We start from the raw sequence: 144,179 nt of genomic DNA on the forward strand, positions 1-144,179 counted from the left end.
CAGATTGTCCATTTCGCTGATCGAAATAATTAGAGGGGCGATCACTTGTCTGTGGAGGCATAGCACCTCGTCCTCGACCTCTAGAGTTTTGCATAGAACTACCACGACCTCTCTGAGCTGCCGCATCATTATTTTGCGCCCGAACTGGACAATCACTCTTGTAATGACCTTCTCTTTTGCAATAAGCACATTGATTCCATTGATATTGTGGCCTTTGAAAATTATAATCCGTTCTTTGATATGACCCTTGCTGCATATTAGTTTGATTCGTGCGAGGCGGATAAGCTTGCTGTAAAAGTACTTTAGTTTTTAAATCTTTCGTCTTTTTATCTGATTTTTCCTTCTCTTCTTTATCCCTATTTTCGTAGTACTGAGCAGTCGCAAGTATTTGCGCAGTCGTAGAGACAGCCCACGCACTTTCAGAATTCTTTAATTTACTACTAAGTTCTGGCAGCAGATTGTGCACAAATTTATCGACAAATAATCTCTGGCCTCCTTCTGTGCTCATATCTTGACCACTATGATCCACGAAAGTCTCTTCGAATCTTGTGAAAAAGTCGGAGACGCTTTCGTCTTTCTTTTGTTTGCATGCGGACAATTTATCCCAGTTAACGCGTAATGCAGGCATTAAGGTTTTCATTAAATCGATTATTCTACCAGGCAAATTAGCAATTAAAGGTTCAGGTTTGGAACCACCTACTTGTTGACCATCCGCTGCAATTATAGCTGCCCAGTCACCACCTAGGGCAACTGGATGATTCTCTTTACGAATTTTAGCCCAAATTGGTTGCGGTACTACATTACCAAATAGCAGATCTATGTCAGCAAGATTCAATACACAAGCGTCAACTGTTTGAGCCAACTCTTTGTAGTACCCTGCAGGATTTTTACGCGGATCTGGCAAGGCCTGTTTTACTGCCAACACTTCAGCTCGCTTCCATGGAATATGTATCCATACTCTCTGGAATTGGGCCGGAGCGGCTGCAATACCAAGGTTTACATTAGCTTGCACAGCTTCACGCCAAATTGGTGGAACCTCTCTCATTGGATATTGACGATTTCGTTTCGTACTATGTTTCTCTAACTCCCTCGGTGAAAGAAGGGATGAGTCGGCTCTATAACTTAGGACCAGTTCCATCGCTTCTTTTATATTTTGTCCAACTATCATACCTGTAGCAAACTCTTTCTGAACATTAATTAATTCTCCTAGATTTGATTCAGGGTCATCTTCTTCCAATTCCTCACGTAGAAGGAAACACATTTCATCGAACACATATCGTTGTGTCGGTTCGTTCCATTGCATAAATGTATCTAATACATCCTGTACATTATATCTTCCAACTTTCGAAACCCATCTAAGCGCAGTGGAATCTAGTATTCCTCTTTCCTCAGTACTGGGAAGCTGACTACGTCTCTGCACAGAGTCAGAGGTAGGAGTCTTAATCAGAGTTTTATAGAAGGGAGATAGAATATTAGAGACAGAATCAGTGATCCTTCGACGAACAGAAAGCGGAGTCATAATATTAGCAGAGGCAGTGAATAGAGTAGCAGTTGGAACAGATAGGTCAGGAACAGTAGGAGTAGCTTGAAAATTAGCTTGTGAAGTAGCAGGTGTGAGCGACACAGGCATAGGTAAAGAAGTCGGCAACCCTAGAAGAGGGGTTGTCGAAGGAACATTAATATTGACCACAGGAGGTACAGGAACTTGATTCAGGGGAGCGTGTACAGGGACACCAGGTTGTCCAGCAACCGGTAAGTGAACATTCGATATAGGTGGAGCCGTAGCACCTTGTGCATACGGTGGGGGTGATCGTAACAAGTAAGACAACAGGGGATCCTTTTCAGGGTCCTCTACTATCTTAGCCGTACTCGATGGCAAAGCAGGATAGCACTTGTCTATCGCTAAATTACGCTCTCTATCGGCCACCTCCATCGCTTTCTCAGACTCGTTGAGTTGCAGCTGCCTAGCAGACTGTTCTAAAGTCAACTCTTGCTCTTTCTGTTCTTTCTTCAACTTTTTAATCTCTCTCTGTTTAGATTCTTTTCGCCAATAACGGAAAGAATCAAACATTGCCGGCCGGGCTTTCTTCTTAAACAACCTTCTTTCTAGATTATCGAGAACTTCAGGTTCAAAACTACCATGTAGTGGCCAACTAAGGACACCATCTTTCTCTGTGTAGCGGATCCATATCTCGTTATAAGAGATAGGGCCCACACCAAATTTGCAATAAAGATCATAAAGGGGAGTTCCAATCGGAGGAACCAAACACGAGTCCTCCAACTGGGAATCACTGTTGCAACTAAAACAAGACAACATACAATTTTTCCGACTTACCATTTTATAATCCGGAACACAGGACAAACAAAACACAAAAAGATGCGCACTTGAACCGAGAACTTAGGCCTACCAGAACTGATAAATGTATCGATACCTGAACTGAACAGAATGATTATCGTAACCAGAATAACCAGTGATAATCTTACAGAACTGAACTGAACTGAGAACTAAAAGGATTATCCAAACGGGAGCAATCCTCACAAAATATTTACCTAGCAACCACTGAATACTTAACTGAGGCACTGAAGACGTCACCAAGGAGAAACCCGTCACGTTTCGCCGTACTGAGGACTGCACCTCGGGTCCAAGACAGGGCGACGGTCAAGGCAACGGAGCACTGCAGCCGTCTGAACGGGAACCCTCGTGGAAGAGAACGTCGGGGCCACTTTTGCGATATGCCGGGATCGATGAAGTGGGGCGCCTCCCTCTGAAATCTTCACACGAAGCTCCTCGAACTCTTCAGGCTTTTGGACCGGTACCGAATGACGTCGCCCCACGTTGGGCGCCAATTGGAGTTCTGGACTTTTTGGTTCCGTCCAGAGGTGTCAGGGATAACACCCGAAGACCCCGGAGTTCCACCTGTCTCGGTGCACAAACAAACAGAAACACGGGCTTCTCGATGGTGGCGTCAAAGACCAAAGGTTTATTACTGCAGGGACACAGAAGTCACAGAAACTACACATGGGCAGTATCTAGGAGCCTGTTCGATTCGTACAAAGAGGGTTGCTCCTTATATACTAAATATTGGGCTTCAGGCAAATTCTTTACATGTTACCACAGTTCTAAACATTCGTGTCTTAAACAATAAATATTTGGCGTTGCACAGGAATCGTCAACAGTATCTGATGTCAAAACATTATGAATGAGGGGTTCCCACTAGTCCATCACAATCCCATGTCAATTCTTCATTCAAGACCCGGACCGCCTCATCGTAAATTTCGTTACCTCCCCCTAATAAAGGCCCAGAAGGAAAGGAGTAGAGCCAGGTGTGGTAGATAGAAAGACAGGATAAGAAATGTTTGTGGGTCGTAAATGGGCACGGTTACCAGCTTCGGCCGCTTAATCATGATCAGGCCAACGAACACAAGAACCAGTATAGCAGGACTGGCCTCAGGCTGGGGGGGCAGTTCTTGCCGAGTCATGCTGCCACAGCGTTGCTGGCCTAAGGTGCACGTGTCACTAGCAAGGTGAATTGCCGGTTAAAGCCTACGTGTCCTTAATGAAAAAGAGGTCAGTGTGTGTCCATTGACTATGTGAGGGCAAGGAATACAAAATGGCTTCCGTGATCTAAGATGGATGCCATGGGTAAATCACAAATGTGTTGGTAACAGGAGTGCTCTTGCTCGTAGCATAGCGAAAATACCAGGATATACTAAATGGACCATTTGCGGTTCACTGATACCAAAATTATGTATTTATGACAATGTTATAAACACGAGCAAAAATGATCACGGAACCTCAGACCTGTAACCGAAATAGCTCAACTTTGCTAGTTTCCTGATTTTATACCAGAGCTCTGCTGCTTCCCGTAGAGTTTTTAATTTCACTTTTTTGAAAAATTTTGGGTCTGAAAATTTATACATGAATCCGTCTTCATCATAGTTACTCAAACTTAACATAGCCAAAAAAATACGCCCAATGGTTGTAGCCTTCGGTACTCCCATAAGCTCTCTCAAATTTTTTAAACGAAAAGCCCAGTCATATAACAAAAAATCTGGGGCTGATAGCCCGCCCTTGTCCCATCTTCTTCTAATTTTCTTCCAGGATAAGCGAGATCCTTTTGCGGCCCAAATAAAAGTACAAATCTCACTTTGTAGTCTCTTAAGCCCCTTCTTGTCAAAGTCCCAGGGAATTGTTTCAAACAAAAATGTAAGTTTTGGTAAAATCACCATTTTAATCAAGTTAGTGCGACCAAACAGAGTGAGAGGTAGATGACTCCAACTTCGCAGTATTACCCCTATTTCTTTCTTTACCCTTGAAAAATTAATTTTTGTTAATTCTGCTATGTTCTGGGTTATTCTCACTCCTAAATATCTCATCTCCTTCTTACATTTAATGTCTTTAGTGTCCAAATTCCATGCCATTAGTTCTGTTTTACTCTCATTAATTTCATACCCTGAAACTTTGCCAAATTCTTTAGTGAGCTTAAAAATATTTCCCATTGATTCTTTCAAGTTTGAAGTAAAAATAATAATGTCATCCGCATAGAGACCAATCTTCTTATTCCACTCGCCTGCCCTAAAGGGGGTTATTGTATCCATAGCTCTAATCCTACTAGCAAGCGGCTCTATATATAAATTAAAAAGTAAAGGAGAAATCGGGCATCCCTGGCGCGTACCCCTCATTACTGTAAAGGCGGGTGTCAAAATGCCATTTACCAGCACCTTAGAGGTGGGGGAGCTGTACAGTGATAACAATGTATTAGTATAGCTTGGACCTAATCCTAGATGTTGAATGAGTTTCTTCAGATAAAGCCAGTTCACACGGTCAAACGCCTTGGCGGCATCAAGGGCAATAAGAGCAAGAGGGAGATTAAAAACTGTCGCCATATCTATTGCGCCAACCACTGAGAAGGTAAGTTCTTTTAGGTATCTACCCTTCATAAATCCCTTTTGGTCTTCATGTACTAAGTGTGGGATAACTAGACTCAATCTGTCAGCCATAATTTTAGTAAACAGTTTGTAATCATTATTTAATAATGATATTGGCTTGTATGCATCTAAATATTTAGGTGATTTGCCGGGTTTTGGGATCAGAACTATTACCCAAGTAAAATGGTATTGTGTGAGTTTATATAAAACACCACCTTAACCCTAGTGTAGTGACAAGAATGATCAAATACATGAAGCTTACTTAATCCTAGAGTCCAGAAATGTTTGTATTTCTAGGAGTCAAATACTCAACTAGACACCTCTGGGTTATTTTAGGGTGTTGTGTGTCCAATCACAGTTGAGAAAGTTGAGTTTCAATCTGTCCAGAAGCGCCAACGCTGCTTCTCTGTGGGTAAAAAAAGGGAATAATACCTCAACCTACCGGACGGATACAGAAGTGCATTCAAACTACTCAACGCAAAAGAGCACTCAGGGTGCATAATACATGAATATCGGTGTTTGGAAAACAGATATTTTTTTAGGGACAGAGTGGGTTTTTACTTATGTTGGTGTGGATATCACATACAAACAAATAGATGCCTATAAATAATTGTTACATTTGTAGAGTCATAGAGAGTCTCTTCGATTTTAAACTACACTGACAAGTCACAGAGTTACCAAACATCTTATTTATTCTTAGTTATCGATAGTCAGCAAACAACTCAGTGATGTAAATTGCTGATTAAACAATGAACGAATTGGACACCACGTGGGTACCCAAACATTGTATTCAGATTTGAATATATCTAGAATGTGTAAGGGATATTTAATGCCAAACAGCGCACGTCGTTTAAAAGTGCCTGAAATGGCTCCACCCGCATCGCGGATGTCGACTCTTAAAAACAACACCTATGCTCGTAATACAGTTGCGGAAAACCGCTACTTACATTTAACGACGATCGCTGTTCCTAACAAGGGTTAGGAGCACTGGTCTTGACAATTCAGGAATAATCACTGATCGCGTCCATCAGGAATTGAAAAATGAGGGTCTCGCCGTGTGGGTTTAGGCGACTCACTACCCGGAACTAGATATGGCATTATGGGATAGTTGAAACTGTCAACCGCTAGGAAAGGAAACGTGGCGGCCATCTTAGACTTCCTTGATGGCAGTGTCTAAAGACGGACAAATCCGTCTCATTTTATTCAGCATTAAGATAATATATGTACAACTAGCTGTTATAATTCATGTGCGATGTAGTGTATTTAATTATCGATTAGACTGGGTTCTGCACACCGAGTGATGTTAGGTTATTAAACATGATATACATATAATTGCTGGATATATACATGTCAAATCTAAATGATATTGTCAATAACATCATCGACCTTAACCAGAAAACATATTGTATTAAATAGCTATTGCTGAATATTGTTGGGTGACATGCTTATCTTGTTTACAACATCATGATTACAAAATCATGATGTATATTCGTGTAATTTGTAAATCAACACTTAAATCAATGACACAAATGATTATAGACATATTCTCAATTAGTTATTACATTCTTACGAAATAATAATGACATTCAGGTGTGGTTACATATCAGCCGACATGCTAAATTGAGAACAGTCTAGAAATACATTGAGATGTCTAAAATCAATACTAGTTAAACACTGTATTAGTTACTGATTTGTAACCAAAAATATTTGAAGGTGTAAAAACATATTTTGTATTCGTAGATGATTCATGACCAGAAGTATTCAAAGATATAAAACATATTTCTAAGTTCTCTAAGTCACATGGTTATCACAGCTTCACTTCTCTTAACAATGTGTGCTATATTTATGTGAGCTAACTAGCTAGCTAGCTATTTATTCAGCCTTCTTGAATAACTACAAAAGTTAAACGGATATCTTATTAAAGTAGCACAAAATGGATAAGAGGTACATTTGATGATAGATATACTTTAAAAGATTATATTATCGATCAAATCATGACACAACAATATCCATCTGGAGACACACACATGGATGATCATTGATCGCACAATGACGAAAAAAGGTCATATAATCTTTCAATTCAAGCAGTAGTAGACAAATATAATTAAGACAGGCATGCCAATGTGTGCCACTCTGTGGAGGAATTCAAACCATTGTTTACAGAATCGGCACGGCAAATCCAACGCTGTTCTTTTAACATGAGAATGTTATTCACATTTGTCTGTCGAATCGTGGACTTAACTACTTCCACAACCCACCATTGCATTTCTTTTTCTTTATGTTTCATTTGTAGATAATGATCTACTAGGGGTGCATTTTCAGTATGACACCGTATCCTAGACTGGTGTTGTAGAATCCTTTTTTTTACTACTTGTGTGGTTTTGCCAAAATATTTGAGACCACAAGGGCATTCAATGCAGTACACCACATTAGTGGTGTTGCAGTTAGAAAAGTGTTTTAGAACTATTTCTGATCCATTTAGTTCAAAAGATTTGAGATTCTTCGTGCATTGACAGGCTGTACAACGACTGCACTTATAATGGCCGATGACCGGGCTGAGTTGTCTCATGTTATCTACCAGGCCTCTATCCACCTGGAAAAGGCACAAACAACCACAAGGACATACTTCAAATTGTTGCATCTCTCCATATGTATATAATCTAGCTGTATCACCTCAAACGGATACGTCGGAGGAGCAAAATGACCAGCTGGAGTTGGAGTTCCCTTACCAGGATTATACTTCAAACAAATCATACAATGTCTCACCACATTCTCTGCACATTTCGGAATTCCAGCATTCTGCCAAACTGGAGCCAACAACTTGCATATTCCCTTTGAACTTATGTGAGCCATTCCATGAGCCATTGTAACCACTGGGAGCACATACGCATCTGGCAACAGCCATCGCTGGTGTTCTGACAACTCAACCCAACAACCTGTCGAATCCAACATACCCGTAGTTTCTCTCCAAACACTCACTTCTTTCTCAATCGCTTCAGCCTGAATCATTTTCACACTTTCTATTGTGTCTTCACACATTCCACCAGCCATAACCCAATTAGCTGGGCCTGCAACATACATACGGCTCATCATGTCTTTCGCCGTTTCCTTCGCAACTTCATCTGCAAACGCATTCCCTCGACCAACATCGTCCACAACTTTCTTATGCGCACTACACTTCATAATTGCAATCTGCTTTGGGAGAGTGAGAGATTCCAAAAGTTCATTCACCAACTGCCCATGCTGTATTTTGGTTCCGTGCAAAGTAAGGAACCCACGCTCTCTCCACAAACGCCCAAAACTATGGGCAACTCCAAACGCGTACTGGCTGTCGGTGTAAACATTCACTCGCTTTCCTTCTGACAACACGCACGCTCTAGTCAATGCAATCAATTCTGCTGCTTGCGCAGAATTCTGTAGTATGCGTGCTGTCTCAACAACTGTATGTAAAGTTGTAATAGCATACGCTGCAGTCGTTTCACCATTCGGAAGCTTAAAACACGAACCATCTACCCATAGGGTATCATCAACATTCGCAAGGGGAGTATCCATGAGGTCAACTCTAGCTTTCGTTTCTTCCTCTGTACGAAGAAAACAATCATGCTGTTCTTGAGGATCCGTCTCTGTAGAGATCGGTAACAACGTAGCTGGATTCAGCACGTTACATCTTTTAATGTGCACATGACTAGCCAACAATATCAACTCGTAACCTGACAGACGTGCACTAGTAAGGTGCTGTGTCTTAGTCCTGTTTAATAAGGTATCCACTGCATGTGGGACCATCACAATCAGCGTGTTGCCCAATACCAAACCAGCAGACTGTCGGATAGAAAAAGCCGCTGCAGCTGTAGCTCTCAAACAACTCGGCAACGCCTTAGCAACTGGGTCTAACGTAGAGGAGATATACGCACATGGACGCTGCTTGTCCCCAAATAGTTGTGCCAACACTGACAAAGCACAACCTTCTCTCTCGTGCACGTACAACGTGAAAGGCTTACTATAGTCTGGAGTACCCAACACAGGAGCCGAACACAATGCATCGCGTAGTTCAGAAAAACTTTTCTGACATTCGTCAGACCAAGGAAGAGGATGCAGAGTATCTTTCAGAGTCAATGCTAACAGAGGTTTCGCCAACAGTGAAAAATTAGGGATCCACTGTCTACAATACGATGTAATACCTAAAAAGGCACGCACTTCTCTCTGTGTGGATGGTACATTCATTTGCACAATTGCTTAAATTCGTTCTGGGGTCAATCTCCTTCCCTCCTTCGACAAAAGATGACCTAAGTAGGTCACTTCTTGGCGACAATATTGCAACTTTGAAGGTGACACTATATGATGAAGGTCAGACAAATACCGCAACAAAGAAAGAGTAGCCTCTTTACAAATCTTTTCATCATCAGCAGTAATCAACAAATCATCGGCGTACTGAATAAGAGTAACACCAACAGGTAACACAAAACCGTCAAGCTGAGTTTTCAACGCCTGACTATAGATGGAGGGACTTTCACAATAACCTTGGGGAGCTCTCTTAAACCGGAAGCTTCGGCCTCCTAATGAGAAGCCAAAAATATCTCTACTCTCCTCAGCAATAGGAATACTGAAGAAAGCATTCTTCAAATCGATGACAGAAAACCAAGCTGCCGAAGCAGGAATCAAAGTCAACAAAGCAGTGATATCAGGTACCACAGGAAACAGTGGCACGACTATCTTATTTACCTCTCGAAGGTCGATCACAAACCGGTACACAGGTGGCTGAGAAGCATCAGTACGTTTAAGGATAGGCAAAACAGGACTGTTACAAACATTACCTCTCGTTTCCTCAACTACACCCTTCTCAACCAGATCATAAACAATCGCTAAAAGAGCTCTCTCACCATCACTCGAGATCTTGTATTGGGGAATACGAGGTAGCCTAGCATTTGACTTAAGCGTGACAACATAAGGTGGAATCTGCAAAAGACCAACATCATTTGGACCTGTAGCCCAAAGTGTATCAGGAAGCGAACGCAATTCCAGTGGCAAACAATCCTTAGACAAATACATTGGAGAAATCACTTTCTTACCGAGGGTAAGTTGTACTCCTGAAGGAGAACAATGTAATGTCGCATACAATCTTTTCAGCAAGTCCAAACCCAACAGATTCTCACCACAACCAGTCGTTAAAATAAGTGGAGCTTCCAATTCACAAGGGCCAATCGAAAGGGACAAAGGACTAGAAACCGGATTACGAACTGGGGCGCCCTAAAATCCTACTGAAACATTGGTCAAGCCAGACAAAGGTGCGCCAGGAAGTTTAGAGTGCATAATAGAACTCTTCATCGCACCAGTATCCAAAAGAAAAGGTTCTACCACACCTGATGTAACCACTTCAACATAAGGTCCACTCTGGTCTACTGGAACTGACACTACTCCCTCACTTTGTCCTTGGCTGTCCTAGTTAATATTATAACCAGAACTCTCACCTTCGACATAGTAATCCTCAACATAATACTGGGCAGACTGACCACTCGGAACATTCTGTCTGTCAAAATAATTTGCAGAATTCTGTAGGGAAGAGGAACGCTCATTCTGGGGAAACACACCACGTCCCCTACCCCTAGGAGCTTGCTAAAAACTACCACGACCTCTCTGACCAGATACACCATTCGCACGCTGTAACAAAGCCGGGCAACTATTCTTGTAATGACCTTCCTCTCTGCAATAAGCACACTGATTAGGGCCAGGAAAGAATCGCTGAACATAAGGCTCAGGCTTCTGTAACAATCTCTGAAATTGTGGAGGTTGCTGAAACTGAGGCTGATTCTGACGAGGCGGATAGGCTTGCTGCAAAATAACTTTTGTCTTTAACTCTTTCGTTTTCTTCTCCACTTTATCCTTCTCATCTTTATCCCTATTCTCGTAATATTGTGCAGTAGCCAATATCTGGGCCGACAAAGAGACAGCCCATGAACTCTCAGAGTCCTTTAACTTATTAGAAAGTTCAAGAAGCAAATTAAAGACAAATTTATCCACAAACAACCTTTGACCACCCTCTGTACTCATATCCTGACCACTATGATCAATAAACGTCTCTTCAAACCTAGTGAAGAAATCAGATACACTCTTGTCTTTCTTCTGCTTACATGCTGCTAACTTATCCCAATTCACTCGTAAAGCGGGCATCATCGTTTTCATCAGATTAATAATTCTACCTGGTAATTCTGAAACTAGAGGTTCAGGTTTAGCACCTCCCTCCTGTCTACCATCTGCAGCAACAATATTTGCCCAGGTATCACCTAATTCAGCAGCATGATTCACGAATCTTCGCCCACAAGGGTTGAGGGACTTCATTACCCATCAACATATCAGTGTCAGCTAAATTCATAATACACGCTTCAACTGTCTGGGACAACTCCTTGTAAAAACCAGCAGGATTCTTACGAGGGTCAGGTAAGGTCAGCTTAAGAGCCAAGACCTCTGCTCTCTTCCAAGGGGCATGTACCCATACTCGCTGAAAATGAGCCGGAGCAGCCTGAATACCCAAATTTACATTAGCCTGAACTGCTTCTTTCCATACCGGAGGAACTTCTCTCATAGGGTACTGTTTCACTTTCCTCCTAACAGAGGAATCAGGTTCATACAATGTCTGAGGCGGAAGTCTAGATCTGAAAGCAAGTATTGTCTCTATGGCATCTGTAACATCCGATTCCACTATCATTGGACCCAACTCATTATCTTCCCATTCCTTTTTTTTTTTTTAATTTTTTTTTTTTGTCCTCATATATGCCACCAGAATTCTTATGCTCTAGATGGGTCTCACTGTTGCCTCTTATACTGTTGTTTTCGAGTCCGCCCTGGAGACAGTATCATAGCAGACAGAGATGTCCCAGAGGTAGGCTGCTCTCCTTATCCTACTCCTCCAGGCCTATTTTGGGCTCCCTAGGACTGGTGGAGGACAGGACCGACACAACCTCTGGCATAATCACAGGACCGCTCACCTATTTATCCAGACCACCAATTTAGACCAGACATTCTCAGTATTCTCGCTACAACCAACCAAGTCCATTTTACATACTTCCATTATGTACTTCAAGCATACTGCAAATCTGGGAGGAGACACTGACTTCCACTCCATGCAAATTTGTCTCCTTGCAGTGACTATTGTATAAAAAATGAACTGAGTATCCAAACTATTAATATTATAATCGTTCAATAAACCAAAGAAGACAAGTCTGCGAGAGCAAGAGATAGTTGTTGAAAGTACATCACTCAAAAAATCCATTATCGCTTTCCAATAGTCTTGAATAGCTGGACATTCCAAAAAGATATGAATATCGTCAGCTGCGCAATGGTTACATCGGGGACAGTAATAGTTATTTCGTGTAATCTTGTGCAATTTGTCCGGAGTCCAATAGATTCTATAGGCCGTAAACAAGTGATTGCGTCTTAAATTGGCTGGTTTAATTAGCCTCTGTGAGAGAGAAAAGGAGTCTAACCATACTTTGCTGACTTCTTCAGGAGGATCAGATATACAGTTTCCCCATAATTTTTTCACCTCCAAATAAAGAATACTATCCTCTTCTTTAATCATCAAGTTGTACCAAAATGAAAGTTCTTTTAACCATTTCCCCCCTCTGCCAATTGCATCAAGAATGTCTGTATCTTTCTCCCTTTGCATATTTTGACTAGACCACCAGGCGGATAATTGATAGTATTTGAACCTTGTCAACTGGCCGTTAGTAAGTTGTGCTAAAGAGTTCCAATTCACTAGGCCCGAATCTGCCCAGAGATCTCCCCATTTTTTTAACCCAGCTGTTTTCAGAGGTTGTGACAGTTGATCCTGAAGGCATTGAGGTGTACCAGGAGAATCCCATATTGGAGTGTGTGTGTGATAGTAAGGGATATCAAATGTCTTCCTGATAAACCCCCAATTTTTTAATGCAGTCTGTAAAATTTTGAGGCAAATTTTTTTGAAAAATTTCTGGTCTCCGAACTTAAATATAAAGAAATCATGGTCGTAGGGTAAATCATTTAATAAAGCTTGAAACAGGCGGCCCTGTGATGATGCATCTAACTTATTTGCAAGGAGCCTACATTTTTTTAAATGAAATGCATGACAGTATAACATTAGATCAGGGAGGGCTAACCCTCCTATTTTTAAGCCCCTTCTCAATTTCTTCCATGCAATTCTTGTTGACTTGCAGGCCCATATGAAAGATCCGATTTTACCCTGTAAAGTATTGATGTCTTTAGGCGAAAAAGATAAAGGGATACAGTTGAATAGAAAAGTCAATTTTGGAAGAATCGTCATTTTAATGAGGTTGACACGACCGTATATATTCAAAGGCAGGTTCCCCCATTTTATTAAAGTTTTATTAATATCTTTAACCACCATTTGCCAGCTGAGTGATGTAATGTCTTTTAGTGATTGGGTTAAGTAAATTCCCAGGTACCTCATTTTCTGTTTTGCGCCCAATATATGTGTGTTATTATTCCATCCCATAATTTCCGTTTTCTCCTTATTTATCTGGTAACCTGACAGTTTCTCAAATTCTTCCGATAAAAGAAACAACCTCGGTATTGCTACTGAATGATCAGAGGTATATAAAAGAAGGTCATCTGCGTACAATGCCACTTTCAAAGACAAATTGCCGAGCTGAAATGGTTGAATTATGTTGTCCTCTCTAATTCCACAAACAAAAGGCTCCATATAAATATCAAACAAAAGGGGAGATAAAGGACAGCCCTGCCTGGTACCTCGGGATATATCAAACCACTCAGATAAGATTCCGTTGACTAAAACCTTTGCCTTTGGATTGTGATATAGTAATCTAACCGCCTCTATAAAGATAAGAGGGAACCCAAATGCCTCCATTGTGGCCCATAGATACTTCCAATTGACCTGATCGAAGGCCTTAGCCGCGTCTATGGCGATCAGGGCCAGCGGGAGATTTTTAGCGCTGGCATAGTCTATGGCCCCTATTGCTTGAAATGTTAGTTCATTTAACTGTCTCCCTGGGATAAAGCCTCTCTGGTCATGGTGAATTATAGATTTTATGACCTTCGATAGTCTAGTGGCTAAGATTCGGGAGTAGATCTTCATATCAGTGTTTAGCAGTGAAATGGGTCTATAAGACTCTATTCTTTTTGAGTCTTTATTTGGTTTTAGTATGAGCATTATAATGGCTTCTGCCCATGAGGGAGGTGTGGAATAGCCATGAATTAATAATAAGTTAAAGAGGTCCCTTAGTAAAGGTATTAATTGATCTTTGTTGTCCAGATAGATCTCCACTGGCAACCCATCTGAACCTGCAGCTTTCCCTCGTTTCATTTTCTTCAATTGACCCAGAATTTCCCCTTCTGTGATCTCACTTTCCAAGTAAACTTTATCCGTTTCAGACATTTGCGGCAAATGTTTTGTTACCAGCCAAGATTCTAAGTCCTCCCCCTTAGGATCTTTGTCTTCCCTATAAAGACTTCTCATAAAGCACCTAGCTTCTTCTCTAATCTCTGTGTCTGTTTCCATCAAGTCTCCTGTCTGCCTTTGTAATAGGGCTTTAATATTATTTCTTGTTCTCTCTTCTCTAGCTTTCCAGGCTAGGAGGGCTCCACACTTTTCTCCGTATTCGAAGTTTTTTAATCTACTAGACTCCCATTTTTCTTTAAGAATTTTCTCATCCGAAATTTTTAACTGAAGTTGTAAATCGATAAGTTCCTTCTCTAGCAAATGTACTCTACTGGAGTTCGTTAGAATAGCATTTTGTAATTCAAGATCCTTTCTTGTTATTGCTGCCAAGTCTTCCCTTCTTTTTATTTTCATGCTCTTTCTCTTATGGTTCATTAGTGAGCTTAAGATTCCCCTCAAGTAGGCCTTATAAGTTTCCCATACTACTTGGGGGGAGGAAGTTCCTAAATTTATTATGAAGAATTCTAATGTTTTATCTTTAACTTCTACTTTTATTTGATTATCTAATAAAAGTGATCTCTCCAGTGTCCACCTTGGTTTTAGAAGAGTTATATTCAATTCAATTACCATTTCCAGAACAGCGTGGTCCGATAACCCTGTGGGCGTAAAGGAAAGGTAGTTGATATCCTTGAGAAGGTGTTGATCAACTAAAAAGTGGTCTATTCTAGAATAGTTCTTATATTTCTTACTGTAAAAAGTGAAGCCTGGTTGGGTTCTATACTTTTTTCTCCAAACATCTATTAGTGTAAAGTCTTTCATTAAGGCATCTAAAGTGGCAAGTGATTTTGAGGGAGCATGGTATTTAGCTCTAGAGGTTCTATCTAATTTTTGGTCAAAGACCAAATTAAAATCGCCACCTAAAATTAAAGGGCCAGTTGTCGCTAGTAATGCTATTTCAAGTTTGGACAGCGGGCCCGGATTGTCCTCGTTTGGGCCATAATACACTGCAATTGAGTAAGGGATGTTTTGAATATATATTTCTGCAGCTAACCATCTTCCTGATTGATCTGTCTCAAAGCTTCTTAAAGTTATCCCTCTGTTCGCTCGAATTATAATAGAAACTCCCCTTGTGACTCCTAATTGCCTGGAGCTAATTATTTCTTGAACCCACCTTGACTTCTTAAAGAGAGAATTACATGGTGCTGCCTCTAAGTGTGTTTCTTGTAACATTATGATTTGAGCGTCTGAGTTTTTTAAAAATTCACAAATTCTATTCCGTTTTACTTTTTCCCCTATACCGTTAATGTTCCATGACAGGACCTTAAACTTATATGGATTAATCATGAATCTAGTATCCACTCGTACCCATCCATGCCTCTGCAGAGAATACGTTTGTTTATATATGAGGATTTTTTTTTCCCCCCTAGCTCCCCCCACCCAAAGAACCCCTTCCCCCTGAGGAACCCCCCCAACATACCTGGCGATGACTTCGCCTTTCGGAGCAACCGGGTGGTGTCCGTGACCAATAAACTGTATTTTAGCGAGACAAATTAAATCACAAATAAATCATAAATCATGCCCCCTGTTTTATCATACAGCATATTTATGCAATGACTTACTTTCTCAAATTCCCCCAACCATTTTTTTTTATTTTTTTTATTTTCCTCCCTCCTTGAAGTGATCACCAGAACTATCAATGCTATTCCTCCTGCTCGCTTCTCATTCGGTCTAAAAGGTTGTCAACCTCTTCTGGCTGTGTGAAACTATAGGTCTTATTCTTCCACATAATCCTGAGCATAGCGGGGAATCTCATTTGCACATGTGCTCCCAATGACCTCAGATCCGGCATTCTAGTGCCCAGCTCCCATTGTCTTTGTGCGGTTCTTGCTCCGATATCAGACCTAATAAAATAAGGACTGGACTTGTAAAGGAGATCTGTTTTTGAAAGGGACCCGCTTGAAGAAACACTTCCACCGGGAGAACGCCGGCTGAGTTTACGGGCTAGGCTGGGCTTTGCAAGTACTCAACTCTGCCTCAAAGGACAGGTGTGCGAGGCAACTCAGAACGCCCCACTCGGAGAACAGCATATCTACACTTTTACCCCTATGGCCTTGGTTGGTTACGTCTGGCTTGACCACTTACAGAAAAAAAAGACGGCGCCAGGACCTCCACGGACCGGCGCCTACCTGTATCCACGCTGGAAGAACGCCGACGGTGCCTATGGAGCAGATTTCGCTCCGTATTATTTAAACTTAAACTTGGAGGCCTGGCGACATACACATTTGAGCAACAATCCCATAAAACAGGGTCTGAGAGAAAGAAGCTTTACTCTCTTGCGGTAAGGTGTGGGGAGAAGGGGAGTAAAGTGGTAGTGACTCACGGATTTAACACTGGGAGGCTGGGCTGTTGTATGGATCAAACGCAGATTGACCTTCCAACCTACAAGGATAGTTATGCTGACTTAAGGAAAGCTCCAGTACAAGAGCCGGCAGTGTTGAAATGTACTGAGTCAGTAGGACAAAAGCCATCGGAAGCTGCTATATCTGAGACAATCGAGTCTGTTAATGTTGGGATAAGTTCAAACCCTGAAAAAAATGGAAATATCCTCCCAATAAGAAGAAATAGGTACCAGCTGAGATCTAGGGTAGAATTAAAAGAGAAAGGGGCTTTAGAATTTGAAGAGAGGGAGCGACCTATGCCATTAACCCCTTGCAAAAGTAAAAAGAAAAAGTCTATTTTAGTTAAAAAATGTAAAGGAGTATCCCTCGAGAGCCAGGTGGTGAAAAGTACCCCATCCCTCAAATCTTTTTTCAAGGTCTTAGATAAGGCTAGGCGCACTTCTGTGCAGTTGGAGGACAACATTGGCACTATACCTTTAAAAAACCGTTACGGGGCTCTGGAAAACTTGGGAAATATGGAAAATGTTGATGAGGGAACAGAAATGTTGGGTTCAGCGAGCTTAGGGCAGCATAAGGCTCAGCTAAATCCTCCTGAGACTGAAAGCGCAATCGCAATTAGTACTCCGGCTAACTTAAATAAAGTAACCCCAGTAGACAAAGTGCAAGGAAAGCAAGATACGAGACCCAAGAGTCAGTCTGGAGCAGCCAAACATGCACAAAGTAGCTCTAAGGAGTTAGAAGGTGGGAGTTAGAAGGTGGGACAAGGAGAAACGACGTAAGTAAAGATAATCAATCAGATTCTGCTCAAATAATTTCTGGAATAAGGAGAAGCTCTGAGGACTTATGTGAGCGAGAGAGTGACCGGTTAGGGGACCTTTTTCGATCTTTGAGAGGTGATATGATGTCGAAATTTGAGATATCAGAAACTAACCAAAAAACAATACAGGACAGATTTGATGTGTTAGAATCTAAGTTAGAGGAGATCACTCTTCGTACAGGGAACCTTGAAACAGTAACGGCAGCTCTGAACAAAACTGTATATGGAAATCAAAAGGACATAGATCATCTAAAAGTCCAGAACAGATCATTGGTTATGGACATTGAGCGGCTGGAGACTCAAGCATGGAGGAATAACCTAAGGATCCTGAAAATACCAGAAGGGGAGGAGTTGGAGGACATAAAGGGATTTGTTTGCAAACTCTTGAGAGAAGGCGTATTAAAAGATCGCCCGGATATAGATCTGGAGGCAGAAATCCAAAGGGTGCATAGAGACCCTTACAAGAGACGCACAGACAGGAAAGCACCCAGAAAAATATTAGTAAATTTCCAAACATACAGTGTCAAGGAGCTCATCTTGAGGAGATCCCTTTCAAAAACAGATCTCCTTTAAAAGTCCAGTCCTTATTTTATTAGGTCTGATATCGGAGCAAGAACCGCACAAAGACTATCTTCCCATTCCTGACGCAGAAAAGTACACATTACATCAAAAACATACCTTTGCTTAGGCGGTTCCCACTGAAAGAAAACATCCATAACTGCTGGCAAATTATACCTCGGAGCATTTAAAATCCACCTACGAGACAACAAATCCAACACTGTCCGTTCTTCAGAACTAGGAAGCTGACTACGACTCTGCTTACGTTCCGAAACAGGGGTCATATTCAGTGACCCAAACAATGGTGACAATAAATTAGAAACAGTTTCTGTCATTCGTTTTCGAACGGAAGGAGAAGAAGTAGACATAAGAACAGGAGAATAAGTATTCTGAGGCAAGGAAGGTGTAGGGACAAGAACAGTAGAATTTGAAGATGCAGAAACAGAAGGCAAAGAAGTTTGAGGCAAAGCTGATAGCAAGGCTGGCGACCCTAGAATGGGTTGCGCAGGAGAAGGCAAAACCATCTGTGGAGCACCGGATGGCTGAACAACAGCAGGAGGTTGAACAACAAAGGGTGGAACAACCGGGGGTAATAGAGGCGCAGTAGCACCCTGCATATAAGGAGGAGGCAATCTCAGTAAATGAGAGATCAAAGGATCTTTTTCAGGGTCTTCCATCACTTTCGGAGGAGAAGACGGCAAGGCCGGATAACATTTATCTATGGCCATGCAACGCTGTCTATCTAAGACTTCACTCGCACGCTCTTCTCCATCTTCTTTAAACTGTCTAGCAGCTTGTAGTACTGACATATTTTTATCTTTCCTATCTCTCTTTGCTTGCTTAATTTATCTCTGTTTGGCTTCCTTACGCCAAAGGCGGAAAGAGTGAAACATTGCCGGCCGGGATTTCTTCTTAAATAGCTTAACTTCTAGATTGTCTAAAATCTCTGTTTCAAAACTACCATGTGGGGGCCATTGCAAAACACCATCCTTTTTAGTGTAGCGGACCCATACTTCATTATAAGTAATAGGGCCCACTCCGTGTTTTGAGTACAGTTCTTAAGTCGGAGTTCCAACCGGAGGTATCGGACATGAATTCTCCAATCGGGAATCCCTGTTACTACCACAAACAAACCAATTACCAAATTTACCAAGACCAGGCATCTTGCTCACTAGTCTGGTTTCAAACTTCAAAGGGAATCAAAAAATGATACACTCGTAAATATACAAGCCCTTCGGCTTTGGGTACTGCAGCAACCAAATAAAAACAAACCAAATCAAAAACCAAGGAACCAGACAAAGTTGTGGGAGTGACCCACTTATACTTAACTAAATATCTGTCACACCACCAGAAGACCGTCTATCGTCTCGCTTTACAAACATCGATCGGAGGGTCCAAGACAAGGCGACAGTCAGGGCAGCAGTCCTTCGCAGCCGTTGGAAAGCGGGAAGCCTCGCAGAAAAGTCCTTTGGTCCAAGTCGACATGCAGGGGTCGATGAAGTGGGGGCACTCCTCCAGAATTTCCTCACGTAGCTCCTCGCAATCTTCGGGCTTGGACCGGTACCACTGAAGTCGCCCAACGTTGGGCGCCAACTGAAGAACCGGGTTTTCAAGTACCCAGCGGCGTCAGGGACACGCCCAAAAGTCCTCTAGGTTCCCTTGCCTTGGTATACAGAGACACGGAATACTTCTAGGTGGCGTCAGAGATCAAATTTATTAGCTGCAGCTAGTAGCAGAAATCCCAGCAACACAACACGGTGTACAACTCAAGAAACTGCTCAATTTTACTAAGGCGAGACATCCCTATTTATACACAAAAAGGTACATTTAAAATGCACGCCCCTGCACCAAAATTCAACCAATAGAAAATACATGACATCACACAGCATCATACAGTAAAGCTAATTTTACAGTGTCCCAACCCACAAGTTAATATTTAGGCATATCTAAATAATAATCTGGAAGGCCCGCACAAACCCTTAATTGAAAGCGTAACCCATGAAATGAAGAAATAGTCAAGAAAAGTAGTTTCAGATAATGTGCAGGATAACAGAGACGTGAAGAAACTTAAAAGTTAACAAATGTCTTAAATAGTGATTGGAAAAGCAAATAACGATCTTGCAGGGAAATTGGCTTGGCAGGGTCAATTCCAGGTTAAAGGCCAGCTTCTGAAATTAACTCCAGTGCACGAAGAAATCCTTGGTTAATGTGTATGATTCACAATTTGCTCACAGACTAACTTCTAAGGCCTACATAAAAAGTAACACCAGATGGCAGTCACGACACATGGCAAAAACCCATGTTTAGGAAAGAAAGTCTTAAGAAAAGAAACCATTTAGATATTGTTTAAGATAAGATATGTGCAAGGAATTTAAAGGTTAACGAGGTCCTGAACAGTGATTGAAAAACTCAGACAACGATCAGCTAGTGAAACAGGTTTTGCAAAAGGTCAGTTTCAGGTGAAAAGGGTTACTCTCTCTGCAGTTCATTCAGAGTCAGAGAAACCCAAATTAATATATGCACGAACTCAGAAGGCAAAGCCACTTGTTTTGGGCCTACTTCACTGGCCTACGTGAGGGCAAAACTAAAATGCAGCCAGGTTTGAGAATTACAGAACCACAAGGTAGCTAGAACTCGCGCCCCTGCAATGCACTGCTGATGACATCACATATTACATCATTCATGACATGGGCAGTGACATCACTGATGACATCTCAAATGACATCACTGATGACATCATCCATGTGAAAATCTGATTCACCTCCTCACACTCTACTATAACCTTTGATACACACACTGTAAAGTACAGACTATCATTTTTGAAACCTTCGACACACCAATACCAGTTACTACATGCACACTCACTGATTCCTAGGTCTACACACACATCCACTCATTCACCCATACAATCACTCATATATGCAGTCACTCATTAATGTATCACGAGCAGCGCGCGACGCATATTATACGTGCTGACTGATACGTATGAATCTCGATCTTAGAGGCATCAAGTTTAAAGGAAAACACGTTTGGTTGGAATGTGGCCGCGCTAGGATATCGGAAAACCACATTTTATATCGCTCACATATTTATTAAGTATCAGCCTCGTTTGTTATAAGATATTGAATGTCTTCTCATAATTAAGTGGCCACCTACACAATATGCCGTAGTCTGATAAACGTATCTCTAGTCAATTATCTGATTTCTTTGTCATTTTGACTAGACACAAACATACATGAAGGCGTGATGCATCCATCTACCTAAGATATCTATGGATGTCGTGCAACAAATACCCTGTTGTAGTTATTTCATCAACATATGGAAATGCAACTTGTGGGGACAATAGAAATCCAGATCTATAGTCCATATTTCAGTGCAATAGACGGTTACCTGATGAAGGCCTGAATGCCGAAACGCGCGTGGTCTACATCTGCCGCATTGCCTCCATCGGCTTCTCGTCTATCGTATTTATATATGGGATTTATTCATTTATGTTGATATTTGTCAAATGTATTATAAAGAAATTCATTTTCAAAAAATAGATAATATTCTATAAAACAAACATGATTTGTTTTTTAGAATGAACTTACAGAAAATAATAAAAAGAATTATATTTTTCTAGACTTACTAGTGTCTTTATATTTTCTACATTAAGGGGTTACTGTGATGAGAGTAATGTAGAACTAGCATTGTTCAAAAAATAATATACAAGCTATAGACCTTTATTTAATGTCACTCATCAATACAACACTATCATATGCACTCATACACCTATGCAGACACTCACACACCAGCACTCATCCAGAGTTACTCACACACTGAGGTGGTGGTCCCCAGGGCAGTGCGGGTGGGTTTGAGCCCCTCTGAACTGTTTTTTCAAGCTTTGTTTTTACAAGTAGTCCTGGGGAGGTGGTGGTCCCCTGGGCTGTGGCCCCCACCCCACATTTCAGTCATGTAGCCCCGGGAAGGTGGTAGTCCTAGGGGCTTGAGGGGCCCACGTGGGCCCCCTGCCCAAAATTAATTATAGCCCGGGGAGATGGCGGACCCCAGGGCTGCGTGGGGGGGAACCCCCAACACATTTTAAATAAAAAGCCTTGGGGACGTGGCGGTCCCTTGGGCTGTGGGGCCACCCCGGGCCCTGCTAATTAATTGCGCATTGACCCCGGGACCTGGCCCACCCAGTGGCTTTCAGAAAAGAAAGCGTGGGAGTCTGTGCTTTGTTTAGTTTTTATTTTTTCGTTTGGATTTGTGCACCCTGCGTGAATTTGCATGCTTTTTAAAAAAAATGCTTTTTTTTACCCTGGGGGTCCCTGAGCAGGCCTAGGGGTCAGGGTGCTTCTACCCTGCCCCCTTTTCTTGTTCTTTAATGTTTTTTAAACTGCTTTCCTGTGGCTCAGTTACCGAGTCACCAGATGGCCAGACTGGTCCTCAACCTGCCAAAACACTGCCACATCTCCCAGCACCTGCGCATACTCCACTGGCTCACCGTCGAGGCGAGAATCACCTTTAAGATGCTCACCCACGCACACAAGGCCCTCCTCGGCACCGGACCAGCATACCTGAACAGCTGGCTCAAATTCCACACACCCCAAAGGACCCTACGATCAGCCCAGCTCTCCTACGCCGTGGACCCCCGCACCAGAAAGACCAGATCGGGAGGCGCTCCTTCTCCTTCCTCGCGGCCAAAGCATCGCTCCCCATCTTCGCAAGAAACCTCAAAAGCTGGCTCTTCGACAGAACCCCTCCTTGATGGAATGGAACCTGCACCCCCCCACCCCTAGCTCCTTGAGACCCTTAACGGTGAGTAGTCGTGCTTTAACAAACTCCTGATTGATTGAATGATTGAGATGGCTGCCAACACATTCTGGTTTGGAGTGTTGGCAGTCAATCAGAATTAAGCTTGTGCTCGTGAGGATTCGAGGCTCCTCCTCGGTGCACAGATATCGATATTTTTATTTTTTTAATTTCTCAGGAACTACTGAACAGATTCACACCATTTAAAAAAAGGTCGCTTCCTGAACCAAGGGCCACCTTTTTGCCAAATTTGGTGTAATTCCGTTTAGCAGTTCAGGCTATAGCCTGTTCCAAAAATTCCTATGGAAATTAACATGGTGAAAATATGTTTTGGGATCCCCTTTTTTCTCAGACCCCACTTAACGAATCATCCCGAAACTTTAAAGACAGGGGCTAACTTGAGTGAACCATTAGTTTGGAAAATTTCACGAAGATTCGTCAAACAGCGCCAAAGATATTGGCAAAAGAAAAAACTCTGTACCGAAATAAAGGCTCAGTTTAATCAGAAAACACCAAATACAAGGGGCGATTACTTGGATACAGCTCTGGAAGTTTTAGACATCGACGAAGCTTGGAAAGGCAAGATGGAAAGAACAGCATTTAACAGAGTGTGCAATGCCACGGCCAGGAAATTATCCTTTATGGAAGACAAAAGTAGATTAACTAAATGCCGACACCCCTGGGATGTAATAAAACTCATATACAAAGCTAAAACGGCAGACCTATTTAGCGGCTCATTTTCGACTAACATTAAAAAAGAGGTTTATGCAGTACAGATTATTACAGGGTACTCACAAACTTTCACTTGGGGGCCATATTTATAGTGTGATTTGTAGCCAAGGGCCGCACCAGTGGGGGCGGGCTCAGTGGGGGAGGTGGCGGGGCTAGAGCAAAAAAACGGTGACCATGAAGTTGAACACAGGCCCCTGCAGCAGACGCCTTTGTCCACTGAGCCACCAGACCCGGCCTACACATATCCCTCTTTCTCTCTCTCTGTCTCCCTCTGTCTCACTCACTCTTTCTGTCTCCCTCTCTCTCTCTGTCTCTCTCCCTCTCTCTCTCTGTCTCCCTCTCTCTCTCTCTCTCTCTCTCTCTCACTCTGTCTCCCTCCCTCTGTCTCCCTCTGTCTGTCTCCCTCTGTCTGTCTCCCTCTGTCTGTCTCCCTCCTCCCTCTGTCTGTCTCTCTCTCTGTGTGTCTCCCTCTGTCTGTCACCCTCTATCCCTCTCTCTGTCTCCCTCTGTCTGTCACCCTCTGTCTCCCTCTCTCTGTCTCTGTCCCTCTGTCTCCCTCCGTCTGTCTCCCTCTGTCACCCTCTGTCTGTCTCCCTCTGTCTGTCTCCCTTCCTCTCTCTGTCTGTCTGCCTCTCTGTCTTCATCTCTCTCTGTCTCCCTCTCTGTCTCCCTATGTCTGTCTGTCTCCATCTGTCTCCCCCAGTCTGTCTCCCTCTGTCTGTCTCCCTCCTCCCTCTGTCTGTCTCCCTCCGTCTGCCACCCTCTGCTCCCTCTCGCTGTCTCCCTCTGTCTTCCACCCTCTGTATCCCTCTCTCTGTCTCCTTCTGTCTGTCACCTTCTGTCTCCCTCTCTCTGTCTCCCTCTGTCTCTCTTCCTCCCTCCCTCTGTCTCCCCCTCTCTCTCCCTCTGTCTCCCTCTGTCTGTCTCCCTCCCTCTGTCTCCCTCTCTCTGTCTGTCTCCCCCTCTGTCTCTCTCCCTCCGTCTGTCTCCCTCTGTCTGTCTCCCTCCTCCATCTGTCTGTCTCCCTTTGTTTGTCTACCTCCCTCTGCTCCCTCTCTCTCCCTCTGTCTTTCACACTCTGTCTCCCTTCCTCTGTCTCCCTCTTTCTCTGTCTCCCCCTCTCCCTTCCTCTGTCACCCTCTGTTTCCCTCCCTCTCACACCTTGCTGTCCTCTGTCACCCTCTGTCACCTCACCCTGCGTGTGTGGCAGCCCGGCCAGCTTCCTGGGCACACACACAGCTGCACACAAGTACTTCACAGGTCTTCAAAAGACCACTTACTTGTTAATGAGGCTTTGATGTGTTTCACCTCTTCTTAGCGCCCCTGCAGCTTCACTCTATCACTGGAATCGCCCGCCCCCCCATAGAGCAGAGTCTGTGTTTGCTGACACTTGAAATAAAAAAAGATAACACCGGTACGATCTCTGCAAGGTCCGCGGACCGCCGAGGAAGGCTTGACGGGCAGCCAAGGAAGGCTTGCCCGGCTGCTGATGGCCCGTGGGCCAGACTATGAGTACCTGTGGTGTATAGTGTAGTTTTCTTCACTTTGTGCACATATTACCTAAAGGAAACTGTAACTTTGGGATATGATAAAAGGACCAGAGTAACAGCCTTGTAAATATTTATCTGGGTTCGGAATGCAGACAAAGTTATTTTTACCAGCTCTGGAGTCATTACTATTTTTGAGTAAAAATATGTCTCTCTAAGTCACCCATTTGCGGCTCCCATTTCATATTCACAGCACAGAGGGGATCTTTGTGCTGCCTGAACTCGTACTTAGTTCCGATGTTCTTGCTTACCTGCAGGAGCAGCCACAAGGGAAAGGAAGTGGTAGGGCGAGGGGGAGGTGGAGGGGAAATACAAAAAAAATTATGAAAGAAAGGAAAATTTGCCTACCTGCCGGTTGCCTCCTCTCCTCCTCTCCTTCATCCTCTTCTGTAGTCTCGAGGAAGCAGGAATCATACAAGCTCCAAGACTCCCCTAGCCAATAACGACACTGCTATCACCAGCATGACAGCAGTGTCGTGATTGGTCTGTGAGCCCTGATTCAGTGCTCCAGCAGAAAGTGGAGCCTGTGCATGTTCTCCTCCTGGTCTTGCAATACAGCCAGTTGGACGACATGCTAAGTGCACATGATGGTTTGGGCGGCACAAGACGGCGTGCCAAACTGCATGCACACATATGGTGTAGCAAACACTCCTCCCTGTGAGGACAGCCAAGCATAGTCCCACTGTAGAAGATGGCAGGCATATAATCTAGAAGACTTTGAATGCAGTTTTAAGAAGGTTTATTTAAAGTAACTTACCCACATCAGTCCAGAGTCCGACAAGCAACTGAAGCAGCCCATCGAACCCCGAACAGAAGAAGACTACATGCATTTGAAGGAATACATTCTACAACATGTAATACATTACTAGTTACGTAATAAAGCATAATAAAGCATTACAAACATACCAAACTTGAATAACTTCACCACTACATCACCTTCCCTTTTTCATAAAATGACCAAATTTGAATTAATCAATATGAAAGGAATTCATTTTATCTTGCTGGAGCTCTTCTAACTCTACCGCTGCGACTGTAAGAAGGAAGCGGATTGGTAATACATGAATTTTCAGTGTTGTGGAGTTGCCTGTCGTTCTTGTCTTCAGGTTGTAACCAATGTGTCCAACCACAATTATCATGACTTAATCTATTTTTAACTTTACTAAATAAAATGGCCTAATCATCAGACATTTTTACCAGTTGTCTTACATTCCACCAACCTTTCTCCCCCAAGAACACATCCCCTTTGCTAACTTTAACAACTTGAACAGGATTTGAGAAAATCGAATTGCCCCTTGAAACCTTAAAAGGTTTTTTAATCATCACCCAATCACCAATTGAGATTTCCACATCCTTCAAACTATTCCTTTTATCAACATTTTTTTTCATGAGATCTTGTTTCTGTTTAACCGTATTTGACAATTTTTCCATGTCATACCTTTTTTCACTATGGTTCCTCCTGTCTAAGCAAGAAGGAAACAAAGTAGAATGCACCTGTCTACCTCTCAACAATTCATAAGGTGTGACCTGGGTTGTACAGTGTGGGGAAGTATTATAGTCCCACATTTTTCCTTCCCGAAAGTTACCCACATCTAAACCAGAAGCCACAGCTGTTAGAATACCTTTGTTCATAATTTTATTACCGCGTTCCACCAATCCATTAGAGGAAGGAGAGTAAAGTGCAACTTTAAGTTGTTTAATATCTTGCTAATCCAGAAATGTACACATTTTCTCTGATACGAAATGCGTTCTATTATCTGTTACCAGCACCTGAGGGGCCCCTTCTAATAAAAATACTCTTTTTCAAAATTAAATGGTATTATCAGAGTTTGGGGCTTCCACAAATTAAAATACATCCACTTAGAAAAATAGTCTATTGCCAGAATCAGATTTGTCATTCCTTCCGGCAAAACATTATAGGGACCAGAGAAATCCAATCCCACTTTTTCCTATACCACACCTGGAAATTGGGTAGGATTCAAAGGAGAATCATAAGTTTTCCAATGCTTGTCAGACACTAAGCATTCGTCACAGTTATTCACCATTGACCTGACCTGAGCATCTAGACCAGGCCACCAGTAATGTAACTTAATCCTCATACAAGTTTTTGTAACACCTACATGACCTATGTGAGCCAAATTCCCAATAATACTCCTTAGATCATTTGGCGGAACAAATTTATCGCCCCTTAACAAGATCATGGGGCATATGTAGGAAGCCGTTTGCGATATGCAAACGCCGGAATTCACAGAATTACAGCGTTTTCAAATCGCAAACGGCGTTTTGGTATGTATGGGCCACATAGCAAAATAAGGAATCGCAAAAATTGCGATTCCTTATTTTGCTCAAGCATTTAAGGAATCGCAATTTTGCGATTCCTTAAATGCTATGTAGGGGTGCCTTTCAAATTGCGATTTTGGCATAAGGAATCGCAAAATACCGCCTACTCCAAGTAGATGGTATTTTGCGATTTCCTGTCAAAATGCATTTTTAAAAACACATTAAAGTGCCATGTGGCTCACAGACATGCCCTTAGGGCATGTATGTGTGCCACATTTACTTACAGGCACATTCCAGGGGTGCAACAGGTGTCCTTTGGACGCCCTGGCACCCTTGGAATTGCGATTCTCAAATTGCGATTTTCTCATAGAAAATCACAATTTGAGAATTATCCCCATTCATTCCTATGGGCTTCTTGGCCCATAGGAATGATTGGGACACTCATTCCTTAATTGCGATTCGCAATTTGCAAATCGCAATTAAGGACATTTAGAGATTCGCAATAAAATTGCGAATTATTACATACATACCATTTTGCAATTCTCAAATAGTGATTCCTTAAAAATCGCTATTTGAGAATCGCAAAATGTAAATTACCTACATATGCCCCATTATCTTTTACTGAAAGTTCATCTGCCACTTGAGCAAAATTTCTCAACTCACCAGATAAATTCTTTTACATCAGGCCAAACTTTAGATGAAAATGACATCGCTTTAGATAAAATGGGATCCCTCAAACTAGCTTCTCTCCAATCCTTTTCTGAAATCATTGAACTCCACTCCTCAATAGCATTAATTACAGTCACGCACTCCACATCCTCTTCAACCAAATCATCTTCAATAAACAGTCCGCAAGGAAATTTTTCCCTCCCGCAATATGTTTCAATTCAAAATTGCACTCCCGAAGTTTAGACACAAGTCTAGTCAACCTTGGAGACAGATTGTTATTCCCAGCAACTTTGCTGAAAATAAAGGAGAGGGGCTTATGATCTGACAAAATCACAAATTTTCGTCACCAAATATACATTTTAAACTTTTGAGCCGCCCAAACACCCGCTCAATAATACTATAATGTCTTTAAAATTGCTTATGTGACCTCAAAGCAAAAACCACTGTCTGTTCTTTGCCATGCACTTCTTGACTCAACACTGCCCCTAAACCATTCATGCTTGCATCCACAGAAATAGTAGAAATACAATCATCCCTAAAAGCATGAAGTGCCTGAGCAGAAATGATTAACTCCTTCACCTTACCAAAAGTTTCTTCAAGATCTCTGGACCAAACAAATTTTTGTCCCTTTTTGAGTAACATGCAAAGTGGTTCCACCACTTGCACATAGTTAACCACAAACCTAGCATAGTACTCAGCTAGTCCCAAAAACGAGTGTAGAGAGTCGTTATCACATGGTGGCTTTGCCTCTTTCAGTGCCCTTACCACCGAGAATTTTGGTTTAATGCCAGATTCTGAAATTGTGTGACCCAAGTACTCTAACTCTGTGACGCCAAACTTGCATTTATCCTCTCTAACTGTCATGCCTCTTTCTCCTAAAACAGACAGAACTTTTCTCAAAAGAATATTATGTTCATCTAGACTTTTTGCAAAAATCAAAATGTCATCCAAATAAGCTTGAACTCCATTAAGGTCCTTAAACAAGGTGTCCATAAGTCTTTGAAAGACGCTGGCTGCCGATGCTAACCCATAAGGAAGCCTTAAAAATGTTAAAGCTCCAAATGGAGTAACAAAGGTTGTCAGCTTCTGAGATTCACTTGACAAAGGAATTTGGTGGTATGCAGATTTTAAGTCTAATAAAGAAAACTATTTAGCTCCACCTAAATTTGCCAATAGTTCATGGATCATGGGAAGGGGATGACAGTCCACTTTAATGTTTTTATTAAGACCTCTGAGATCCGCACATAACCTAATCTTGTTTTTTTTTTCTTCTAACGACAACAATGGGGGCGACCCATTGCGAAGACTCAGTAGGTTCAATAATCCCATGAGAACACAAATCATCCAGCATCTTTTTTAACTCTGACTTTAAGATGGCAGCAGATGGGCCTAATCCATTTGTTTCTTGTTGCGTGATAGGCAGGGCATGCAAATAAAAAATGACCAGCCCTCTCCTTATGGTCAATACACCAAGGACAAGAATCAGTTAAAAGGGCGGACCACTTCTTAGTAAAAGACCTTAAAGGCAGAGTCCCGACTCGGAACTGATGGTACAGCTTTTTATCTAATGTCTTGGTTAAAACGTCCCAATAATTCTCAAAAAAGGGATCCAGTTTGTGGGACAGAAATCTACCTGTTAAGCTAGTAGCATCTGAACTAATAACAGACTCTTGTCGAACAAAGGCCCAATATAGTGCTTTAAAATCTTGCTTGGAGGGAAAGGTAGTGGACCCCGGAGATACCCACAGCTGGTTACAACCCATCTCTTCCAAGACTTGTTTAACTTCGCGAAGCCAGGGTATACTACTAGACCCCCAAACTGATCTTACTTCCTCTAATTCCCTGGCAAAGAGGCTTAAATCTGGGGACGTCCAAATGCGTCTCCATAGAGCAACTAGCCGATAACGGGCCATCTCATTAATTGGTTTGCAACCCATGTCCAAACAGAGTGGTTTAGTAGGAGCGGATTGGGGAAGTCCTACCAGTTTTTGCATGAATTTGTTTTGAACTTTTACCAAAGTTGATAGGTCCGTATACCCCCAAAGATCTGCCCCGTACAAAATTGCAGAGCTGACCTTAGTATCATAAATCCTAAGAGCGGGTTTGACCCGTTTAGTTAGAGACCTTTTTTGCTCCTGCAGAAGACAGCCAGTAAGGCGTGCAAATCTTAGGTGAAGTGTGTCAACCTGTGGTTTCCAACTAAGACGGTGGTCCAAGGTTACTCCTAGATAAGTCATGACCACTACTTGTTCAAGACTTACTCCATTCATGCTCACTGAACTTTTAATGGGGCGACTTTTAGTTAAAACCATAAATTTGGTCTTGCTCACATTAATTTTCAAGTCATTAGCCATGCAAAACTCCTCAAATCTATTTAGTGCAGTTTGCAAGCCACTACGGGTCTTTGAGAGGAGCAGAGTATCATCGGCAAAGATGAGCATGGGGAACTTAGTCCCACCCAGTGAAGGAGCATCAGTGGGGGTATCAGCAAAGAACTTCACCACCTGGTCGATAAACAGCAAAAAGGGCGTGGGTGCCAATACATAACCCAAATGGAGTAACAAAGGTTGTCAGCTCCTGAGATTCACTTGACAAAGGAATTTGGTGGTATGCAGATTTTAAGTCTATTAAAGAAAACTATTTAGCTCCACCTAAATTTGCCAATAGTTCATGGATCATGGGAAGGGGATGACAGTCCACTTTAATGTTTTTATTAAGACCTCTGAGATCCGCACATAACCTAATCTTGTTTTTTTTAACGACAACAATGGGGCGACCCATTGCGAAGACTCAGTAGGTTCAATAATCCCATGAGAACACAAATCATCCAGCATCTTTTTTAACTCTGCTCTTACACTCAAAGGTACCGGACAAACTTTATGTGCCACAGGTATTGCACCAGGTATTCATCTAATCCTTTGTTCAACGCCCTGCACCAAACCAATTTTATCCTTAAAAATGTTTTTAAATTCATTTATGAGGTCTAACCGATCAATTTGTGCATCGTCCACATAGTAAATAGGCAATTCTCTTACTTTTATAGGGTTATCATTGCCAGGTACTCAATACAAACCCATTTTCGCTAAGTCCTTCCAACCCACAATGTTTTTCCCTTTGATTGCCACATAAATGTTAGTACAAATTGTCCTCTTTAGTACTTGTAAATTGCCCATGAAGAACCCTAACATTGCAATATCATTCTCTCCAAATGCTATAGAGTTCACGTCTGTTTGTAACAAGTTAACTTCTTTGCCCCATTTTTCATAAAATGTTGTGTCCCGGAGAATGGTGATAGGCGAACCCGAATCCTCCATCACTTGAAGTTCAATATTATTAATAGAAGCATCACACAAAGGACCTTTAATTAGTATTGGTTCCTCCTCAGAATCAAGAGTCAATAAAAGATTATCAAAAGATTCTGAACATTCATCCATGTCCACATAGTCCACTTTTACCAGTTTCTTTTGAAACCTACAAACTTTCTGAAAATGACTCATTTTTTACAAATAGAGCAACATTTACTTAAAGATGGACAGCCTTTAAAATTCCCAATGCGAAATTTAGAACCACACCTATAACAATTGTTTTGAGATTTCGTTTGAACAGGTTTCATGGATTTATCTTTCCCCCCACTGCATATAACCTTCATCCTCATTTTCCCCAGAAATAACATTCACCTTAAGGGATGAATCTGAAATCATCATCGTTGAAATTATAGATCTTTCTATGCTTAAAGCCAAATCTATAACTTCTGACAGTGAAGGATTTATACAACTGAGAATTCTTTCCTTAATTTTGGTGAAGAGCAATTAAAAACAAATTGATCCCTGATATAATTGTCTAAAAGAGGACCAAAATCACAAGAAATTGCTAAAACTCTTAAGGCAGAAATATATTCTTTAACTTTTTCATCCTCCTTCTGTTTTCTTTTAAAAAAATTATGTCTTTCTAACAAATGTTGGGCGATTCTTCAAATGTTTTTTTTAACCTTGCTATCGCTTCTAAATAAACATTCCATTGTCTATCTCCCGATTGACCAGAAGGAGAAAGAATAGGTGTTAAGCTATTAAAAATACATTGAGCAGCCAAGTCTAAGCTACCAAACAATAATGTGAATTTACAAGGAGGAGAATATTCAGCTGTGTCTATAGCTACTAAATGATTCTCAAACAACCCAAACCATTCTGCCCATGACATCACTGATTTTCCTGGTTCCTCCAAAAAAGGAGGTGGCTGTGTGACCTCTTTCACTGAAGACATAGTGAAACAAAAAGTGAATAAATCTCCAGAACACTCAACTTTTACCTAAATCTTTTTAAAATAGTTGTAATGTCACCATATATTTCAATGAATAAATGTTTCTATCAAGGATGAGTTACTGAAGAAATGAAAATCCTATGTGGCACTTGTAACAAACTGCTTCTTGAAAAAGCACCCAAAAAATAATCCCAAAAAGACTCGAAAAGAGAAAACAAAAATAAATGTCTTACTTGGGGTTGACCTTAAAATAATAATTTGAAAATAAATCCTTTCCATGTACGGCTGTTATGGAAATTCTATGTCAGGACAGGAGGCTCCGATTATGCTTTTATAATTTCTTTATAATGAAATGCTCAGCAGCCAATATGATAACAAAAAAACTACATTTCCAATGAACACTAGGGAATAACCATAGAGTATACAGTATAAAAGCTCACCACACTAGTCCTTCTTCCTCTTTCTTTGCTGCTCCCCAGCCAATTAAGTGCTTTTTCAGTATTTGCGTGTCTTTACTGTTATTGCGCTGATATATATTGCTTTCTTTCACTTACTGTGTACGCATTGCCTTTGGCGCTTAAAGCGCGCTGTGTTCCGTTTCGTTTGCGCTCCGGCTCCGGTTGCCTATTGTGCTTGCTGCCGTTTTTCCTTTCGGCCCGTTCTTGTAGCGTACTTTCGCGGGAGCGTGTGTTCACCTCCCTGGGACCGGGCGCCTGTGTGCTGCCTTGTTTCGCTTTGTGGAGCTGGAGCAGGGGTTACCGGCTCGTGCAGGTAGCGCGAGCGCTCTCGAGCCGTTTCTGTGCAGGCAGCCGTGTCGCCCATGCGCATTGGCTTGTTCTGGTTTCTGTGACATTCTTCACAGCACCGGTCAGGAGAAAGTCGTTTCAATCGTCAACGCCCACAGGCTGCTTCAGAATTAACCCCGTATGACGCCGGAGTTCTGTGAGAGCTTTGGTTGTGACTTTGGTGCATAGGCTCTGCCTAGAGTGTGCATTTTGTATAAGCTGGCTTATCTCTCTCCACGTTTTACTTGCATTTGAGTCAGGTTGGTGCCTGCTCTGTTGGCCTGCTGTGGGGTTCTCACACTCCCCCTGCATTGTGTCTTTGGCACTCAATATTTCTTCCAGTCATCTTGTGGGCTTTATTCTATACACTTTGTGTATCATGGAAGATTATTATGGTGATGAAGATGACTATTACTATGGGGACGATGATGATGGTTCTTTGGAACACAATTTGGTGGAAGAATTGGACAAGGGTGTCCAGCAATCTGTTAATAAGGTGCTAGTGCGTGCTATTAATCCACTCAAACGCCATTTGAATAAATATGCGCAGCAACAAGGTTGGTTGCCATCTTCTAAGAAGTCATCCAAATCTCTTGTCAATCCCCACAGGTCAGACTTCCAAAAACTGTGGAATCTCTGGCAGCTGACGCTAACAAATCTTCTGCACCACATGATACCGACGATTCTGATCATGTGCGTACTTCAGCTTCTTCTGATCATGATTCTCCTCCGCCGAAGAAACGTGCCCGCAAAGAACATTTTGTTGACGCCCCTGAACGTCCCCCGGTGTTGACCTTTGAGCCTGCAGATATCCTTCACCCTAATTCTTCCTCTTGGTTGCCTTCGCCTGCAGTCGCAGCTAATATTCAGGCGCACATACGTCAGCCTTTTGATGCCACTGTTAGAGCCAGACTCCGATTCGAATGTCCGAGGCCTGACCTCGTGGATCATTTGGCGGATACACCTGAGGTCGATCCAATGATGGTCACTTATTTGAAAAAGTACTCTAAGGACCCTAAGAAGGGCCTTGGCAGGTCTTGGCGGTCCTGCCAAGACAAATTACTTGATTTGCTTGGTCCATTGACCAAAATTCTGGATCTTGGGTTCCAAGCGAAGGAGGCCTCGGCTCTTGTGGACCCTGATGAATTAATCGAATGGGCACAGAGGGCTGTCTGTCAATTAGGAAACACCAATTGTGCTGTATCGTCAGAGCGGCGCCGATCTATTCTTTTAAAGTTGAACCCTAAACTGGCGGAATTATCAGCCTCTGAGTCGGGTCCGGAGGCGCAAGGTCTTCTTTTTGGGCAGCCTTTTTTGAAGGAGCTCACTAAATCTGTCTCCACCTTCAGTGGTATCGATAAAGCGCAGGCTTCCTTGCGCCGTGCTATGCGTCCGGTTTTTGCCAGGGCCAGACGAAATCGTGGACGCTCGTTCGGCCGAGGTTCACATCAACAGTCCCACAGAGGAAATAACACTCAACGTGGAGGAGGCCAAGACTCAGGATATTCCACCAGAGCGAACTTTTATCCCTCCCGCAAGGGGCGAGGGAACTATGGAAAGGGCCGTTCCGGAGGACAACAGGGCCATTACCAAGACTCCAACTCTGCAGGTGAGCCTGATTCATTCTTGCAATGTGATTTTGGGGGGCAGAGTCCAATGTTTTCTCAACAACTGGCGCATGATCTCCAGCGATGCATGGGTGCTAGAAACCATTCAAGGGTTCAAGATAGATTTCTACCAGCCCCTGCATCAGACCCGTCCTCCCCCTCATTTAAGTTTTTCCCTTCAAGATCAAGCTTGCCTCTTCGAGGAAATTGACGTCCTTCTCAAAAAGGGGGCGATTCTTCCAACTGTCCGTCATCCGACGGGGTTTGTCAGCTCAGTCTTTCTGGTCGAGAAGAAAGGGGGCGGATCTCGCCTGGTTCTCAACCTGAAAGACTTCAACGGAGGGGTTGTGTACCGGCACTTCAAGATGGAGGGCATCCATCTCTTGCGGGATCTCCTTCGCGAACGGGATTGGATGGTCCGTCTGGATCTCAAAGACGCATATCTGTCGATTCCAATCTTCAAGCCTCATCGCCGGTTCCTCCAATTTCAGTGGAAGGGTGTTTGGTACGAGTATCAGGTTCTCCCCTTCGGCCTTTCGTCAGCACCGTGGTGCTTCACGAAGCTTCTGAGGCCGGTGGTGGAGCATCTCCGAGCTCGAGGTGTCCGTCTGATTATTTACTTGGACGACATTCTCCTTATGGCGGATTGTCCACTCAGGCTCCTGACTCATCTGGAGGGGTCCGTCCATCTTTTTCAATCTCTCGGTTTTCTGATCAACATTCAGAAATCGGTCTTGGCACCGACGCAATCAATAGATTTTCTGGGTTTCAAGATAGATTCGGTTGCCTGTCAGCTTCTCTTGCCCGGTCAGAAAATGTGTTACATCAAGAGGGAGTTGACGTCTGTTATTTCCAGACGGACTGTGTCATTGAGATCGTTGGCACGTGTAGTAGGTCTGTTAGCATCTTCCATTCAGGCGATCTTTCCGGGACCTCTGCATTACAGGGCAATGCAGCGTCTGAAAATCCAACATCTCCGGAAAGGCCTCAGGTACTCGGATCAGATTCCTCTGTCGGAGGAAGTGAGGTGGGAGATGCAATGGTGGCTGGACCACATGGAGGCCTGGAATGGTCGAGCTCTCTTCGGTGCGTCGCCGGAACTCGTGATAGAATCCGATGCCAGTCGCTGGGGTTGGGGAGCCCGCTGCGGTCCTGTCTCAACGGGGGGTTGTTGGTCTCCTCAGGAGTTATCTCTCCACATAAACTGTCTGGAACTCCTAGCGGGTTCCTTTGCGATCAAGTGCTTTGCACCCCATCAGTCCAGCTGCTGCATTCTTCTCCGGATGGACAATGTGTCCGCAGTCCGATATGTCAACAAGCTGGGCGGGACTCGGTCCAAGGTGCTTGCAGAGATAGCCAAGGACTTTTGGCATTTTTGTCTGCAGCAGAAGATCACTGTTATTGCGGAGTATCTTCCGGGTCGCCACAATCAAATTGCGGATTGGCACTCAAGACATCTTCGGGACTTCAGCGACTGGAGGCTTCACCCTCGTGTGTTCCGCTCCCTTCTTTGGCGTTGGGGCCAATGTCACATAGACCTGTTTGCTTCTCGCCTCAACACGCAGCTTCCGCTATTTTACAGTTGGAGACCGAATCCGCTGGCCCTAGCCACGGATGCCTTTCTTCAGGCTTGTGTACGAAATACAGGGACCTTATGTCAAAGGTCCAGAGACCTGGTGGGTGTATTTATGGTTACTGCTTACTGAGTCAGTGTGTACCAAAAAATATATGTAAGAAAGAAAAATTTCTTTCTAGAGTCCCCTCACTCACCGGGGTTGCCCCACGGTGACATGCTTCATCATTGGGGCCATCCCAGTTCTCTACGAAAAGGGGCGTGCTGCGACAAGGCGACTACGCTGGAGCACTGGTTTTGTGAGATGACTATGTGTGGTGCAAGTGTGATAATGGTGGAGTGGGTGTGGGATTAAAAATACCGTGCTAGTGGGCCTCAACAATTTATTTCGCTCCTAGTGTGGTATAAAAAAGTTAAAAAGGGGTAACACTGTATTCTAACTTTTACTGAGCTAGATCAGTGTTAAGGTCAACATGTTTCAAGCTCCCCCAAGCTTTTCTTCAGGACCATACAGGGTCCAGCCCTGTATTGCCACTCCTGTTTCCAAATGAAAAAAGTGTTGCTAAAAAATATATATTTTACAATGAACGCTGTTGTTAATAAAACATGCGTGCTGTACATACGTTTAGTATTTCACTGCGTTTTATAAAAGAGTGTATGGTTACACCCCATGGTCTTAGGCAAGGGCAGGAACGCCTCGTGGAAACATTGTTCCTATCGGCAGACCCGCTCGGTACTACCTGGTTGCTTCCTCACCCGACCGCATTTTTTGGTACACACTGACTCAGTAAGCAGTAACCATAAATACACCCACCAGGTCTCTGGACCTTTGACATAAGGTCCCTGTATTTCGTACACAGACTGGAGGCCGACCTGGTCTGGTTTAACCTCCTTCTCCCCCTTCTTTGTTTGTGTTTCTTCAGGCTTGGCCATCGACTCTGTGCTAGGCGTTTCCCCCATTCCTGATGATCCTCAGGGTTCTGGCTTATGCCAAGAGGTATCGAGCGGATCTGATTCTGATTACTCCGCTCTGGAGGGCTCAAGCGTGGTTCCCGGTTCTCCTGGAAATGTGTTGCGAGGCTCCTCTCCTTCTTCCCCAGAAGTGGAATCTTTTGCTGGATCCTCTCGAAGATCCGCATCCCCTGATTCTGTCCGGATCTCTACAGTTGCTGGCGTGGCGAATCTCGGGGACCGCTGGACGATCCCAGGCATTTCTAGCGACGCTTCCAAATTCATTAGTGAGGCCTGGTCTCCCAATACTCACAAGCGATACAAAGGTGCTTGGAAGCGGTGGTGTGGTTGGTGTGTTCAACGGGAAGTTGATCCCGTTTCAGCAGATGTCTCCTTGATCATTAATTTTCTGGCGTCCCTAGCCTCTTCAGGTTTAGCTTATAGGACAGTCAACAATTTTCGTTCCGCTATTTCGGATGGACACATCCTGATTGATGGCAAGCCTGCTGGTGAACACCCTTTCATTTCCAAATTGCTTAAAGGTATTCGTCTCTCGACACCGCCCAGTCCTAAGTATGTCTCTTTATGGGATGTTTCCATCGTTTTGCGGTTCTTGGAGGCTTGGCCTTCTAATCCGTTGCTGTCCCGCAAGCAGTTGTCTGCTAAGTTGACCATGTTGTTGTGAGTTGTCTCTTGTAAACGTGTGTCGGATGTCCGCGCATTAGATCTTGCGGGTCGCAGTTTTACGCCAGACGGCGTTACATTTCTTCTTTCCAGACGTACTAAGTCTAATACTACTTTGATTACGTATCCCTCTTTTCCTACTCATCCCAATCTTTGCGTTGTGCAGTGTCTCAAGGATTATGAAGTAAGTACTGCTTCTTTACGTTCAGATATGCAGGGTCAATTGTTAATTGCTTTACAGAAACCATTTCGTCCTGGGACCCCAGCTACTTTAGCGCGCTGGGTACGATGGCTCATGTCAGAAGCTGGCATTGATGTGTCTGTGTTTGGTGCACATTCTGCACGTGGGGCGATGGCTTCTAAGGCTTTTTCCATGGGTGTCACTCTTTTTGACATTATGAAGGCCGCAGATTGGTCCTCTGATTCAGTTTTCAAAATGTTTTATCATAAGCCAATAGATCATATTGCTTCAGTGGTGGTGGCTTAGCTTTAAACAAGCATAATCGGAGCCTCCTGTCCTGACATAGAATTCAAAATTTGCAAACATACGTGACAAGAATTTTCAATTCTATTAAGGACAAGGACGCGAGGATTGTTATTGATTTGCATTGTTATTTCCTGTAATCTGTATTAATGATGTTGCAAAAGCTCTCTCATTCCTTGTTCCCCCCCCCCCTGGTTTGCATTCTTACTCTTGCACTCTTTGGGTATTACGGCTATATGTCTCTTTTCAGGTTCTGACCCGAAGTAGGGCTTGCCGGTGTCATCCGTCTACGTGTTCTTCTACTGCCTGCGTCCAGTTCCTTTGGATTTCTGTGGCGTGCTTGGTTCTGTTCCTTTTGGTCTACGTTGGATTGCCTTTTGGACTTGAACTGTTTCCTCAACAAAGAAAGAGGAAGAAGGACTAGTGTGGTGACCTTTTATACTGTATACTCTATGGTTATTCCCTAGTGTTCATGGGAAATGTAGTTTTTTTGTTATCATATTGGCTGCTGAGCATTTCATTATAAAGAAATGAGAAAAGCATAATCCTCGCCTCCTTGTCCTTAATAGAATTGAAAATTCTTGTCACGTATGTTTGCAAATTTTGAATCCACTACTTCGTTGTACTTGTTAGACAAACTAATATTAAACAACGAGTAAGCTAAATCCAAAATGGAGGGACGCTTATTCACGCTCAGCCAGCTGGCTTTCGGCGCGTATAAGCGTGTCCTTCGACAAGCTGAAGTGAAAATTCAATGTTGTGACGCTGATCCGATCGTCGTCACAGAGAAGAATGTCACTCAGAACGAAACAGGAATAGAAGATAGAACGTCACAAATCACAAAGGTAAGGCGCGAGGATTAAACGTTTTCTTTATATAATCCAAAAGAAAACAATCTGCGCTTCCTTGTGAATCGAAGTTCGCCAGACTTTAAATATAGGAATTTCACGCACAGTTTCACATCCACAATATAGACAATAGATGGTGCAATCCGCTGCCAATAATAGTGCAATCCGCAGCCGATAATAGTTCTCATACAGGTTGCAATCAAACTTCATGCGCAATCCACTGCTGATAGTAATTTTCGGATAGCAAACTTCATTCCACAAAAGCTTCAGTTCAAACCTACCGTGACCTGGTTGTTTTCAAAACCGAGCTTCAGAGTCACAGGATACCGAGGAAGTCGTGTGGGCAGATGAAAGTTGAATAAGTCATAACACCATTTGTAGATCGGTAAAATCCGAAATTGCTGCGTGGGTCGGTGGGTGAAGCAAAATATCCCATCCTCGTTGCCAATATGTAGAAGAGGGCAGGCATATAATCCAGAAGACTTTGAATGCAGTTTCAAGAAGGTTTATTTAAAGAAGCTTCACCCACAGAAGGAGTGCCTCATCCGTCCGGAGTCCGACAAGCACCTGAAGCAGCCCATCAAACGCCGAACAGAAGAAGACTCCATGCATTTGTAGGAATACATTCTACAACAGGAAATACATTCCAAGTTATGTAATAAAGCATTACAAACACTCCAAACTTGAATAACTTCACCTCTACACCCACCCTAACCTGGCCTGGGCTTCTTAAAAAAAAAATGATAATAGCGTTAACGTTGTGTTATTATAATTTTCTTTTTCCTTTGAACTCATTGAGGCAAGGCTCTTACACATTAGTGGATGAGCCGCCTCTGCTTACCTATCTATGGTAACTACATTGGCTTCTTTCTTGTTTGATGTGTGGCTGCAGCCATCTTCCCGTTTTGGTGGCACTACTGCAGATGGTGAAGACCCTCTTTCCTTGGGTGGTGACTGCTTGCGGGAGAAGATGGGTTGTGGAGAGCAAGCATGGCTGCTCTTAGGTCAGAGACACGGCATTCCAAGGTGCAATTTGCACATTCTGAAACATTCCAGATTCCAGACTATGACTCCCTTCCCACCAAAGGGAAACCAATTCTAGATGGTCTATGATACTCTGAGAATATTGAGGAAAGGCCACCATTTTCCATATGAATCAATCTATATTCTGGCTCCTGTCTCTCACTTTAAAGGGAAGCAGGCAGATTGTATCACTGCATCGTACAGCAGTCAATTTTAATCAGCTGGCCCCAAGGTTTGCTTTTTTGTGATGGGCGTGCAAGATTTGTTTAATTTAATTTTGACAAATTACACAAAATTATGCATAATTACATGGAATGAAAAACTGCTACTTGGTGTTGTATTTTAGTGCGAAATGCGTCCTTGTGTTCACTTTGGTGAGGATGCATTTCTCACAAAACTGTTAAAAAAATATATAAGCACCACAAACAGGATCTCGCATTCTCTCTTTCCTCTTGTTCTTGTGCACTCTAGATTCATTTTACCTTAGAACAGCGCATTTGCTGTAACTTTTTCCTGTGGACAGTGATTAATTATGCAATGTGTCATAATAACTAAATTTTGTGAATTTTGCATGACAAGAGTAACGTGAAATTATGGTCCTTACGCTAGTGTAATATAAATTTTTCTTGTATCTTATTTTCGCTCCATTATTTTCTTTTAAACACAACCTGGTGTTTGGACATTTAGCAACTCTACTTTTTGCTCAAATCTGAATGTGCGCACTCATCCTAAAGGTGTCATTTGAATCCTTTCCCTTTTCAGATTTTCCTGTCCTTTGTTTAACCAGGAAGGTTTAGCGCCCTTTAGACATTTTCCTCTAGTAATGGTACCCTTCTTGCAGACACCTATCCATTTGAATGTTTTTATTATTGAGCCAGGAGACCGTGGCTACAAGAAGGTGTGGTCCATACCTCCGAGTAGCTACTTGGCAGTACAAATGCCCCATTGAATAACAAACCCATTCTAGGGTGTTTAAGGTTCTCCTGCTGGATTGAGGGTTCAGGGTTGTGAAATTGCATAGCTGCAAGCTGCAATTTCCAGTTAGTTAACTCTCTAGGAAGGACTAATACTTAACTTCTCTTTCTGCACACTTCTTTTTCTGGTATCCAGTTGGAGGCATCTTTGAAGTTTTACAAAGAAGAGAACTGCGTGGTTGCGTATAGATATGTGGTCATACTTTCCAGTCACAGATCTTTCCACCTCACTTCTTATGTCTGAAAATAAAGGAAGAAGGGCCTGCACTGCTGCTGCCCCATATCAGGTGCCTTAGGTATACAGCTACTCCTGACTTATTCTCATGAAATCTTGGGGACTCTTTCTTCATCGCCACCGACTGATGGCAAGAAGCTCCCTGATTCAACTCCAGGACTAGTGGGCAGTAAACCTGCTGAAGTGGCACGAAGGAATGGGCACTGCGTATTTCTTTTCACACTGCATCTGTTGTGCCTAGAAAAGTAAGCGCTGTAAATTCTGACTTTTGCACGCAAACTGTAAAAGGCATAACAATTGGGGGGCTGAAAAGGGCAGCATCTGAGTATCTTCTGCCAAGGAGGACCAGTAGGGTACTGCTGAGGAGCTGAAAGGTCCATGGTCCGGAAATCACCAGGTTGGGGGAGGTTAGTTCAGAGCCCTTACTGCGAAGCTGCTGTTTCCAGTGTGAGACCGCAGTGGTGCAGAGCATCTAAGGGGCTGAAGAAGTCCTTGATTTTGGTTAAAAAAAAATCCTGTAGTTGGTACTGGTGGCTGGAGAAGGCCCCCATAAGTGTAACTCTTCAGACCTAAAATGTGTCCTGCTGTGCTCAACATATCGTAAATTGGAATTGCCACTCGTCTTCTGCATTTTTTGTGCTTCTAGGCATGCCTTGAGGCTCTGGACACCTAGATCAATTTGGCACAGTGGAAATTATGCCCTAGGAAGTGGGTCAGAAGTGGAAAACTGAATGCACGTTCTTGTGCTGGACTAGATATCCCCTTAGTTGAAGTGGGCCCAGCCCACTTCATCATGCCACAAGCAGGACCAGTATTGCCACTTCCCCTACGCAAGCAATCCCCCAGTCCTCACCATCACATAAGTAAATGAAAGTGGAGGTGCACTGGTTCACTGGGAGTGCTGTTTTCCCTTTACGTCAGCCTCAGCAGCCATAAGAGTGTATGCCTAGATGAGTGAGAGTGACATTCTCTTTGCATGCTCCTGGAGGAAAGTGCTGCATGGACCGGGGAACCTATATGGACATCCTGACTTGAGTAGAGAAGTTGAATAGTTTTAGAATGGTTGTGCGTTCCCCAAGCAGGGGTAGCGGCAGGGAAATGTAAAGCTGGTTGCAACACTAGGAATGGCCTAAAAGCATGTGAAAAGAAAATGTATGGGTACATGAAAAAGCTGCATGTGACTTTCTTTCTTTTTTACTAGAAGCATCCTGGTTGCTGGAGAACCAGGAGAAAGATAACAAGACTGTAAGGTGGAGGCTATGAGCTCTGATGCTGATAATTAAGTCTGCCCAATGTACTAGGAGGTCTTGTGATACCTTTTTTGGTTTGGCACTATTTGATATCAGATCTCCAAAGGGAGACTTTGTGTTTGTGTCACCTTTTAAGTCTGCCTAAATATTAACGTATCTCTCCCAGGAGAGCCTCTGCTATTGTTGTATGCTGTGAATAACTTGTCAAAGCTTCTAGGTATATATCCTATGATGTGAAGAGCTTTTATTAAACCAATACGTCTTTAATGTTCTCCTGATCTAAGTGACTTATTGCATTTTTAATTATTTTTTTTTTCCCCCTGTGAAAGAAAGAAAAACTACGTATAAATGGGGAAAAGAAGGCACAGCAGAAGAAGAGACAAAGAAAAACATAAAATAAGAAAAAGAAAAAAGATACGAAAAAGAGAAGGACAAAGGAGATAATAGACTAGCAACTATCTAGAGTCCTGTGGTGGGCATGGCATAAAGCAAGCGAGGGACAGGAGTCAGCTGAAAAAAATTTCAAGATTAGACAGCTTTTTGGGGGCGAGAAGGGGCGAAGCGGTGATTATCCTGACTGTGCCAGCCAGGAGGTGAGATTTTCCCACACCTCGAGTCCCTTTTTCCGGCATTTACGTCCCTTTCTGGCATAAACAGCGATTTCTAGGTGATAGGTAGCAATAAGTCTGGCTAGCCATTGTGAAAATGACTGGGGCTCTGGGTCAAGCAAGGCAGAGGCCACACAGAACCTCCAGACTGTCATCGCAATGAAAACTAAGCCATCTCTTTTCAGCCGTGAGGTTTCAGTCTGTGCACCCAGCATAATGATAGTAGGATTTAATGTTATAGGCTGGGTTGTAACTTCCCTTAAGAATTCCTGTATGCGGTTTAGTGTGATGGAGAGCTTTAAGCATGTGGAAAAAATATGAATGGAGTTAGCCGAATATTCCGAGCATCTAGGGCAAAAAGTGCCTTGGCCAGTCCCTCACTTTGCAATCTTGATAGGAGTAAAATACAGAAAAAAAATAGTTTTAAAGTGTTGCGCCTGTAATTTGGTTGAGATTAAGATGTTCTGTGACAATGCAAGTGAGTTAAAAAAAAGTGCTGCTGGGAGAAGCAAGTATGTTGTGCCATTTGTCAGCTATGTTTTGTAAGTTGTCAGGGGTCTGTCTGTTTATAATGTTGTATAGCAGGCCAATTCGAGGGGTTAACGGATTACGTAAAATGTTAAGCAAGTCAGTTTCCTTGAATCCTGAAGCCCCCCCTGCCTTCCAAGACAGAAAATCAAAGACAGAGAGATATTTAAAGGCATCTTCGTTTTTGTGGTTAAATGTGACCGATAAGTCAGAAAAGGGTATTATTCTCTCGCTGGTGATGAGATCTCCCAGTTTCAAGATACCGGCCTTGTGCCAGTCCGAGAAGTAGGCCCTGCCAAAAATGGTAGGGAGGTTGTCATTGTTTAGAGTGGGAGTATAGTGATTGAATCTGCCGATCCCGAAATTTCTGCGGATACTGCGAAAAACTTTAAAAGAGTTCAGTAGTGTCTTAAATCTCACCCGTTTGTAGTATCCGTAGGTGGTTTCCCGGAGTAGGCAGCCCCAGGGTTGTTCGCCCATCAGTAACTGAAAGGGCGTGGGGAGCCCTGATGTATGAGGGAGTGGAGCCTCTTTTAACAATTCTGAGCTGTACTGAAGTACCGAGGACCAATAGTAAAGCGTGATGTTAGGGATCGACCAACCCCCTCGCTCTTTTGGTAAACATAATTGCCTTAATGCCTTCTTGGGTTGGGAATATGACCAAATAAACTGTGTAAATAATTGTTGGAATTTTTGCAGGCTTGTTTTACTAAATTCCAGAGGTATGGTTCGAAAGTAGTATAAAAGTTTAGGAAAGTATGTCATCTTTATGACATTACATCTGCCAACAAGGGTTAGGTGTAGGTTGTTAATTTGTTTCAAAGCCTTCCTAGTATGTATGGCCAGTGGAGCTAAGTTGTCTGCAACAATCTCATCCAGGTTTGATGAAATAAGGACTCCTAGGTATTTGGCCTTAGAGACCACCCTGTAATCTGGCCAGGGTATTTGGCTATCGTTTTTATTTGGGTCTTGTTTTGGTTCAGGGCATAGCCAGAGAGCCTCCCAAATTTTAGCGCCTCATTTTCAAGAGTCACTATGGCATTTGAGGGATCGGGTGAGGTGATAGCCAGATCATCAGCGTAGGCCATAATCTTGATAAAGCTGCTTTGAAAGTTGACTGTGGGGATCTCATTATTTCTCTCTATTTGTTTGATAAAAGGATCCAGATAGAGGGCAAACAACAGAGGGGAGCAAGGGCAGCCCTGCCTGGTGCCCCGGGAGATCTCAAATTGCCTGGTTAGTTGCCCATTAATGGAGACACAGGCAGTTGGTTTCACGTAGAGAGCTTGTACCGCCTGTGAGATTTTTGGCTCAAATCCCATTCTACTCATGACTGCCCACAAAAATCGCCAGGAGACCCGATCAAAGGCTTTTTCAGCGTCCAAGAGTGTAAGTGACATCGGGTCTCCGGCGGCCTGTGCGGCGTCAAAAAGAGTAATAGCTCGTCTAACATGCTCAGTCGTTCCTTTTTTCGGGATGAACCCATGCTGCCACTCTGAGACCAAAGATTCAGCCACTGAGGAGATTCTGTTTGCTAATACTTTGGAGAAGATCTTTGAATCACAATTAATGAGTGTGATAGGTCGGTAAGAACTCATCTCTAGTGGGGATTTATTCTTTTTTGGAAAAATAGCTATTCTGGCCATAGACCAGGATGCTGGGGGCAGTGCCCCATTAAATATAGAGGTTATAACTTCTGTAAGGATTGTTTTAATTTGTGGGACGAAGATCTTATAGAACTCTACTGGGATGCCGTGCAGACCAATAGCTTTCCCATCGGGGAGGCTGTTGAGGGATTCCAGTATCTCATCCCAAGTAGGGGTTAAGTCTAGTAATTCCCTATTATCTGAGGAAATAGATCTGGGGTCGATCTCGCTAAGATAGCAGGTAGTCTCACTTGTAATTAAGTCATTGGGACCATGGTTCTCCTCGGTATATAGTTTGGAATAGAACTCCTGGAATCCCTTTCGTATGAGTTCAGTGTCATTGGTCTCACTACCCGATGGGAGTTTAATTGTGTGTATCGCGCTACTGGAAACCTGTTGCCTGGTCCTGACAGCCAGATGATGCCCAATACTGTTGCTGCACTCGTAATTTTTCTCACGGGAGCTTGCCCATTTTGCAGCGGTTTTCTCTGCAAAGATTGCCCCAATTTCAGCTCTGGCCAACACCTCTTCTTTCTGAACTGTCTCGATGTCTTGCCCTGTTCGAATACAATCGACTAATTTAGTTTCTGCTATTTTTAGCTTCCCCTGTAAAGTATTTATCAACATCTTCTCTTCTTTATTTTTGCGAACTGAAACACCAAGGGTTTCGCCCCTAATCCCTGCTTTTAGCGTGTCCCAAACGGTCATAAGTGAGGCAGAGCCAACGTTAATATCTAAAAATTCCTGTAGTCATCCTTGCATATGTGTCTGATATGACAGGTCCTGTAGCAGAGCTTTCTCGAAGCTCCAGGTAGAAGCCTCTCTACGTTTGCCCAACCTTCTGATGGTAATGATGAGGGGATTGTGATCAGACATAAAACGTGGGGCTGTTTCAATGGTGCAGTTGTGGATGATTGAAGATGAGAGGAAGAAGTAATCTAGCCTGACAAGGGTGTGATGTGGGGCAGAGAAGAAGGTGTGACCGGGCTGGGAGGGATTCAGTCTAGCCCAGCAATCTCTTTAGCTGTGTATCTGTGCAAGATTTGTCAAGGCCTGGTACAGGAGGGGCTTCCTACCCTTGTATTTCCAGTGGTTATCAGTCTCCCAGTTACAAGGCAGATGCAAATTGAGATCACCGAATAGGACAATGGGGGTGGGCCAGTGTGCTAATTCCCCTGAAACCAGGTTGATGACTCCTGGATCATCTGTATTGCTTCCGTAGATTGAACAAAGGGTAAAAGGGGGATTATTAGAGAGATGACACTCAGTGATCACCCATCTGTCTAGGGGATCAGACTTGACCCGGGGCGAGGAATTAGAGGTCTTCTCTCAGCCAGAATTCCAACCCCCCTGGTTTTAGAGCCATGAGTGGTAGCCCCCAAGACTTGGAACCCCAAGGAGTCTAGTAGATGCTTCTGGGAGCCCTCAATGTGAGTTTTCTGAATGCAGTTAATGTCCCCCCCCCAAAGATCGAAGCCCCAGCGCCACGCTTTGTCTTTTAGAGCGATTGTTTAGCCCACATATGTTGACAGAAACAATTCTTAATGTATCTAGCTGAGCCATTTAAAGGAAAACAAAAAAAGACAAAAGAGCAATAACACATCAGACTCCTAATGTCTTGTCCTATACCGTAGTAAGTGAGTTTTGAATGTGTATGTGCGATAAAAAATGAAAAACTAGTGATTACATTTTCTGTGCCAAACTTTCCTATTGAGGTGCCTTTCCCATCCCTCCCCCTCCTCCCCTTCTTCGAGCAATCAGGTAAAGCCTGAATGATGGCAATCATCTTGAGCCCCGACTGCCAGCCACGCTGGACTGAGAAAAACTTTTGCTCTAGTTTATAATACGGCCAAAAGCCCTTTTTTTGCGTTGCTCTGTGTAGTGTAAAAAAATAGTGCCAAAATAGTATAGAAAACAGAGAGGCCGCAAAGGAGAAAACAAAAGACAATATCAGGTACGGTCAAATAAATTCAGAGGGTGAGCGGCTCAGACTTGGTTTTACAGCAGACAGAGTGATCATATGTTATTTCTTTCTGGATTTCAGTTCCTCCAGATACTCCCCAGCTTTAATCTCGGAGAGGAAAACCTTGGTGTTTCCGTTGGAGATTACTTTGAGCCTTGAAGGATTCATAAGATACACTTCCGCACCCTGCTGTTGGAAAGGGGAGATTAGCTGCCTCATACACCATCTTCGTTCGACAGTCTGATGGCAGAAGTCTGGGTTGGCAAAAAATGTTATGCCGTTGGCTCCTTTCTTTGAGTTGAAGCGGGCCTGGTCATAGATCATCTGTCTGAGGAGGAAATTTCCGAAATAAATGAGGAACACCCTTGGTTGTACTCCTGGCGGGTTGCCATTGCTGTGTTGTCGCTTCTGGTGGAAGGGGAATCGGTGCGCCCTCTATACTTCATGATCCCAATCCCAGCCCGGATGGTCAGGGAAGGAGTCTTGTAGTAGTTTAACTATGAAGTGTCTTCGATCATGTCCCTCCTTCCCCTCCGGAATGCCAAGTATGCGGAGGTTGTTCCGGGGCTGACATTTTTCCTGTTCCTCCATATTTGTCATCATGTCTATCATACAGGCTGTATTGGACTCCCCCTGTTGTTTGGTGGCCAGGGCTTCTGTTTCCAGGTGTTTGGTTCTTGCTTCCACTATAGTAACCTGGTCACTGATGTCAGCACAGGTTTTGTTCAGTTGCCTCAGCCCACCCTGCAGCTTCTTTGCAGCATTCTTAGCGATACGATTGTCCGCCCGAACCTCTTTGTGAAACTCCTTGATGGAGGCTAGGATGGAGGTTAGAGAGGGTTCAGAGAAGTCTGCTTGCATGCTCTTTGTGCTTCCCCATTGGTGCGCCCTCTATACTTCATGATCCCAATCCCAGCCTGGATGGTCTGGGAAGGAGTCTTGTAGTAGTTTAACTATGAAGTGTCTTGGATCATGTCCCTCCTTCCCCTCTGGAATGCCAAGTATGCGGAGGTTGTTCCGGTGCTGACATTTTTCCTGTTCCTCCATATTTTTCATCATGTCTATCATACAGGCTGTATTGGACTCCCCCTGTTGTTTGGTGGCCAGAGCTTCTGTTTCCAGGTTGTTCGGTTCTTGCTTCCACTATAGTAACCTGGTCACTGATGTCAGCACAGGTTTTGTTCAGTCGCCTCAGCCCACCCTGCAGCTTCTTTGCAGCATTCTTAGCGATACGATTGTTCGCCCGAACCTCTTTGTGAAACTCCTTGATGGAGGCTAGGATGGAGGTTAGAGAGGGTTCAGAGAAGTCTACTTGCATGCTCTTTGTGCTTCCCCATTGAGTAGAGTTTAGATTGTCTTCATCAGGTAGGTATGACATCTGAGAGTCGGAGTAGTCCCACTTAAGCTGGCTGCGGCCTTTGTTTTTGCTGATGGATTTTTTAGGAAGCTGAACCGTGCCTGTGTCCTTGTGTGAGACCTTGCTGTCCCCTTCGCTGGCATCCTCGGATCCGTCCTTGTTGGAGGAAGTTGGTGTACTGTCTGACACAGAATAGAAATGTTTCACTCCTGCCTCGGGGGTCCAGGGGATTTGGGAACCGGGGGGCACCACCAAACTTTGAATGACTTTATTAGTCCCTGCTTCACCGGGGTCAGGAGTGAGAAGCGGGATCCCAAGGCTAGTATCACTATGTAGATTGTCTGATACCTGTGTTTGTTGGGGGGGCTGAGTCAGAGAAATCATGGCATCAGTGGGTGGTTGTGCGGAAGCAGGAACTTGGGAGGGCCCATCTTGATCTCTTGTGCGCTCCGTTATCACCGCCGTATCGATGTCTAGGCTGGTGAACAAGGCATCACTAGACCTGCATTCAGTTGCGCTCCCCTTTTGCTGTGCACCTGTCTTTGGGCTTCCTGCTGGTGGGTGACTGATGGGAGAAGTGGGGGTTTTAATGCTGGGGTTTGAAAGCGTTTTTTTAGATCCCAGAAAGATTTTGCAGGAGGGGATGTGCAACGTCAATGTTTTTAGGATCTCTGGACAGAGCCCCCACACCAGATTTACTCCACAGTTTACCCAACACTTTCTTGTCCCCACTTACCTCGGGCTTAGTTTTAGGTGCTCCTTCTGAGGCAGTAGAAATGGCATCTTTGACGTCTTTGGAATCCTTGGCGGCAACAGGTGTCTTTTGTTTAATGCCTCTTCGTGCCCCCCGTTACACCACAAGACTGTTGAGCGTGACGATCCGGAGTTAGCCGAATATTCCGAGCATCTAGGGCAAAAAGTGCCTTGGCCAGTCCCTCACTTTGCAATCTTGATAGGAGTAAAATACAGAAAAAAATAGTTTTAAAGTGTTGCGCCTGTAATTTGGTTGAGATTAAGATGTTCTGTGACAATGCAAGTGAGTTAAAAAAAAGTGCTGCTGGGAGAAGCAAGTATGTTGTGCCATTTGTCAGCTATGTTTTGTAAGTTATCAGGGGTCTGTCTGTTTATAATGTTGTATAGCAGGCCAATTCGAGGGGTTAACGGATTACGTAAAATGTTAAGCAAGTCAGTTTCCTTGAATCCTGAAGCCCCCCCTGCCTTCCAAGACAGAAAATCAAAGACAGAGAGATATTTAAAGGCATCTTCGTTTTTGTGGTTAAATGTGACCGATAAGTCAGAAAAGGGTATTATTCTCTCGCTGGTGATGAGATCTCCCAGTTTCAAGATACCGGCCTTGTGCCAGTCCGAGAAGTAGGCCCTGCCAAAAATGGTAGGGAGGTTGTCATTGTTTAGAGTGGGAGTATAGTGATTGAATCTGCCGATCCCAAAATTTCTGCGGATACTGCGAAAAACTTTAAAAGAGTTCAGTAGTGTCTTAAATCTCACCCGTTTGTAGTATCCGTAGGTGGTTTCCCGGAGTAGGCAGCCCCAGGGTTGTTCGCCCAGCAGTAACTGAAAGGGCGTGGGGAGCCCTGATGTATGAGGGAGTGGAGCCTCTTTTAACAATTCTGAGCTGTACTGAAGTACCGAGGACCAATAGTAAAGCGTGATGTTAGGGAACGACCAACCCCCTCGCTCTTTTGGTAAACATAATTGCCTTAATGCCTTCCTGGGTTGGGAATATGACCAAATAAACTGTGTAAATAATTGTTGGAATTTTTGCAGGCTTGTTTTACTAAATTCCAGAGGTATGGTTCGAAAGTAGTATAAAAGTTTAGGAAAGTATGTCATCTTTATGACATTACATCTGCCAACAAGGGTTAGGTGTAGGTTGTTAATTTGTTTCAAAGCCTTCCTAGTATGTATGGCCAGTGGAGCTAAGTTGTCTGCAACAATCTCATCCAGGTTTGATGAAATAAGGACTCCTAGGTATTTGGCCTTAGAGACCACCCTGTAATCTGGCCAGGGTATTTGGCTATCGTTTTTATTTGGGTCTTGTTTTGGTTCAGGGCATAGCCAGAGAGCCTCCCAAATTTTAGCGCCTCATTTTCAAGAGTCACTATGGCATTTGAGGGATCGGGTGAGGTGATAGCCAGATCATCAGCGTAGGCCATAATCTTGATAAAGCTGCTTTGAAAGTTGACTGTGGGGATCTCATTATTTCTCTCTATTTGTTTGATAAAAGGATCCAGATAGAGGGCAAACAACAGAGGGGAGCAAGGGCAGCCCTGCCTGGTGCCCCGGGAGATCTCAAATTGCCTGGTTAGTTGCCCATTAATGGAGACACAGGCAGTTGGTTTCACGTAGAGAGCTTGTACCGCCTGTGAGATTTTTGGCTCAAATCCCATTCTACTCATGACTGCCCACAAAAATCGCCAGGAGACCCGATCAAAGGCTTTTTCAGCGTCCAAGAGTGTAAGTGACATCGGGTCTCCGGCGGCCTGTGCGGCGTCAAAAAGAGTAATAGCTCGTCTAACATGCTCAGTCGTTCCTTTTTTCGGGATGAACCCATGCTGCCACTCTGAGACCAAAGATTCAGCCACTGAGGAGATTCTGTTTGCTAATACTTTGGAGAAGATCTTTGAATCACAATTAATGAGTGTGATAGGTCGGTAAGAACTCATCTCTAGTGGGGATTTATTCTTTTTTGGAAAAATAGCTATTCTGGCCATAGACCAGGATGCTGGGGGCAGTGCCCCATTAAATATAGAGGTTATAACTTCTGTAAGGATTGTTTTAATTTGTGGGACGAAGATCTTATAGAACTCTACTGGGATGCCGTGCAGACCAATAGCTTTCCCATCAGGGAGGCTGTTGAGGGATTCCAGTATCTCATCCCAAGTAGGGGTTAAGTCTAGTAATTCCCTATTATCTGAGGAAATAGATCTGGGGTCGATCTCGCTAAGATAGCAGGTAGTCTCACTTGTAATTAAGTCATTGGGACCATGGTTCTCCTCGGTATATAGTTTGGAATAGAACTCCTGGAATCCCTTTCGTATGAGTTCAGTGTCATTGGTCTCACTACCCGATGGGAGTTTAATTGTGTGTATCTCGCTACTGGAAACCTGTTGCCTGGTCCTGACAGCCAGATGATGCCCAATACTGTTGCTGCACTCGTAATTTTTCTCACGGGAGCTTGCCCATTTTGCAGCGGTTTTCTCTGCAAAGATTGCCCCAATTTCAGCTCTGGCCAACACCTCTTCTTTCTGAACTGTCTCGATGTCTTGCCCTGTTCGAATACAATCGACTAATTTAGTTTCTGCTATTTTTAGCTTCCCCTGTAAAGTATTTATCAACATCTTCTCTTCTTTATTTTTGCGAACTGAAACACCAAGGGTTTCGCCCCTAATCCCTGCTTTTAGCGTGTCCCAAACGGTCATAAGTGAGGCAGAGCCAACGTTAATATCTAAAAATTCCTGTAGTCATCCTTGCATATGTGTCTGATATGACAGGTCCTGTAGCAGAGCTTTCTCGAAGCTCCAGGTAGAAGCCTCTCTACGTTTGCCCAACCTTCTGATGGTAATGATGAGGGGATTGTGATCAGACATAAAACGTGGGGCTGTTTCAATGGTGCAGTTGTGGATGATTGAAGATGAGAGGAAGAAGTAATCTAGCCTGACAAGGGTGTGATGTGGGGCAGAGAAGAAGGTGTGACCGGGCTGGGAGGGATTCAGTCTAGCCCAGCAATCTCTTTAGCTGTGTATCTGTGCAAGATTTGTCAAGGCCTGGTACAGGAGGGGCTTCCTACCCTTGTATTTCCAGTGGTTATCAGTCTCCCAGTTACAAGGCAGATGCAAATTGAGATCACCGAATAGGACAATGGGGGTGGGCCAGTGTGCTAATTCCCCTGAAACCAGGTTGATGACTCCTGGATCATCTGTATTGCTTCCGTAGATTGAACAAAGGGTAAAAGGGGGATTATTAGAGAGATGACACTCAGTGATCACCAATCTGTCTAGGGGATCAGACTTGACCCGGGGCGAGGAATTAGAGGTCTTCTCTCAGCCAGAATTCCAACCCCCCTGGTTTTAGAGCCATGAGTGGTAGCCCCCAAGACTTGGAACCCCAAGGAGTCTAGTAGATGCTTCTGGGAGCCCTCAATGTGAGTTTTCTGAATGCAGTTAATGTCCCCCCCCCAAAGATCGAAGCCCCAGCGCCACGCTTTGTCTTTTAGAGCGATTGTTTAGCCCACATATGTTGACAGAAACAATTCTTAATGTATCTAGCTGAGCCATTTAAAGGAAAACAAAAAAAGACAAAAGAGCAATAACACATCAGACTCCTAATGTCTTGTCCTATACCGTAGTAAGTGAGTTTTGAATGTGTATGTGCGATAAAAAATGAAAAACTAGTGATTACATTTTCTGTGCCAAACTTTCCTATTGAGGTGCCTTTCCCATCCCTCCCCCTCCTCCCCTTCTTCGAGCAATCAGGTAAAGCCTGAATGATGGCAATCATCTTGAGCCCCGACTGCCAGCCACGCTGGACTGAGAAAAACTTTTGCTCTAGTTTATAATACGGCCAAAAGCCCTTTTTTTGCGTTGCTCTGTGTAGTGTAAAAAAATAGTGCCAAAATAGTATAGAAAACAGAGAGGCCGCAAAGGAGAAAACAAAAGACAATATCAGGTACGGTCAAATAAATTCAGAGGGTGAGCGGCTCAGACTTGGTTTTACAGCAGACAGAGTGATCATATGTTATTTCTTTCTGGATTTCAGTTCCTCCAGATACTCCCCAGCTTTAATCTCGGAGAGGAAAACCTTGGTGTTTCCGTTGGAGATTACTTTGAGCCTTGAAGGATTCATAAGATACACTTCCGCACCCTGCTGTTGGAAAGGGGAGATTAGCTGCCTCATACACCATCTTCGTTCGACAGTCTGATGGCAGAAGTCTGGGTTGGCAAAAAATGTTATGCCGTTGGCTCCTTTCTTTGAGTTGAAGCGGGCCTGGTCATAGATCATCTGTCTGAGGAGGAAATTTCCGAAATAAATGAGGAACACCCTTGGTTGTACTCCTGGCGGGTTGCCATTGCTGTGTTGTCGCTTCTGGTGGAAGGGGAATCGGTGCGCCCTCTATACTTCATGATCCCAATCCCAGCCCGGATGGTCAGGGAAGGAGTCTTGTAGTAGTTTAACTATGAAGTGTCTTCGATCATGTCCCTCCTTCCCCTCCGGAATGCCAAGTATGCGGAGGTTGTTCCGGGGCTGACATTTTTCCTGTTCCTCCATATTTGTCATCATGTCTATCATACAGGCTGTATTGGACTCCCCCTGTTGTTTGGTGGCCAGGGCTTCTGTTTCCAGGTGTTTGGTTCTTGCTTCCACTATAGTAACCTGGTCACTGATGTCAGCACAGGTTTTGTTCAGTTGCCTCAGCCCACCCTGCAGCTTCTTTGCAGCATTCTTAGCGATACGATTGTCCGCCCGAACCTCTTTGTGAAACTCCTTGATGGAGGCTAGGATGGAGGTTAGAGAGGGTTCAGAGAAGTCTGCTTGCATGCTCTTTGTGCTTCCCCATTGGTGCGCCCTCTATACTTCATGATCCCAATCCCAGCCTGGATGGTCTGGGAAGGAGTCTTGTAGTAGTTTAACTATGAAGTGTCTTGGATCATGTCCCTCCTTCCCCTCTGGAATGCCAAGTATGCGGAGGTTGTTCCGGTGCTGACATTTTTCCTGTTCCTCCATATTTTTCATCATGTCTATCATACAGGCTGTATTGGACTCCCCCTGTTGTTTGGTGGCCAGAGCTTCTGTTTCCAGGTTGTTCGGTTCTTGCTTCCACTATAGTAACCTGGTCACTGATGTCAGCACAGGTTTTGTTCAGTCGCCTCAGCCCACCCTGCAGCTTCTTTGCAGCATTCTTAGCGATACGATTGTTCGCCCGAACCTCTTTGTGAAACTCCTTGATGGAGGCTAGGATGGAGGTTAGAGAGGGTTCAGAGAAGTCTACTTGCATGCTCTTTGTGCTTCCCCATTGAGTAGAGTTTAGATTGTCTTCATCAGGTAGGTATGACATCTGAGAGTCGGAGTAGTCCCACTTAAGCTGGCTGCGGCCTTTGTTTTTGCTGATGGATTTTTTAGGAAGCTGAACCGTGCCTGTGTCCTTGTGTGAGACCTTGCTGTCCCCTTCGCTGGCATCCTCGGATCCGTCCTTGTTGGAGGAAGTTGGTGTACTGTCTGACACAGAATAGAAATGTTCCACTCCTGCCTCGGGGGTCCAGGGGATTTGGGAACCGGGGGGCACCACCAAACTTTGAATGACTTTATTAGTCCCTGCTTCACCAGGGTCAGGAGTGAGAAGCGGGATCCCAAGGCTAGTATCACTATGTAGATTGTCTGATACCTGTGTTTGTTGGGGGGGCTGAGTCAGAGAAATCATGGCATCAGTGGGTGGTTGTGTGGAAGCAGGAACTTGGGAGGGCCCATCTTGATCTCTTGTGCGCTCCGTTATCACCGCCGTATCGATGTCTAGGCTGGTGAACAAGGCATCACTAGACCTGCATTCAGTTGCGCTCCCCTTTTGCTGTGCACCTGTCTTTGGGCTTCCTGCTGGTGGGTGACTGATGGGAGAAGTGGGGGTTTTAATGCTGGGGTTTGAAAGCGTTTTTTTAGATCCCAGAAAGATTTTGCAGGAGGGGATGTGCAACGTCAATGTTTTTAGGATCTCTGGACAGAGCCCCCACACCAGATTTACTCCACAGTTTACCCAACACTTTCTTGTCCCCACTTACCTCGGGCTTAGTTTTAGGTGCTCCTTCTGAGGCAGTAGAAATGGCATCTTTGACGTCTTTGGAATCCTTGGCGGCAATAGGTGTCTTTTGTTTAATGCCTCTTCGTGCCCCCCGTTACACCACAAGACTGTTGAGCGTGACGATCCGGCATCCCGGTGAGCGGCGCAGGGCAGCTAGCCGAGCGTTACGCGTCCGGCGTGAGCAGCCGAGCAGCGTGAGCTCAGGCTGATTCCATCTTGCTCGCGCTAGGTCCAATTGTGGAAGTTCAAGGGTGACTGATTACATGTGAATCATGTATCCTAACTTTTATTTTTATCCTGGAGGCATACTAATCTATTGTGTGTACAGCTACCTAATCCTGTCTGTGCCAATGTGAGATCAAGACCTGTCCTATGACTGGAGGGGTGCGCTAAGCATGCTTGCATAGCTAAGAGTGGACTAATGTCCCTGTTCATGTTCCTCACATGAGGCACTAGTGGCAGCATACCATGTTTTATGAATCCTAGTTTGACCAGGCCTTTTTATGTGTGTCAATGATAGTGTGACTTATTGACACCTCTTGTGTAAAGCCCTGCTGCTAAGTGAGACCCAACACCTTGCAGTTAAATCATTTGTGTATTTTGAGTACATGTGCAAGTACAGTGAGTCTGTGGTACATGCAAGGTGGTAGGACTCTACGTGTGCATGTGGATCTGAGTACTAAAGCCAGAGGGAAGCAATTTGGATGTACCTGTTTCGGCATGACACATTGTGGAGAGGGAGTATAGCTTCTCCCAACAGTAGAAATGTATCGTCTACATTCATGTAGCTGAAGGTTGGAGACTTAGGCTTCAGTGAGGAGGATGAAGGCAGGGCTAACTTTAGAAATGTGTTGAAGACTTTGGTAACAAGGGGCAGGCTGAGTAGTTCTCCCTGAGCACATCCATTTCTTGAAGAATGGGATTTCTGGTTCTGCTATGCAAGGTGAAGAAGTTTGTAGGTAAGGTCTGCACTTTTGTCTGTCCCTGATTAATGGAAAGGGAGCCAGATGCAGAAACATTACATTTCCTTGTGCTCATGTTCTGGGTGTCCCATCTTGGAGACAGCCTTAGTGCTAACTACTGTGAGAAAGGTCACTTTACACAAAGCCTGGGTCTAGAGAGCCGCCTGAGAACAACTCTTGTAAAAGAGAGCCAAACTATGCCGTGCAGTGGATACACAAACCCTGTATGGAAAATGTGTATACAAGTGGGATCCAAACCATCCCACTTTGTTCCAGTCACAAGTTCTTCTTGACCAAAGAGTGGAGTGCTCCAAAGAGTACCCCAAGTGCTGCTGTGCAACCAGGCTTGGTGTCTGCCTTATAGCAAATCTCCCAGAGGTGCAAGCACATCACCTGGCCCACCATTTTCTACCGGAAGAGTTGAGGATCTGGCTGAACAAACCTAGAAGCCTGCCTGCCTTCTGAGAGAGGAAAGGAGTGTGTTTGATTCTGCAGGAGATGCAATTGTTCTCAGAGGCGAGGCCAAGCATGCTCCCTGCATGAAGAGCACCCAAAAAAAGCTGGTAAAATTGAGACAGCACTCAAGGAGTGATGATAAGGGATCCCCTGGTCTCTGTGCATAGTATCTGAAAAACAAGAACAAAGACTGTTCAAGAACATATGCACAAATTGGGGAAACCAAAGGGCTTATAGCCAAAAAACAGTACCAGATAAAAAAACATTTCACTATAATTTGATCAGTCGTCTGTGTATAACTCATTGAGTGTGCTTAGCAAGTAGGGAAACAGCTACAACTTTGTTCTCAAATACAAACCGTTCTTTAGAGTAATGCTCACACATTACTGAAAGTGTTTAGAGTCCTTAAAATCAGTGGTGACTCTCCGAGGGAGTTTTGCAGGGTGGTGGCGCGGGGCGAGGGAGGGACAGGGTGGGGGTTAGTGGACTTCTAGATACAGCAGAATGGAGTCAACTAAGTAAATAAATGAATAAAACTATTTACCTTATGCGCTCTGCATCACCTACTCGGCGATGCAGCACACGCAAGGTAAAATGTATGTCAGAGTTCACTACCCCCCCACCCTGCCTCCCCGCCTGACCGCCTCACAGCACTCCCTCGGCGAGCCGCCACTACTTAAAATTACTTTACATAGTCCTTCTTATGGATCTTCTTTTTATCCCAAACGTATTTCTAGCAAAAGGGTCTTAATCCCAGGGAACAGGTTTTTCATAACTCTGGTGTTTTCCAATGTCTTCATTAGGTCTTCTGCCATTTAAGGACAGTGTTAATTTAGTATGTTCTATCTCATCCTGAGTGTGTATTATTAATTCTGTGTCATTGCTCACGTTTGTAACATGGGCCATATGTGCCGACTGGTTGTATGATGTTACAACGCATACCATTGCAACATATGCTTTTATAACGCGGCATTACAGCATAAACATCGCTACAACGCATGATTTTACAATGAATACCATTACAACTCAGTCCCATTGAGTAAAATTATAACTAAAAGGTTTATGTTACAAAGCCTTTTTCTTAGTGTCATTTTTTTACAAAAAATATTAAAATATATTCATTATTTCCCAAATTAAATGAATACTCTAGTACTAACAATAATACCTGAGTATTAATACACTTCCCCACCCATAAATCCCTCACATCCCCTACGTAAATGGTTATGAAATGTAAATGGTTATGTTAGAAATCCTTTCTTAGTTTAATTTAATTTTTTATAAAAATATAATTTAATATTCACAAAGGAAAAATAAAGTTTTTCCAAAAACATGTATTTCATCTTTTTAAAAAATCACTAAATCGTGATCTTATAATATTACAATAATTAATAAAAAAGCTAAACACATAAAAGTGCATTTAAACTCACCTGAACATTTACCTTAACCATAAAAGCGATGTAAGGCATGCGTTGTAATGGCACATGCGTTGTAATAGCATGCGTTGTAATGGCATGCGCTGTATTGGGACCTGCGTTGTAATAGAGACGTTTTAATGGCATTACGTTGTAATGGTAGTTCCCCGTGCCGACCCTAGTCGAGTAGAGTATCTGAAAGCTCACTTCAGAACTGTATGTCATCCTTGAGGAATTGTAACCTCGTTATGTATGGTGCATGAGTGTTCCAGGCTGGTAGTGTGCTTCCCCATAAGAAGGACTCTCTGAAATAATTGAAGTGCTCTAAACACTTAGTGCCTCATTACGATGTTGGGCGGAAAGCATCCATCGAACAGTCCAGTGCTTCCGACCAATCGGTCGGTTTAAAGTCTGACAGCCTGAATAAGATGTTTGCAGTCGGAACGTAAACCATGTGGTTATTCCACCTCAGATCTGCCCGGCTCGCAGAGTATTCCTGTCGGTCAGAACTGCATCATACACCCCTATGGACAGTGTTTCCTCCGTTGGGATTACAATGTAAATTTCCAATAGCCTTTCAGTGTTGGCCTGTCCGACACGGAAAGGCTGTCTGATAGTTACTTTGGGGGCGCCTGGCAGGGCTTTCTAGCCCCCATGGCCTTCAGTTGATGGCCAAGGGGCCACCTAAGAGACCCTCCTGTAAAACCCTGCAGTGTGTGGCAGGCACTATAGGGTGCCTGCAACAGAGTGCAGGGTTTTCCGCACACAGCCCATTCCCCCATAGGAACCTGTGTTACGGCCGGTAGTCAGGCAGAACAGGAGCTCCAATAGGGAACAGTAGGACTGTTCGGTTGCATCATAATCCAGCGGCCTGAACCGCCAACCACAAGTCGATCGGGCCAGAGTCCGAGACGGTGTCATGTGGAGGCTTTCCACCCAACATCGTTATGAGTCCCTTCCTGTGGTGTGAGAATTATCCTCTATACTATACCAGAGCATGTTGCCTTGAGTCGACCTGGAAACCTACTGCTGGCTGGAGTGACTGGGGTTTCCACCAACAAGAAAGGCCCAGCTCTGCTGAAGTCGGACGCCCCTAATTGGCCTTGTGACTGCAACTGCCCCTAGATCTAAGGGGGTCATTATGATGGCGGAAGGAGCGCCACTGCCGGGCCGGCGTGGCGGTCCTTCCGCCATCACGAAGCGCATTACACACCGACAAATTAGAATGGGGTGGGTACTGCGGCGGACGGAAAGTCCACCCGCCGCTTCCCTGCCAAAGGCAATCATTCTGACTGCCTGGCGGAGGGTGCAGGGCACCTAAAATGGTGGCGGTACCTAGCAGGCACCGTCCGCCAGAATAGGATGTGGGTAAACAAAGGCCTTTCCATGGTGGCGATGCCGCCATGGAAAGGCGTCCGGGAATTGGGTTTGGGGGACCGTTGCGGTCCCCCAAGTTGGGGGGGGTGTTGCTGCAATGGGTTCCCTGTGCTGCATGGCAGGCATCACGTGGTGCCTGCCATACAATGCAGGGAAATGCAGTGCATGCCATTTTCACATTAAGAATAGTACTGCAGCCTGCAGCACCGTCCGCAATGTTGAAGGCCCAGGATGCACCCTCCAGTATGGCGGGTGCATCTTAATTGCAATGGTGGGACCGCCGCACGTCTGGCGGACGGTCCCAGCACAGCAATGCACCTGAACCTAATCCTTGCTTACAGTTTAGAAAATGGGGCAGTAATAGCGGGATTCCTGAACTCAGAGGAAGGAAATATGATTAGTGGTAGAGTAGTTTAGCACCACATGATCACTGCAATTCAATCCTATATATTGCAATGATTTAATTGTGTAGATTTGAGTTTCGATCTGACATTAAGAGATCTTTATTTTCCTAAAAGGTAGGCATTGGGCTAGACACTGTATTATTGCGTCCATTATTTTTCAGTTGAGCTCTAAGCGCTTGATTCACCCCACCACCTCTCTGAGACGCCTGTGACTGCTCTTTTGTGCTACACTGATAGTTAAGTGTGGAAAAGAGTGGATATGGCACAGTTTGAAGAGCCATGGTATGACAGACACAAGTGGCAAATTACCAGAGTTGGTGCCCAGTAGCCCCTGTGTGCCCTCTAGTCTCACGAATGACTTCTGACATGCGTTATTACTGATTTGCCTTGCTATGGCTAGTAGACACTTACACTGCTGCATAGAAAATCAGTCACTACGCCACCCCAGCTTGGACCCAGCAATATGCATACAGTCTTGATACAAGCAACATGGGACCAGGTTCTGATTATTACACCTCATCAACGACAGCATTTCTTGCCCTAAGTGGGATGGGTTTGCCCAGACGTGGGTCCCTTTCTCGCTGTGCCACTGGATTCAAGATAGCCTTGCTGATAAGGGCTGATAGCCTGAATCCGGTCCCAAGATGCTTGTTTCTGCTCCAGGGAAGTTCCTGCTTGGCAGTTCAGGCTGGACTGTTCCCATGAGGAACAGGGTCAAGACTCATTTGCATATGGCTGAGTCTAAACTGGGGTGGTTTGGTGAGCAAGAGAACGATGATGGATTCAACCCAGATCTCTTGACTGGGGGTGAATATTTGATCGATTCAGCATTCCATCCTTCATTTGTTGCTGCAGCACTTGTTTCAAGTAGAAGCCAGATGAAGACCTCTTACAGTTGCTTTGATGTGGTTAGGCTTACAGAGGCCCAGGTACCATCTGGTTCATGGATGAAAACTTTGAAAGCTCTTCATTAGGTACTTTGGGAGTCTAGTGCGGATGACAGTGCAGTACTGCAGATGAGCAATGACCAAAACTCTTGAACTCCACTTGGTGGCTAATTACAACAAGAAGGGGGCAGTTCTGTCAGATGGAGGGCTGCATTTAGACCAGTTTAGATACTATGTTAGCTTGGGGTGTGATTTAGGGATCAGCGTTGAAGACGATTCCCAATTTTTTAATTGTGGTGAGGGCGATGTTGATGTTCCGAGGTCTGGTAAAGGTAACATGATACAGATTCTGATTTTGTCACACCCAAGTCAAGGAATTTTGCCACAGTTTAATTCATGAACAGAAACATTTTCTCCATTTAATGGGTTAAATCATCATGTATTTTGATTATTTTCATGTTTGGGGGTAGGATATCCTACATTTTAGGCGCTTGCCCCTTCAAATACCCGGCTCATTCAAACTGGCTATGCTTGTGGGAAGATTTTGTATTTGTTGGGCCAAATCTAGGGAGACTGAGCACAGGTGAAAGAGACACTTTGCTGCCCCCCTTCCATGGCATAAGGGTGATATGTTATGACGGCTGGAGGACACATAGGTGCCTGTCTTGAATAGCTGGCTACCAGTTCACGCAGAGTAATGAGATACATTTGCATGGTGGTGTTCTTCGTTGATGTTTTTTTAATCTACATATTGCAGTCCCTGGTTGTCGTCCATTTACCATTCTCAACAAGCACAAAGTTGAGTCTTATTTCAGAAAGAGGAAATAACCCTTAGGCCCGTGTGCCTCTGCAGTGATCATATTGTGCTGGGGAGCTTCAACGCCTTTCCAGTTTCTAAAATTAAAAATATGAACAGAGGCATGCTCACGGCCGCCTCCGCAGGCACTCCTGTAATCCTCTGCCTCTCCTGGGTAAAAGAATAAAACAGTTAGCACGAAAGGCAAAATTAATTTTTGCAACTCTGAACATTATCCAAGGCCCTGGCGACGCAAAAAACTGTTTATAGCATCCCTAATAGAGATGTTAGACAGATTAAAATCTCTTCTTTCCTTCCTCATTTTATTATCTGTACCTCTGTTTCATCTCTGTCTCTCTCTTTAACACACATCACTTATCCCTGTCTTTCTGATGGAATGTGTTTGTTCCTATCAACGTTTGTATTGACATATTTAGAATAAAAACCTTGACTTATCTTACAGTTTCTGGTCTTTCTAACTCAATGATTTATATACATTTGACTTCGAAGTACTTTAAGACAAATAATTTTCAGTTAAATATAGTATCTAACGCTGCCATTCTCTTCTATAGTCAAAAGTAGAGCATTTGCCTCCTTCTCCGTGTACATCTTTTAGTACCTCTGGTGAAACTATTTGATTTTGAAGGAATTCACATAATTATATAAAAAATACACCTAGTCCTCCTCATCAAACACCTATGTTTGTCACAGATTATACACATAGAAATCTTTCTCATGTTGTCACGTGCATAGAGCGTAATATGATATTTCTTCATAGTCATAAAAGTGGGGAGAGGGGGTGGGGCGCATCATGACCCACTCCAGGCCTGAGTCTCATAAGTCCTGGTCCTCCAGCTCATTCAACAAAGGTAATAAGTGGTACATTACACTCTGCACGTGTGTATGTGTGTGTGCCTGTGTGTGTGTGCGTTTATATATATATATATATATATCAAGGAAACCTGCCATATCCCCAATTCTTGAGACGAGGAAAGCAGGCACGGACCATCAGTAGTGTATATATATATATATATATATCGATTACCTACTGGTGGTCGCCAGTAGGTTTTTATAGTTAGAACCTTCTATTCAAAAAGAGGTGTCAGTCAGTCCCCCAAAAAATTATTTGGTTGATCACAACCATAAAGCATGCAATAAATAATTTATAATAAAATATAATTTAAAAGCCTTGTGTTTCCAGTAAAAACAGTGTTTAAAATGTTTACAATTTTTATAAAAATTCAAGTTCTGTTCCAACCTCAATTAGTTATTCCTTGTCTGCTTTCAGTGGGAGGTTGTCCACCAGTGTCATGAACTTAACGCCTCGCCAAATTAAAATGTTAGATGAACCACCCATCCAGCTTGTTACAGCCTGCCTGCAGGTGCGGATGTTTAATTAATTTAGAGCTACTTTTAGGAACTTCCTTCTTTTGTCTTTTACAATGGCGCAAACACACACCAAGTGGCATATAGATTCTGTACGGTTGCCCCATAAACGACAATTTTCAACTTGGTGTTTACTTTTCCAAGTGTGGACCAAGTCCTTCGAGTAATGATCTCTAAGCATGGGCCAAAAATCCGTTACGCTCGGGAAATTTGTGGATTTTCTGCAATTTCGCGATCTGCGAATCTCGCGAAATTGCCGAAAATTCGCGAATTCGCGAGCGGGCAGATTTTTTTTTATGCCCAGCTCACTCAAGGGACCCCTGCGCCCTTCGGCTCGACGGCATAGTAACACACACATGGTCACTGGAGACAAATCTTCTGGCACTTTCCGCAGATGTAGTGTAGGAAAAGCACTATACATTTACCCAACGAGGTAGCACTAACTGATTAGCCAGTAGAAAGTACTCCAGTTGAGTAGAGGTATCGCACAAAACGATGGCGTCTTCTTGGATAAATAAGGGCAGGGTTCATTCTGACACGATTCTCCTGTCACAAAAATTAAACCTCAACAGGAAGCAATTACAGATAGAAATAAAGCAGGTACCGGAGTTGAAGCTCAAGTTCAGTAACGCATTCATCAGCCCAAAAACAATCGTGAGCTTTGTTGAGGCTGGGCAGGTGTGCTTTCTCCCCATATCTACAGTCAAAAATTAGCTAAGATGCTGTATAGAGGCCTCTGCATCCTTCACTTTCACGAGCGCAATCCCCGTGCAGTTCCTGTGTCCAGGAGCTTCTTTCTCCTCATCTGCTGCTCTGATCGGTCTCTGACCTTTTTTACACACAAGAGGCATGTGAACTCGCATACAAGGCTTGTATGCCATGCCTGCTATCATTTCAGACCATATTATTTCTGCCGGGTGGGTTAACCTGGCTAGTGCTGCTAGGTCTCACGAATGACTTCTGACATGCGTTTCTATGGCTAGTAGACACTTACACTGCTGCATAGAAAATCATGGCTAAACGAAAGAATCAATATTAATTGAGTTAGTTACCCCTTATAACTAATGTATAGCATAGCAGATTTGAACCCAGAATATTCTTGTGTGACCCCCCCCCCTTAAGAAGTGTTCCAAAATGTTGTTTCCACTGTCAGTTTAAATATAAAGTTGATTTCATTTGTATATGAGCAATTAAGTAATATCCTTTCCTTAAAGTTTAAACACTGGCTTTACATTCGTTTAGAGTGTGGAATGGTTGTGCATTGCTAGTTCTGAAATTTATATTTCTAGTTGTATGCAGTTGGCTGTTCCTGTGTCAGCTTTCTAGATCATGCAGAGCTCCTTCATCTTGAGCCCTGCTTCAAGTAGATGCTGCGGCAACAAATGATCAACGGAATGCTGAATAAATTAAACCTTGACACCCCAGTCACGAGATCTGGGTTAAATCCATTGTTCTTTTTTTCACTACGCCACCCCAGCTTGGACCCAGCAATATGCATACAGTCTTGATACAAGCATCATGGGGCCAGTTTCTGATTATTGCACCTCATCAGCCAGGCTGTTGCTACAGCATTTCTTGCCCTAAGTGGGATGGGTTTGCCCAGACGTGGGTCCCTTTCTCGCTGTGCCACTGGATTCAAGCTAGCCTTGCTGATAAGGGATGATAGCCTGAATCCGGTCCCAAGATGCTTGTTTCTGCTCCAAGGAAGTTCCTGCTTGGCAGTTCAGGCTGGACTGTTCCCATGAGGAACAGGGTCAAGACTCATTTGCATATGGCTGAGTCTAAATAGGGGTGGTTTGGTGAGAAAGAGAACGATGATGGATTCAACCCAGATCTCTTGACTAGGGTGAATGTTTGATCTATTCCGCATTCCATCCTTAATTTTTTGCTGCAGCACTTGTTTCAAGTAGAAGCCAGATGAAGACCTCTGACAGTTGCTTTGATGTGGTTATGCTTACAGAGGCCCAGGTACCATCTGGTTCATGGGTGAAAACTTTGAAAGCTCTTCATTAGGTACTTTGGGACTCTAGTGCAGATGACAGTGCAGTACTGCAGATGAGCAATGACCAAAACTCTTGAACTCCACTTGGTGACTAATTACAACAAGAAGGGGTCAGTTCTGTCAGATGGAGAGCTGCATTTAGACCAGTTTAGATACTATTTTAGCTTGGGGTGTGATTTAGGGATCAGCGTTGAAGACGATTCCCAATTTTTTAATTGTCATGAGGGCGATGTTGATGGATAAATAAGGGCAGGGTTCATTCTGACACGATTCTCCTGTCACAAAAATTAAACCTCAACAGGAAGCACTTACAGATAGAAATAAAGCAGGTACCCCAGTTGAAGCTCAAGTTCAGTAATGCATTCATCAGCCCAAAAACAATCGTGAGCTTTGTTGAGGCTGGGCAGGTGTGCTTTCTCCCCATATCTACCGTCAAAAATTAGCTATGATGCTGGATAGAGGCCTCTGCATCCTTCACTTTCACGAGCGCAATCCCCGTGCAGTTCCTGTGTCCAGGAGCTTCTTTCTCCTCATCTGCTGCTCTGATCGGTCTCTGACCTTTTTTACACACAAGAGGCATGTGAACTCGCATACAAGGCTTGTATGCCATGCCTGCTATCATTTCAGACCATATTATTTCTGCCGGGTGGGTTAACCTGGCTAGTGCTGCTAGGTCGTTAACCATTTTTTCCAGTAAGCCTTTTCTTCCCAGGGCCACCAGGTTAACACCCTTTAGGTACACAACTATCGCATCTGGCCTCTTGCCTCTCCTGAGTGACCTCTGCACCACAGGGGGGGGGGGCATTTGGTCCCACTTAATCCCGGATTTGCCCTCCCAGGTCACCTCTGTATTCCGAAGCCATATCCCTCTGAATTCTCACCGTGTTGCTGTCCACCACTGCGCCGGAGTTATGTACGAGTGCCCCATGATCCATACCTTCCTGCGACTCACCGACTGACCTAAAAAGGGGGGGTGAGGTAAAGCCAAGACTTAGTAAGTGGGGGGGCGTATGAATCTTTTGTATGCCCATGAGGCTCATCGCCCCACCTCCTTGATTTGATCAGCCCCAACCCCCAGGCCTGGGACTATTCAGAAAGAGCATGATCCGAATTATCTTGGTGGGAAAACAACCTTGTCCAGAGACCTCCTCATGACCGATATGAACTGAAAGCGGCTCAGGTAGGACCCGTCCCTAAGCATGAATAGTGGCACCTTTGAAGGCCTCACTTGCGCCATGTAGTCCCGGATCAAGCATACTGGGCAGCATGACTCATCTTTGATTCACTCAATCCTGGTGTGCATCCCTTTGCCTGATTGGTCTGTTTTTGATCGGCACAAATGGATTACGATGTGCCCTGCCCCTAACCACAGGTCCGCTTTGTGTATGCATGCTGTTCCTGGGTCTCCTTTGGCTGAGGCGACTAGGTCACTGATCCTATAAGACCCGAAGAAGGCTAGTTCGAATGCCACCCTAAATAACTTCATCTCATGGTCCCCGTTGCATACCTCTGCAAAGACGCCCATCACCCATTTTAGGACTGCAAAGTCGATGGGCTGCAGTCTTCCCTAGCCTTTCAGCGCCATTCTACAGAGGAAAGACAGAGTTGGATCTCCTCATTTTACTAGCTTTGTGTGGTGCACGACCGTACTCAGGTGTGCCTGTATCCACAACATGCACCCCTCCCCCCCGGAATACCCATTCCATGAATGTGGTTACTTCTTTTTGCCCAATGTCTTGCGCTTCCTTGGTGCCTTTTATGTCCGTGAAGGTCGCCCAGTACTTACTATAACGGTTTTGTACTTCGGTGCCAGAGCGTTGTCCAGTAGAGTCCTTATCCCATGCCCACCAAATCCCATATGCCCTCCGGCACTGGTGTCATGATTTGCCCTGCCTCTGGTGCCAGCTCCCTGAACTTGCCCCACTGAAAATGAGAAATGTAATCAAGTATTGCGTTATCCAGCGCGGCGATGTGTCTGGCCTTAATGGCTATGTTCGCATCCAGCTGGCAACCAACCAGCTTCCGCAGCAGCTTGACAACCTCCTGGCATTTTGCTGTCCCTAAGTTTACCATCTGCACTATTGCATGGTTGTCAGACCAAAGGATTATCTGCCTGTTGGCAAGCCTGTGGCCCCATAAGGTAAATACCACCACTATGGGGAACAGTTCCAGGAATGTGATGTTGACTGTTGGCCCCTGATGATGCCAGATGTCTGGCCATCTCGCCGCCACCCATGCTGTCCCCAGAATAGCCCCAAAGCCAAGGCTGCCAGTCGCATCGGTGTAGAGTTCAAGTTGATCAGCCCTCACCCAGGGTTCCCACCACATGGGGGTACCGTTGAACCTAGCCAGGAATTCTTCCCATTGCCCCAGGTCCTCTTTCCCCTCTAGTGTCAAACGCACCCTGTGGTGTTTCTTTGATAGTTCTTTTGTCAACCAGGCCAGTCGTCTGGCACCCGGCAGGGATTACTCTGGTGGTGAAATTTAGTTTCCCCAGCAATTGCTGCACCTCACCTAGCGCCGCCTACTTCTGCTGCCACAGCTATGAGATAATCTGGCGCAGTTCTAACACCTTTTCTGCCGGTAGTTTGCAAGTCCCACCCACTGAGTCGAGTTCTATACCTAGGAAGGATAGCTTGTTGACTGGGCCCTCTGTTTTATCTGGCACTAGTGGAACACCGAACACCTCTGCCAGACCCATAAAGAGGCGGTGAAGGTCGACACACTCCTCCGTTCCCGCTCTGCCAATGAAAAGAAAGTCGTCTGGGTAGGTTACCCACTTACCTTCCAGGTGGCATGCTTCCAGATCACAATCCAGGAAAGTACTAAACGCTTCAAAGTAAGTGCAAGAAATGGCTCATCCCATGGGTAAGCACTTGTCATAGAAGTATTTACCATCCAGTTAAAAAACTAGCAGGTGATAACTGTCTGGATGTACTGGTAGTAAGCGTAATGGTGACTCATTGTCTGTTTTGGCTAACATAGCCCCTCTACCTGCTTTCTTGATCAGTGCTACCGCGTCATCCAAGGAGGCAAATACTACCGAGCAGTTCCCTTGCTCTAACCAGTCATTTACAGAGTCCCCCTGAGGGCGTGACAAGTGGTGTATGAGCCGGTATTTTTTGCCTGTCTCCTTCTTGGGTAACACCCCTAATGGTGAGACTATCAGGTTTGGTAGTGGTGGGCAGGTAAAAGGAGCGGCTACCCTTCCTAACGTGACTTCTTTGTCTACTTTTTGTCTCGCTGTTTCAGGGTTGTCCCATATGTATTTTAGTTTGCGGCTAAGCCATGGGAACACAGGCCCTCTGTAAGGTATGGGGAACCCCTGGGGGTTTCTGTTGGCAAAAGGGGGACCCTACACCCCTTTTGAAACCCCCCAACTGCTTTATTTTATTGGCCCTTATTGGCCACCAGTCCTTGTCTCTAGGGCGCCCAATCCGGCGTGCCCCAACTTTTCGCCAGCTTGGAGGTTGGCTCCCACCCCTCGGGTGTTTCTTATGGGCCCCTATCGGGTCCAGCTTTGCCTTCCTGGCCCGTGTCCCAGATCACTTGTTCAGGCAATGCACACAACATTCCCAGGAGGTAGGTTTGAGCACTGTGGTTTCTGCACATCAGAGCAAAACCAAAGGGGATGATGGATGGAGTGTTGAACAAAGCACGCACTCACACCCAGTCAACTGATCTGGGTTTAATTCATCATCATTCTTTAGCTCACTCGGCCACCCCAGTTCAGACATGGCCATATGCAAATCAGTCTGACCCTGTGCCTCATGGGAACAGTCCAGCCCAAACTGCCAAGCAATGTCTTCCCTGGACCGGAAACAAGCATCCTGGGACCGGTTTCCGGCTAATCTGCCGTCATCAGTCAGGCTAGCTTAAAACCAGTGGCAAAGTGAGCAAGGGACCCACGTCTGAGCATGCACTGCCAACTTAGGGCAAACAAATCAAAACAAAAGGGGATGATGGACAATGCAAGCACTCACCCCCAGTCAACTGATCTGGGTTTAATCCATCATCATTCTTTAGCTCACTCCGCCACCCCAGTTCAGACATGGCCATATGCAAATCAGTCTGACCCTATGCCTCATGGGAAAAGGCCAGCCCGAACTGCCAAGCAATGTCTTCCCTGGACCAGAAACAAGCATCCTGGGACCGGTTTCTGGCTAATCAGCCGTCATCAGTCAGGCTAGCTTAAATCCAGTGGCAAAGTGAGCAAGGGACCCACGTCTGAGCATACCCTGCCAACTTAGGGCGAACAAAGCAAAACAAAAGGGGATAATGGACGGCGTGTTGAACAATGCAAGCACTCACCCCCAGTCAACTGATCTGGGTTTAATCCATCATCATTCTTTAGCTCACTCCGCCACCCCAGTTCAGACATGGCCATATGCAAATCAGTCTGACCCTGTGCCTCATTGGAACAGTCCAGCCCGAACTGCCAAGCCTTGTCTTTCCTGGACCGGAAACAAGCATCCTGGGACCGGTTTATGGCTAATCAGCCATCATCAGCCAGGCTAGCTTGAATTCAGTGGCAAAGTGAGCAAAGGACCCACGTCTGGGCATACCTTGCCAACTGTTGTTTTTGCATTTGTCACCCCGAGAGGGAAGGGTATGCCCAGACGTTGGTCCCGTGCTCTCCATGCCTCTGGAATCAAGCTATCCTGGCTGAAGATGGGTGAAACCCCGAAACCGGTCCTAGGATGCTTGTTTCCAGTCCAGGGAAGACCTGGCTTGGCAGTTCGGGCTGGACTGTTCTCATGAGGCACAGGGTCAAGACTGATTTGCATAAGGCTGGGTTCAAACTGGAATGGCATGGTGAGCAAAAAATCAATGGATTTATCCCCAGATCTCTGTATTGGGGTGAATGTATGACATTGTTCTGCATTCTGTCCATCAACTGTTGTTTTTGCATTTGTCACCCTGAGTGGGAAGGGTATGCCCAGACGTGGCTCCTGTGCTTTCCATGCCACTGGAATCAAGCTATCCTGGCTGAAGATGGGTGAAACCCAGAAACCGGTCCTAGGATGCTTGTTTCCAGTCTATGTAGCACCTAGCTTGGCAGTGCGGGCTGGACTGTTTCCATGAGGCACAGGGTCAAGACTGATTTGCATAGGGCTGGGTTCCTACTGCAACGGCATGGTGAGCAAAAAAACAATGGATTTAGGCCCACATCTCTGAACTGAGGTGAATGTATGACATTGTTCTGCATTCTGCCCATCAACTGTTGTTTTTGCATGTTTCTGCACATCAGACCCTGCTCAAAGTTGGGGAGTAAAAGCGGAAAACAAGTCCTAGAAAAATTGTACTGGGACTAATTGGCATTGTTAATCATAATGGTGGTAGAGGAAGTGTATTTACGATAAGTAATTCAATCAACTTATAATGTGGAAGAGGCCTATTTTGCAGAACAAGAATTTAATAAAATTATGCAAAAAATTGAAAAAATATGTTTTGCTTTATTTTAGATTTTAGGAATCAAATGTACGTTTGTCACTTTTTAGTGTGCAATTGAGCCAAAAAATTACTGAAACTGAGACTTTTTTTTAAAATGTGTGGAACTCAGAATTATAGTTTAACCTGCATTTATGAAGTAAACAAAATGTGCTTAGTGTATCTTTTAAACAAGAAAACGTGCTGTTTGTGGGACTTGGCCCTTTTTGGCTAAAGTACCCTAAACCTTTTGCTTTTCCCATTGATCTTTTTTCTCACATGTGTTGCCAACTTAGATGTTTTGGACACTTTGCCACGGCTAAACAGCGTCAAAGTGCTCCCTGTGTACAGTGCAATGGTAAATGGTTGGCAATAATTGGTATGTTGTATTACTATTGAAGTCCCTAGTAAAGTGCCAGAGCAGGTAATGCAAACGCTACTAGTGGAAATGCAGCACTATTTGTGCCACCCACTCAATTAGCCGTAAAAAAGGAACTCAGGCCTACCATTGCAGGCCCTGCGTGCAGTTTCCTAAAATGCCATGTTGTTCTGTCAAGTGCGCTCACTTGCCAGACCTTACCCTTCCCTTTCTGTGCACCTAAGACACCCCTATGGTAGGTCTAGGGTCCCCCCTGGAAAGGGTGTAGTGCATGGGAAAGGTAGGATATGTACTAAGGTGTGTGTCATGTCCTGGCAGTGAAATAATCACCATTTAGTTTTCCCTGTTGAAAGGCCATCATGACCATTAGAATAGAATGGGAAGGCTGTGAAATATGTTTTCCAGCCTATCTTCCCAAAGGCTTAAGATGGAAAGGTGAAGTTTAGTATGCCTGAACTCATCCTGCAATAACACATCGTTTTCAGAGATGGTTTTTGCATTATGTCTTTGTAAGTCACACTTTCAGAAGTGGCTGGGTTTTTGTGCTTTAAACATTTCTATCAATCGCTGCCTGGTTGTGGATTGACTGACTGCATTTGAAAGCGATAGGATCTGGGGAATGTCTTGACCCAAGGGAGGAGGTGAGACAGCACAGGCTGACCTGCATCTGGAGTGTGGGGGGCGAGTAGAAGCCCCTAGAGGGGAAGAGGCCTGGGCTGGTGCTATAAAACAATTGTCCCATCTCCTGCTGAGTGATTGAGAATCCAGAGGAAGAAGGTGTCACTGGTAGGGAGGCACCCAGAACTGGTTTGAGCAGGGGTCAGTGCCACCTGTAACACAAAGTCTTCAAAGCCATTGAGGGGTATAACTATGCGAGCTGAAGCCCCTGAACTTTGGAGAATGGCTTGTACACTGGCTGGAATCCAAGATCTTGTCCAGGAGCCGGCTCCCGCTGTCCCAGGCTGGCCGGATCGCAGTCGCTAAGATGGTAGTCTTGCCAAAATTCCTCTACCTGTTTTTAAACATTCCTATCCCACTTACTACTCATTTTTTCGCAAATTATGATCCCAAATCATTTTGCTCGTCTGCGCGGGGAAACAGCTACAAGTCGCCTATGACATCCTCACCCTCCCCATGTCTGTCAGAGGCATGGGCCTCCTGACTTCAGGAGCTATGCCTTGTGCGCCCAGGCCAGTTTTTTGCACTTCTGGATTCAACCTACCCCCTTTCAACCGGATCGCCACTGTCCACCGCTCTGTTCGCGCCGGCAGTGTGCCCACAAGTGGAGGTTGACACAGTCGAGACTTTGCTCTGGGCTTGGTCCGGCCTTCACCGGCTCTCTAATTTGTGGGGGCAGGTGGCGTGCAATACCTGTAAATAATGCGGCCCAACTTTCCCCTACCACTGGTGGCAGCCGCAGTCAGTAAAAGAAATCACTCCCCTCACTGTATAGGAAGAGTGACATTATTTCCAATTCACAATTTACTTACTCTTGTATTCCATAAGAATATTAGCTTTTTCAAGGATTTTGCGTTTCGTTAGTTTTCCTAATGCAACATATGACTTTTGTTTAGTGTGCATGTAAGAAGAGTTCTCTATTTGCGTTCAGATTGTGGGTGAGCGATGATTGAGAGCTGTGGAGTTCAGAACAAATGCAGTTTAAATTTCTCACTGTCCCTGTCACTAGGTTGTAAAGGGGTACAAAATGATGCATGCTCCTCCAATCCTTGACCTCTCTGCAGAATGCACAGACAAATAGCCACGTTTTCCAGTTGTAATTGTGATTATATTCAAAAGTTTGTGAAGGAGGTACACACCTTTCAAAATACTCAAAGGGTGAAAGATAAAGAAAATGCAGTGAGTGGTGTGCACTGTGTGTAAGGGTAGTGAAGTGAAGGAGATGCATCGAATTATGTGCAGGAGAGAGTGAATAGATGGTGTTGAAAGAGATGAGGTGTGAGATATGCAGGTTGTTTCACAAAGATAGGAGAAGAAAAAGAGCATAAGTGTTTAACCAAAAGGCTGCAGAATAGAGTGGTGTGAAGTGGAGACCCGAATTAAATGTAACACTCTGAATTCCACTGCTCCTTCCACAGACCAGAGTAATGTTAAAATAATGTTAAATTCACTGAAAAAAAAGGTTACAGTTACGTTCATATTTCACATACACCAAACCCCTGAAGTTCACCAATTATAGTTATCTCAAGTAACTTTAACTTATGCCCTAAGGTAACTGTAACTTGTGCCCCAGCCATGCACAGTGTCTGAATAATAATTTCACTGCAAACGTGGCCATGATATTATATCATCAATGATTTCATCATATAAGATGTCATGAGTGATGTAATAAATGAGGTAATTAGCCGTGCATGGCAAGGGCGGGAGTTACAGTTACTGTAGGTGGTCCGAGGCCATGTCACTTTTTCCACCACTCTGCAAACGCATCTCTTGACGCATTGCTGGAGGGTCAATGAGGTCCTCTTGTGTCCTGAGGACTAAAGTGGACTTCATCCTTCGAGCAGCAGTCCACCAGAAGGCACGTTTGCAGAGTGGTGTAAAAAGGTGGCGTGGCCTCGGACCACTCTCAGCAATCCAGCTGTGTGGGGCTTACTAGAGATAACAGGAGGGCTAGTTGGCCCCCAGGGACCCTTAAGAGGCAAGGGGACTTCATCCCCCACCCAAGAGCACACCAGGAGGTGCATTTGCAGAGTAGTGGACGAAGGGGGCATGGCCTGTGTCCACATCTCAGAAATCCCACTATCTGAGGCTTACTGGAGGTGTCAGGTAGGCTAGTTGGCCCTGAACGACCCCCAGCAGGAAAGGAGACTTTAATCCCCATCCATGAGCGCACTAGGGAGGGCGTCTACAGAGTGGTTGGCAAAGGGGGCCTGCTTTAACAACTTACCAATTCTGCTGTGTGGGACTTACTGGAGGTAATAGGAGGGATAGTTGGCCCCACAGGATGTATATATATATATAAATATTCACTGAAAAAACCATAGGTTTCAGCCACGTTATAGTTAGGAATTAGAATTTAAGAAACCTTAGAAATTCACTGAAAAAACCATAGGTTTCACCCATGTTATAGTTAACTGGACACTTCTCTCATACAAAACCATTGAAATTTCCCCGTTATAGTTAGTTCAGCTAACTATAACTCGCGCGCCCGCAATGCACTGCTGATGACGTCACATATTACATCACTCATCACATGGTCAGTGACATCATTGATGACATCTGAAATGACATTGCTGATGACATCATCCACTGAATGTGTGTCTTTCTGAAAAATAAATATTTTTATATATGTATATCTCAAGGTCGATGGAAGAATAAATAGCTAAATAAGTGTTTAAATGGATGTTTTTTTTGTAAATTTCATTGTATAACTGACTTATTAAGTGTATGTTAGTGAATACATGTATTAGCGAGTAATGCTTAAATATGTAAATATCTGTATCAGTGTCTCACTTTGCGTATACGTGGCTGCATGGGTTGGTGAGTAGCTACACGACTGTCTATATGGGTTATTAGTTGGTTTTTTGAGTATCAGAATGAGTGTCTGTATGGTTTGGTGGCGGGTATTACTTAGGGCACAGATGCATGAATGACTGACTCACTGTTTGTATGTGTTTTGAAGACAGCATGTGTGCAGGACTGTACGGGTGGATGAATGTATGTATGGGTGTGCTAGTGAGTGATTGACTGCCTCAATAGTGTCTTTATGAGTAAGTACATATGTTTTAACCAGTGTATGTGAGTATTGATGTATATAAGTAAGGACATATGACAGTGACGGATTGAAAAGGTTCTTGTATAAATAAGTATGTCTTTATATAACTGATTGTTTAAGAGAGTAAGTATGTGTACGTTTCTGTAAAAGTAAGTGTACTGGTGTGTGTATACCTCTATATGCAAACAAATGGATGTTTGATAGTTTATTTGCATGTGCGAGTATATGAGAGTAACTGTATGGATGAGTATCGGTGTGTAACAGGATGTATAGGTGTATGAGTACATATAATGAGTGAGTACATGTTTAAGTGACTATATAGAACTGTTAGTGGATCAGTGGATGTGTATGTAGATGTTGGAATTACTGAATAGGTTGTTGTAACTGGTATTGGTATCTCCATTGTTTTGAAAATTTTAGTATCTATTTTTGAATGAGTGTATTATAGGTTATATTAGGGTGAGAGGAGGTCTGCCACTCTTTCACATGGATGATTTCATCAGTGATCTCATCAGTGATGTCATTTGAGAGGTCATCAGTGATGTCATCAGTGATGTCATTTGAGATGTCATCAGTGATGTCATCAGTGATGTCATCAGTGATGTCACTGACCAAGTGATGAGTGATGTAATATGTGACGTTGATGGAGCGAGGTGGCAAACACAACATTTTGTGTACCCCTCTTGAAGTCAATGTCCCATAACGTTAATATTTACTAATTGCACGTTTTGTGGAAATTAACCAACCATAGAGTAAGATGCATACATCATTTTAATATTATACACGTGGAAAACTAACTTTGCTTGCATGTTGCAATAAAAACTAGCTAAAATGTACTGTTATTGTGTTGTGAATTAATGCACAGCTTAAAAAATGACAAAAACGTAATTTAAATGTGCTTATTGTATTCATTTGTGTGGTGGAGAGGTCGAAAATGTAAGTATAAAATGCATTTATATGGCTTATTTGCTAGGTAACAACTAACTGGGAAACATTAGTTAGGTGGGAGGTAAACAGAACAGGTTTAAATTCAATATTTAACATAAATCTGTGTTTGTTTTTATGATAGTTCCAAAGAGTGGCTGCTGAGGCCCAAAATTAAAATGGACGTTTGGTTAAACAGTGAGCAAGAGCTGAACTGCGCAGGAGCGCCAAAAACCTGCAAGTCAGAGTGAACTGCCTGTGCTCGAGGAGGTTCAAGGCTAAAATGGCCCGGAACCTAGGATGGGTGCCAAGCATGGACGATGTAATGCTTATAGCCTGGGAGAGTTGATGCATGTTTCAAATGCAAGGAAGCGCCTAGGCCACGGACTAATTTAAACAAAGACCCTTTATTTTTCTGCTGACACGTTGTGATAATGATGCTGTAATGGTGAAGAGATGTTCACCCACCCCGAATTTGTACAATCAGAAACCAAATAAGTGATGGTAGTTACAATTTAGATAGATTAAGTTGGAGAAATAGGGTATAAAAACCCCTGGTTTTAGCTAGAAGGGGTCGCTTTTCCGATTTCTACTGGAGATGCTGCCCGATTGCTGACCGATTCCTGGATGTAAGATCCTAATGATTTTTACTTGTTTGTTTTGCAGGATTGAAGGATAAGATGAGGGTGTTAGTTAGGGATGTTAGGAGCGAATGAAGTTGGAACTATCTGTTCTTTGCTAAACTTTGACTGTTTTCTAAAATAAAGCGATTTTCTTGAGCTCTAAATAAAATGATCATTTTGAAATAAAGTTTAAGATTTTACTGAATGAAGATTTACTAATGCATAAATGTCAGACATGATAAAGTTTTGTTTTGAATATAAATTAGATAAATGAAGAAGTAAAAGCTGGTCTTTGATTCTTCCTACGCCTAATTTTCATTATAGTAGATCCATTGCCGCTATGGTGGTGTGTCTGAATAATTTAAGTCTGAATAAAATCATGGTAAAATGTTTTAAATCTGCAGGTGTAAATAATAAATAGTTAAATAGGTTTAGACGCTCCACCAAATGTTACAGCATTTCTCCATTGTGATTCACCAAAGCCTTGAAGCCAAGAATAAGTGACAAGGGTAAATATGCAGTGTTATGTAGCAGTAATAACTTGGTAGCAGAGTAGTGGTTACTAAGGAAACTAGCTAGGGTTATGGTAAAGTACTATATAGAGTTTGATGTACAGAATTATGACTAACATCTGTTAAGTTTGTATTACGTTACATGTAGTCCTGGAAAGGCTTCATAGAGTAGGGTGAAGCCAGTGCCTCTGTCTGCAGGCAGAGGAAGTGTGGCTAGGTAAAGTTACACAGTGAATTAGTCTGTTTCAAAAAAGGAGTATCGCCGAATACTGCGGTGGTATCGTCGCATATCACTGTTTAGGGACCTTAAGTGTGAAAGGATAAATGTATAGTGAGGACAGTCTATGAAATTTCAGCCTTCAAGTATAGGGATCATTCCGTGCTTCCCGACTAAAACTGACTGCTGGGAGAGTAATAGGTCTTAACCCGAACTTGATTGAAGGGTAAAGGGAGTGGCGTCTCTCTTTTGCTAACAATAGAGGCATTCTGTGGTGGGTTAGATGGACGCGCTGCCTACTGGTAACACAGAGTTCATGTATATATGAATAGGGTTTTCCGTATGAACGTGTGTAAATGAAATTGCAATACGCGTTCAAGTGAAACTCTGGGACTGTCTCTAAGGAGGTGAAAAAGATCTCTGTATGTGCTTTCCTAGAGAAACGAGATTGTTATTGCCTGATAGAAGGGTAAAACCAGTAGTGTTGCTTTATTGGCGAGTCTACAAATTCTGAGGAGATAAGCGTTGTCTACTCCGGTTACAGAATACTTGTGCGATTGAAAATTCTATCACTTTATTAGCGAAACAGATTAGTGGAATTGTTTTGTGTAAGTTACTTACTGATTTTGTAAAATATCTTGTAAATACGACTTCTTGAAAAAACCTTGTGAAGGAGGGGTCAGTAGGCGCTGCAGAAGTCGGAGCGCTGGTGACATCAAAAGTGTCGCGCTGGGATTGGTCCGTGTGACCAAGACAGAGTAGGAGTTGATTGGTTCATCACCCAAAGCAGCAAAGGCTATTGGTTAAGCACTATAGTGACGTATCATGTTCTAACTGGTGCATTAGTGCGAACCGCGCTGTGATAGGTTGGTGTTACGGAATCAACAACAGGAATAGTACGCGATCTTTTGAAAGCAGGAAAGTTTACCGAAAATGTCATACTACTATTATGATGATGACAAGAAGAAATCCTCATGGTTTGAAAGGCTGAAAAACGTGTTTGTAAAAGATAAAGAGGTAGTTACGAGAGAGGGAAAAATACTTCCTTCACCAAAAACGCCTGCTTCCTATATGTTGACGAAATATGGTTACCATATGTGTGGTTGGTTGGAAAATTGGGTACATTATACCAAAGATGATGGTGTGTTCGCTTTTCCGGAAGGAGGATCATTTGATTTGTCTATTCTGAGCAATTTGAGAGACAAAATGATTAAACTTGAACCGAGACCCAGACCAACTAAATTTGAAGCATTGGTTGAGTGGGAAGATGAGATGCATCAGATGGAAAGTGAGAGGTTGAGTAGGCATCTTAGACCGAGAGGTAGAGGCAGAGATTTGTGGGGAGAAACACATGAGACAAGAATGCGAAGATGGAGGGATGGAAGTTTGTGCGATGGCATGTATCCCGTCAGATTGGTTAAAGAATATGAGGGACGAAAAAGTACAGAAAAGAAAAAGAATATAGAATTGGGAAATCAAAGCTATGGTGAAAGTGAATCAGAGGATGCTGTTTTAGAAGAAATATTAAATAGGAGACCACCCCCATATCAACCAAGTTCTTTATGGACTACCCCAAATGCCCCGACGGCAGAAGAAAGAGTTAAGGAATCGCCAAGACAACCATCACATTTTGGTGATTTTCCTGAAAGAGTAGAAACAAGATATGTCCCGAGTACACCGATAGGAGAAGCTAGAATTACAGGAACCCCTGTACAAAGTAATGATTCACACAGAACTGTGTTAAGTGTGGAAAGACAAAGTAATGAACAGCCAAATATGTCTGATTATGAGCGTTCTGCACATGAATTAATTCAAAACCTTACTAAGAATATGATATGGAAGCTGTAACTGTGCCAGTAACAATAGGACCTGTGATCCAAGTATTTGAAGATCAGAAATTAAAAGAGCCGAGATTAACCATTCCATTACAACACAATTTACAAAGAGCAAAAGAGAATACTTTTCCTGATTTATCAGAAATAAGGCAGAATATAAGTGTAAATCCACCAGAGTTAACTTTTAATCAAAATTTGTCATGTGGATACCCGACAGGAGCAGAATCTGACTCTGCTACTCCAGAGAATAGTGCAGATAAAGTAGATTTAACACAGACACCCATTAGACAATCAGAAAAAGAGTTAAGTGAATGGATAAAATTGTTAAAATTAAAAGAACAGGAATTAAAAGTGTTGGATGTGACTAAATTAAAAATAGATATGGAAAGAATTAACAATTGTAACAATTGGGACTGACGATTAAAAACTTACCAGGGTGATGAGCTCATGTTTTTATGTAAAAGTATAACATGGAGAGCTAAGACAATGTACGATCAATTGGAAGAAGTGGCAAGTGAATGTGGAATAGATTTTTCCAAAATAAAGTCATTGCAGAAAACCTACTGAGTAGATTTTGCAGAAAGAGACATTGAAAATATGAACACTGCAGGAAGACAAGCTCAGATAAAAGACTTGATTGTGTTGTTGCGCAAATGGTGTGATGTAGGAAAATGGAGAGTCAAGTGGGCAAAGAAGAAAGAGGAAAATAGTGATAAGTCTACTTTAGCTTTCCCCATCAGAGAAAAGGAAAAAGTGGCAACTGAATTCCCTATGAGAGAGATTCCTGGAGGAGGATATGTACATGCTCCTTGGAGTAGACAAGATATATTGTCGTTTACGAATGATTTCCCAAGGTTGAGAGAAAAGCCAGTAGAATGGTATCGACAAGTTGACAGATTTGTAAAGGTGTCAAAGGTACTGTGGATTGATTTGGATGGATTGTTTGACATAGTGGTGCCAACAGATTTATGGACAGAATGTAAAATATCTGTGGATTGGCCAATGGAGGAATATCTCAGAGATGAGAAAACAGGAGCTCCATCACCAGATGTGATGAGAAAGTACGAACAAGTGATAGTGTGGTTGAAAAACAAAATACCTCCAAAAGAAACTGATTGGGTAAAGATAGATAGAACTACCCAGGAGCCAAAAGAAACTGTGCATTCATTTTATGAAAGGTTGTTGTTGGTTTTTAAACAATATAGTGGTTATGAGGAAATAAATGAGAAAGACATAAGTCACCTTGTATATAGGTTTGTATATGATTAAGACCAGAAATTTCAGACATGATTAGACATAGCATGATGGATTGGCAGTCAAGTTCAGCAGATAAGGTATTGAGACAAGCAAAATATTGTAGTGAGGAGATTGATGCAAAACAAAAGAAGTTAAAAGAAAAAGCCATGTGGGCGCAAGTAAAGGTAGCTGAACAACAAGTAGCACAAATGGTGAATAAGAATGCAGGGGATCAAGGTGGGTTTAAAGGTAAACCTAAATTGGTAGGAAATATTGATGAATTGAAAAAGAAAATGCCATGTTTCAACTGCGGCACGATAGGGCATTGGAAACGAGAGTGTAAATGTCCGCCTAGAGTTAATGGGGAACATACATCATTGAATCCGCAGGTGCAGTTTGAGGTAAATCAGCAGCAACTGCAGCAACAGCAGATAGCAAATCAGCAAAGTCAGGTGCCACAACCGCCACTGCCATACATTGGGAATCAGCAGAGATACAGTGCAGAGACAGGATTCAGCGGTGGTGAGCAGGTAAAAAGACCGCAAAGAGTAAATGTGTGTCCTCAATATTGGTTGCAAGAAGAGAATGGCAGTGAGCCGGATGAAAGATTCTGACGGTGCCTGAGGGAGGAAGAAGAGTGTGTGCTTGGAGCCACTCTTGAGGTAGATCAGTCAGGTCCATTTGTGAGCGGAAAGGTGAATGATGTGGAAATAACTTTCCTAGTAGACACTGGTGCTACCCGTTCTACTGTTAGATCAGTGGAAATTCAAAATCTTCATCTCTCGGGTGGGACAATCCAGGTAGTAGGTGTATCTAACAGACAAATAAATACTCCTTTGACAAAACCAGTTGAAATAGAGATTGGGACGTATAAAGATATGCATCGGTTTGTGGTGTGCGACAGCAGTCCTGTTAATTTGTTTGGCAGGGATATATTGTGTAAAATGAACTGTGCCATATACTGTTCACCAGATGGCATAGAATTGCAGACTCCAGATGAAGATAGTTTGTATAAATTGACAATGCTCATGATTGAGGCAGAACAAGACAAAGGACAAACTGTTTCCTGTTTTTGATAAAGAGAAAATTCCAGTTGAACTGAAAGAGGCAGTGAAAGAAAGTGTGTGGGATTTCACTGGAAAAGACATAGGTTTGACGAAAGGAGTTGATCCTGTGAAAGTGTCCATAAAAGAAGGTGCAAGTTATCCGAATATACCACTGTATAAAATGACTGCCGAAGTAATTGAAGAAATTACTCCAGTGATTGACAAAATGATTGAGCAGGGAATTCTAAGAGAAATCGAGAGTAGTCCTTGTAATTCACCAATTATGGGATTGAAAAAGCCAAATGGAACATTTAGAATTGTGCAGGACCTGAGAAAGGTTAATAAAATCGTAGTCCCATGTTGTCCAACTGTACCGAATCCAGCAGTGATTTTGTACCAAATACCCCATGATGCAGAATGGTACACAGTGATTGATTTATGCAATGCGTTCTTTACTGTTCCATTGCATCCAGAAAGCCAACCAATTTTTGCGTTTTGTTTCCAAAATCGTATCCTAGCATGCTGTAGAATTCCACAAGGGTACACTGAGAGTCCATCGATTTTTAATCAGCTGCTAAAGAAATCATTAGAAAATTTGAGCATGCCTGGAGAATCTGTGTTGGTACAGTGTATTGATGATCTTTTGTTTTCATCAAAAACAAAGGATGCCTGTATAATTCATTCCGTAGCATTATTGAATCATTTGGCTGAGGAGGGACATAAAGTGTCTCCATCAAAATTGCAGTTTTGTCAAGAAGAAGTACAGTATTTAGGCCACAAGATTGCAAAGGGAATCAGACAGGTCACAATTGAAAGGATTAAAATGATACAAGGAATGCAGCCCCCCAAGACTCAAAGACAGGTAAGAATGTTCCTAGGAATGGTGGGTTATTGTAGAGAGTGGATAAGTGGATTCTCATTGATTGCAAAACCATTGCAGAGATTGACAAAGGCAGACATCAGAGACCCTATTGTTTTGACCAAAACAGAGATGGAAGCATTTGAGCAGCTTAAAACTAAATTGTGTGAAGCACCAGCTTTGGGAATGCCTGATTACGAAAAAGAATTTGAACTGTACTGCAGTGAGCGAGAAGGATGTGCCTAATTCAGTGGCATGGAAGAATGAGAAAACCGATTGCGTATTTTTCAGCTGTTTTGGACCCTGTTGCAAAGGCTTTGCCAGGTTGTCTAAAAGCAGTAGCAGCAACCTGTGTAAGTCTGGAGCAAAGTGAAGGAATTGTGATGGGATTTCCTGTGAGAGTCTATGTACCTCATTCAGTGGAGATTCTCCTCACAAGAGCAAAGACTCAGTACATGACTAACAGCAGAATGACACGTTATGAGAAAATAATTTTGGGAGCTGAGAATGTGACAACTGCAAGATGTGTAAATGTTAACCCATCAACACTGTTACCTGATACAGTTGAAGCAGAAGTGAAAGGTGAGCTTGATCACTGGAGCACACTGAATTATTATGGGGTACAAAACAAGCACGGCTTGTAATCCCACCCGCTGAGCACCAATTTTATGTTGGACCTGCGATGGGCAAGCCCAGCACAAAGGGGGGTAGCTTGGCTCAAGTGACAAGGCAAGTGAAGGCTTTAGTGTTAAGCCGGCTCTGACCCAATAATAACTCCCTGCGCACTCACGCCAAAAAGGACACCACACCACTGCTGTAGAAAAATATGATTCCTTTATGTAAAAGTTCTCTGTTGTAAATAGGGTTCAGTTGGGAAAGCACATTCGCATTTCTTTAGTCACAAACCTCTGGGATTCAGTTGCTGAAATAAATACTGTAAATAGATCTTCAGGAATAAATAGCAAGATAAATAGAATAAATATCACGAATAAATATCACAAAGAAATATCACTTTTATATAGCAGAATAAATACTGGTTCATTTAACTCAATAACCACATGTTCATTCTGGTATCGCTGCCACCAATTAAATGCTTTAGGAAGATTACACTTGCAATACGTTTCAGCTTGGAAAGATAACTCTTACAGTTCACGTTGGTTTCAAGGATAACGAGTACGGGCTTCCCTAGGCACAAAATAAGCTTTAGACTCTTTAGGGTTCACTCAGGGAGTAATGCGCGCGTATCTAGAAGGCAAGGAAACACAGTGAATACAGCATTTGCACTCCGCTGCCACCGGGATGAAATCTCTGCTTGCCGGTGGAGTCTATGCGCGCCTACAGGCTTTGACACCGCTAGCACACAGGTGGCACCAGTTCAAAGTCTTTAGACTGACGAACGGGCTGCCGGAGGGGTCACACAACCTTCGCGCTCAGTCAAATGAATGCCGGTTCACAGTTCCTTCACAACGCTGCACCCCACCTGAAGAAACTGGCCCACCTCGCATCGGCTGCAATCGGAAAGCGATTCAGTCAGGGCACAGCACTTCTCACGCCAGCGACAGGGTATTCAGGGGCTCCACGGTCCTCCCTCCGACTTCCTCATACGGGGTGGATCCCGCCCACAGCTACAGCTTCCGGCTCACTGGGGAAGGGGCAGAGACGCTAGTCTCGCCCAATGAAGGCCGGCCTTTCCCTGCCCCGGCGCACCACCTCACCTTCAGTCCACACAGGAAGCGGTCTACGGCGATGGGGCTCGGAGACGTCCGAGCTCCCCCCTGGAGGCGCCTGTCGCGAAGGGGGCACTTCTGAAGATCGCGGTCGCGGCGAACTTGCTCTCGCCTCGCAACACGCAGTATCAGTCACGATATCACCACCGAGGGGGCGGGGAGGCACTACAAGTATGGCCACAGTCTTTGGGGCAATGAGGCACTTGCTGGGCAGGTGCTGTAGGCGCAAGGTCACCACTCACGCAGCTGACTGGAACGCCAGTCGGAAACAACGCCAGCAACCTTTGCTGCTCTACTGCCTACGCTACCAGCCACCTCAGGGGGTCAACAGGGCAGGTGTCAATCTGGTGTCAAGTCTGGAATCTCCTTCTTTTCTTCTTTCTAAAATGGCCGCCAGGGACTGGGCCTTTTATAGCCAGTGCCCTGGGGTGCTGGCATGAGCCAGAAGGTTCTAGAACCTTCTCTGGCTGTGACAATGCCTTGGCACTTTTGAGGTATATCTAGGTCACTAGCAGCCACCGTACTATGGCTCTAGAGCAGCCATTTTGTGTATCTGAGGAAAACAAAGGGATTCCTATCAGGAATGTGCGTCAAACAAAGGGCGCCAAAACCTCAAAAGGCCAGAGTTCAGGGAGGCTCCAATGGGAGTCACTCACATGAGGGAAAAGGGTGTCCACCATTTTAGGGCCACTCATACAGGTTGACAACCCGTGTTTGTAATGCCACAGGTTCCACCAGGCACCTTGTAAATAGGTGCCAAAAACCTTGTGAGCAACTGGGCGTCAAGGAACATATAGCCCCATGAAACAGCACATAAAAAGTCCTGGCAGACAAAGAAAAACAACAAATTTTGGGAGGTACGGGGGAACAAAAGAAATCATAGTGGTGAGGGGACTCTCAGAAGCAGACGGGTCTAACACAGTCGCTCTCACATGTTCTAGAATTCGTAGTTTTGTTTCTTTTATAGTGCTGCCCACATATTTCAAAGGGCAGGGGCATTCGATAATGTACACTACATATGGTGTCTTACAGTTGATCACCTGTCGAATGTTCCATTTTCATTGATTAAAGCCTGTGAATGTTTTGGTATTTTTTGCAATTTGACATGCGTTTCACATCTAAGACTTTGCAAAGCAGGATGTCTTCAGCCAATGTTTCTTTTTGCTTTGATTCTTCCAATAATGGCTTTGTACTAGCTTGTCTTTTAAATTGCCTGCTCGCTTGTACGTCACTTCGGGGTGATTTCCCACAATTTCTGCCACCGTTTGATCCATTCTTAGAAATTTCCAGTACTTTCTCAGAATTTTCGTTATTTCGCTTGATTCCTGTGAATAGGTTGTTATGAATCTTATTTTTCCTGTTTCCGGGATAGTTGTTTTTTCTTTTAGGATCTCATTCCTTGTTTTTTTCTCAGATATTTCCAAGCCTTTTTTAATTACTGTACGCTGGTAACCTCTGCGTTCAAAGTTTTTTGCTGTTTTTGGCTATGTTTGCACCATTCACTGTCCTCAGAACAAATTCTACGAATTCTCAAAAATTCCCCTTAGGGGATGCTCCGGATTATTGAATTCTGGTGAAAGCTATTTGCGTGTAAAACCGAGTTGGTAGCGGTTATTTTACGATGTAGGGTGGTCTGGATTTTTCCTTCATTGATATAGATTTCTGTGTCCAGAAAGGTTACACGATCACGGCTCATCGTATAACTGAATTTGAAATCTGCTTCTGTTGTGTTCAGGATGGAGAAATAGTCCTTGAAGGCTTGTTCTTCCCCGTCCCAAATGATTAGCAAATCGTCTATATATCGTAACCAGACGATAGTTTTCTCTGTGTAGAGGTCATTGTCCGTGTGCCATGCGAGGTGCTGCTCCCACCAGCCCATCGCTAGGCACGCGTAGCTTGGACTTGAGGAAAAACCCATGGCGGCTCCGCTTGTTTGATTGTATATTTCTTCACCAAAGAGAAAAGCGTAGTGTGTGAGGCACAGTTCAATCAATTTTAGTACCATCTCATTGTGTCTTGTGTATCTGATGATTCATTTTTGAAGGAAGTACTCACAGGCTTTGATTCCTATGTTGTTTTTGATATTTGTGTACAACGACACAACATCCATCGTGATTAAGTGATAGGAATCCTGCCACGGTAGATCTGTCAAATGCCTCAAAAGATCACTTGTATCCTTTAAATATGATGTCAAATTGAGAACAAAAGGCATCAAGAAGTTATCTACATAGTTTGCCATTGGTTCATACAGAGAACCCTTTGCCAAGACAATTGGTCTCCCCGGTGGTTTGGTTTGGTGTTTATGAACTTTCGGTAGGAAGTATATAGTTGCCATTACTGGGTGTTGTATTTTTAGGTATTTCACTTCGTCATCACTTAGCAAATTCATATCTTTCCATTTCCCTAGTTGTATGTCCAATTCTCTTTTGTACAGTTCTGTGGGATTGTCTTTTAGTTTTAGTGTAATACTCCGTGTTGTTTAGTTGTCTGTGCGCTTCCTTCTCATATTCAGTTCTTTCCCATATCACTGCGTTTCCGCCTTTGTCAGCTATTTTCAAGACTATTTGATCATCTTGCATTAGGTTTTTCAAAGCCTGTCTCTCCATTTCATTTAGATTGTCTTTATATTTTTTAGGTTTGATTTTATACAGATCACGAATCACATTTTCGCTGAAGATATCAATTTTGTTGCCTGGTGGGAGGTGTGGCAAAAAGCGGGATTTTGTTTTTAGACCACTCAGACCTGCGCCAAGTTGTTCTTGTACCGTTTCCAGCTTGATATGGTTTTCTTCATTTGATGTGTCTAGATTTAGCAAAGTTAGGTAAATAGATGTTTCCCCCACTGTGGGTCCAGTGACTCGTTCCGTTGGTTTTTTAATATTCTCTGCATATCGGCGCATTCGGTCATTTTCTTTAAATACCTTGGCTAGTTTTATTTTCCTTATGTATTTGCACAGGTCTATCCTGGTCTGAGCTATGTCCATACTACTCTTCGGGCAGAAGTTTAGACCACGTTGAAGGAGAGTTATTTCTTTTTCCGTTATTTCTCTGTCTGAGAGATTTATCACATTCAAATCTCTCAGATCCTTTTCTTCTGTGATGTTCTCTAGAGTTTTTTCAATCTCATGCTTTGCGTCTGTGCTTCGACTTTTTCTTGAGATATATGTCTTCTCCCTCTCCTTGTTTGTTTGCCCCGTGGCCTCCCCCCCTGTTTCTGCCTCTTCCTCTGTATTGTTGCGGCTGGCTGGTCATGTTCTGTTCCCATTGGCGTTGTTGGAGCACCAGCCGCATATCCACAAAAAAAGACCTTTTTTGTCTGGCGTCTTCTGTATCTACCGTGTTCTCGCCTCTCCCCATTGATGCTAGTGATGAGGCGCTGGTGGAGGCATCGGAGTCCCATTCTCGTTGTTCCTGCTGCTTTAGGTTGTCATACTTTCTGGAGAAGGTGAAAATAAGTCCTTCCATATAGTCCCGTTGATCTCTCAGAAACTGAGCTTGTTTCCTCTCCTGCACGCTGTCTTCATGTATTTCTAGTTGTTTTTCCATATCTTCCTTTAATTTCAACATTTCTGTGTTTAGGGTTAATGCATCAATTTCTGATTCCAAGGTTTTCAATTGATCCTTAATTTTACTTAGGGCTACTTCCAGATGTTTCACCAATATTTCTATTAAACCTCTCGATGTGTTTAGGATAAACTCTCCCCACTCGTTTAGAAGTTCATTACTTGTGTCTTGGTGACTCGGCATTAGTGTTATTCTTAAGCCTCTAGGAATCCGATTAACTTCCAGATATTTTTTTAATGCCAGGATTTCCCACCATTTGTTTATCTCCTTTCACGATAACTTTTCCCAATTCCTCAATTTAATTTTCGTGTCTATTTTCTTCGAGCCTTGCGTGCTTCCTGTTGCTTGATTTTCGCTTAATTTCGGATCACAGAAGCTTTCTGCCAGCACATTCCTCCTCGCTTCACGTTTCTCCATTGTGCAAGAATATTTTGGCTCAATCATATATTTCATTTCAGACTTTAAGCTTTAAGTCTTTAAATGGAAAGTGCCCGTTTGTGTGTTCAAGTTATATTAAACAACCCGTTATTTGTGCCCTACAGACAGTGTTGTGACAGTGGCTTAGTATTGCGGGTGTTACGTTAACTTTACACAAACAGAAACCGGCCAGCACGAGTGCAGTAAAAAAATGTGTCTTCTTACCCGCCGGTGAATCGGCAGTCTTTCTTCTCCCAAACTATTACGGAAAACGTGCTCTCCTCCTCAGCTTACATTCTTCATATTGCAAATCTGCTGGTGTTTGCCGCTCCGACTATATTAAAGCGTTTCCATAGTGACTCGATTTTCGTCGGGGCTTGGCGCCTCTTGCAGCGGTGCGTTTTCCACGGCGGAGCCCAGCCATATAATATTCTTCTACTCCTCACAAGAAGAAAGGTTCGCACTCACGGGTACTCGTTCCAAATAACTGTTTTTATTTTCTGAAAGAGCTTGCACAACCAACGCGTTTCGGTGTACACTGACACCTTGATCACGGTCGGAAAATACCACTCTCGCTTTCACATATATACAAGTTTAAAACGTTTCATCATCACATGACTTCCTGTTTCCTCGCTGATAGGATTCTGGTACATGTAGTGAAAAAATGACTTATTAAATTTTTTTCACATTTCTTAATCATTACATTCTCACAGGTCTCTTTCTAAAACAAATTAGATTTAATTTTAACATGATTGTTAGGGGTTGAACACCTTATTCCACAAATTAATGAACAATTCAATTTTGAAAACTTAAAAAAAAAAAATCTAATTTTTAAATTTATATATATAATTCTTAAACTTTTAAAAAACACTCAGTCACTGGATGATGTCATCAGTGATGTCACTGACCATGTCATGAGTAATGTAATATGTGATTTCATCAGCAGTGCATTGCGGGGGTGCAGATTATAGTTAGCTCAACTAACTACAACAGCCGAATTTCTCTGGTTTTGTACGAATGAAATGTCCAACTAACTATCACGTCCCTGAAACCTGTGTTTTTTCAGGGAATATATTTATATATATATATATATATTCACACACAATCCACTCCAATCAGGCTAGAAGGATGACCAGCACGCCGATATCGTGATGATACTTTTTAATTCAGGCCCCTAACCCCCACAACGGACGCGTTTCGCCAAAAGGCTTCGTCAGTGTTAACCAGTGCAATAGTACAAGGCGCCATTTAAAGCCACTCTCCACATTTCCATCAACAACATAAATGACGGCTCGTTTGTGATTCAAAGGACAAATATAGCAGCCATCTTTTAGCATGCAAATAAGCAGGTCAATTCATATTTCTCCAAACGGCGCTATGTACAATAAAGTACTAAAGTGCAAATTTAAAAACAATTATAGCAACCAGTTATTTTTTCATTATTTATGCGTATCTTTTGAGACTAGTTAATTGAGCATTTTGACACAAGGCTCCGAGTTAGTAATATTCTATTTGGCATCATATCCATTTTTTCACTCTTGGCTAGCCATAACAGATTATTGCCCTGAGTGGGCCTATCTGAATTCATAGTAAGGACATTACTAAAATTAAGCCCTGAATGGGCAATCTAAGTCCATGGAACAGTTGCAGTGCTCAAATATATATTACACAGGCATGTATTTACAGGATTACATTTTTGCATTCTAAGATTTTGTTATCAATGCTGTTACTGAGTCTTTGCATATTTATAGGTGTACCCACATCTCTTCGTTATTATTTAATCCCCAGGGGGCCATTGTTTTAAGACCGATGATGTATTTTGACTCCAGAGTCCGGAGTGATCTTACCCTGTCACCTCCTCTTTCCGTACGTTCCACCTGGTCTATAAAATAAAAGCTGAGCAGATCCCTGTCGCTTTGGTGGAGCTCTGCGAAGTGTCGTGCCACAGGGTACGACTTATCTTTATTCACAATTGCCCGCATATGTTCAAGAATTCACATCTTTGTAGGTTTGATAGTACTACCTATATAGCGTTTTCCGCATGGGCACAGGAGGCAATAGATTGTGTAGTCAGAGTTCCAATTAAGTAGTTTTTTAATTGTTCTCTCTGGCTCATTTTCATCGGTTCTGCCTGGGTATGTTTTAATTGTTTTACTATTTTTGCAGGCTTTGCAGACTCGACATGGGAAAAATCCTTTTGAAGTGGAGAGTTGTAAGGGCTTATTCTTGGACGTAAAGTGACTATGTACAAGATAATCCGCCAGTGATTGACTGCGCTTATAAGTTAGCACTGGTCGCTCTGGAAGGACTTTTTTCATTATTTCATCAGTGCCCAGGATATGCCAATTCTTTTGAAATATGTGCAAGATCCTTCCTGACTTCACATTGAAGGTTGTAATCATTCTGGGGATCTCATCTTGTTTTTGTACAGGTTTAACTACCAAAAGTTCCTCTCTCCGAATTTTCATGGATTTCTCCTCAGCAACATTAAGTATGTTGTGGGAGTATCCTCTGATCTGGAATCTTTTTTTGGCCTCCTCCTTCGCCTGAATGTACTCCTCCTCGTCCGAGCAGTTTCTTTTCAGGTGTAGGAGTTCGCCGAAGGGTACGTTTGCAATAAGACATTTGGGATGATGGCTTGCTGCGTGCAAAACAGCATTCCCTGCTGTAGGTTTTCTATACAAACGGGTTTGAATCTTTCCCCTATTGACATAAACTTCCAGATCTAGGTAGTAAACCCTGGTGTCACTTATTGTACTCGTGAATTTGAGATTCCATACATTGTCGTTTAACGCAGCAATATACTCCTCAGCCGAGGTTCTGCTACCGCGCCAGACGACAAAAAGGTCATCTATGTATCTTGTCCATAGTAGAATATTATCTGTCCACTGGTCATTAGCCTCCCCCCAGGCCTCGTGCTTCTCCCACCAGCCGACGAACAAATTCGCGTAGCTGGGAGAGAAGCACGAGCCCATAGATGTCCCTCACAACCTGCCTGTATAGCTGCCCTGCGAATAGAAATATGTTGTTATACAAACAGAATCTCATCATTTGTATTAACATTTCATTGTGTTCCCGGAATTGGTCATGTTTTTTATCCAGGAACCACTTCGCTGCTGCTAGACCGTTTTCGTGAGCTATGCACGTATAGAGGTTAACAACGTCAAGAGTTATTAGTAAGAAACCAGGCTCCCAGGCGATATTGTCAATTGACCGCAAAAAGTCTTGTGTGTCCCTTACATATGAGGGAAGTTCTTTTACAATTGGTGCAATATATCTATCAATAAATCTTGATGCATTCTCCAATAGGCTACCTATTGAGGAGACGATCGGACGTCCTGGTGGTCTTAGTGGATTTTTATGGACCTTTGGCAGGTGATAGAACGTTGGTAAGATGGGTGCTTCACATTGCAGATATAAGAATTCGTCCATATTAAGCATACCTTGTTGTTTCCAGTCTACTAGCAATTTCTGGAAATCCATAGTGCTTTTGACGTATTCTGCCCTGTTAATTGTCATATAACAGTCCGTGTCCCTTAGTTGTCTAAGAGCCTCCTGTTGGTAATGTTCTTTCGTAAAAATCACGATGTTTCCACCCTTATCAGAGGTTTTGATCTCAATGGATTCATCGTTCCGCAAGGATTTAATTGCTTCCCATTCTTTGCGTGTTATATTTGAGTTCTTCACATTCATTTTCTCTTTAGCCAACTTTTCAAGGTCCATAAGAATTGCATCACTAAAGATATCAATCGCATCATTTTGGGTTTTCTGGAGTTTTTTTGATTTATTTTTCAAGTTACTCGGGTCTCTGATTTGTTTGCTCCCACTTTGTGAGGATTGAGTGCTGTCATTTTCATTGTTTGATGTCAAGGATACTGAGTTATTCATTGTATCCAATAGTTGTGTCAGGGTTCCGGTTGCAGTATCATTCTCGTTGTTTTGTGCTTCTGTGTTTGGAGAGTTGATAGGATGCATTGCGAAAATCTTCTGGAATTTGAGCTTTCTAATATATCTAAAAAGATCTATTTTGGTATCGACGAGATTAAAGTCATTGGATGGACAGAAAGTGAGGCCTTTTTTAAGTACATTCTCCTCTCCCTTGTTCAGTTCTCTTGTGGAGAGGTTGATGATGGTTTGATCTTCTGTTTCTTTTACCATTTCGCGCGTCTGGAGGCGCTCCTCGTTACTCTTGGTGAGGCAGCGGCCACGTTTCCCCCTCTTGCCCCTCCTTTTTTTCCTCTTTGATTTCGTGCTGGGGGGTGGTTTCGTTGTTGTGGCCTCTGTCTCGTTTCTTTGAAAAAAAAAAATATATATATATTTATATATATTCACTGAAAAAAACATAGGTTATAGACCATATATAGTTAGGAATTAGCATTTACAAAACCTTGAAAATTCACAGAAAAAACCATAGGTTAGAGACCATATATAGTTAGGAATTAGCATTTAAGAAACCTTTTTTTACTCACACAAAACCATTGAAATTCCATATATAGTTAGTTGTACTAACTATATATCGCGCACCCGCAATCCACTGCTGATCATGTCACATATTACATCATTCATGACATGGTCAGTGACATCACTGATGACATCACTGATGACATCTCAAATGACATCACTGATGACATCACTGATGACATCTCAAATGACATCACTGATGACATCACTGATGACATCTCATTTGACATTACTGATCACATCACTGATGATATCATTCATGTGATAATACGATGAACCTCTTCAGACTCTAATATAACCTTAGATACACTCAGTGTAAACAGACACTCACAGACTGTCACTCATCCATGGAGTTACTCACACACCTAGTCACTCATGCAAAGAATCAATCACACCTCCATTTCCTCAACTATACAGTTATACACACCTTACTTATTCAAACATATACTTACATATATTTACTCTCTTATACAATCCGTGATACAAGTTCACAATGATCCATACAGCCACTCACACATTCACTGGCTGTTATGCACAGTTATTTATATATGTCAACTCTCACATGTACTGTGTTTTACATATGTACTTACTTTGACATGTAGCACTGAGATATCCATTCACTCACCAATACACTCATGCACACAGTCAACCGCCCATACAGCTGTTTCCATATGCACTTTTGAACCCATACATCTAGTGAATCAACTGCTCACACATGTATGCACAGAGTCATACACCTCCCAGCCACCCACACACACACTCAGTCTCCCATACAAATACTTGGGCAAACAATCAATAATCCATATAGTTACTCATATAGCTAATGATCAACACATGCAGCAGATTACAGAACAACAGACACAATGATGCACAAATTAAGACAGTTTAGTCACTAACCCATGCACTCAGTAAGACACATTTAATCACTCACTCATACAGTCAGTCATGCACCTACTAAATCCTTCATCCAGACACTTATAAATCCACTCATTATTCAATTTGTAAGACATATTTTAACTTTACAGAATTATACAGTCACTGGATGTTGTCATCAGTGATGTCATTTGAGATGTCATCAGTGATGTCATCAGTGATGTCATTAGTGATGTCATCAGTGATGTCATCAGGGATGTCATTTGAGATGTCATCAGTGATGTCATTTGAGATGTCATCAGTGATGTCATCAGTGATGTCATCAGTGATGTCATTTGAGATGTCATCAGTGATGTCATCAGTGATGTCATTTGAGATGTCATCAGTGATGTCATCAGTGATGTCACTGACCATGTCATGAATGATGTAATATGTGACATGATCAGCAGTGGATTGCGGGTGCGCGATATATAGTTAGTACAACTAACTATATATGGAATTTCAATGGTTTTGTGTGAGTAAAAAAAGGTTTCTTAAATGCTAATTCCTAACTATATATGGTCTCTAACCTATGTTTTTTTCTGTGAATTTTCAAGGTTTTGTAAATGCTAATTCCTAACTATATATGGTCTATAACCTATGGTTTTTTCAGTGAATTTCAATGGTTTTTTAATAGCAAATATCAAAAGGTTTAAAATTTATTCTTCTTTAAATCAAAAAATATATTTTATATGTTTTAATACAATTTTTTTATGTATATATATATATATATATATTTTTTTGTTTTGCTACCGGTCTGCGCACCGGGTAGCTTCCCGTTAGCTCAATTTGGTGCCGCGACCCGGTCCACGAACCGGTAAACGTTCCGTTTGCGCAACTGCCGCATTAGAAAACAACATCGTGACGCGTCGCGTCAGCGTGACGTATCGCGTTGTCGCGTGATACGTCATATGACGTGCCGCGTTAGCGTACCCGGAAGTGAACCGGTACGCGAAGCGAGGCACGAAGCGCAGCTTCCCGGAAGCGATCCGGGACGCGGCGCAAAGCGCGTAACGTAAACACAACAGGTCATGTGACTTGTTAATAACACTTTTCATTGGTTCATTTCACTTTTGGTTTCCTAATGATGTAAGACTAGGTCATGTGACCTAAAAGTAACACTTTTCATTGGTTTAGAACTATTGTTTTTCCCAAATGATGAAAACCCCTCCTTGTTTCCTCACTCTGACTTTCATCTTTGTGCGAGGAAGACCTTTTGTCATCACTGAGCAATGGCTTCATTAGTAGCTTCAGCTGGTGCTTCCCCACCACCTCCACCACCTCCAAGGAAGAGAGGACCACCTGCTGAAGTTATCATTCAGCAAGAGGAGGAAGAAGAGGAAGAAGAGGAACAGCAGGAAGAGAGGCATTTTTTGCCTGAGGAGCCCAGGAGGTCTCATGTCAAAGAAAATTATATTTGGCAATTTTTTAAATATCCCCGGGCCAAAAAAAAGTCAATGCCCGGTACGTAACTTGCCTTATCTGTAAGAAAGATTTGTCCAGAGGGACAGATAAAAAATATAGTTATGGCAATTATACAATGCATCGCCATATGGAGAGGTGGCACCCTATCAACTACAGTGCTGCGCAGTTACGTGACCAGCAAGATAATCCCCCTTCTGTGACCAGAAGATCAGTTGTAGAGGAAGTGACGGGACCAGAGGCGAGGGAGACGGTCCCAAATATACAGATGAGGTTCGGGGAAGTCAAACAAGTGTGCGTGCGTTGCGGTCAGTTGATTTGCTACAGAGAAAGTAGCATCAATTTAATCAACAGAGCTATCGACAATCATGATTGTCCAAAACGCCCCAGAAAATAAATTATCTTTTTTTTTTTGTTGCTCCTGTTGAGCCCTTTACAATGAATCGTTTTCGTTCCCCCCCCAAAAAAAACCCAAAAAAATATAAAACCGTTCAAAAAATACAAAAAAAGTAAAAAAATGTTCAGAAAAATAATAAAAAAATATAAAACAACAAAAATAATTAAAAAAAAAGTTCTTTTCAGAACTACCTCCCCTTTATAAAAAAATGCTAGAATGTTTAGCACTCTGGCAACCTCTATTTCTTTTGGTTCGCTTCCCGGTTCGCTCGCCGGTACGCGAACCGGGAGCGAACCAAAAAAAAAAATAAAAAAAAAAAGAAGAGTAAGTATAAGGGAAGGAAACAGAGAGTAATGTTAAAAGAAAGACAGCTATAGGGACTAAACCAAAGATACTGTTTAATAGATCTATTTACCGAAGAAAAGATGGAAGAGGGTATAATTGTGAGAAACAAAATAGATAAGGAAGTGAAAGAAAAAAAGGAGAGTAGAAGAATAACAAACAAGAGTTTCTTAGAGAATGTGACTGAATGATCAAATTAAGATTAAAACATTGGAATAACAGAGAGAAAAAACAGAATGCAGAAAAGAAGAAGTAACAGAAAAGGAATGATTGAAACAGCAAAGAAATGTAAATAACATAGGGGCATATTATCAACATAGGCGATAGAAGTTTCGCTGCTTTTATCGGCAGAAATCTGCCGCTAAAGCCGCTTTTGCGGCAGTTTTCAGCCGATAATGACTGCTTTTATCGGCAGAAAACTGCTGCTAAAGCCGCTTTTGTGGAAGAAAACTGCTGCTAAAAGCCACTTTTGCGGCAGTTTTCTGCCGATAAAACCAGCGATAATTTTATTGCCTGTGTTGATAATATGCCCCTTAGTGTGCTTGAACTACAGAGAGAAAGCATAATGAACAAGTAGTGAAAGAGTGAACAGTCAGAGACAGTGAGAGTAATAGAGACGGAGTGAGTGAACAAGAGTGAGGAAGTATGAGAAGAGAGGGACTGAGAAAAAGAGTGGAAGGAGTAGAGTAAGTAAGTAATAGAGAAAGGAATGAGGGAAGTAGCAAAGGCAGGAAAGTGAGGGTTAAAGAAATGAAGTAGTGGAACTAATAGAAGTTAAATGTGATAGAAATGTAACGAAAAGAGTACAAAACATTTACCTTATAATTGTGGTTAACTTAGTCACTTGTTATTTTTATACTTTCAATCTGTGAAAGAGAGAACAAACATTTGAAAAATAATAAAACATGTATTTAAAAATTAGAAAAGACAAGGGAAAAGATTGAAGGACAAACAGTTTTTCAACAACTTTGACACTTACAGAAGCCTCTGCTTCTCCATGCCCCCTACACAGTCCTAAAAATATACATTTTAAACTAACAGTATCTTGATGCAGATGAAGTGAGGCCTATCTTGCAACATGGTGCATCTTTTGCACTGCTGCTGTCTCACAAAAGTGACGCAACGGCAGCGCAAAAGAGGTGCACAGCCATCATAAAACTGTCCCTAACATTTTAAATGATTGTTTCAGGATGCCAATAAGGTGTGTCCTATCCAGAGGTTTGTTTGAGGTGAGGCCTACTCAGGGTTGCAGATGAAATTTAGAGTTGTTGAAGAGTACAGAGGAGATAATACATGTGCAGGCCTACCAATGAAGTGAGTCATGTCCACTGCACTCTTGAACAAAGGCCAGACCTCCTCTGTTTCCCTGGACAGGCCTAAACTTGATCTGCACAATGTGATTCGTAATATTAGGAAACACAGGTGATGTAATTGAAAAACGTGCAATTTCTTTTGCTCATTTCACAATCACATCACTTGTGTTTCCTTTGCTTAGGTATCTCATTGTGCAGATGTAGTCCAGCATATGAAAGAGTACGCAGAAGTGCAGCACTGCATGCAACAACTTTGATACTTACTGAAGCCTCAGCTTCTGCATGCCCCCTACACAGTCCTAATTATATACATTTTAAACTGACGGTATCTTGCTGGAGATGAACTGAGGCCTATCTTGCAACTTGGTGCATCTTTTACACTGCTGCTGCGTCACAAAAGTGACGGAACAGCGGCGCAAAAGAGGCGCACGGCCATCATAAATCTGCCCTTAACATTTTAAATGATTGTTTCTAGATGCTGATAAGGTGTGGCCTATCCACAGATTTGTTTCAGGTGAGTCCTACTCAGGGTTGCAGATGAAATTTAGGCTTGTTGAAGAGTACAGAGGAGATAATACATGTGCAGGCCTACCAACGAAGTGAGTCATGTCCACTGCACTCTTGAACAAATGTCAGACCTCCTCTGTCTCCTGGAACAGGCCTAAACCTCATCTACACAATGTGATGTGTAATGTTAGGAAACACAGGTAATGTAATTGAAAAACGTGCAATTTTTTTTGCTCATTCCACAATCACATCACCTGTGTTTCCTTTGCTTAGGTATCTCATTGTGCAGATGTAGTCTATCATATGAAAGACTACGTAGAATGTGAGCACTGTATGCAACAACTTTGACACTTACAGAAGCCTCAGCTTCTCCATGCCTACTACACAGTTCTAAATGTATATCATAAATACAAAAAGTACAGAATTAATTATACATGTTAAATGGTTTATTTTTGCTGTTCTCAGAATTTATCAAATTTCACTAAAAACAGTGACTTGAAGGTATTCATCATATAACAGCGGGGGAAAAAAACACAATCAAAATGATTGTGTTTAAAAAACCCATATAACATAACCAATCAGAAATCAGAACTCCTGAAAAGTAACTTACTTTCCATGACGTCGAAGGATATCCTATGAACAGCATACACTCTGTTGTGCTGGTATTATTTTCAGCCCGCCACTTTCTGAAAGAAAAGCTCCATCGTTTTGACATATATGTTACATACAATAAATGACTTCTCGCTCTCTACCGCACTTTTCCACAAGGCCAAATCGTGTAAGAGCCATTTATAACTCTTGGAATTCTTCTAAGCAAATCCCGTCATTTTGTATTTCCGCAACTTTCAGAAAGAAAACGTTCAAGATCACTTTCACAATCCTGTACTAGTAATATCTCACCCTTCTTGCTCACTCATATTCCACATTTCCTATGACACTGATACTGCTTACTATGAAGCAGACTTACACTACCTCTATGACTACTACAATTATTTAATTCTCTACATCACTTTTAATCACAAAGCAATTTAAAACAGTAGATAAAATTATATCAACCCCTAGAATCATTATAGGCCAGTTACCTACCCTAAATTCTCTTTTCTGAAAACAGAAAGTAAGAATATTTTTAAGTAAAAAGGCAACATTGTATCGTAGTCAAATGGGAATCATTTCCGAAACAGCAGCTTTTTTTACATTTTCAATAAGCTGTGTAATAAGCGGATCTTGTCAAAGGACCATCATGTCATATAATAGCTGCAGTTACAAATGTTCTTCCTAAAATCAATAACTGTGTAGCCACAACATTTGTAATTAAAGTTGAAGACTTACTTTCATCAGGTTTATATAGTTGGAATTTTAAAATGACATTATATCCAAAAGTTTGGTCAAATAATCTAGACAGCATTGCAGACTTACATTACCTCTACTCCATGTTTTCATTGGCTGCTTGAATTAGCTTATAAAAAGAAACAGTTTTTCTGAACTCATTCAAAGTGCAGTTATTTTTCCATGACTTTAAGTGTTTCCAGGAACTATTTAAAACTCAAAAATAACTTTTGACTCTGTACTACACTTATCCTCAAGGCCAAATAGTGTAGGAGCCATTAGAACCTCTTGAAATTCCTCAGAGCAAATCCCGAGATTCCTTCCCTAAAATTTTGGTTTTAAAAACACCAGGTAAGAATTTTTAAGGTCAAAAGGCAATTTTTTTTTTAAAGTTAAAACAGAATCATTGCAGAATGACCAGCCGTTTCTAGACTTTAAATAAGCTGTGTAATGTCCTGATGTTGTTGAAGGACCGTCATGATATATAATTGCTGCAGTTACAAAAGTCCTTCCTGATATTGACAACTGCGAAGCCACAACATTTTTAATTAAAGTTGTCAATTTTGTTCCATCAGGCCTACATCGTTGGAACATTAAAATGACATACTGGCCATATGTTCGTATAAATAATGTTGACAACATTTCAGACTTACATTGGCTACACTCCATGTTGTGATCAGCTGCTTTTACTAGCTTATTAAAGGACACTGATTTACTGTCTGGCAAAGTTAAATATATCAATTTTTCTGAGTCTACACTAGTAGTACTTGATACCCTACAGTTCTCGCAGTCATGCTGCCATTGATAAGAAAGCCCAAACAGGTGATCTACATCTACACCTTCATCATGCAATACATCAAGCATATACATTAAAAACTCCTGACAATCTTGCTGAATATTTTGAGAGAATTGTGTTTGACCTGAACATCTGTCTAACAGATTTCGAATTTCAGACACACTTTCTATTTTTGTTCTATCAGTGCTACATTTCTCTAACACAGAATTCAACAAACTGCAAAATCTTTGATCCGAATTGACCACAATCTCTTCTTTTACATTTTCTAGAGAAAACAAAACATTAACCACGACATTAGCATAGCAGTTGACACCAGAACTGTTTTCAAATTGAAAACCAACAACATCTTCAACAAAATCCTTTTTCTTTCTGCTTATAATTTCTGGTTCATCGACTTTTCGTCTTTTTGCTACAACCTCCCTACTATTGGTCACATTTCTCCGTTTCCGGCCTACCACACGTTTCTCAAACAAAGGATATTGAGGCAAATGTGGCGCATACTCTCTTCTTAACCTATTGTATTCCTTAACACAATCTAGATCTGCACAAATGTTTGTGACATCACACTCAATCAAGTACAATCCCGATAAAGTTCTGACTCGTGACAATGCCACATATGCCATACCCTCCTTGAACACAGAACTGCCAATATTTACCAATGCACTGTCTACACTTAAACCTTGCGATTTATGGATTGTCACCGCATATGCCAAGCAAACAGGAAACTGCTTACGGCGAACATATAAGTCTTTCACAAGCAAAAACCTAGCAGAGCAACGACCAATTAGCTGTACTTCCTCAATGCCATCAAATTTAATTTTTAAAAATTCAATTCCATCTCTATTTCTGTATTTCACAAAATCAACAACGTTACCCATTGATCCATTTACCAGACCTCTTTCAACATGTAAATTCCTTCTTAAAATTATACGGCAATTTAAGCACACATTCAGAGTCTTTTCAAAACCTGCAGTTTTAGATATAGTCTTCTCTAATTAATCCAATTTTGATTTCAAATTCTCAGACAAAATAATTGTTGATCCCATATGCTCTACTCTGTCAATAGCTTCCAGTTTCACAATCTCTTGGTTTTTCTAAATGCAACATTTTGTTGTTGAAGATGGCACATTCTGCAAGAGTTGGCATCAAACATATTCCAGATTTCTTCTCAGTAATTTTCTGAAAAATATTCTCAGGCACAACGTCTTGTTCTGGATACAAATTTGACAGTAATCGTGCATGTAAAGCTTCTTTCGCATGCTCACTTTTCCGATTCTAACATCTTGTAGAATATTCTTGTAATCTTCATCCTTCGCCTGACGCATATTTTCACGCAGTTCAGCATAATTGAAGTTTAACCATATATTAACGTTGCCAATGCTCCCTAGGCACTTCCTGGTATCTTCATGCGTGAGCATTTTGAACACAGGTTGTCCTTTCACTGGAGTCAGCTGCAGAAGATCACCGAAAACAATGATGTGTTTGCCACCAAATAACACATCATACTCTGTTTTGAGAACTTCTTGCATTCTCAAATGCACAAAGGCAAGCATGACATTGGAAACCATGCTTACTTCGTCAATGATAAGAAGTTTCATTTTCTTCAAGACTCTTGAAACTTCACAACAAGCATCTCCAGATAACTTGTGGTATTGTAATTTGTTATCATGCTCCACTGGCAGCATCAGTAGACGATGCAAAGTAATACCTTTAATGTTATGTGCTGCCAGTTCAGTTGGAGCGGTGACAACACAAGACATCGATGACTCAGTCCTTTTCTGCAAATAACATGAAATTGCTTTAATGAGGAAACTTTTTCCAGTTCCCGCTTCTCCACTCACGTACAGTCGGACAGGCTTCAACGACGTACATGAGCACTCTTTCTTCTCATGACTTAATCCATGATCAATTTGGTTGGTAACTTCGTCATATATTTTCCTCTGCTCAACGTTGAGTTGTCTTTCCAAGTCTTCTAAGTTAACCGCATCCTCCTGAGCATGTGCCATGGCTCTTTCCACTTCAATCATGGCAGTGGCAGCTTCATTTTCGATAACTGGTCCTCCTAGTGGATCCTGACTCAATGAAACAGAACTCTGACTGTCCTGAGAACTGTCTCTAGCAATCTCGGCTGCAATCGTTGCTTCCTGCTCGATTTCCGCATTCAACATTTCTAGATATTTGGGAAAAACAGGACATTCTATGGTCTCCTTGGTGACATTGAAAGAGTCTTCGTTACAGAGGAAATCTCCAAGCAGTTCCTCTTCTGCACGCCAAGGCTTGAAAACTTGCAAAAGTGCTAAATAGAAAAACTCTTTTTTTTCAGGAGATTCGCCACTCAATTTTCGATGGTTTACCAAGTGGCATTTTCTTTGCTTGACCAGACATCCCTCACTTCCAATTACAGCATACACTCCTTTATCAATATCTTCTTTGATGTTCCTCTTGAATATGTAATTTTGTAGAACCTCATATAGACAAACATTCTCGAGGTGACTGCTTCTATTTGGATAATATGTATCCAACATGTTGGTCTTCAAAATATCGGTACTGTTTGGCTCCTTTTCCGCCAAATACTCAATTTCCCGCACAGGTTTCAGAACTCGATTACGCGTTGCAGCAAGACCAAGACTCGCCCAAACGATACTCCTGGATTTGGCATAGAGACTTGCTGAAGATAACCGGTCAGAACATTCGTAAGCTCCGATTTCTCGATGTGACAATATCTTCAGACTGAAACTGTACAACTTCTTACTGAGGCTCTTTTCATGGGAAATGTCCTCCCACATATCCTTCAATTCTGTCTTTTCTTTTTTGGTGATGTAAGATGTCACATACCGAGCCACAGCCATACAGTTATCAGCCACAAACTGTATATCCATGTTAGCATTCCACATGGACAAAATCACTGGGTTGTAGTCGTTGATGTACTTGGACTCTTCGTTCCTTTTCAAATTGTATGTGTTTTTAGGTGATTTCTTCATCACATTATGTCGCAGTGAAGACATCAAACTGTTTACTCTTCCTTTAGAAATCACCGGTCGTGGAAAGGCGAAACAACATTTGGTGTAGAACTTGTCCTTGTTTCTGAATTTACGACGACAGTACTTTCCACAACGATGGCTTTGGAAGCGTAAAACTTGTTCTCTTAGGCTTTTGTCTTCCTTTGCGTTTGGAACAGCACATGTAGAATACTGTTCTATGAAACTCATCACTAAGTCTTCTGGATCTGTTCCAAATTTAGGTGCATCCTTGATCCACAGCAGCATATGTATATGAGGAGCACCTCTTGCTTGGTACTCCTTTCTCCAGAAGAAATCCAACACCTCTCCAAGAGGTGGATTTTTCTTGTTCATGATGAAAGACATCATAGCTTCAAATCTATGATTGATGTACCTGCATACATTCACTGGATCCAAAGAGCACAGTTCTCCGGGTGTCTTGAATTCGATATTTTCAATGTTTCCATTTGCCTCTCGTAGAAATTCAAGTAAGTCTTCCCAGCCATACTCGGCACAGCTGAGAGTGAGGAACCATGTGGGAGTTCCTAAGTTCCTCAGCATACATTTTAAATCACCATGACGACGGTACCAGTACTCATTAGTACCACGCTGACACGCCATGAGATTAATCAGGTGAGAATCCAAAATACTGTCTTGCACATTGACTTTATCCATAAAGTCACTTGGCGAGATATTTTGCATCTGTATACCACTTTTCAAGATGTGGTTCACTGCATATGACAGTCCAGACAGATCGCTTTCAAACAGGAGATGAAACAAATACGGAATGCATTGTCGAAACCTAGGATCTTCTGCATACAATCGTAAAGTCCGGTATTCAGAAGCAGGAATTTGATGAGGTCGCTCATCATATCTTCCTCCTTGACCTGTTGGAAATAGCTGTGGAAAACACCGAGCTTCCAAACTTTCCTCCCAAACACTAATGGGACTCCCTTTGGCTTGTTTCATTTGAAACAACTCAATAGCATTCCCCATGACTTCCTTGGAATGCAAAGGATGAACACTATAATGTTCATATATTTCTTCACTTTTAGAGGGTTCTACTTTCTCAATTTGACCAGCACAAAAATCGCTATCCTCTTCTTCACTTACTTCCTCTTCTGCAACATACACATTCTTATAGTACTTATTGCTTTTTTTCAAATACAATGTTGCCTTTTTGACTTTCCTAACATCCACTAAATCTTGCCATATTTTCTTACTCTTTGTCGGAACCCCATTAACTAAGATAACCAGAGGTTCCTCTTCCACTTTTTCTACTCCAATTGTATTAATGTTTTTCTTCAAATCTAGAGGCAAATAAACAACTCTTCCCCTTAATCCTCTCTGTAAATCTGATGGAGGCAATTTCCCTGTCTTTGGCTCCATTCTTACAATAGCCTGAAAGGGATGGATACTTTGAATCAAAATAGATTCATAAGTATTTAAATCCTTCAATTCAGAAGGAATCTCAACCAATTCCAGATTATTATGAACCGCTCTAGCAGGCATCCGGTTTTGATTTAATTTGTTACAACAATAAGTACACACACGTTGATCCAATCCCAAATCAAAACAATTTTCTACCATCAAGTATGTTGCGAAATCCTTCCATTCACTATTATTTTCCCTTTCACTTTTCGCATATAAATCCACTAACTTAGTCTGATTCTTATAATAAGTGCGTCGACAACACACACAAGTGAAATTAGGCCTCTCACTTGATTTCACCTGAAACGTGGCAATTTCCTTCTGAAAATTATCTGTACTGGAAACCTGTACACTATCTTCCACATTACCCTCTTCTTCTGGGTCAATTTCAACATTCTCCTCTTTACTTCCAAAGTAACAAAACTCAATTTCTTCACAAATATTCTTCACATCTATTTCAGAACCATGCAAAAGACCAGTGCATAATTGTTTAAGCATAATTGCTGGACTCTTAGCATAATACAACATTCTAACTAATGTCCTCACTTTATTATGATGCACTGCTAGCATCCTGAAATGATGAAAAACACTCTGGCATACTCTCCTGGAAAGACAAGCCAGTGAATGACCATGCAAACCTGTCACTTCTCTCACTCTGCAAGGATCTAATTCTTGCAACAACATCATTTTCTGCTTCAAACTTTTCTTATTAAATGTCCGTACAAAATCACAAAGCAAATTGATGGAATCCTGTCGCACACTGCAAATACTACTACACTTCAAGGTGTACACAGGTCCCTTAGGACGTCTTCCTAAAACCTCATTACCTAACACCTCTTCTGCCTCTGTTGTCACAAGTTTTTCTTTTTCAACTGGACAACCATCTTTCACCTCATAAGCTCGACCACTGGTGTCAACTGCATGCACCAAATCATTATCCTGGAAATAACTCTCCTCATTAAAAAATGCCTCACAACTTGAACTATGCATCCATTCTCCTGAAAAAACTTCACAAAAATTACTACGATTAACTGTTCTCTTCCATTTATTATTTCTTTTGAAATCATAAATTGCCTTGTTTAGCTTCCTAATTCTATTGATTATCAAAATAAATAACTTTCGCTTAATTTCAAATGCCTGATCAATAACTTTCTCAAATTTTTTTTTCTCATAAAAAACCACTTTCTGTTGACCTTTCTTAATATTTTTTAACAAATTGCCAATTATCCTGTTGCGGAACATTCGTCTACGAATGTCCCTAAACTGATTTTTCCTTCTACTACCATGCACAGAGTTATCTCCTGCTCTAGCAGTAACATTTTTGATTGGCCTTTCCTTTCCGTTTAAATTGCTTCTCTTTTTCTGGACTAAAACATTTTCTGTAGTACTACTTTTTTTTCTACAAATGTTTCTTATGAATGATTTCGTTGTCTTACCCGGAGCTTTCTTGGTGACTTGACGAGTTTTTATTGTAGAGGACTGCTGCAAGAATTTATTAAGCTGCTGTCTTTGACGTTTTGTAGCCTTTCGGTTTCGTTCTTTAGACGGCATTCTCTAATTTTGAAATGATCTGCAGTTGAATCTGTGGTAAAATATAATAAAAAATGTTATTAACCACTATAGCAAACAGTAAATCAATAACAGTCGTCAAAAATTTAACACACTACTTGTCATTTTTACATAGAATAATTTTTAGTGCATTGGCAAATTTAGTATTCACAAATAGTAGCAAAGAAATGGAATGCTTCTACATTGACCTGTGCTGTTTTATATGTGAATCTGAACTAATTTTATGAGCATATTTGACTATTTTATTAAAGACACTACACACAACCTGTTTTTGAAGTTGTGTTTAATTTTAAATGAAACGGTTTACATTTTTACTTTTCATTTCCAGTAACTTTTAAAAATAAATGTTTATAGTTCCATAGGCTCAAGCAGGTCAGCTTCCCACCCTATGTCATACAATTCTGACAAATCGGCATCCTCATCATGTTCTTCATCATCCTCAGGATTTAAATCATCCAAGGGATCTACTTCCACTGACGTTTCAATGACAAGTTCAATGATAAGATCGAGATCAACAGATTGCTCATTATCACTCATGCTTGATGTTGTCGTTATCTTTAAAGAAAGAGAACAACAATGAGATGTTGCAGAGTAAGAGACAAATCTCAGAGACTATAATTGTAAATTTTTTTAACAAGAGTAACATTTTGCAGATATTATTTAACCATGTCCAGCGATGCTGCGGAGGTGAGGCCTATGTCCAATTTTTCAGTGAACAGGACTCATTTCTTCTTAACCTTGGATAAGCCTCACCAACTCTGTGTCCCCTGCTCATACTTAAATGTAAAGGGGCAGATTTATGTTAACAGGCGCATCCCCAAGGATGCACCAGTTAACGTGCGTTGTTGTTCTGCCACCCATGATGTGCCGCATTTACAATGTGGAGCACCATTGAGCAAAAACAGCACAGATGCGTCACGCATCTGTGTCGCAAAAGCATCACATTGCAGGAATCACGTCGTAAGAGCGACATGTCTACTGCAATGCACAGGGGCAAGCCACACATTGCATGGTGCATCACTCCTTATGCCTGTTTCAAACAGGCGTAAGGATTTGATTCAGCAATGCCATAAAGCTGACTCAGTGAAATCTTCTAAATTTCACTGTGTTAGTTTTACAGGGCTTTCATGCAAATGAATGCCCACCCTGCAACAAAACGCCTATATGAAACCTGACGCAGGTTTCATATGGCACAGGACTTTACACCATGACACATCTGCCTATATGCATCAAGTTGTAAATATGTCGCAACATAGCACATCTTTTGCACCGCCGCTGCGTCACAAAAGTGACGCACAGCGGCGCAAAAGAGGCACACGGCTATCATAAATCTGTCCCTAACATTTTAAATGATTGATTCTTGATGACAATAAGGTGTGGCCTATCCAGAGGTTTGTTTGAGGTGAGGCCTACTCAGGGTTGCAGATGAAATTTAGGCTTGTTGAAGAGTACAGAGGAGATAACGATTTCATGTGTCTTAGGGCATTTTAAGTCACTTCCCGATGAATGTAGGTATATAATTGCTTTACATGATGTGTTTAAAAACGTTTTTTGAAATCAATTAGATTTCTGGATATGTACTGCTAGAGTTTCATAGGTTGCTTGCGGCATATTTATAAGGCCTTTGAGTCTCTCTGATGTTATTTTTCCCATTTTAATTTAAGACCTTTCCCCGTGGTGCAAGGTCCTTGTAAATACGCCCCCATCTGTGCTTGGCAAATTTAGATTTTGATTCTTTGAGTTACATAGCCATGTTAAAAGTGACCCAAAAATGGTGCAAGGGTCTTAAAAAAACGCTTTCATGTGTCTTAGGGCATTTTAAGTCATTTCCCCTTGAATGTAGGTATATAATTGATTTACATTATGTGTTTAAAAACGTTTTTTTAAATCAATTAGGTTTCTTGATATGTAGTGCTAGAGTTTCATAGGTTGCTTGGGGTATATTTAAAAGGCATTTGAGTCCCTTTGATGTTATTTTTCCCATTTTAATTGAAGACCTTTCCCCGTGGTGCAAGGTCCTTGTAAATACACCCCCATGTGTGCTTGGCAAATTTAGATTTTGATTCTTTGAGTTACATGGCCATGTTCCATACAGTGCTCACCTTCTGCGTAGTCTTTGATATGCTAGACTCCATCTGCACAATGAGATATCTAAGCAAAGGAAACACAGGTGATGTGATTGTGAAATGAGCAAAAGAAATACCCCATTTTTCAATTACATCACCTGTGTTTCCTAACTTTACGAATCACATTGTGCAGATGAGGTTTAGGCCTGTTCACGGACACAGAAGAGATCTGACCTTTGTTCAAGAGTGCAGTGGACATGACTCACTTCATTGGTAGGCCTGCACATGTATTATCTCCTCTGTAGTCTTCAACAAGCCTAAATTTCATCTGCAACCCTGAGTAGGCCTCACCTCAAACAAACCTCTGGATAGGCCATACCTTATTGTCATCCTGAATAAATCATTTAAAATGTTAGGGACAAATTTATAATAGCATATAAAAATGATTAAAGACTCAAACAATTTTTGATTATTAAATATAAATTTATTTTTCTGATTCTTTTTCAAAATTTAATAGAACGTCTAACATTTGACTGTCTGATATGTCTTCTTTTTGACTGAACATAACTTCCCACATTTGACCGTCCTGATAATGAAGTAAGAAATCCACAGATTCTACACATTGTAGAAGTTCATGGTCCCGTGATTCATCCATGAATTCCAAGTCAATGGGTTCAATGATTTCCTCATTGTTAATCTCTAGGACAATTTCAAAGGAAACGTTCTGTTCTCCTACCATTTTTGTGCTGAAATTTGCATAAAAAATAAATATATCAGTAGAGATAGGGCACTGTTGGGTTTAAGTTCAGACAGGTACTTTTCAGGCGTGAAGTAGTACTATTAAAAAGTGCCTGTGAAAAAGCCTAAGTAAATTCATAATTATACCACAGAAACCTAAATCAATCCATAATTATAATAAACAAGCCTTTCTCAATGTCTAACTGTTACAGAGGGATAGTATATAACTATCTGAAAATGTTTTCAAATTTATAAAATAACATCTTACCTTTTAAAAACAAGTTTAAGTTGTCAGTGAAAATGATTTTGCAATGTGGTTCAGGAAGTAGTAGTCAAAATGGCTGTGTTTCTCTCTCTTTCTTTATATATATTCAGGTACATAACCAATCAAATGTCAGGTAAAAAAAGTAGAAAATGAAAGTAACATTTTAATTGGTTGTCAATTCCAACACTTCAGATGTGTTTTGTGAAGTAATTTACCTCAGGGTATTTAGAGAGGTCTACAGGCTAAATGGCTAAATGGAATTCCAATCAAATTTGTGAAAATGGTAGGGATTGGTATGTAGTATGAGCTAATCTATATTTCGTGAAAGTGTCTCCAGTGGTTTTTCTGTGAATTACTTTCCCACCTTTTTTGAGCGAGCGCTTCCCGGTGCGCGCCCCGGTACGCGAACCGGCAGCGTTACGGGAGTCCTCCATTTTGTGTTTCGGTAGAATTGAGATACAAGATGGAGGGCAAATAATGTTCAGAATGGGTAGAAGGGGGCACGGTAGACGTATCCTGACCCCCTAGGTTTTCTGAGGGTAGCTGAGGAGGACCATATGTGCGGAAATTTTTTTTTTTTAACATTTTCGCGCTGTTAGCATCCGGTGCGCTTACCGGGTAGCGCTCTGGGGAGCGTACTTTGGTGAAAATTAGCGAAAAAAGTTAGAGTAAAATAATAATTGTGAGTCATCAGATGTAGGGTAGCTCTGAAAAGAGCTTTTGGGTCCTGTGGCTGATGTAGGTACCTACAAGTAGGTACCAATGCACAGTCTTAAATTGAGGATGAAAATTCTGTTCCCCTCATCTGAGAAGTGAACTCCATCTGCTCTGTAGATATCTTGCATGTAGTAACTTAAGTTATTGTTGTATATGGAGCCCATTCCATGGTCTCTCATGTAAGCTGAAACAGACTTATTTACATGCTTCCTCGATTTCTCAATTTGTGGACAAAATTGGTTGGACCACTTCCATTTCTGTCTTTGGCATATATTTGAATATACCAAGGCAGTTTGAGGTAATAGTGCCATCAATTGCTCAAAGGTGTCCTTTAAAAGCATTTCCAGACCTACCCCAGTCAAAGTGCCCAAGTCATTTCCTCCACAGTGCACAATTAACAGGTCAGGTTTTGGCAAATGCAAAAAGGTTTTCACCAATGGTATCAATTGGTGACATCTTAATCCTCTGTGACCAATCCAGTTGATTTCCACATTTTGTAAATTGAGATTGTGTAAATTTCTGTTATCAGCATACCTTTGAGCCCAGTGGATGTAACTATGTCCAACAATCCAGACAGAAAACATGGTGAGAGGAGGTTCTGCTGCAGTCAGATGAAGTATGAGAATGAAATGGCAGTTGAAATAGTAGGAGTATGTAATGAAAAAAACTGTGGAGTTTCTGTGCTAATGATTCAGTAGCAGTGATTGGTGGATTTTGATTGCTGAAAACAGAAAGTTAGGGTGCAAGGATGAGTTCTTTGAAAGATGTAATTTGAATGGTCAAGAAAAAATCATTTTATGAAAGATTACACTGGATACGCAGGTGTACTGAGAGTTCAGAGTTCAATTGAAACATTGTTGTGTGAACTTGCAAACATGAGAGGTCTTTCAGGAGGTGGTTGCTATGGAAAAAAGGCAGAAAGGGCAGAGGGGGGGAGGGTGTTGATTTGAAAAAAGTGAGGGAAGAGTTTTGATTGGGTGACATGAGAGATATGTGTGATGAATTACAGCATTTCTGTGCCATTGATGGTTGCAGCCTCTGGAGTGCATACCTTTTGCTCTGCTGAAGACAAATTGGTGTGTGTCTGAGACTGTTTTGAAACTCAAAAAGTATTTGCTAAAGTGAGAAAAGATTCATTTAATTTAAATAGAGAATAGTATGCTTTAAGGAGAAAATTATGACGAAAGTTGTGTATTTAAAATGTTGCTTTGTGTCAAGTGTTTTACAAATAGATTTTGTTTCTTTGAGTTACATAGCCATGTTACATAGGCATGTTAAAAGTGACGCAAAAATGGTGCAAGGGCCTTAAAAAAACGCTTTCATGTGTCTTAGGGCATTTTAAGTCACTTCCCCTTGAATGTAGGTATATAATTGATTTACATGATGTGTTTAAAAACGTTTTTTGAAATCAATTAGGTTTCTTGATATGTACTGCTAGAGTTTCATAGGTTGCTTGGGGTATATTTAAAAGGCCTTTGAGTTCCTTTGATGTTATTTTTCCCATTTTAATTTAAGACATTTCCTTGTGGTGCAAGGTCCTTGTAAATACGCCCCCATGTGTGCTTGGCAAATTTAGATTTTGATTCTTTGAGTTACATAGCCATGTTAAAAGTGACGCAAAAATGGTGCAAGGGCCTTAAAAAACGCTTTCATGTGTCTTAGGGCATTTTAAGTCACTTCCCCATGAATGTAGGTATATAATTGCTTTACATGATGTGTTTAAAAACGTTTTTTGAAATCAATTAGGTTTCTTGATATGTACTGCTAGAGTTTCATAGGTTGCTTGGGGCATATTTACAAGGCCTTTGAGTCTCTCTGATGTTATTTTTCCCATTTTAATTTAAGACATTTCCCCGTGGTGCAAGGTCCTTGTAAATACGCCCCCATCTGTGCTTGGCAAATTTAGATTTTGATTCTTTGAGTTACATAGCCATGTTAAAAGTGACGCAAAAATGGTGCAAGGGCCTTAAAAAAACGCTTTCATGTGTCTTAGGGCATTTTAAGTCACTTCCCCTTGAATGTAGGTATATAATTGATTTACATGATGTGTTTAAAAACGTTTTTTGAAATCAATTAGGTTTCTTGATATGTACTGCTAGAGTTTCATAGGTTGCTTGGGGTATATTTAAAAGGCATTTGAGTCCCTTTGATGTTATTTTTCCCATTTTAATTTAAGACATTTCCCCGTGGTGGAAGGTCCTTGTAAATATGCCCCCATGTGTGCTTGGCAAATTTAGATTTTGATTCTTTGAGTTACATAGCCATGTTAAAAGTGACGCAAAAATGGTGCAAGGGCCTTAAAAAAACGCTTTCATGTGTCTTAGGGCATTTTAAGTCACTTCCCCATGAATGTAGGTATATAATTGCTTTACATGATTTGTTTAAAAACGTTTTTTGAAATCAATTAGGTTTCTTGATATGTACTGCTAGAGTTTCATAGGTTGCTTGGGGCATATTTACAAGGCCTTTGAGTCCCTTTGATGTTAGTTTTTCCCATTTTAATTTAAGACATTTCCCCGTGGTGCAAGGTCCTTGTAAATACGCCCCCATCTGTGCTTGGCAAATTTAGATTTTGATTCTTTGAGTTACATAGCCATGTTCCATACAGTGCTCACCTTCTGCGTAGTCTTTGATATGCTAGACTCCATCTGCACAATGAGATATCTAAGCAAAGGAAACACAGGTGATGTGATTGTGAAATGAGCAAAAGAAATTCCACATTTTTCAATTACATCACCTGTGTTTTCTAACATTACGAATCACATTGTGCAGATGAGGTTTAGGCCTGTCCAGGGACACAGAAGAGGTCTGGCCTTTGTTCAAGAGTGCAGTGGACATGACTCACTTACTTAGTAGGCCTGCACATGTATTATCTCCTCTGTACTCTTCAATAAGCCTAAATTTCATCTGCAACCCTGAGTAGGCCTCACCTCAAACAAATCTCTGGATAGGCCTCAGCTTATCGTCATCCTGAATCAATCATTTAAAATGTTAGGGGCAGATTTATGATGGCCGTGCGCCTCTTTTGCGCCGCTGTTGCGTCACTTTTGTGATGCAGCAGTGATGCAAAAGATGCACCATGTTGCAAGATAGGCCTCACTTTATCTCCAACAATTTAATTTAATTGTGGGTTTATATAGCGCTAGAATCAACTCCCGGAGGAGTATCTCTGCGCTTCGACCGCTGGGGAACCCGTCCTGGCTCACCCTGAGAGATGGTCCCTAATGGGTATCTCTAAGGTGCGACCAAGCATCCCCGGCGGTCTGGGGGGCCGTTGTGAAGATGAGGCAAGCTAATGCCCAGAGTTGCCGAGTGTGGTCCCTGACTGGAGTAGGCACCGAGGCGAGAATTATCGAGCCAGCTGACCCTGGTCCACGACCCTGCCGCGTCGGGAATCGAACCCTGGTCCCGGGCCGTCCTCTGCTTACGGGTCTGCCGCCTCTAACCAGTGAGCCACACCACTCCACCAACAAGATACCCTCAGTTTAAACTGTAAACATTTAGGACTGTGTAGGGGGCATGGAGAAGCTGAATCTTCTGTAAATGTCAAAATTTTTGTATACAGTGCTCAGCTTCTGTGTAATCTTTGATATGCTAGACTCCATCTGCACTATGAGATACCTAAGCAAAGGAAACACAGGTGAAGTGATTGTGAATTGAGGAAAAAAAATTACACATTTTTCAATTACATCACCTGTGTTTCCTAACTTTACGAATCACATTGTGCAGATGAGGTTTAGGCCTGTCCACGGACACAGAAGAGGTCTGGCCTTTGTTCAAGAGTGAAGTGGACATGACTCACTTCATTGGTAGGCCTGCACATGTATTATCTCCTCTGTACTCTTCAACAAGCCTAAATTTCATCTGCAACCCTGAGTAGGCCTCACCTCAAACAAACCTCTGGATAGGCCACACCTTATCGTCATCCTGAATCAATTATTTAAAATGTTAGGGACAGATTTATGATAGCCGTGTGCCTCTTTTGCGCCGCTGTGCGTCACTTTTGTGACGCAGTGGTGGTGCAAAAGATTTGCTATGTTGCGACATATTTACAACTTGATGCATCTAGGCAGATGTGTCATGCTGTAAAGTCCTGTGCCACATGAAACCAATGCAGCAGTGATGCAAAAGATGCACCATGTTGCAAGACAGGCCTCACTTCATCTCCAACAAGATACTGTCAGTTTAAAATGTAAACATTTAGGACTGTGTAGGAGGCATGGAGAAGCTGAATCTTCTGTAAATGTCAAAATTGTTGTATACAGTGCTCAACTTCTGTGTACTCTTTGATATGCTAGACTCCATCTGCACTATGAGATACCTAAGCAAAGGAAACACAGGTGATGTGATTGTGAAATGAGGAAAAGAAATTCTACATTTTTCAATTACATCACCTGTGTTTCCTAACTTTACGAATGACATTGTGCAGATGAGGTTTAGGCCTGTCCACGGACACAGAAGAGGTCTGGCCTTTGTTCAAGAGTGAAGTGGACATGACTCACTTCATTGGTAGGCCTGCACATGTATTATCTCCTCTGTACTCTTCAACAAGCCTAAATTTCATCTGCAACCCTGAGTAGGCCTCACCTCAAACAAACCTCTGGATAGGCCACACCTTATCGTCATCCTGAATCAATCATTTAAAATATTAGGGACAGATTTATGATAGCCGTGTGCCTCTTTTGCGCCGCTGTGCGTCACTTTTGTGACGCAGCGGCGGTGCAAAAGATTTGCTATGTTGCGACATATTTACAACTTGATGCATCTAGGCAGATGTGTCATCCTGTAAAGTCCTGTGCCACATGAAACCTGCGTCAGATTTCATGTGAGCGTTTTGTTGTAGGGTGGCCAGTCATTTGCATAAAAGCCCTGTAAAACTAACACAGTAAAATTAAGAAGATTTCACTGAGTCACATTTATGGCATTGCTGAATCAAATCCTTACGCCTGTTTGAAACAGCATCGCTGGACATGGTTAAATAATATCTGCAAAATGTTACTCAGTTCAAGAAGTCTTTATTCGATTAGTTCATCATAAAAGACATAAAAACAAAATAGACATACATGTGCAATTAAACAATTATTAAATCATTTATAACTAATCAGCTTCTTGTACAGATAAAAAAGCAACTTAACAATAAAACTTAATACAACCATAAATTATTTTAAAACAGATATGTAAATCATTTAAGGTTAATCAATTTCTTAAACAAATATACTAGGTTATACATAACAGCTCTAGAACAACCAAAGGACAGGTGCTTGACAGTAACTAAGCTATCACCAGTTGTGTACTTTTATTATACCTACTTCTAAGCACCCAGGCCCAGCCTAGAAATTTGGCAACCCCGACCATAATAAGGGAATCTAGATTAGTTCTTAACAATCTAGTGGCTTCCACAGCCATTCGGGTACCTAGATTTCTACAGACCGGACCAAGCCATTTGGCTCTGGGAGCAGAATACAGCGGGCATACATACAAAAAGTGATTCAGGCTCTCCCCAATACCATGACACTTGGGACAGAACCCCGTCCTATCTGTTCCCCACTTTTTAGTAAACTCCCCAATGGGGAGCGAACCGCATCTGAATTAAAAAAATAGTTTGCGGTCCAGGGGTTTGGTAATGACATCCCAATACCCTTCAAGCTTGGGCACATCTTTATGCACAATAAACCGACCAGTAAGGCTACTAGAGCTCGATTTTCGGTACATATTAAGAGTCACCCAGTCCCAGTAACATTGTTTAAGAACCCTTTTTGAGGGAAAAATGGCTGACTCGGGCGATGACCACAATGAGTCAAGACCCAGAGCTAGTAAGATAGCCTTAAGGTCTCTGAACCACCCAATGTTCATGGCACCTGGACTATTTTTAACCTCCAGACATGCTGCAGCATAATAATGGAGTTCCAGTGTTGTCCACATACGACGCCAAAAAGATAATGGACGTAGTCTTGCTTGATCCACCACCGAATGGCACCCAAGATCATAAAGGAGGGGGGTTAAGGGGGTCGACTGTGGCAAACCTATACATAACCTTAAAAATTTATTTTGGGCATGCATTAAAGGGTTCAGATTGCTGCCACCCCATAGTTCCGCACCGTAGAGAACCGCTGATAGTACCTTCCCACCATAGATCTTTATAAGCGGGGACATTGGCCTCGTAAATGAACCTTTATGCTCCTTAATCAATGCCCCACCCAGCTGTTGATGTTTCAGAGCCATAAGTTCAATCTGATGTGACCAGCTCAACGTGTCGCTGAAGGTAACTCCCAGGTAGGTAAAATGCTTAGTTTGTTCGAGGGGGATATCCCCCATGGAGACCCTGGCGCTTATTTGCTTGTGTCCCCTCAAAACCATAAATTTGGTTTTTGACACATTCACCTCCAGCTCATGTTCGCTGCAGAAACTCTCGAACCTTATCAAGGCCTTTTGCAGACCCTGTCTGGTACGAGAAAGCAAGAGAGTGTCGTCAGCGAACATGAGCAGGGGCATTCTCAAACCCGCCAGGCTCGGAGCATCCGTGGAGAAGTTATCAAAGTATTTGGTTACCCCATTGATATATAGGGAAAACAAGGTAGGGGCCATGACGCAGCCCTGCCTGACTCCCTTATCCACTGGAAAATTTTCCGTAACCTCACCCGGTTTTCCCCAGCGTACATAAGCAAAGGTCTGGGCATGGAGGTTCACTATAAGGCGAACCAATATAGGAGGCATACCCATATCCAGTAAAGAGTTCCATAAACCTGCCCTTGGGACCAGGTCAAATGCTGACCTAAGATCCACGAAGGCCGCATACAGGTTGCCTTTTCCCAAGGTAACAGTCTTCCAATGCAGAAGCATAAAACGGAATGCCTGGTCCAAAGTACTCACATGGGATCGAAACCCTGCTTGAAGAGGGGTAAGGATGTCATACTCCTCTATCCATGCCTGGATCCTAGTGAGCAGAAGACAGGTAATAATCTTTTGAACCGCGTCTATTAAGCTGATCGGCCGATAGTTGGATGGAACCGACCGATCACCTTTCTTGAAGATCGGCAGTATTTCGGCACCCGCCCAAGAATCGGGTACACTGGCGCCCGCTGCCAATGCATTAACCAGACGCACCAGATATGGAACCCAGAGGTCTAGGTCCTCCAAAAAAATATCCGCAGGGATACCATCAGGACCAGGTGCTTTGCCCCTGGGGATAGCTCTCAGAACTGCTTCAACTTCCCTGGCCGTGAATACAAGGGTGTCAAAGGATAGTGGCCATCTAATGGAAACATACGCTGTGTTAAAAAATCTGAATTGTTCCACAAAATGGGAAACCCATTTTTGTGGTTCAACCGAGGCTGGACTTGGGCGACTATCCTGTGAGTTGCCCCACCTGAGAAGGTGCCAGAACTGCTGTAGATTCCTACTCCCGCAGGCCTCAGTTAGCAAAGTCCAACGCTCGTTGTCCCAGTCCGCTTTGGCAAGGCGTTTGGCTTCATTGAAGGCTCTCCTACTAACTTTGATTCGGGCAGGATCCTTTGATTTTATAGCCTTAAACAAATCTGCGTGAGACTTCTTGCAGGCTTCATTAAACCAGTTTAGAGGTTTCTTACCCTTCCCTCTCCCTTTATTTGCAACATATTTGACAAAAAAGGATTTTAGGGACAAAAATAAACTGGCATGAATCGCTGCAATATCCAAATTCTGAGCGCCACAGTTTGCAGATTCTGCCAGGGAGTTCGAAACCAGGGCTCTAATCTTAGCACGAGCTTCCACGTCAACCGAAACCTTTGGCCATCGTACCCTCCTCATATCGTTTGAAAGTACAACTGCTTCCTGGACAGGGTTAGGGTGTCGTACATTTAGCCCAAGGAAACTATCATCCTTTAGCTCTGCCACCAAGGGATCATGGTCACTTTCTTGGCGCTGTTTTACAGACATATCCAGAACCACCGGCCACAATGATATGTCAACTAAAATGTAGTCAATACGACTACAATGTCTACCATTAAAAAAGGTATAGTTGCCCATCCTATCCGAGCTAGTCCGACCATTGAGTGCACGAAGCCCCCAATTCAAACATAAACCATTAATATATACCGCAGCTTGGGACCATTTGGTGATCGGGGGTAAATCCAGTTGTGGGATTCCCCAGATCTCATCCTCTGCATTGGTTATCAGACCATCATCATAACTCAATGGTTCAAAACAAGTATTAAGGTCACCCATGAGCACTACATGACCAGAGTTTACATTAGAACTTAAAAACTCATCTAAGCACACAAGAGTGTCTACGACCCTGCCACCCGTCATACCCCTAGCATAAACATTAATCAACAGTATGTCCAACCCACGGGCTGTTCGGATGCTAACTATCAATAGATCTAAACAATCAATGGAAATTTCTTTAACAGTAACACCATCAGCTTGACGAATCCAGGTTGTTAGGCCACCCATAGCCCGACCTCTTAGGCCTTTAGTCGCAGGTTTATAAAAGTTCAGAAAACCGGGAAAATACACTGGGGTGATTGCCCAGGTTTCCTGAAAACACCAAATATCTCCTAGCGAGATAAACTCAACCCAGTCAGGAATACATATACGTGGTTCTAACCCTGCAATATTCCAACATCCCATAACAGTTCCCTTATTATAACTTTGTTCACATCGGCTAATATTTACAGACACGTTAGAAACATTAGACAGTGGAGAGGTATCTTCATGCTCAAGTGCAACAAGACTGGTACCCAACATCATCAACCCAGCGGACCCATCTTGAGAACATAGGGGTTGGTTTACACCAACTATGATAGCATCCGTTGGTGATGAGGGGGTCGGTGACAAAACCAATGGGCCTGTCTCTAATTGATTGCTCAAACTCCCCTTCGTAAGGTTACAGGAATGGGCAACAAAACCTCCAGAAATATTAGAGGGATTAGGGGGGACCACCCCCCCTCCCAAGTTCTCAAGATGTGTTACATCAACCCCAGTCAGCAATACTGGTCAATCATTTGATGCTAACCCTGATAGGGGATCATAAAGGTTCCTCAGCGGTATATTCCAATGATCTTTAGGGTTGAAACTGCTTGGGTTTGAATACACTGGGTAATAGTTAAGTGGTTGGTGGACCTGCGGAAGCACATGATTGAGCGGAAATGTGGGGTACAGAGGATTGTTAGTGACAAAGTTATTTGTTAACACTGATGGGCCGAGTGGTTGAGGTTTAATTTTAGCCCAACCCGGTGTTTGCGGGGGACAATTATAAGAAGATTGAGTGTAGGAACGATACCGTTCCTCAGGGTTTATTTGTGGCCCATGATAACTAGTTGTAAAATTGGACCATTTGAGGAGGCTTTTGGTATTAGGAACATGAGGGCGATCAGTTGGATTAAGCAGGGTCTCAGGATAAAAATAACTAAGATTCCTGGTAGAAACCCCTCCCTCATGTTTCCCTACAAACCAATCAGAGATGTAAGATACTACTCTATTGTCCCTAAAGTTGATAATAACTATATCACCCTCTATGTCCTTTGGACGAACCCCCACCCAATGGCATCTTCTGACCGAGACTATGTCCCCATTAAGATGTGCTGGAAGGGGTCTATTAGTTTTTAGCCAGAAGATGACTTTATTTTTCAAGCTATCCATGTTTTCCCGATCACCTACCGAGACAGGCGGCACCCCCGTCATTACAATAACAAAGTTTATCGAGTCCGGTGGCAAATCCACATTATGTCTCTTAAGAGGAAGTTTTTGGGGTTTACCAGTGGTGGGGGCCAGAGAGCCCTCCCCTTTCTTTGTCTGTATCACAATTCCCCGTGGCGGGAGTTTACCAACAACTGCCCTAGCGTTCACTATGGCCGGGCTGGCTAATCTTGGAGGTTTGGCAGCCGCAGCCGACCCTTTAGTTGGAATAGTGACTGTATTAGATACACTGATTGGGGGTTTGCTGGGGTTAGTATTAGAAGTACCTGACACGGGTTTAGAAATAAGGGTATTGGTAGGAACCCCATTACCCTTAACAGAGGTAGAAGGCTGTATTAACTCAGGGGACACCAGTAAACAATCCAATTTTTCGCTCACGACCCTGACCCGCTCTAACAAAGGTAACATGTAGGACTTAATGAGCTTCTCTAAGAAAACACGAGTCGCCTCGCTGAGTCCTTCAAGAGCTAGGTCCGGAATAGGCAAGGTTTGAGCTTCAGGTATCAATACCTCTGTGTGGGGAGGGGTTAGTTTTTCTGGGATAACTGTTGGTGGGGGGGTTATTACAGTACGGCGATTTTGACCTTTCCTTTTTACCCCTCCCTTTCTCCTTCTTTTCCTCGGAGGAGAACATACCACCCTTTTGTCAACAACAGGCCCAGTAGCAACAACGCCCACACCCTTCAGTGATAGGTTCAGACTGGATTCAATACAAACCAATGGTGGGTTAGGGAGCGAGGAACAGGGCCCCTGATCCCTAACTTGACTATCTAGAATATTTACATCCACAAAACTTGAGTGATCAATAGGAATACAGGCTAGCTGATCACCACAGGTAGCCGTGTCACATGGCGGCGAGATAGTGGGAAACCTAAAAATATTAGGTGTTTGATTAATATCTGTTCCATCATCCTCAATCGAGCTCAGCCCTCGGACATCCGTGGCCTGAGTAAGATTTGAGTCTGATGGATAGGGCAGTTGGCTTCTCTTCAATTGCTCAATTGAGCGTCGGCGTACCGCCCTTCTTTCAGCAAGGAGAAGATCCCTGTCCACATCCTTTGGTGTTTTTTTAAAAAATTTGTCGAGAGGGCCAAGTGGAAAACTACCCACACCAGGAGGGGCTGAATGACTCATATCAAACACTAAAGTAACCGGGGGTGGAGCAAAAATACAATAACTACCCCTTTTTGATACTTTGGTACAGAACTAGCAACTGCAAGGCAATGGACAACTATACTAATAAATATTTAAAACAACATACACTTTTCAGTCCAGATGACAATCCCGTGGCCCAGCCCGGCCTCCCTCGGCCCCGGACGGCCACAGACGGTCCCGCCCTTGTCCCGGGCTTCTCCCGGCGCACTCCCGCACGCTCCCGCGTAGCGGGCAGTGGAGACCAATTTATGCTTCTCGAGTGGCTACCCAATAGGAAAGAGGACTGGGGGGCGTGTCCAGCGGGGAGAGCAACCCAGGTGTAATCGATGGGCGCGCAGGGGCTCCTGGACAATGGAGTCCCTGCCTGCTCGCAGCCCCGCCGACACTCTGCCCTGCCCGCTCCTCCTCGCTGGTGATGACAAGCCCACACAAACAGGCGCCTTCAACGGTGCTGCGGGACCCGCGAAGCGGGTCCGGCGAGGTGGGTACAAAAAAAGCAGATTCCGCGGCAGCAACACCTGCGGCTGCAGCGTCCTCGGAGGCAGAAAGCAGGAAATCCCCAGGCAGCAGTTCAGAGGGGTTTCAGCAGTGAGGTCCGATGTCAGCGACCACTCCGTCAGATAAGGGTTCCAGGGATATGCTGTGGGCGCCGGCTTTCAGCAAGCAGGCGGGGGGCGTGTCCAGCGGGGAGAGCAGCCCAGGTGTGATCGATGGGCGCGCAGGGGCTCCTGGACAATGGAGTTCCTGCCTGCTCGCAGCCCCGCCGACACTCTGCCCTGCCCGCTCCTCCTCGCTGGTGATGACAAGCCCACACAAACAGGCGCCTTCAACGGCGCTGCGGGACCCGCGAAGCGGGTCCGGCGAGGTGGGTACAAAAAAAGCAGATTCCGCGGCAGCAACACCTGCGGCTGCAGCGTCCTCGGAGGCAGAAAGCAGGAAATCCCCAGGCAGCAGTTCAGAGGGGTTTCAGCAGTGAGGTCCGATGTCAGCGACCACTCCGTCAGATAAGGGTTCCTCTTGTTAAACAACTTTACAATTATAGTCTCTGAGATTTGTCTCTTACTCTGCAACATCTCATTGTTGTTCTCTTTCTTTAAAGATAACGACAACATCAAGCATGAGTGATAATGAGCAATCTGTTGATCTCGATATTATCATTGAAATTGTGATTGAAACATCAGTGGCAGTAGATCCCTTGGATGATTTAAATCCTGAGGATGATGAAGAACATGATGAGGATGCCGATTTGTCAGAATTGTATGACATAGGGTGGGAAGCTGACCTGCTTGAGCCGATGGAACTATAAACATTTATTTTTAAAAGTTACTGGAAATGAAAAGTAAACATGTAAACCGTTTCATTTAAAATTAAACACAACTTCAAAAACAGCTTGTGTGTAGTGTCTTTAATAAAATAGTCAAATATGCTCATAAAATTAGTTCAGATTCACATATAAAACAGCACAGGTCAAATGTAGAAGCATTCCATTTCTTTGCTACTATTTGTCACTACTAAATTTGCCAATGCACTAAAAATTATTTTATGTAAAAATGACAAGTAGTGTGTTACATTTTTGACGACTGGTATTGATTTACTTTTTGGTAATAGTGGTTAATAACATTTTTTATTATATTTTACCACAGATTCAACTGCAGATCATTTCAAAAGGACATAATGCCATCTAAACAACGAAACCGAAAGGCTACAAAACGTCAAAGACAGCAGCTTACTAAATGCTTGCAGCAGTTCTCTACAATAAAAACTCGTCAAGTCACCAAGAAAGCTCCGGGTAAGACAACGAAATCATTCCTAAGAAACATTTGTAGAAAAAAAAGTAGTACTACAGAAAATGTTTTAGTCCAGAAAAAGAGAAGCAATTTAAACGGAAAGGAAAGGCCAATCAAAAATGTTACTGCTAGAGCAGGAGATAACTCTGTGCATGGTAGTAGAAGGAAAAATCAGTTTAGGGACATTCGTAGACGTATGTTCCGCAACAGGATAATTGGCAATTTGTTAAAACATATTAAGAAAGGTCAACAGAAAGTGGTTTTTTATAAGAGAAAAAAAAAGTTGAGAAAATTATTGATCAGGCATTTGAAATTAAGCGAAAGTTATTTATTGTGATAATGAATAGAATTAGGAAGCTAAACAAGGCAATTTATGATTTCAAATAACATAGTAGATGGAAGAGAACAGTTAATCGTAGTAATTTTTGTGAAGTTTTTTCAGGAGAATGGATGCATAGTTCAAGTTGTGAGGCATTTTTTAATGAGGAGAGTTATTTCCAGGATAATGATTTGGTGCATGCAGTTGACACCAGTGGTCGAGCTTATGAGGTGAAAGATGGTTGTCCAGTTGAAAAAGAAAAACTTGTGGCAACAGAGGCAGAAGAGGTGTTAGGTAATGAGGTTTTAGGAAGACGTCCTAAGGGACCAGTGTATATCTGGAAGTGTAGTATCTTTATTATTCTTTATTTCGGCTGCTTTTAGCCATAAAAGATACAATATAACACAACACATTATACATAATATTTGCCGAGTCATTTTGAAGCAAGAACTGTACATTTCAGACAATAAAACTTGCATTATACTTAATAATTGCACAGTCAGTTGGAAGCAGAAACTAAGCATTCCAAAAAAATAAAAAGTATAAAACATCCCCGTTAAAAAGGCAAAAAGATAAATCAAAATATATTACAGTTTTCATCTCTGACACAACTAAAAACAACCTAGCCTGTGTCTGATATGCACATGTATATTGTCTATAGATCTAGGGCCATAGTTTTACGTGCATACCCAACATTCAAGAGGAATCTGCTTAGACAAAACACAATAAGGCGTCTGGTGTCAGTCTTAACAATCCTATATGCTTCCTGGTATACGCGGATACCTAAGGCTTTACACAAAGGTTTGATCCATTTTTTCTTAGCATGTTCATAGGCAGTACAAAAGAACAATATGTGGATATCATCTTCATTTAAATTTAGATCACAACATGTACAATTTGTACTTTTTGGTTGACCTTGGATCTTATCCCATTTAGCTAGTACTACTTTTGTTTTCAATATACCATATCTAAATTTTAGGTACAGGCTTTTAGCTAGCGCTGGTTGTATCTCATTTAAAAATTCCTCAAACAATGGAACATTCTTAAAATCAAGAAAACTACGAGTAATGGACCCACAAGAAAGATTATTCTGGTAATTATGTATTATATAAAACCAGAATCGATTCTTAACCTCAATCTTACATCTTTGCGTCAAGCTTGCTGGGTCATCCCAATAACGAACAAGGCCTATTCGATGCTACCAATGATTAACATGATTAAGCCATGAGATTGTATTATAATCATCCAGACATCTGACTTCTATTATACCTTGTCTGTAATCTGTAAGTTCAGGAGTACTCCAGATTCTGACCCAAAACAACAGTGGCCTAAGTAATGCGATATGATCCGTTCTTTTCATGTCTAAATCCAAAAACAAGGGTACTAGAGGTGTACGTCTGGGCAACTTCAATAACCTTCTGAAGAAATTATTTTCGCAATTCATAAAGATGTTACCTGCTTTTATACCCCAGAGTTCTGCTCCATACAAAGCACCAGACTGCACCTTAAATTTGTAAACTTCTAGTGCTTGAGATATGGATTTACTTAAACTGGCCCCATGGCGCTTTAAAATAGGTAGAGAGCTCTGATTATATATGGTTTTGCTCTTTTCAATTTGTGTACTCCATGAGGTTTTTGAATCTAGGGTGACACCCAAATACGAAAAATTTGTGACCAGATCAAGTTTTTGATTATTTAGGAAAAATTGTCCCTTAAAGGTTTTATGTGGATTTATAGACATACATTTGTTTTTTTTCGCATTTATTTCAAGACCTTTAGAGTCACAATATGTTTTAAAAGTGTTCAATAGGGTTTGAAGGCCCATGGGCGTTTGCGAGATCAGGATAGTATCATCCGCAAATAACAGTGATGGGACCCTCACAGCATTTAATTTTGGTGAGTCATTGCCACACCTATCTAGAATTTCTGGGATGTCGTTGACAAATAAAGAAAAAAGTGTAGGGGCCAACATACATCCTTGACGTACCCCGCGTCTAATAGGTATGGGTTCTGTTAATTCCCCTTTCGGGCCCCAGCGCACTCTAGCAAAATTATTATCATGTAATCTTACTAACTGCTGGAGTATACATGTGGGTAAGCCCATAGCAAATAAACAATCCCATAAACGATCCCGCAAAACTAAATCAAAAGCTGCCCTAAGATCAACAAACGCTACGTAAATATGTCCTTTTAACAAAGAGACATATTTCCAACAAATGCAACAAAACCTAAAAACCTGATCTATCGTACTTATCTTACGTCTAAAGCCTGCTTGAAACTTGGTAAGAATCTCATTCTCATCGATCCATATTTCCATTCGATTTAAAAGATGCCTAGAAAATATTTTTTGCAGAATGTCTAAAAGACATATGGGGCGGTAATTAGAAGGGTCATTTCGATCCCCCTTTTTAAAAACTAATATAATTTCTGCGCCCCGCCAACTATGTGGTATTTTCCCACCGGCAACTATTGCATTAAAAAGCTTATTTATGTATGCCGCCCAAATGCTGGTCTCATGTTTATACAAATCCCCTGGTATTTTATCTAAACCAGGGGCTTTCCCGTTTTTCACAGCATTGAGTGCTAACTCAGTTTCCTCGAGACTAAACACTACAATATTAGTTGACGTTTCCAACCATGGTCTATTTACAACCTCTGCACTATCAGGGGCCTTATACAAATTGGTGAAATGATCAACCCACGTTTGCTCATTAATAAACACATCTTCCGGTGATCTTCCTCCTATATTCTCATTAGCAACGAGTTGCCAAAAACCCACATTATCCTTGAGTTTAACAGCTAAAAGCATCTTCTCCCAACATTCCTCATCCCATGCAATTCTTGCCATTCGCTGCACTCTCTTATACTCTTGTCTTAAGGACCTAATAGTGTTTGTTTAATTGCTCTTTATTGCCTCTAGAAGTTTACTCTTACTATTTCGACATTCTTTGTTATACCATTGCTTCATACCAAAGGAACTGGTTTTAATCAACCTTTTTTTTTCGGCATTTTCGTCACTATTGGTACCAAAGCCCCAAAAAAATCAATATGTAGGTTTATAAAAGCCTCACCCTCTACTGGTTGGGCTAAATGTTTATCAAAAGTAGCCGCAAAAAGTGAATAAATACTGGATAATGCCTCCTTATTACTTAATATATTAGCCCATTTAAGTGATCTCCTATTATTACTAATTAAAGGGCCAATATTGATTGGATTATCCAAAGTATTATTCATCACAGTAAACCTAGAACTAGGAACTAGGCTATTATGCATTGACAGACGCAATGGTCGATGGTCACTCTCATATCTATGGTCTATTTCGAGGTCCAATAAAAAATTCCAGATGTCAAAAGAGGCCAAAATGTAATCAATCCGACTTTGATAGTTGTTTTTTACAAAAGTTGGCGCTTTCGGAGAGTCAGACGGAAAACGACCATTACAAGCCCTTAGGCCATGTACTGCTACCAATCTCATAATCTGTGTGGCTAGTCTCGTGCAACTCACCCCCTCTGTATATGATAATGAGGTAATGTTATTAGCTCCATCCTCCTCTGAAAAAACATCACCAAAACCGGTTCGAAATTACAATTAAAATCACCACATACAATTATACCAGTAGGTGCCTCTACGATTTCAGTAAGGAGTTTATCCAATTTATTGAAAATTTCAGATTCCCTTGCTAACCCACAGGGACGATTGTAAACATTACACAACACAATACACTTTCCGTCATTCAGCTTAAATAAAAGACCTAGTATATCAGCAGAATCTGTAGTTTGTTGAGTGATTTTTACCTCCAGGGAAACACTAATCCAGATTGTAAGCCCTCCCGAAGGTCTCCCCCTGGCTGATGGAGTTGCCGCAATATTATAGGTCCTATAACCCATCCTGTGTGGCGTTTCAAGGGACCAAGTCTCTTGTAGCAGGCAAAAATCGCAAGAATCTATGTATTTGGCCCAATCTGGATCAGAAAGATTTTTAGCTAGACCAGCTATATTCCATGATATTAAAACTATACTTTCCGATGTGCTTGGTCTTATCCCTCCCGATACTGGTTTTACCCCTACAGGAGCTAACCCCTGATTCATAACCACTTTGTTACAAGCCCCCAATATGGACTCAGCCATAAATGGAAGTGGATTACTTGTTAACTGCCCTGAAGTCAAAATACCCCCATTTTCCAAAACTCCTTCCATAAGGTTTGACCTAGATGATATTCGGACTTGGGTCAATGACTCATCAGCCGAGATGGACAGGATGGGCATCGATAACAGATCGTAGACTGTGTTACAAGTAGCGGATATTGAAAGGTTAGAATGGGTAACACCTATGCTCTCCGGCAAGGAATGTAATAGTTCCTGTCCCATTTTACACCCACCCACAGTAGCCACTGTTGGAATAGTATGGCCAGCTTTTTGTTGGTCATTCGGTGATCTTCAATCGTAATCATCTAGCCCAGAGAAGATGTCATATCTATTAAATGTTTCCAAAGGTGTAAATGGTCTCAAATGTTCCATCCTCCTATTTGAGTTTCTAGTAGACCTAGATGGTACCTTATTCCACCCAAAGGGGTCTACGACTGGATGATAATGTCGGGGTTCTAATGAGAACCCAGAATTAATGGAAAATAAGGGGGGGACAATCTGGTTAGGAATCTGGGCACCAGTGTGGTTGGGGGGAAAGACCAAAGACCTACGATAAAAATAAGTCAGGGGGCGTGGTATAATAGTATTTCCACCTCCACCCTGCGGCCAATTCAGAATATAGGATACTGCTCGGGATCTCTAAAGTTAATCACTATCAGATCACCATCCGTGTCCTTAACCCTACTACCCAACCATGGGAGTCGTCTAACATGCATTATGTCACCTTCGATGTCATGTGATAGGGGTCTATATTGTGCTAACCAATGCATGATCTTATTTTTAAGTTGAAAATATCCCTCCCTCTTATGGTTTGGTAAGGTAGGTACCCCCGTCAAAACCACTACATACGGGGCCGCTTCTGGGGGTAATTCTGCTTGGGGGATTCTACGGGGTGGTGGCCTGGTATATCTAATTGGATCTCCTTTTGGTTGTTGAAGGGCCCCCTTTGATGGTTTTGCAGATCCTGTCTGTGCAATATTTACTGGTTTAGGAACTGTAGTAGTGACCTGTTTGGGTGGTGGAACTATTTGATTTGGAGTAACAATTGGGGTTGTCGTTTGGTCAGAATTTTTAAGGACACTAGGAGTAGACGTGGACACCATAACTGGAGGTTTCAATACCCCACTCCCCACAACCTCGTTTAAACCATGATAATTAATATTAACTACCATTTCAATTTCTTCGAGTTTTTTCTCCACCCTCCTCAATCCCTCAATAATGGGTAAAATAAATGATCTAATTAAATGCTCCATATTATCGAGTGAGGCTACTGGAGAATCATCCACTCGAAGAATGTCAACCTTTTCAGCTATTGGAACAGCAACATTCACCACCTGAACAACTGTAGGAGAAAGAGACATGCTAATCTGGGAGGACCTATTAGGTTGATCAGCAAGGGTTTTTTTAACAATGTTCTTAATGTCTTTATTAGATTTTCCAAAGTCCGAATGGCTAATTTTTGGCTTTTGCAAAGCCACACCCTTCCTTCTTTTATTTGCAGGCGGTTGCCCAAAGCTTTTAGCCTGCACAATTTTCCTCTGTTTAGTTACAGCAACTTGCTTTGGTCTTAACAATGACCGAGTACACGAGTTAGCTTCAGGCAATACAGTTATCGATGGTGATAATTGTGATGTGGTTTGTCCAGATTGACCCATGGGTGTTGGGGTTGGAGTAAAGTCACGCAGCAAAAGCGGAAAACTTTCCAAACATAACGGATCTTGTGTGGATAAAGTCCCCTCAGAAATATTCTGCAGGTCTATAAGTGGAGAAACGACAGGTGTTATGTTCTTAAAACCTTCGATAGAGCGACGACGCTCAGCTCTACAAACTGCCAACAATTTCTCCTTGTCTTGGTCCACAAGAGCCTTCGTGAAATAATTATCTAAAGGACCATTAATTGTAGTTCGTACCTTCTCATGCAACAATTTCCCCGGACTTAAAGCCATCACAATAGAGAAAAGAAAAAGGATTATACACGATACCTAAGTTCAGATAGTAGGCCCAGCCCGGCCTCTCTCGGTCTCTCAGAGGGCCTCAGAGGGCCCGCCCTTTGCCCGGGCTTCGCCTGGGCGTCCCGCACGCGTCCCGCTATGCGTTGACACGTTACTATATAGGGAGAGTAGGAGGAGTAGGGGGCGGGAAGAGACTCCAGGTGCGCTGAGTTGCTATGCGCTGAACCCTGGGTCTCGCAGTCCCGGCCCCTGTGCTGTGACCGGCTAACAACAGTCCGTGCAAAATATTTCCCCTCTCGAGGCTGCTGGCTTCCAAAACGGCAGAAATGCAGGTTCACTTTCCCGTGAGCTACTGATGAGCTGCGAGCGGCCTGTGTAGTAGTATTTGCAGTGTGCGACAGGATTCCATCAATTTGCTTTGTGATTTTGTACGCACATTTAATAAGAAAACTTTAAAACAGAAAATGAAGTTGTTGCAAGAATTAGATCCTTGCAGAGTGAGAGAAGTGACAGGTTTGCATGGTCATTCACTGGCCTGTCTTTCCAGGAGAGTATGCCAGAGTGTTTTTCATCATTTCAGGATGCTAGCAGTGCATCATAATAAAGTGAGGAAATTAGTTAGAATGTTGTATTATGCTAAGAGTCCAGCAATTATGGTTAAACAATTATGCACTGCTCTTTTGCATGGTTCCGAAGTAGATGTGAAGAATATTTGTGAAGAAATTGAGTTTTGTTACTTTGCAAGTAAAGAGGAGAATGTTGAAATTGACCCAGAAGAAGAAGGTAATGTGGAAGATAGTGTACAGGTTTCCAGTACAGATAATTTTCAGAAAGAAATTGCCACGTTTCAGGTGAAATCAAGTGAGAGGCCTAATTTTACTTGTGTGTGTTGTCGACGCACTTATTATAAGAATCAGACTAAGTTAGTGGATTTATATGCGAAAAATGAAAGTGAAAATAATAGTGAATGGAAGGATTTTGCAACATACTTGATGGTAGAAAATTGTTTTGATTTGGGATTGGATCAACGTGTGTGTACTTATTGTTGTAACAAATTAAATCAAAACCGGATGCCTGCTAGAGCGGTTCATAATAATCTGGAATTGGTTGAGATTCCTTCTGAATTGAAGGATTTAAATACTTATGAATCTATTTTGATTCAAAGTATCCATCCCTTTCAGGCTATTGTACGAATGGAGCCAAAGACAGGGAAATTGCCTCCATCAGATTTACAGAGAGGATTAAAGGGAAGAGTTGTTTCTTTGCCTCTAGATTTGAAGAAAAACATTAATACAATTGGAGTAGAGAAAGTGGAAGAGGAACCTCTGGTTATCTTAGTTAATGGGGTTCCGACAAAGAGTAAGAAAATCTGGCAAGATTTAGTGGATGTTAGGAAAGTCAAAAAGGCAACATTGTATTTGAAGAAAAACAATAAGTACTACAAGAATGTATATGTTGCAGAAGAGGAAGTAAGTGAAGAAGAGGATAGCGATTTGTGTGCTGGTCAAATTGAGAAAGTAGAAGCCTCTAAAAATGAAGAAATATATGAACATTATAGTGTTCATCCTTTGCATTCCAAGAAAGTCATGGGGAATGCTATTGAGTTGTTTCAAATGAAACAAGCCAAAGGAAGTCCCATTAGTGTTTGGGAGGAAAGTTTGGAAGCTCGGTGTTTCCCACAGCTATTTCCAACAGGTCAAGGAGGAAGATATGATGAGCGACCTGATCAAATTCCTGCTTCTGAATACCGGACTTTATGATTGTATGCAGAAGATCTTAGGTTTCGTCAATGCATTCCCTATTTGTTTCATCTACTGTTTGAAAGCGATCTGTCTGGACTGTCATATGCAGTGAACCACATCTTGAAAAGTGGTGTACACATGCAAAATATCTCGGCAAGTGACTTTATGGATAAAGTCAATGTGCAAGACAGTATTTTGGATTCTCACTTGATTAATCTCATGGCGTGTCAGCGTGGTACTAATGAGTACTGGTATCGTCGTCATGGTGATTTAAAATGTATACTGAGGAACTTAGGAATTCCCACATGGTTCGTCACTCTCAGCTGTGCCGAGTATGGCTGGGAAGACTTACTTGAATTTCTAGGAGAGGCAAATGGAAACATTGAAAATATCGAATTCAAGACACCCGGAGAACTGTGCTCCTTGGATCCAGTGAATGTATGCAGGTACTTCAATCATAGATTTGAAGCTATGATGTCTTTCATCATGAACAAGAAAAATCCACCTCTTGGAGAGGTGTTGGATTTCTTCTGGAGAAAGGAGTACCAAGCAAGAGGTGCTCCTCATATACATATGCTGCTGTGGATCAAAGATGCACCCAATTTTGGAACAGATCCGGATGACTTAGTGATGAGTTTCATAGAACAGTATTCTACATGTGCTGTTCCAAAGGCAAAGGAAGACAAAAGCCTAAGAGAACAAGTTTTACGCTTCCAAAGCCATCGTTGTGGAAAGTACTGTCGTCGTAAATTCAGAAACAAGGACAAGTTCTACACAAAATGTTGTTTTGCCTTTCCACGACCGGTGATTTCTAAAGGAAGAGTGAACAGTTTGATGTCTTCGCTGCGACATAATGTGATGAAGAAATCACCCAAAAATACGTACAATTTGAAAAGGAACGAAGAGTCCAAGTACATCAACGACTACAACCCAGTGATTTTGTCCATGTGGAATGCTAACATGGATATACAGTTTGTGGCTGATAACTGTATGGCTGTGGCTCGGTATGTGACATCTTACATCACCAAAAAAGAAAAGACAGAATTGAAGGATATGTGGGAGGACATTTCCCATGAAAAGAGCCTCAGTAAGAAGTTGTACAGTTTCAGTCTGAAGATGTTGTCGCATCGAGAAATCGGAGCTTACGAATGTTCTGACCGGTTGTCTTCAGCAAGTCTCTATGCCAAATCCAGGAGTATCATTTGGGCGAGTCTTGGTCTTGCTGCAACGTGTAATCGAGTTCTGAAACCTGTACGAGAAATTGAGTATTTGGCGGAAAATGAGCCAAACAGTACAGATATTTTGAAGACCATCATGTTGGATACATATTATCCAAATAGAAGCAGTCACCTCGAGAATGTTTGTCTGTATGAGGTTCTACAAAATTACATATTCAAGAGGAACATCAAAGAAGATATTGATAAAGGAGTGTATGCTGTAATTGGAAGTGAGGGATGTCTGGTCAAGCAAAGAAAATGCCACTTGGTAAACCATCGAAAATTGAGTGGCGAATCTCCTGAAAGAAAAGAGTTTTTCTATTTAGCACTTTTGCAACTTTTCAAGCCTTGGCGTGCAGAAGAGGAACTGCTTGGAGATTTCCTCTGTTACGAAGACTCTTTCAATGCTGCCAAGGAGACCATAGAATGTCCTGTTTTTCCCAAATATCTAGAAATGTTGAATGCGGAAATCGAGCAGGAAGCAACGATTGCAGCCGAGATTGCTAGAGACAGTTCTCAGGACAGTCAGAGTTCTGTTTCATTGAGTCAGGATCCACTAGGAGGACCAGTTATCGAAAATGAAGCTGCCACTGCCATGATTGAAGTGGAAAGAGCCATGGCACATGCTCAGGAGGATGCGGTTAACTTAGAAGACTTGGAAAGACAACTCAACGTTGAGCAGAGGAAAATATATGACGAAGTTACCAACCAAATAGATCATGGATTAAGTCATGAGAAGAAAGAGTGCTCATGTACGTCGTTGAAGCCTGTCCGACTGTACGTGAGTGGAGAAGCGGGAACTGGAAAAAGTTTCCTCATTAAAGCAATTTCATGTTATTTGCAGAAAAGGACTGAGTCATCGCTGTCTTGTGTTGTCACCGCTCCAACTGGACTGGCAGCACATAACATTAAAGGTATTACTTTGCATCGTCTACTGATGCTGCCAGTGGAGCATGATAACAAATTACAATACCACAAGTTATCTGGAGATGCTTGTTGTGAAGTTTCAGGAGTCTTGAGGAAAATGAAACTTCTTATCATTGACGAAGTAAGCATGGTTTCCAATGTCATGCTTGCCTTTGTGCATTTGAGAATGCAAGAAGTTCTCAAAACAGAGTATGATGTGTTATTTGGTGGCAAACACATCATTGTTTTCGGTGATCTTCTGCAGCTGACACCAGTGAAAGGACAACCTGTGTTCAAAATGCTCACGCATGAAGATACCAGGAAGTGCCTAGGGAGTATTGGCAACGTCAATATATGGTTAAACTTCAATTATGCTGAACTGCGTGAAAATATGCGTCAAGCTAAGGATGAAGATTATAAGAATATTCTACAAGATGTTAGAATCGGAAAAGTGACCGAGCATGGGAAAGATGCTTTACATGCACGATTACTGTCAAATTTGTATCCAGAAGAAGACGTTGTGCCTGAGAATATTTTTCAGAAAATTACTGAGAAGAAATCTGGAATATGTTTGATGCCAACTCTTGCAGAATGTGCCATCTTCAACAACAAAATGTTGCATTTAGAAAACCAAGAGATTGTGAAACTGGAAGCTATTGACAGAGTAGAGCATATGGGAGCAACAATTATTTTGTCTGAGAATTTGAAATCAAAATTGGATTCATAAGAGAAGACTATATCTAAAACTGCTGGTTTTGAAAAGACTCTGAATGTGTGCTTAAATTGCCGTATAATTTTAAGAAGGAATTTACATGTTGAAAGAGGTCTGGTAAATGGATCAATGGGTAATGTTGTTGATTTTGAGAAATACAGAAATAGAGATGGAATTGAATTTTTAAAAATTAAATGTGATGGCATTGAGGAAGTACAGCTAATTGGTCGTTGCTCTGCTAGGTTTTTGCTTGTAAAAGACTTATATGTTCGCCGTAAGCAGTTTCCTGTTTGCTTGGCATATGCGGTGACAATCCATAAATCGCAAGGTTTAAGTGTAGACAGTGCATTGGTGAATATTGGCAGTTTTGTGTTCAAGGAGGGTATGGCATATGTGGCATTGTCACGAGTCAGAACTTTATCAGGATTGTACTTGATTGAGTGTGATGTCACAAACATTTGTGCGGATCTAGATTGTGTTAAGGAATACAATAGGTTAAGAAGAGAGTATGCGCCACATTTGCCTCAATATCCTTTGTTTGAGAAACGTCTGGTAGGCCGGAAACGAAGAAATGTGACCAATAGTAGAGAGGTTGTAGCAAAAAGACGAAAAGTCGATGAACCAGAAATTATAAGCAGAAAGAAAAAGGATTTTGTTGAAGATGTTGTTGGTTTTCAATTTGAAAACAGTTCTGGTGTCAACTGCTATGCTAATGTAGTGGTTAATGTTTTGTTTTCTCTAGAAAATTTAAAAGAAGAGATTGTGGTCAATTCGGATCAAAGATTTTGCAGTTTGTTGAATTCTGTGTTAGAGAAATGTAGCACTGATAGAACAAAAATAGAAAGTGTGTCTGAAATTCGAAATCTGTTAGACAAATGTTCAGGTCAAACGCAATTCTCTCAAAATATTCTGCAAGATTGTCAGGAGTTTTTAATGTATATGCTTGATGTATTGCAAGATGAAGGTGTAGATGTAGATCACCTGTTTGGCCTTTCTTATCAATGGCAACATGACTGCGAGAACTGTAGGGTATCAAGTACTACTAGTGTAGACTCAGAAAAATTTATATATTTAACTTTGCCAGACAGTAAATCAGTGTCCTTTAATAAGCTAGTAAAAGCAGCTGATCACAACATGGAGTGTAGCCAATGTAAGTCTGAAATGTGGTCATTGATGTCAAATGAGATGTCATCAGTGATGTCATCAGTGATGTCATTTGAGATGTCATCAGTGATGTCACTGGCCATGTCATGAATGATGTAATATGTGACATCATCAGCAGTGGATTGCGGGTGCGCGATATATAGTTAGTGCAACTAACTATATATGGAATTTCAATGGTTTTGTGTGAGTAAAATAAGTTTTTTTAAATGCTAATTCCTAACTATATATGGTCTATAACCTATGGTTTTTTCAGTGAATATATATATATATATATATATATATATATATATATATATATATATGTATATATATATATATATATATATTACCTACTGACGGTCGCCAGTAGGTAGTTATAGTTAGGACCTCATTTCTATTCAAAAAGCTTTTTTCTTTTGTCAATATCTTTTGCACTGTTTGACGAATCTTCGCGAAATTTCCAAAACTAATGGTTTACTCAGGTCAGCTCCTGTCATGAAAGTTTCAAGGTGATTCGTTGAGCGGAGGCCGAGAAAAAATGGGGGGCCCAAAACACGTTTTCTCCATGGTAATTTCCATAGGAAATTTTGGAACAGGCTACAGCCCGAACTGCAGAAAAGAATTACACCAAATGTGGCAAAAACGTAGCTCTTGGTTCAGAAAGCACCATTTTTTTTAAATTGTGTAAATCCGTTCAGTAGTTCCTGAAAAATTCAAAAAATAAAAACATAGGGCCCGATTCACAGAACTAACTTAAGACAAAATCCTAAACTTACTACTGTAAGTAAAGTAAAGTAAGTAACTGTTGGTATTGACAGAACGTACTTACTACTTTTGGTATTCACAGAACGTACTTACTACTCTTGGTATTCACAGAATGCACTTACTACTTTTGGTATTCACAGAATGGATTTACGACTACTAACTTTACGTCTGCACTCCCTTGCCTCTTTCAGCACATCTGCTGTTTTTTTCTGCAGGTCTATTGCCTCTTTCTGCACCTCACTTACCTCTATCAGCACCTCTGTTGCTTTTTACTACAGTTCGCATGCCTCTTTCTGCACTTCTCTTCCTTCTTTCTGCACCCCTCCTGCCTCTTTCTGTACCTCTCTTGCCTCTTTGTGCACATCTCCTACCTCTTTCTGTACCCCTCTTGCCTCTTTTTGACCTCTGTTGGTTCTTTCTGCACTGCTCTTGCTTATTTATGCACCTCACTTGCCTCTTACTGCCCTTCTCTTGCTTCTTTCTACACCTCTGTTGCTTCTTTCTGCAATTCTCTTGCCTCTTTCTGCACTGCTCTTGCTTGTTTCTGCACCTCTCTTGCATCTTTCTGCACCTCTGTTGCCTCTTTCTGCACTTCAATTACTTCTTTCTGCACCTCTCTTGCCTCTTTCGGCACCTCTGTTGCTTTTTTCTGCACCCCTCTTGTCTCTTTCTGCACTCCTCTTCCCTCTTTGTGCAACTCTCTTGCTTCTTTCTACACCTCTCTTTCCTCTTTCTGCACCACTCTTGCCTCTTTCTGTACCTCTAATGCTTCTTTCTGCACTTCGTTTGCCTCTTTCTGCACCCTTCGTGCGTCTTTCAGCACCTCTGTTGCTTCATTCTGCACTCCTGTCCTCCTTTCTGCACCCCTCGTGCCTCTGTCTGCACCTCTGTTGCTTGGTGGCTAAGTGGCTTAATTACACCTCCTGTTATCTGTGGCTTAATTGCATCATTTGTTATCTGAAACATTTTAATAATACAATTAGAATGGAGATAAACTGATGCTCCATTGTACTATTATTTCAATTTCAATTTCTTTTGCATTGAGATGAAGATGCAACATGTCTATAAATCAATCACTAATCTAGGTAGGCAATAGCCTGATTTAAGGATGTCTGTGAGTATGAATGATTAAGAACAACTTTGCCATTAATTTCCTACGAGAATATGTTTTAAACTCTTTATATTAACAACCTCGTTTTTGGCCCATCATCATAATATTCTGTATGGGTCACAGCCCCTTCCTATTTTTAGTGTCTTGTTCTTAATAGCATAAAAAGGACTTTTTTGGGGGATACTTGAATTGTCTGTAGCCTTGTCCGTTTGTCAAAATATCTCTTGAAATTGATTATGTATGTATTGTTTTTATTTATAATTTTAGTTTCTACAATACTGTTTCTCTGTCCTGAAGAAGGCGGTGTAAACCAGCACTATCCCACGGAAATCCCTCGTCGGCAACTTATGTTTTTCTTTGAGTATTTTTTAAATTATATAATTGCATTGGCATTATATATTTTAATTGATACATGTACATGAATTGCATTTAGATAATATGGATATATAAAGTAATGTGAAGTACTACTTTGTCACCTTAATTGTGGATACACATAGGTGAATTAGATTAATTGCATTCCTCCTATGCATGGAATAACACGTTTTTAAAACAAATTTAAAATTGTATTGTGTTTTTAATATTTTGTTGAATGAAATAACACATTTGCATGAACTTCTTTCAATAAAGAAAGAGTTATTTTCACATTACTGGCAAGGTAATTCATTTAGGATTTAATTGTTTCAGACTGGGGCCCACGGGTGTGAATGAGCAGGTATAAAGGGAGGACAAGTGGAGTAGTTAAGAAACCCAAAGGGAACAAGCCCATTGTTACCTGTTTTAACCCAGTCCCTTTGTTGTTTTTGAAGGATCTCTCTCTTTTTGTTTTTGAATATGTGAGTGACAACATAAACGTTTTGAACTGAAATCCACAGAAACTAACTAGTTATTGTTAGCAGAGCTAACTATACCTTGCACCCTCGTCGTGCACTGCTTATGACCTCACATATTATATCACTCTTGACATGTTCTATGACATCATTTATGAAATCACTCATAACATCTTCCAATGAGTGTGCTAGTTTGTTTTATAGCCTACATAGTGGTGGGTAGCTTCCATATTACTTCTCTACCTAATTTTGTACTGCCTGTGTCAAGCTAATTGGTGTGTTTACAAAACGCAGTCCTGCTAATTCTAATGCTGTATCTCAGATGCCATGGGTCTGATCTGTTCATTATGGAAAGTTATGATAAAGATAGTATGCCAGCATATTTAGTGTTAAGAAAATATGGTAAAGCCAAGAGGCCTTTGACATTTTATTTTTTACTGCATTATGTTAAAGCCCATAGGCAAGTATTTTGCTACACAGAAGTTCACAGATTGCCTTAGTCAGCAAGGGTTATGACATTGGTTACCCAATCTGACAAACCATAGAGGTGGAAGATTTGCATGGTGAAAATCCATTCCAGATCCTCTTAGTATGGCTCCATAGGTTTAGTCGTCTGTAAATATTCATAAATGACTTATATTAATATACACACAAATACATGAATTGGGGCTTGGAATCAGCCCTTCACTGTCATTGATATATTTGTGTGTCATACACATTCTGCTTTGCCTGTGACAAATGATGCTTGTTTCCGGTCCAGGGAAGACATGACTTGGCAGTTGGGACAGGACTGTTCTCATGAGGAACAGGGTCAAGATTGATTTGCATATAGCTGTGTCTGAACTTGGGTGGTGAAGTGAGCTAAATACCGATGATGGATTCAGCCCAGATCTGTGACTGAGAGGTGAGTGTCTGAAAAGTTTCAGCACTCCGTCCATCATCTCCTTGTGTTTGCCTGTGAGAGCATAAAGAGTGGGGCAATGGTTCTGTTCACTTCAGCCACTGGCTCCATTCCCCTTTGACTGCATTTTGCCTGGGAAATGACTGTGCTGCCGTTCCAGGCTTGTTGCCCACAACAATAGTTTTACATTTTTTCGTTTAATTTCTTTCCTTTTTTGATATTTAGAGCATTTTACAGCATCCCAGACCGTGCTACTGGGCTGCATTTTTACTCTTTTTTCCAAGGCCAGACAGGCCCCACCGGGCATCAGGCGTTTTCCCGGGAGGCTGGAAGGGTGGGGGCAGATTTTGTTACTGAGGGGCTGGTTTGGTGGCAGTGCAGCTGTTTTAAAAGCACCTGCTGCAGAGTTCCTTGTATGTTCAGTAATTTGCAGGCAACAGCAAATGCATCAAGTTCACTCTGGTGAATAATGTAAATTCTGGAGAAAGTTACTTTGTCTTGTGGCAGTTTTGACTCATCTAAGGTAGTGCAGAGGATTAATATGCCTGCTGGAAAGAATGTGAACCATGCAGATCAAAGAACAGTATTTTATGTGCATAGCTCAGTGTGTTACTGCTTTTGTCACCTGGATCCTTTTGTTACTGTGTAGTTCACAAGTTATAATTATAATCTAGCACAGTGAACTAAGAACTGCCGTCAAAGAGCTCCGTGCAAACTGCATGGAACAGGTTAGACAGTTATTTTTTTCCCCAGTCTTTGATCAACCTAATGTTGGGAAAAACAGTTGTTTGTGTAGAAAAAATACTTATTAGTACAATCAACCCTAACCCCTGTATTACATTTTGAATCCTGAGTCTGTGCTTATCTAGACCAAGCACGCTTAAAAAAGTGCCTACAAGTATGGATGAAATATGAATTCTATACCTTGTAAGTCTTTTTGCCTTTGCATCATCTTCTATACTCTGATTCACACATGTATGATTCATTGTCTCTGTATATGTATGTGATGTAAAGTGCTCTGACACCCTGCACTGCTATGAAAGGCACTACAAACAAATAAAATATATGTGAGATAGGGGATATGGAGAGGTGAGAGGCACTGTTGGAGGGTGATAGTAAGGGAATCATTTTAGAACCCCAGCAAAGATTGTTGGATGCTGGTGCACTGTCAGGTCTTCATTTACTATGCTTTAAAAGTGAATCCAATTGAATGTATAATGAAAAATGTGCTGTATAATGCACCTTTTGCCATTTTTTTCACCCAAACTTTCTTGGAGGGAGAACCGGTCCAAACCCCATTTGTAGTTGTAAGGCTCACTCGCTGTGCATGTTCGCTATGCATCCTAAGGAGGCTGGTCCTACAAAATTTGCTAGAGCTGCTTTGAATTCCCGTCAAGCCCTTCTCTTTTCATCCACAGCATGCCGAATCCAAAGCACTGACTGCTTCTAAACGTATTTGTATTATCCACCTTGTATCATTGAAATGCCATTCCAAGAAGCATTGGAAGCATTAGAAGCATTGAGTCGGCCATCTTGGATTATCCACAATGCTATTCCAAGATTGCAGCACACTACAATGTTTACTGGAATTCCATTTTAGGATGATATTGTGGGGTATATCATTGTTTTAAATTTTAATCATGTTGCTTCTAAACACAGTTACCATGCTTGGAACTACAACCCCTGATACAGAAACTATAATACAAATCCAAGATGCCTGTCTTCTGCTATGTTTAATTGTACATTTTTCTAAGCATAAACTCGCCATGTGTAGGCAGCAGCATGATTTCTTTTTTCTATCTTTCTCTTTATTTATCTTACATATGCTTGTTGAGTTTATGCGTGTGTTTTATTGGAAATTGATAAGAGGGTGAATGCAACGAGTAGTCAGTGGCTGGACGAATGAATGAATGCATCAGTGCAAGGGTGATTCATAGAGTGAATGCACGAGAACTTATTGAGTCCCTAAACTGGAAAATAACTAGAGAGGCACCTTCACCTTTTAGCCAGACCTATAGCCTTTGCCATTACTTGTCCATTTCTTACAGGGGAAGACATGGTGCTAATGATTTATCTGCAGCTAACGTTCTTGTTATTTGTGAACCTTTCACCGAGAAAAGTCCATAAATACTAGATATACAGGGATATATTTAACATTATCTTGTCATTTTAAATAGTGAAATGATAAATTCTTCCATATATTATTTACTGAGAAAAAAGAACTGCAACATCTGATAAAGAGAGAGCTCTGGCAATGCCACATTTAACTACGATGAATCTTGCTTTAATATCTGAAGCATCCAGCTAGCTTGTTATTCTAATCCCTGATAAATATCTATCTTGAAAGCCAGCTTCACATGTTATTTTCTAAGTAAAGGGGAAAATATGACCCTTCCAATGCTGATCACAAAATGGCTGGGCCCTGCAATCCGCACTGTATGAGATCTGCTTGCTGGAATATTTGAGAAACACGTGTACAATCTACCCTGACAGCTCATTAAACCCTTTACCAGCAATTGTGCGTTAGCAGAATCTCTCCACTTAGGTAATTGCAAATTTGATTCCAGGCAATCCATACATATACTGCTGGAACACAGCCGGGATTGCGGCGATTAATTGGACAGTAGTTAATAAGGAATGTACCGCGGTAGCTCTTTCCAGGCGCTGCAGGGAGATTTGTACCAGAAACGCCGAGCGTCGCTCCTCGGTAATTCCAGCAAGCTCAGTGGGAAAAAATATTTATGCAGACATCAGAAAAGGGTGAATACATCTGCATGCTAATGTTGTGAATATTACCTGAGGTGACAGTGTGTGCTTTGGAGATGGCAGGTGAAGGTGTCTGAGGTGTGGGTGGCGGGGGTGTTAGTGTCTGTAGGGTTAGGGGGGGTGGCTGTGCACATAATAGAAGATGCATGTAGTTTATTGTATGCCCTTGCTACCCCCCCCCAACAGTTATTAAATCCAAATTAGTACCTTATTTCCTGGAGAGGATGATTGTAAATCTCTCCTTGCTGTCCTACTTGCCCTGAAAAGCACGTGCCTGAGCTCTGCCAAATATGTCTTCAGGTACAACAACGAATATCTCTTCATTTTATGCAATGTAACTGCCGGCCCACTATTCATCTGCCCAGTTTGTATTTTATTTAGTAAAGCGTGCCCATGATATACATAATGTATTGGTTTTTTTTCTACTTCATTTATGTATTCATGTATATTTATATATTTATATATATATATATATATATATATTCACTGAAAAAACCATAGGTTATAGACCATATATAGTTAGGAATTAGCATTTAAAAAACCTTATTTTACTCACACAAAACCATTGAAATTCCATATATAGTTAGTTGCACTAACTATATATCGCGCACCCGCAATCCACTGCTGATCATGTCACATATTACATCATTCATGACATGGTCAGTGACATCACTGATGACATCACTGATGACATCTCAAATGACATCACTGATGACATCACTGATGACAACATCCAGTGACTGTATGTTTCCGTAAAGTTAAAATATGTCTTACATATTGAAGAATGAGTGGATGTATAAGTGTCTGGATGAAGGATTTAGTAGGTGCGTGACTGACTGTATGAGTGAGTGATTAAATGTGTCTCACTGAATGCATGGGTTAGTGACTAAACTGTCTTAATTTGTGCATCATTATGTCTGTTGTTCTGTAAACTGCTGCATGTGTTGATCATTAGCTATACGAGAGGCTATATGTGTTATTAATTGGTTGCCCAAGTATTTATATGGGAGATTGAGTTTGTGTGGGGGTGGCTGGAAGGTGTGTGACTCTATGCATAGATGTGTGAGCAGTTTATTCACTAGGTGTATGAGTTCAAGAGTGCATGTGGAAACAGCTACATAGGCAGTTGACTGTGTGCATGAGTGAATGGATATCTCAATGCTACATGTCATAGTAAGTACATATGTAAAACACAGTACATGTGAGAGTTGGCATATATAAATAACTGTGCATGAGAGCCACTGAATGAGTGAGTGGTTGTATCGATCATTGTGAACTTGTATCAGGGATTGTATAAGAGAGTAAATATGTGTTAGTATATGTTTCAATAAGTAAGGTGTGTTTAACTGTATAGTTGAAGAAATGGAGGTGAGATTGTTTCTTTGCATGACTGACTGGGTGTGTGAGTAACTCCATGGATGAGTGGCAGTGTGTGAGTGTCTGTATACACTGAGTGTATCTAAGGTTATATTAGAGTCTGAAGAGGTTTATCGTATTAGCACAAGAATGATGTCATTTAAGATGTCATCAGTGATGTCACTGACCATGTCATGAATGATGTAATATGTGACATGATCAGCAGTGGATTGCGGGTGCGCGATATATAGTTAGTGCAACTAACTATATATGGAATTTCAATGGTTTTGTGTGAGTAAAATAATGTTTTTTAAATGCTAATTCCTAACTATATATGGTCTATAACCTATGGTTTTTTCAGTGAATTTTCAAGGTTTTGTAAATGCTAATTCCTAACTATATATGGTCTATAACCTATGGTTTTTTCAGTGAATTTCAATGGTTTTTTAATAGCAAATATCATAAGCTGTCGAATGTCAAGTACGTGGTAAGTGAAAACATTTTCGTGTTTATGCACACTGATCTGCTTTGAATGGTGCCCCCCCCCTCATTTCTATTAGGAGTACTCTCTCTTTGCAGATAGTGAAAGGTAGTTAACGCAGGCCTTTGCCCCCGTTGTAATCCGTCGTGCCTGCTTCTCTCTCCATTTGATTGATTGTTATCCAAGTATTTACTGTTTTAGAATTAGTTCTCTTTGGTTCATTCTCTATTTACAAACAAACACAGAGTCGCAATACTCTGTTTAGTCTTTGCAGATAACGAAAAATCGTGTAAAAAAAAAGAAAAGGAATCGAGCAAAATCAGTAGGCCACTAATGGGATCTCTTTTTGACCTCGCTAAAATAGAAACATTAGGAACAACCCCTCATGACAAATACAAAACTAGTGAGATGAACTGAACTCCACACAATGATGGCTGCAAAACAGCTCGGCTCCGCCACCCACCCCGCCCAAAATAACGATAAAGAACGGCTGCCATGATTGGTTGCGGAATGACCACGACGGAGCTACAAAATGGTGCTGCTCTCATGCTAACCCCAGCTTCAGTCTGAAACATCCAGAAACACTGTAGACTACCAATTCGATCAGTTCCGGTAGCGCCCCAATGTAACCCGGTAGAGAAGAACTAGCCCTCCCCTCTTTGACTGATGGTTCTTGTTGCCTGTCCCTTCTGTTGTCATTTAACAGAACTATTTAGCCTGCTGAAAGGGGTTGTGTTCTGACCGCTGGTTGGTGGAGACATTTTGACTATATTCTGTACCTGCGTTGTCGCGTAATGCGTCATATGACGCGCCGCGTTAGCGCATCCAGAAGTCATCCGGGGCGCGCAGCGCGTAACGTAAGCATAACAAGTCATGTGACTTGTTAATAAAACTTTTCATTGGTTCATTTTACTTTTCTTATTGTAATGATGAAAGGCTTGGTCATATGACCTAAAAATTACGCTTTTCATTACTTCCGAACATTATTTTTTCTTAAATATATGTTATAATGTTCCAGGCTAATGTACTTTCCCGGAAATTTTACAACTGTCCTGCAAGTAAAATATATTCTTTTTTCGAGAAAAAGAGCGTTTCTTCGTCCCATGACGGAGCCGTTGAGCAAAAGAGGGTCGACCTGCTGTCTTAGTCGCCGATACGCCTGAATATGAGATTCTTATCGATCACTTTATGTTGCAGGAATAGAAAACACAACAGCCCTTGACCATTTATCTTTACTGCGTTCCTTCGTATTATACCTTTTACCCTTCATGTAATTGGTCTGCTTTATTTCACTTGCCTTTTAATGATTCTAAAACAGTCACTATTATTAAAAACTTTACCAATGTATATACTACTACCATGTTTTCTTTTAAAAACCTTTATTGTGAAAATTTCATTATACAAATACGAGCCTATAACCACGTGGGCCTGCCACAGAGCAAACTGTAATCGTATATGATGAATAGACATTTACACTGTAGAGGAACGTAACGGGCGGGCCATTAGGTTGCAAGAACTAAGGTGTCTAACAGTTACGGAATCGGTGGACGTACATTTTATAATTAAAATACGACAGGGCCAGTTACAATAAAATTATCTAGATATACATTTGCGGGCAAGTACCATGGGTGACGTTAATTCGAACTTTCAACAGTACAGTAATCAATAACACATCAGAACTTAATATCAATAGGGATGTCGAAATATTCAATCAATTCTCGTCCCCGCCCGCCATGTGCTTCAAAACTGCATACGTATCTCGTGATTTCAAGGTTCTGCAACCAGTACACAACAAGGAGTTACGAGTCCCATTTATTCCGGCGCCATTTTGGGCGAGGACGGGCAGGTCCAGGATATAGTCAAAATGTCTCTACCAACCATCGACTATGATGATGTTCATATGCTGTATTTATTAGAGTAACACTCATCTGTCCACATGAAATTAATTTGCCACAATCTAAACATGTCATTTTAATCTTTCCAAAGTTCTTCTAAATATTTGAGACCGTTTCCCTTGCCTCTGAAGCTCTCAGTGCCACTTCTTTGATGAATGTACTAGCAGGTCAGGGGTTCTCCTCCAAAT

This window comes from Lissotriton helveticus, chromosome 3_1, assembly GCF_964261635.1.
Source record: "Lissotriton helveticus chromosome 3_1, aLisHel1.1, whole genome shotgun sequence".
In the NCBI taxonomy this organism is placed as follows: domain Eukaryota; kingdom Metazoa; phylum Chordata; class Amphibia; order Caudata; family Salamandridae; genus Lissotriton; species Lissotriton helveticus.